Source organism: Anopheles gambiae, chromosome 3, assembly GCF_943734735.2.
Source record: "Anopheles gambiae chromosome 3, idAnoGambNW_F1_1, whole genome shotgun sequence".
In the NCBI taxonomy this organism is placed as follows: domain Eukaryota; kingdom Metazoa; phylum Arthropoda; class Insecta; order Diptera; family Culicidae; genus Anopheles; species Anopheles gambiae.
Window position 1 is genome coordinate 56,203,039 of NC_064602.1, and position 126,840 is coordinate 56,329,878.

General features: G+C 41.9%; 4 protein-coding genes across 5 annotated transcripts; 2 read left to right on the forward strand and 2 right to left on the reverse strand.

Moving 5' to 3' along the window:
• Window positions 1-2,442: 2,442 nt before the first annotated feature.
• On the forward strand, window positions 2,443-28,806 carry LOC5668384 (pro-resilin). The gene is made up of 4 exons (XM_024811313.2): window positions 2,443-2,651; window positions 28,014-28,193; window positions 28,261-28,452; window positions 28,517-28,806. The coding sequence occupies exons 1-4, from the start codon at window positions 2,640-2,642 to the stop codon at window positions 28,592-28,594; spliced, it is 462 nt and encodes a 153-aa protein (XP_024667097.2). The 5' UTR covers window positions 2,443-2,639; the 3' UTR covers window positions 28,595-28,806.
• Window positions 28,807-39,775: 10,969 nt separating this feature from the next.
• LOC133393714 (uncharacterized) lies at window positions 39,776-45,470 on the forward strand. The gene is made up of 2 exons (XM_061659777.1): window positions 39,776-45,241; window positions 45,308-45,470. The coding sequence occupies exon 1, from the start codon at window positions 42,960-42,962 to the stop codon at window positions 44,841-44,843; it is 1,884 nt and encodes a 627-aa protein (XP_061515761.1). The 5' UTR covers window positions 39,776-42,959; the 3' UTR covers window positions 44,844-45,241; window positions 45,308-45,470.
• Window positions 45,471-66,248: 20,778 nt separating this feature from the next.
• LOC133393441 (uncharacterized protein K02A2.6-like) lies at window positions 66,249-69,389 on the reverse strand. The gene has a single exon (XM_061658521.1). It carries the CDS (start codon window positions 68,221-68,223, stop codon window positions 66,256-66,258), a length of 1,968 nt encoding a protein of 655 aa, XP_061514505.1. The 5' UTR covers window positions 68,224-69,389; the 3' UTR covers window positions 66,249-66,255.
• Window positions 69,390-87,297: 17,908 nt separating this feature from the next.
• Window positions 87,298-104,971, reverse strand: LOC5668385 (uncharacterized). 2 transcript variants are annotated; one of them, XM_061656562.1, is made up of 4 exons: window positions 104,608-104,971; window positions 90,849-90,968; window positions 88,444-90,783; window positions 87,298-88,363 (listed from the first exon to the last, which is right to left on the reverse strand). In XM_061656562.1, the coding sequence occupies exons 1-4, from the start codon at window positions 104,620-104,622 to the stop codon at window positions 88,142-88,144; spliced, it is 2,697 nt and encodes an 898-aa protein (XP_061512546.1). In that variant the 5' UTR covers window positions 104,623-104,971; the 3' UTR covers window positions 87,298-88,141. The 2 variants fall into 2 exon arrangements, with proteins under 2 accessions (XP_061512546.1, XP_061512547.1); XM_061656563.1 differs by lacking the exon at window positions 104,608-104,971 and having other exon boundaries at window positions 88,444-90,793; window positions 90,849-90,931.
• Window positions 104,972-126,840: the final 21,869 nt, after the last annotated feature.

Genomic DNA, 126,840 nt, shown 5'->3' on the forward strand with positions numbered 1-126,840 from the left:
AAATAAAAATGCAAGTTTAAACAAATGCTGAATGTTTAAGGCTGTACACTTTGGTACAGCATGGTGAGAAATTAAAATAAAGAAAATAAGTTGCGATTATTGATTTATTTTGCGATTTAAATCCGACGAACCACTTGATGTCCGTGGCATTAACAGACGCGGTCCGCGAATGAATTTATTTTTGAAAAAGAAAAGCTTATTTCTAAACATGTCGTGCATTTTTCCTACAATCAAGATTAAATTTTCAGCAGGCATGTCTACAATAAGTTATAAACATATTTTGATCAAAAACATTGAACAAAGTCTACAAAATGTAAGCTCTCAATGGATGTGGGTCGAGGCAAATTTATTTTCAAAGCCAAGTGATCCGCGATCCTAAAAAGGGTTGAGAACACCAATTTAAATAAATATAGTGCATGATATCGTATATGAATTATGCAAAACAATTTTTATTTAAATTGCAATGTTTACAAGTTTATTCAATTAATTATTTCATTCATCATCGGCGTGTTATGGATAAAGTGGTCTATAATTTAGTTTCATGAATTTTAACATTTTTCAATTTGTATTGTATGTGAACTATTATTATTAATTTATATATTGAAAACTAATTCGTATTTTATAAGGAAATTTAAAAACGTCACGTACATTCTATAAATCATTAATAATAATACCAGATATTCGTTTTGGTGACATAAGGCGCTTCCTCTCAATATGTTATTATGTTTATACTTATCATAAATCAAGGTTTCCGTAATTACCGTAACAGATTATATGCTGTACTGAAATCAATGTGAATAGTTTAAATCAACTCTATAGATAGCATCATGGACGACAACTTTTAAAAGCAATGCCAATGTTTCTTTAACTTTTCTCTACATTAGTTTCTTACATTCCCTGATAATACTGATCTTACATCCCTGGTAGTGCTCCCTCTCACAAGATGTGTCCGAAATAGTTTTTTTAGAAAGTAAAATTCAAGAGATATCATAGGTAATTTGTATCGCTCAGCGAAATCGGACAATCGTGTTATACTGTTGTTATAAAAGAGTTGCATTAACTATAAACTAACTAAATATATATATATATATATATATATATATATATATATATATATATATATATATATATATATATATATATATATATATATATATATATATATATATATATATATATATATATACTAGCTGGCCCGACAAACTGAGTTATTCCCAAAAAAACTACAATATTCCATTATTGCTTTTTTACTTGGGATAGTTATATCGTGCCCATATCCTCTTAGGATCCGATCATCGAGTTTAAGCCGCCAGGCACCATACACCAAGTGTCAAAGTGCAACACAACAACAATCCTGCTCTTTGTATGGGAGTTAGAAAATCATTATTAAATTAAGTTTAGTGTAACATCTGAATGATTTTTAAGTCTTAAAACCTATTCTCATACCACCATAAGGTGCGTGCAAAGTTTCGTTGAAAATGATCCAGCCGTTTCTAATTCTTCTCGCAATATAATATAATAAAAGAATATAATATAAATTTATATATACAGATATAAATATATACAGATTAAATATTTTGAACATACATTTAAATTGAGCTGATTCATTTACGACCACGTTAACGATCACGAAGCATCTTCTGCATATATTTGAAAGTTTTAACAACGTTTTCATTGAGATCGTCTCACACCACTACTTGGTTATGCATAGACTCAATGTAAAGCATTGTATAGTTTGCATTTACTTTCATGATCACAGTAAATCCATCGATGGTGTCTCTCTCTTTCTCTCTCTCTCTTTCTCTCTCTCTCTCTTTCTCTCTCTCTCTCTCTCTATCTCTCTCTCTCTCCCTACCTCGTGGCTATCAAAGAAGTCCATCTGGTAGTGCACCTGATACATCTCGAAGCTCCAAAACATTCTCCGATCTTTGAGTCATACTAACCTGTATAAACTACGAATGAACGGGGCTGCTCAAAAACGATCATCAACAAAAAAATTCTCACAGAATCTGTCTCATCATCTTCACAATCCGTCCATCACTTGGATGTAGGGTATATATAGCTGTGTGTGATTTTTTTTTATTACATAGAAACACACATTTATTTTAGATCGAGTACCTTTCACGTGTTCGTATTTGCAATGCAACTGCAGAGCACACATTGAAACTACAATACAAGAAGAGGTGGTAGCGTAATTACTGCCACCATATAAACAGTTGAGCATCTTCAGTGGGTGGGTGGTGCAGTTCATATATATTACTATAAAAGTATGAGTGCAACTACCACATTGAGACAGGAACGAAAATGAGAGGGGTGTTTTTATAAGTTTTGGTGTTTTTGTAGAGACAGAAACAAACCTTCAAAATCATAACATTCACAACTACACAGTAGGAAAAAATCTATCCGCACTATTAGTGTTTCAAAATATAAGTGGGGTAGAACTACCTCTCATCGGATGAATAATTCACATAAAGGCTGATCACAATGTACAATCGAGCAATAGTCCATCACAGGATACGACTGTTTTAACATCCAAAAAGCTCACCAGTATAAAGTGCAACATTGTTTAAAAATTTGCTTTGAGTATTTATTGGTTTAGTGTACGAATTTTGTGTACCAAATACTTTTAAAAAATCGCGATGAAAATTCTGGTAAGTAATGATATAATTCCAAAACTAACACTAAAGTGTTGGATTAAGGAATCAACGTGTTTTAAAGTAGTGCTTTTATTGTATAAATTGCAGTATTGTATAGAAAATTTGTTAGCATGTATTTTTTTTTAGTAGAGAGTGTTTTTGTTGCATATGACATAGGATGCCGTTCAAATTAATATCTATATCATCAGCCGTAGTTTTTATAAGAATTGCTCTTTTTTTTCTTAAAGAAACTCGTTACTTTTTCACCGAAATGATTTCAAAAACTTATAATACTTTCTTAGTATGCTATGCATTAGCTACAGTAAACAGTAAATAGTATAAAAACTATAGTGTGATAATGTTTAAAAAAATTTAATTTCTTCAGTTTGCAATGTTTTTTTTATATTATATAATATAAGGAACAAATTGGTTAGCACAAAACATACCAACTAAATTTCATTTGAGTTGAATAGCTATACAATTTGGTTGTTATGCAAACTTCTTCTTCTTTGTTGTTACAACCATTGTCGGCCTAGGCCATTAACCTTCGTTTCTATGACCAAAAATACACCCTCATCTTTATGACCACCTACCCGGGTAAGTAATACATTTTATAAGGGAATTTGTATTTTTATTGGTCAAAAAATGTCTTATTCAATTTATTCTATGCAGCTATAATAACAATATTTCTTTTTATTTTATAAATTTATGAAGTATAGTTTTTAGTAACATTAATTGAATGCATAGCAATTAGTTCAACTGACACTAATACACCGCCATTTCTTCCCGACTGTCGGTGCAATCATTTCAATCTATGTGACTTTAGAAGAATATTAAGAGCTAGAAAACTTTTGGAATAGATTCTATAAATATAACTACATGCATTGCTATACATATCATTACAAAGTTAGCGACTAATCGAAACCAAAATCCTTTATTGTATGTGTTACCTACCCGGGTAGGTGGTTATAGAAGTAAGAGGTAAAAGTTGATTTTATTTTTTAAAGCACTTTTCCAAAAATTTAAAAATTCTGAATTTTTTACCACTTTTGTAAAACATGTTTCTCTAGGCATTCTATTTTTTTTGGATCGATTCGATAATCCTATAAAAAGTTATCATAAAAAGAATAAGTAAAACATACCCGGGTAGGTGGTTATAGAAATGAAGGTTAATGGGCTTGTCTATCATGGAGAATTGTGTGTTGAATATGTGTGTGGAAATGTGTGTGTGTGTGTGTTTTATTTTATTTTACCAGGAAGGGGAATCTTCTTCCAGTCCCGTTTTCTTACGGGTGTTTATTGAGATTCTTACCCAGTAAACCCCCTGCGTGGAACCCTACCCAATGGATTCACCTGTCGGTATGCTTGTTAAGAAAGGGCTAAGCCATAGCATTACATATTGTTGTTGCAACATGGAACTCATTCCCTAGACCGCCCTAGACGTATTTTAAAGGTACAAAACACATTAAATCGCAGAGAGAACAAAAGCTATAGGTACAGATTATTTTCAGTTTGTACACAAAAATGGAAGACGTGATTATATTTGTTAAACCACTTCGATTCTTGTTTTAAGTATTTTTGTTAAAAATTGCGACAAAGAAAAATAATGAAAATGATAATGATGTCTCACCTCATGGCCATGCATAGGAGCGAAAAGGACGAAGCTGTCGATCAGATAATAATTTAATTTATTCGCGAACTTAAATACAACAAGAGGATGACTGTCACAGTACTAGTGAGAATAGTCAAATGTTCATTGAATGCGCGTGCCTCACTGTTAAGTATTCTCATATCTTATTTGTTTCTTATAATGTACAAGTGGAACAAATGGAACACAACTATTTACACAGCAAATTTTCTCATCCTGCTTCAGTAAAGTTTTTTACTGAAACGGTTCAGTAATAGAATATTTTACTGATTTTCAGCATAAATGTCATTTTTTACTGATTTTCAGTAAAACAATTTACTGAATGCATTTCAGTACTGTTTAGTAACATATTACTGAAAATCAGTAAAATAAGTGTCAAATTAGTCGTTTCACTGGATATCAGTAAAACAAATTACTGAAAATGCAGCAATCCATTCTGTCAAATCGACCTGTCAGTCAGATCATCAAAACAAAACAATGTGGTAGCCACTTGCTCGTGATGTAAACTCAATTTATAAGAAATATTTCGTCATTTTTTACTCGCTACCAATTACTGAAAAATCAGTAATATAAGAATGGCTTTACTGGGATTTCAGTAAACGAGCTGTCATTTTGGTGAGCATCGGACATTACTGAATGATTCAGTAAACATTCTTTTTACTGAAAGGATTACTTAAACTTCAGTTAAAAAAATTTCAGTAAAATTTTACTGAAGTTCAGTAAAAAAAGTTTTCTGTGTAGCTTGAAGGAAGATCGACAATTGATTTTATTGTTCAATTATCAATGTGTACTCTGATCACCCGGTTACAATAATTCCCATATCTATGTATACTGTGATCACATGGTAACAATATCTCCCTTTTTAATTTCATTACCGTATTAATACACGATGCGCAATCTCAGATTGCGCATATATTCGTTTTATCAAAACATAAGTCATTTCGCGTAGCCAACCCTGAGCTATAAACGTCATTTCCATACATTTTCAGATTGCGCCAAGATTGCGCATAAATTTTCAAGATTATATGTCCGAGATATATATATATTTTTTGACAGATAAATATATCAAACCGACCCGTTTGACAGATAAATATATGCGCAATCTGAGATTGCGCATCGTCTATTGCTACGGTTATACGAAATATGGGGCGAACCTTCCTGGTCGTTTAATATTTCTTTGGTTGTCCTGTAACGATCTCTTCTTGTTGTCTTTATTCTTCATTGTGTTGTTCAACTGGACGATCAATGGAATTTAACCGCGAGGCCACATGAGGTGAAATATACAGCGAAATAAACTATTTGACAGGCGAAATATCTGATCGCGCGGCTACATGAGGTGAAATATACAGCGAAATGAACTATTTGACAGGCGAAATATCCCAAGCGGAAATTTTCGGACGATAACTCATACACTCTCATAATTTAACAAGCAATATATGACAGTATGTGTGGTTCTTTCATTCGTAACATTTCGCTCTCCAAGCCAAGCGTTGAAGCAGGTTATGTGTATTTCTTTTTGACTATTATGTAGTTGCATTTAAATCAGTTGTATTCTTTCGTATCTTATCATTCATATAAACACCAACAATGTAAATGTAAATGTAAAAACTATTTAACTTCAAAATGTCTAACGCTAGACGTGCAATGAAGATAGCAAATATGCCATTGCACGCGGTTGTAATTATGTGCCGAAAAAAGTCTGAATCTCGTACACTATTTCGTTTGTCAAATCGTGCACGAAATTTCAATCGAAAACACAGCCGAAAAGTGACATTTTCACTCGCTTGGGATCTGACGGATAAAGCATCACAGCAACCAGCTGATGTGCAATGTTAACAAGTAACGTGCAAAAAATCGTAACTAAATCCATTGAATAACTTCAATATCCAGTACTTCGTCAATTTTTAGTCAACAGTTCACAATTTCTTCCAATTAGTGAATGTTCTGCTTAAGAAGATATTATTTTTAAGTGAATTTCGAAAGCGGATGTTGTGTCTCCCCCAACCCTTTTGCTGTACCTGTCAGATATTTCACCTGTCAAATAGTTCATTTCGCTGTATATTTCACCTCATGTGGCCTCGCGGTAATGGTTGTTCTTGTTCTGCTGATGGAAGTGTTGGAACAGGTGCGATTATTATTTCTTGTTCAGTTTCCAAATTTGTTGGTTCCAATTAAAGTAGTGGATAGGCACAACTATTGTCTCATTTTCATTGGTGGTCTCCAAATTTGCTGTTTCCTGTTAAAGTGGTGGATCAGGTAAAACTATTGTTTTTTGTTCATTTGTGGTTGCCAAATTTGTTATTTCCAGTTTAAGTCCAAACATATCAACCAAAATATTTGAAAAGCTGTTTTTTTTAATTTTTCGTCTGGTTTATCACACGTTTTTGATTTTAGTTGGTTGATATGGTTTCGAATGAGTTTTCAACTTGTATATTTACTTACTTGCATACTTGTATATAACTATGTATATCGGTTAATAAAACAGTTTAATTTACCTTTCCAATCCGCTCAATGACAACACCAGCTGCCCAAGTCCATTTGTTTTTTGAATACACTTTCGCGTAGACATTTTTTCTCTTCCAAAATCTTCATCTTACTTGCTTAAATGAGACTTGATGTTCCTTTTCGGGTTCCAACAAAGTTAATACCGTTTTCATTTTCCTTCCTAACATAAGTTCAGCTTGCGTTTTTCCGTTTAATGTTCTGCATAATGTCGAACGGAAAACCTGAAGGAAAACTTGTAGAGAGCGCGCTATTTTCTCTCCTTTGTTTATTTTCATGAATCCTCTTTTTAAATTATCGACAAATCTCTCTGCCTGGCCATTCGACTGTGGATGATATGTAGCTGATTTTAAATGATTGATTCCATTTTCTTTAAAAAAGTAGGGAATTGCGTGGATATGAATTGACTACCATTATCAGAAACAATTGTTGATGGATTCCCATACCGCGCCAATAACTCTGCGAGAAATGCTATACTTTCATCAGTAAAAGGATATCTAATGATATCAGATAGATGATTTATTGTAGAAGAATTTCAAACTTGCATATTAAAACAGTTACATTGTTTCATTTACAGGACACCTCTACATCCAAGTTTCGGATTATCTTTAATGTCATAAGTAATGTTTCAATAAATTCATCTAATGATGCTGTAATGTTCTCTTCGGATTGTATTAAAGCTATAACGAACTCTTCTTCTGGTTTGGTTTAATTTTTCATGAGTTGCGAGAGAACGTCCGCATATTCAAAATTAGTTGTAGATATGTATTCAATTTCGAAATTATAGCATAATAATGCTAAAGCCTATCTTTGCAGACGATTAGCTAGGTGCAGTGAAATACCTTTTTTTATCCGAAAATTCGCAGCAAAGGTTGATGATCTGTTTGAATTTTCTTCCTAAAATCATTCGATGAAATTTTGTCACCACAAGTACTGCAGCTAAATCTTCTTTCTCGATCTATAACCGATTTCAGCTTTGGAAAGTGCGGGTGATGCGTGTGCAATTACTTTAATTGTCCCATGCTGAAAACGGTGCATGGCCACTGCGACATCTTCTTCTATTTGGCGTAACGTCCTACACGGACATGCCGGTCTGTATAGGCTTTGGAGACTTAATTCATTACCACGTAGCCGGATAGTCAATCCTTGCTACGGGGGGAAGGTCCATTCTGGGCTTGAACTCATGACTGGCATGTTATTGAGTCGTTCGAGTTGACGACTGTACCACGGGACCGCCAGGCCACTGCGACTATGCGATATTTTGATGCGTCAGCTGCTATGATGATTTCGTTTCTAGATCGTAATATGTTAAAAGCAAATCAGACTGCAATATTTCCATAATTTTGCTGAAGGAATATTCACAGTGTTTTGCCCAATTTAATATAACATCCTCCTTTAATAATTCATCCAAGGGCCGTCTCCATTGATGCATGTTTTTTACAAACTTCGCGTAAAAGTTAACAGCAGCTAGAAATTACCGTAGGCTTTTAACGTCGGTAGGTGCAGATATGTTTGTTATTGCTTCAATTTTGGAAGGATCTGGATAAATTCCGCTAGCATATACGTTGTGTCCTAAATATTGTATTTTTAGTATGACGAATAAGTAAATATTTTATTTGTTTTTGAAGTAAACTGCATTTTCCTTCTTAGGGTGAAAACCGTAATCTTCTACTATGATGTCGTGACTATGATGTTGTCAAAAAAAGATTCCATACCTTCAAGATTTGATATAATACCACTCATGAGCTACTGGAATGTTCCAGGAGCGGACTTTATACCTGTTGCTAATCTGTTGAATCGGTACCTCTATGTGTGTTTATGGATAGCAATTTTTTGTAGGGATCATCAACATCGACTTACAGATATGCATCAATGATGCTAAACACCTTCGATCCATTGACTTTTGCAAAAATCTTTTCCGGAACAGGTAACGGGTAGTGGTTTGATTCAAGAGTAGCGTTTAAACCTGTGAAATAGTCCGCATTTATATGCACTTTTCCATTCGGCTTTTTAATGATAACTACAGGCGCAGCCCACGAAGAAAAATCGATAAGGGTTATAATGTTTAGTTTTTCCAAATGATCGAGTCCTCGTCAACTTTTGAAAATGCAGTAAATGACACCGGTCGCTTTTTTCTGAAAATTGGACGAGCATCCTGTTTCAGGAACAACTTGACTTTTATTTTCTTATTTTTTTTATTTTCAGATCAAGATGTTCATTGAAAACGTTTGGAAACTCCTCTTTGTATTAGTGATGGAAAAAATGAATCTCTGAAGGGATTCGAATTTTTGAATCGCAATCCCAATGTGGTATAGCGTTTTTTGTTATTGCAGCGAGATGGAGGGGGGTGTTTAGGGGGACTAGTCAAAGCTGGAATGAGAGTATTCTGTTTTATTCTTAATTATTTAACATTTCAGTACTTACATCATAATTAGTACAGGTAGTCCCTGAGGTACGTGGACCTTTATTCAATATCAAATCAAATAATTTAGTCAGTGACTTACTTACATTACAAGAACATTTGCTATATTTTGACTGGATACTGCGTGATTCGACTTTTGAAATTCGCGTTACGCGGTTTCTTCTCGACCCCCCTTACAGCCTGATCTAATTTCAATTAAATTGTTTATTGGTTTTGTAGATAATTCGGGTATGTGAAAATATTTAAGTCGGAATCCCATCGGCTATCAAATAAAAGAGGGTTGACAGTAAAAGATTGTGTGTTGCTCTCCTTAAAAATGTCCAAAAATAGAGAATCATACAATGTATTTACGGAAGAACACTGGCTTAGTATGGTAAACTGCAAGACCCATGTTCAATGAATTTTTAACCCTTTAACAGTCCCACGATTTTAAGAAAATACACAAACCCATTATGAAATATTGCCAAAAAGCTGATAAAAGAAAATAATGTTGCCCCATTCTATAAACCATTGATTTACACAAAAGATGATGTACAAAATGTGTCATTTAGTGATCGGAAAAATGAAGTTTTTGTCGGAATCGATTCCGACTAGCTCCGCAGTTTTCCGCAGTTCCGGATTTGGGTCCAATCATACTACGTATTAACAAACGCAAAAAATCAAAATTTACTAGTAAAAGATCCATTCTCATAGAGATTCCCGGACTGATTTCGCTTCTAAAACTTCTTTTTCAATTCAATAACTTATTCACATTCCGGAGGTAATTTTAATTCTGGAGTCAATTATGATTCCGTTATCGGGGCAAATTGCGATGTCCAGGTCAATGCCGGAACCGATTTTGATCGTGGCATCGATTCCGTAGCCTTTCGTCTCAATGACAACTTTAAACTGTCAAAATCAAAATCGTCGTATCTGCGAATCGTCGTAACTCGAGGGGGTCGTAACTCGAGGGACGCCTGTATATTTTTTGTTTTTTTGAATTTCTTTTAACAATGTTCTTGTGTCAAACAACGTTTTCAGTTTTTTACCGTTTCTTCGAATGAAAAATCTCGTGGGTGCTTCGGTAGAATGAATGTTGATATTTATTGTGGACAATGGCTATGAGTTTTCTTAGTAACAGTCTCACTTTGACAGTATCTTTGAGTTTTTCACCGTCACGCAAGAAACAAGAATTTCCATAAGAAACTGCTTGAATGTTTCATCTTGAGGTGAAGCAATTTTCGATGTGGTTCTAGATCAAACTTTTGAAATCCGAAGGAGTTCTAGATCAATGCCTTGAAAATCGTTTTACTTCTAGGTCAAAGTCTTAAAATTCCTCTTATTTTTTATGTATGACAAGGTTCTAATTCACACAAATCCTCGTCACCAAATATTATAATGTACAAATGGAACAAATGGAACACAACTATTAAGCTTGAAGGTTGATCTACAATTGATTTTATTGTTCACTTGTCGATGTGTAATCTGAACAATAAATATAATTATTCCCATGTCTGTGTATCCTGTGATCACATAGTAACATTTTTATTATTATTTTTTCTTCAATGAGAGTATCTACATCAGTTTTCGGCTGTGTATCTATTTTCGGCAGGGTAACTAAAATGGTGAAATTATGCAAAACCGCGTTAATAAATACCTCAAAACTAAATTCTATTAATTACTACAGGTCGGTCCGCCCAGTGTACTTTGACAAATTTTCATTTGACAGCTACGGAGTCCAAAGCAAGGATGTTATAAGAGACCAGGTGGTAGAATAGCTCTTCTTACAACTAGCCATTGGAGAACCAGCGTTTCACTTTTCCCAAGTTATAAAACGCAATTGTTGAAAATGCGTTCACTCTCCATTGAAATTAAATTAAGTAATAATTAAGAAATGATTTTTTTCAACTGAATCAAATCAAAGTAAAGTATGTCAAAAACATACAACATGATTATACATGGATTTGGAAGATGTATGAGATTAGACATAGCGAATCTTATTGGATCAAGGATGTTACAGGGTTTACCTAGCCAATCGGGCGTCGTCAAAGCGTTTTCGGTCGCCGTAAATACTTTTTCGGGCGACGTAAACCCTCAATTGGGCACTGTCATTTTTATTCGGGCCTTGTGAAGTACAGTCTGTTCCCGGGTTACACGGTTCCCGACTTACGCGGATTCGGAGATACGCGGTTTTGTAAATTTGACAAAGTGAAAGGCCATGGGAGTGACAAAATGTTGACAAATTTTTCAAAATGTGAGCTTTTGTCACTTTTTTGAGCTTTTGTCAAAATTTTGTAACCTGGAGCAGCCAGGAAAAAAAGTTGACAAAAGTTGACAAAATTTGACGTTCGTGAAAAAGCGTAAACAAACAGCTATTTGGCGCAGTTGTGACCCATTGTTATGATAATAATGCTTAAATGCATGATTCTAATTGATTTATGTACCTATTTAGTGTTAAATAACGACGAAAAGCAAACCATCAACCGAGAGAAATGAACGCGACGAACTTTGAACAAAAAGAATAACGACCAAGCTTCGATGTTAATTCTTTTATTCCTGAGACGCAACTGTACAAGTTCACAATTTTCGATCGCTTATATACTACCGTACGCCAGTACTGTCAAACCCAAACAACAAAACGTTGCTTATTCTTAACACTCCTCCTCAACGTTTTGACATGTAAAATTCAAGTATTTAGACATATTTACATGTTTGATCGCACCTAAAGGTTTGGTCAGAATGTCCGCTTTCATTTCTGCACTTGGGCAGTACCTGATCTGAACTACATTATTGTCTATTAAACCTTTGACAAAGAAAATTTTAGTCTCAATCTACCCGATTCCGCGTCTTGTGCATCTACCCGATTCCGCGAAACTAATACATGCTTGATTGTCTTCATATATCACCGTAGGTTCGTTAACTGACTCACCCATATCATTTAATAAACGCTTAAGCCATATTATCTCCTGACATACTTCAGTTAATATCTGGCCTAGCGCAATTAGCAATAAACATCAGACTTCCAACAACGCTTCTATATTTTTTACTTTCCGTCAGCGTTTTACTTGGGTTTTCATCACGTAAAAATCCTACGTCCATTGGAGTTTTAGTTATATTTGCATTTTCTAAACCCAATTTTGAAATGAGACCTTCTATATGTGTTTTAGCACTCAAACTAAAAAAAAACCTTTATCATTTCTAATCACCTGAATTCATAAAAAATGTTTTATGTCGCCTAGCATTTTAATCGCAAAATGTTTCTTTAATTCTCTGAAAACCTTAGAGATACTGTTTTCATCTTTACATGCGACTAATATATCATCAACATAAACGATTAAGAATACATCGGAACGCACAAACAGACAAGGGTCAGCTTGACTTGCCTTGAAATCCAACTTTTCAACTACATTACTAAGAGTAAGATTCCAGCACCTTGCTGATTGTTTTAAGCCATAAATGCTCCTCCTCAAAAAACAAACTTTATCTTCTTTTCCGCGTTCTTCATAACCAGGAGGTTGGCGCATATAAATTTCCTCTTCCAAATTTCCATGAAGGTAGGCTGTCTCAACATCAAAATGTTTTACAACTAAATTATCTGTACCAGCTATCGCTAGTAATGTGCGAACAGTGGGGCCCTTTCCGTTTGAAGCTCGTAGGCTGAAATTTCAGCCTGTCAGCTGTGTGCATTGTATAGCAGTTTTCGAGCAGCTATCTAAGTGAGTATACAGTATACAGGTGGGCTTATCCCAAGGTGTATGAATTTAGAAGGCTGATTTTTATCGCTTCTGCTTCTGAATGAAGATTGTAAGAGTGTTTCGAGTATTTGTCAAGCCTCCAGAAAGCTCGTTGGAGCAAAAGTTTTCACTCGTCCTGTCAAAAAGTGATATTCAAATTTGGTTATAAAAAAACATGCTATGAGACCACCTGGACTACATTCACTTTGATTCCAGATTCCATCACCTGATTTCTTTAATACACCTTGGGATAAATGTAAACAAACCCGTGTTTTCGAGCAGGTACTCGAATCTAATTCTAGCTTTTAGGCTAAAATTTTCTAGACTGAAAATTGCAGGCTAGTTTTTTGTGTGGTTTTGTATGGATTGTTTACATGATTTCAGCCTCCAACTGTCAAACTCCATACAAAAAACTAACTAGAATCGTGAAGGCCCTCAGTATTATATTTGGTATTCGGCGCAAATGTTTCATCGTAATCCGTACCGTATATTTGATTAAAACCCTGCGCAACTATTCTTGCTTTGAATCGCACTACCTGTTCTTTTTCATCTTTCTTCATTTTAAACACCCAACGACTCCCAATCGCTTTCTTACCCGCCGGTAAATCCACCAAACACCATGTGTTGTTCTTTTCATGCGATCTTAGCTCACAGTCCATAGCCGCTTTCCACGAATTAGAGTTGGTCGAATTCATCGCCTCCGCCCACGTTGTCGGCTCTTCTTCGATGTGTGCAACACCAACGATGAACTCGTCCAAATAACTCGGCAGCTTTCCACGAGTTTCGCGTACAGGCAAATTACTCACCGCATTGTCCTCGTCGGTCAATTGTTCATCGAAGTCAGCGTATGGATCCAGAAACTCAGTTTCTCCGGAATCCAGCGATTGTTCATCCTCTCCATCCGATGATATTGTTGCATTTTCGACACAATGAGGAGCTGTATCGAAAACAACAATGCTATTGTCTTCGCGCTGGCTACTCGTGTGGTCCTCACATCGGTTGCTTGGATGCTCGTTTTCCAGGAACCTGGCATCACGACTCACTGTTATTTTGGCCGTCTTTACGTCAACAAAACGGTATGCCTTTTGTTCTTCAGAATAGCCGATAAGTGTGAGTTTCTTCGCCTTGCTCGCAAACTTTACACGCTTATTTTTGGAAATATGTACCCAAGCACTACAACCATATGCCCGGAGATGATCCACTTTTGGTTTTCTTTTGAACCACATTTCGTATGGATTATTATTCACCGCGTTGGATGGCAAACGATTTTGCAAGTAAGCCGCACAAATTACTGCTTCCCCCCAATATGTTTTGTTCAAACCAGCACCCAAAAGCATCACGGTTGTCATTTCCTGCAAATACCGGTTTCTTCTTTCTGCAACTCCGTTTTGTTGCGGCGTGTATGCGGTTGATGTTTTCAGCAAAATACCTTCTTTTCTATAGAAGTTTTTCAATTTTTCACTTGTATACTCACTTCACTTTTGGTATTTTTCCGAGCTGATTTTTCACTAATCTCACAAAATTTATTATCTTGTCACACGCATCCGATTTCGAACGCAAGAGATACCCATATGTGTATCGACTGTAATCGTCGATTAGTGTTAGGAAATAACGATTTCCACTCGGGGTTTCGACCGGCATGGGGCCACGCACATCACTGTGCACTATTTCTAGTATTTCGTTAGTGCGTCGCTCAGCGCATTTCGGGATCTTTGTTCTAGACAATTTTCCCTCCAAACACACTTTACAAGTGAAATCACACGCGCATGTTTTTACACCAGCACCAGTACACATATTTTTCTTGAACAAATTTTGTATCGCACTATTTTCACGGTGGCCGAATCGCTTATGCCACTGATGCACACAACAATCACCATTATTCTCGCATACAACGTCAAGGATAATGTATTTAGAAGGTTGATTTTTATCGCTTTTGCTGGGCGACATTGTGGGGGACATCTGTCATTCTCTGCATACAAATTTCATTACCCCGCACCAGCCCTCCCCGATTTTTATACCGGAGCCCCCGGAAGAGAAATGTCAAGTCGAGAAATGTCATTTTGCTCTGAACAACTTCACCTTGTCATTTATAACACCTTGATACAACGTATGCTGATTCTGTACGGTGCGTGTATAGGTTATTGCGCAAGGAACTTTGAATCATACAAACGTTGTTTTTGTGAATTTCACAGGACTCCTTTGTGAAGATTACTTGATAACCTGCCTCACAAAAACAAGCAATAATACGTCTTTCACAAAAACTTTTCCTTTAGGGCCACTTACAGCACACTGTCCTAGACCTGTTGCTTTTATCGTTTTTCTATCCGCCAATGTAACATGTACGGCATCATGCTTGGAAAAACTATCTAACGTTTGAAACATCTTGACGTCGTTGCACATGTGCCAGCTGGCACCACTGTCAATTATCCAACTATTTCCACTCATCGCAGTCATAAGGTTTGCAAATACCTTTTGCTGTCCTTTATTCTTTTTGAACTTTGGACAATCTCGTCGAAAGTGTCCAGGTTTGCGACAATGATAACATATTACTTTGTCTTTTGGTGATTGAACGCTAAACGTAGTTTCATCCGTTCCAACACTGGCACCACTCTCAGACCTTCTACGATATTCCTCACGCAATTTGTTCATTGCGAATACCGAAGTCAACTCGGCTTCAGGGCGATTTTCCAGGGACACTATCAGGCTATCATACGATTGTGGTAAACTCGACAATATTAGCGCCATAAACACACGATCCTTGAGTCCCTCATCTACTGCTTGTAGACGTGTATACAGGTTTACCATTTCATTGAGATGAGCCGGTAAATTTCCATTCTCTGGAAGTTTAAGGGAACACAATTTCCTTAGCACGCATAGCACTGATGGTAGCCCGCTACTCTTATGATCAGAGCAGCCCGCACGACAACATCGAGCAGTTTTGAAGCTCGGATTTTCGATCGCTTTCCGCCAAAAGCGATCGAAAAAGCGAGCAGAAATGTCAGGGAAAACGCTTGGGTTCCGATCGAAGAAATATATCAATCCAAAAATTTCAGCGCTGTAAATTTCGAAATATTTCATTTATAAATTTGCAACAATTTTGAATGCGAAATATTTCACAGCCATGCGCTGTGAAATATGTTTGCAGTTTGAGTTTGAGAAGTTTTCGATCGCTTTGCACAGCTGGAGAGTGAGTCCCACATTTCTTTCGCGGTTTGCTTATTCATAATATGAACCAGTTGGTTATCGTCCACCGTTGCACTAATCACTCCACGCGTCTTTGCATCACCAGTTTTCCAGTCATTAGTTGGAATTTCCGGCTTAGCATCCATCACATACTTGGATAAATCTTGCCGCAATAATTCCATCTCTACACGGAATTTCCAAATTTCAAAATTATCCTCTCCCAAGCGAGGGAGTACCACTTGCAAAGACGTCATGATTACACCGGAGTTTTTACTACAACTTGCCTGTCTCCTATTCAACTTGGCGCTAGAGAGGGCCATCCGCGACTCGAGGGTGGAGACTACGGGAACCATCTTCTATAAGTCAACCCAGATCCTGGCATACGCTGATGATATAGACATCATTGGTCTGCGGCTCTCCTATGTAGCAGAAGCCTACCAAGGGATTGAGCAGGCGGCAGAGAACCTCGGATTGCAGATAAACGAGGCAAAGACCAAACTGATGGTGGCAACATCAGCGGACCTACCAATAAATAATCCAAATCTACGTAGGCGTGATGTACAGATAGGTGAACGCACTTTTGAAGTCGTCCCAGAATTCACCTATCTTGGGTCAAAGGTCAGCAACGACAACAGTATGGAAGTTGAGTTGCGCGCAAGGATGCTGGCTGCCAACCGGTCATTCTACAGCCTGAAAAAGCAGTTCACCTCAAAGAACCTGTCGCGACGGACGAAGCTGGGACTATATAGTACCTATATAGTACCACTACTCACATACGCCTCTGAGACATGGACACTGTCCAAATCTGACGAAGCCCTCTTAGCCGCGTTCGAGAGGAAGATGCTCAGAAGGATACTTGGCCCCGTATGTGTGGAAGGACAATGGAGGAGCCGCTATAATGACGAGCTATACGAGATGTACGGCGACCTCACTGTCGTACAGCGTATTAAGCTCGCCAGGCTCCGGTGGGCTGGCCATGTTGTACGCATGGAAACGGACGACCCAGCCCGTAAAGTCTTTTTAGGCCGTCCACAAGGACAGAGGAGGCGTGGTAGGCCCAAATTGAGGTGGCAAGATGGCGTGGAGGCGTCCGCCATTAAGGCCGGGATAACGGACTGGCAGACGAAGGCGCGAGACCGTGAGCGGTTTCGGACACTCCTGAGGCAGGCCAAGACCGCAAAGCGGTTGTAGCGCCGGATAAGTAAAGTTGGAATTTCCGGCTTAGCATCCATCACATACTTGGATAAATCTTGCCGCAATAATTCCATCTCTACACGGAATTTCCAAATTTCAAAATTATCCTCTCCCAAACGAGGGAGTACCACTTGCAAAGACGTCATGATTACACCGGAGTTTTTACTACAACAGAAGAATTACTGGCACAAACACTGGGCCCATAACCTGTTAAATAACGACGAAAAGCAAACCATCAACCGAGAGAAATGAACGCGACGAACTTTGAACAAAAAGAATAACGACGAAAAGCAAACCATCAACCGAGAGAAATGAACGCGACGAACTTTGAACAAAAAGAATAACGACCAAGCTTCGATGTTAATTCTTTTATTCCTGAGACGCAACTGTACAAGTTCACAATTTTCGATCGCTTATATACTACTGTACGCCAGTACTGTCAAACCCAAACAACAAAACGTTGCTTATTCTTAACATTTAGTACTTCTTAAACAAAATATCGATGATATTCAGATGTTGGAGCTTTTTGTCGCTCTTGTGTATGTTTTTGGTGCGGCCACGAGAAAAGCTCTTTTTTGCAGTTGACAAGCAATTTTGACAAAGTTGAAAAAAATTCAACATTTTTTCAGCTCCGTTGCCACGCGCTAACAGATTAAATGTCAAATCAGTACAATTTGCTTCAAGTTCGGTATAAATTGCAATTTTGCTAACAAATTGAAACCACTTAAAAGCCAGAAATGGGGCCCTGCACGATTCTAGTCAGTTTTTTGTATGGAGTTTGACAGTTGGAGGCTGAAATCATGTAAACACGCCATACAAAACCACACAAAAAACTAGCCTGCAATTTTCAGTCCAGATTATTCTAGCCTCAAAGCTAGAATTAGATTCGAGTACCTGCTCGAAAAATATCAAAACAACGTGGTGTCTACATATATCCCAAGGTGCATTAAAGAGATCTGCTGATGGAATCCAAAATCAAAGTGTATGTAGTTCAGGTAGCATGTTTTTTTATAACCAAATTTGAATCTCAGATTTTAACAGGACGGGTGAAAACTTTTGTTCAAACAAGTTATTTGGTGGCTTCACGAATACTTAAAACACTCTTAATATCTTCATTCAGAAGCAGAAGCAATCCAAATCCGGCTTCTAAATTCATACACCTTGGGATAAGCCCAGCTGAAATTTCAGCCTACGAATTTAAAACGGAAAGGGCCCCATTGTTTATTTGGGCTCGAAAACGCTTTAAGAGCACAGCCTGCCGAACATACGAACAAATGCTGGCAAACTTAAACCAAATGATCTTATGGTGTTACTTGGTGATTTTAATTCACCATCACTCTCCTGGCAACCGTCGGCATCGTGCGTTAATCAGTTCATTCCTACTGGTGTATCTCGTGAAAATGTTTCTCTGCTTGATGGAATGTCGGTAAACGGTTTGCTGCAATTATCCGGCATAAAAAATATACGCGGAAGACAATTAGATCTTCTATTTGCCAATGCTGCCTTCTTGGAGTGCTGCTCCCCCGTCATAGCTTCATCTGTTCCACTCGTCGCGCTAGACAATCATCATCCTGCTCTTGAGACAAGCGTGCTCCTTACGCACTATCGCTCTGCATCCTCCCTACGAATACCTACGGCTCGTATGTTCAATTTTAGGAAATTGGACTACCAAAAGCTTCATCGTATATTAGCCGATACCGATTGGTCCTTTATTGATGCTGACTGTGACATAAATGAAGCTGTAGCAGCGTTTACTAATGTAATCACTTCCGCCTTCCCTTCCTGCTGTCCTTTCCTTAAACTCGCTCCTAATCCTAAGTGGTCGAACAGAGCTTTACGTCTATTAAACTCGGACAAAAACCGCGCTCAACGCGCCTACCGTTTAAATAATACTTTACACAATCTTTGTGTACATAAATATGCGGCTAAGGCTTATCGTCTTCTTAATCGCCATCTGTATCGTCGCTACGTTCGGCGTCTTCAAATGCGCTTCACTATTGATCCTGGGTCATTCTTTCGTTTTGCGAACTCTCGGCGAGGCTCTGCTAGCCTTCCATCCACCCTGTTTCTTGATCTGTCCTCTGCTACGTCCAATCCTGATATATGTAACCTGTTTGCCAAACATTTCTCTAGTGTATTTTTCGATCCTAGTACTTTTAAGGTTCCTTTGGACGTAGGCTTGTCTTACACGCCCTCTGATGTGATATCATGTAATTCAGTCGTTGTAAGTGAAAGCCTAGTAAAATCCGCTTTATCCAAACTTCAAACTTCGTTTTCACCAGGCCCCGATGGTATCCCTGCCTGTGTTTTGAAAAAATGTGGCAATACCCTCACTCCTATTCTCACTCGTCTTTTTTCTCGCTCGCTTAGTGTAGGGATTTTTCCTAGTCAATGGAAACTAGCTTGGCTTGTTCCCATTTATAAGAAAGGTGACCGCACACTAGCATCAAACTACAAAGGCATTTCTATTATTTGTGCGTGTTCTAAAATCCTCGAGTCAATTGTCCATTTATCTGTAATGCCTTGTGTAAAAAATTATATTTCTACGGAACAACACGGCTTTATGCCCAATCGCTCAGTGTCCACCAACCTAATGTGTTTTTTGTCTTCTCTATATCACTATCTGTCTAGTGGTAAGCAAGTAGACACTATCTATACCGATTTCATAGTGGCATTTGACAGTATACCTCTATCATTACTTGTTGCTAAGCTTCGAAAACTAGGTTTCGGTGGCTCTATATTGCCGTGGTTCAACTCCTATCTTGAGAATCGTTCATATGCAGTTAAAATCTGTGGCTCTTTCTCTGAATGTTTTCTTAGTTCTTCGGGTGTCCCTCAAGGTAGTGTCCTTATTCCCTTACTGGTCATTCTCTTCCTCAATGACTGTACTTCGATCCTTCCTCCTAACGGCTTCTTGCTATATGCGGATGACGTTAAAATTTTTCTTCCTGTATCTTCTACAACTGATTGTCTAGTCCTTCAATCCTGGCTCTGTAAATTCTCTACATGGTGTGCTTCTAACGGTTTAGTCCTGTGTCCTGAAAAATGTTCTGTCTTGTCTTTCTTCCGATCTTCTACAAGTATAACTCATGCTTATAGTGTCTGTGATGCCCCTATTCCCCGTGCGTCCTTGTCTAAGGATCTTGGCGTCTTCTTTGACCCGAGTCTTTCTTGCAAGGAGCACACGGACTATGTCATCAACAAGGCCAACAAAAGTCTTGGTTATATTTGTCGCATGTCCACTGAAATTCGTGATCCTTTTTGTCTTAAGTCCCTTTATTGTTGTTGGGTCCGTTCCGTACTGGAATATGCCTGTGTCATCTGGTCTCCTGTCCAACTATCTCTGCTCCAAAGGATTGAGAGGATCCAGAGACGTTTTACAAGGATCGTATTTCGTAGGTCGCTGGGTCATCACTCTATTCCGCTTCCTTCGTATGACGATAGATGCACTCTATTAGGCCTTGCCAAGTTGGAGCACTGCCTCTCGGTCGCTCAGGCTTCTTTCGTCGCTGGCATATTGCTCAATACGATTGATACTCCTTCACTTCTGTCACGCTTACATTTGTACGCACCTTGTCGCACCTTACGTTATCGTTTTCGTCTCCAGTTACCTATATGTCGTACACGTTTTGCTCGCAATGAGCCTTTTGTAAGAGCTATGTTGTCTTTTAATAGTACTTCTGATCTGTTCGATTTCAACATATCCTATCCTGTCTACCGATCCCGTCTTCGCTCCTTTTCCGTACCATAAACTCCTTCCAACTCCTTCGTGAACAATTGTATACTATAGTCAGTAAGCACTATTGCTGTAACCCAACGTGGCCGAGCAATTATTAAAATAAAAATAAAAAATAAAATAAAATAAAATACAATGTGCGCATTTTCACGAATATCTCTGTAAAATTCATTTAAAACCGGTAAATAAAAAATAGCAAAACGATGAACTTTTACACATCTCTTCCCAAGCTCCCGACCAAGCTGGTTTTCGCTGGTCTTTTCGGGGATAATTCGTTAACGAATTATCCCCGAAAAGACCAGCGAAATACAGATCATTTTCGGAGATAGTGAACACACGTGAAGAATGAATCCATGCAAAAAAGAGCTAAAAATAGAAGCGAACATTCGGATTCATTCCCTTCCCTCATATTCCAATTCATGCTCATGCTTCATCCTTGATGCTACCAACCACATCGCTAATTCTACTTCGAATCACTTTGCCAGTTGCGCCACCATATTATTTTTCATGATCGTGCTATTTGCTTGTTTGGTTGTATGAAGGGGTACTGATACTAAATGAATTAAAAGAAATAAATAAAACAATAAAAATAATAGATTGACTATTAAACACGCATTTCTAGCAATGAGTAAAGGGGTCTGAAGTTATTGGAGCTGCATGTTTTAAAAAGAAATCAAAACTTTAAATCATCAATGAAAACAATAAAAATGGAATTGAACTCATGTCGACCATGGTGCAAACATTACACCATTACCATTTGACCACTACTAGTTCATGAACATGAATCATTATCTATCAGTTTTAAACCCTTCAAATACAGTATTACGTCGATTATCCGGGTAGCTCGGGACCGGACGGTTGCCGGTTAATCGATTTGCACGGATAATGTTCCAAGATATGTCAAATTCATATAAAAATTATTAAATTCACTAGTTTTATGTTTAAATTACTTTGTATCTATCGATTTATCGTTAGTATAATATTATTTTAATCAATAATTATAGGATTGACAAGCACATAGCACGGTCATGAATAATACACCCAAAGTCTATATAATACAGAGGTCGAGTCGTCCAGAACATTTGATCAAAAAACGTGGGAAAGTTTTGACAGCTGGATGAAAAAGCTTCAATAGTTTCATCGTAGCATACATTGAGGCTTTAGTTGTTGTGCATGCAGTGGTCTGAAAGCATTTTCGGCGATTTTTACATCGTTTGTTTGTAATATTGTACTTTAAAAAGTTGACGAATATCAAGAAAAGATAGAATTATAGTGAAATTATCAATTACAACAAGATCAGTGCCCGAAATTACGACGAAATCTTGTGCAGCTCAAGAGGGTCAAAGCTAAGAGGCCAGATTTCTGATTGTGGTCATTTTTAAGTGTTGAATTACTGAAAAAACTACTCCATGCCACGTTCATGAGAAAGAAATGTATAGTTAAACTAAGTTTTGAGCACAAAATGCACAATTAGGCCTGAAAAGTGTAAGGTTGTTTGAAATCGTTTGTGAACGCTTTTTCATCTAACTGTCAAAAATAAGCTTTCAAAATGGTGGACCAAAATCGAGCTATGCATCGACCTCTGTATTATATGGACTTTGAATACACCTGTTTCCAGCTACGTTCGAATCGCAAACCGCCTACTTCGAATCGCATGCCACTACGATCGAATGCGTGCATCCACGGTTGAATCGCGTGCCAATACGGTTGAATCTCGTTCCACTACGGTCGAATCATATGCCACTACGATCGAATCGTGTGCCGCTACCATTGGATTTCTGAAAGGTAGGGCACAGCAGACTGTTTGTTTGCGTTTCAAAGCTGTTTCTTTCTTCGCTGATGGCAATTCGTTTGTAAAATTCTAATAAAAGGGAATTATTCTCTGATCATAGGTAAACCCCATGAATATTGGTTGAAACCATGGATTTTACCATCAACAACGAACACCGAATATTAGTTGAAAACAAGGATTTTACCATCAACAAAGGACCACGATATTCGTTTATAACAAGGATTTTACGTGTAATCAGTAAATAATTACGTTTTATTAGAATTTTACAAACGAATTGCCATCAGCGAAGAAAGAAACAGCTTTCAAACGTAAACAAACAGTCTACATTTCGGAAATCCAATCCCGCTGCGCAAAGCGACGGAAGAAATCATGCCGTTCGGAGAATTTTATCATGCCATCTTTTGCCCTCCAATGGCAAATTTGTCAAGCAGCTCGTCGAGCTACCCGTACCTGGCTCCGCCTCGTACCCGCTGGTTCGTAAAGAGTTTGTCTTGACTTTGTTGCTACAGGATCTACTGCTACGGCGCGACAAATCAACGGAATGCACTCAAGCAAAGCGCATGAACCTACCGAGCCGAACCCATTCCAAGGCATTGTCGGTCGCTCGGCATCATGATACCGACTCCAAGCCAACAAGCCGCCAGATTCTGGACGGACAGGTGCAGCATCATACGCGCACCGTAATAAACATAACCAGAATCCTCTTATGTATGAGTTCAATTCAAGTTTTGATTCCGCTGGCTGAATTAGAAATAAATGTGCTACATATCACATGCACGTTTACTTAGATCGTGTGTCTTTTTAACTCGGCATGTCTTTCTAACACCTTAACAGCAGAACTGATCGCAAAGATGGTGGTGGCAATCCAATGGTTGTGTTGTCTCTCAGGTAGCAAGATCACACACACACACACACACACACACACACACACACACACACACACACACACACACACACACACACACACACACACACACACACACAAACACACACACACACACACACACACACACACACACACACACACACACACACACACACACACACACACACACACACACAGAGATTTAGAACACATGAAATCTTTCGCAGCCCTCGCAATGTTTGTCGGGCATTGACATTTTATTTTGCAAATACAGTAGAACGTCGATTATCCGGGGACGGATTAACCGGCGGGCGGTTTAACCGCGCGCATAAATCTGACAGCTCTTCATACGTACGGCGAACATTTGCAGCGATAATCAATTGGGTAACCAGTTTCTTGTGCAGCTCGGTAGTGTCTAGGGGTATTTTCGAAATTCATTTTTGTTTATGAACAGTTGTTAAACCTACAGTTATTGATTAAAATAATATTCTACTAACGATTAATCGATTGATTCTAGGTGAATTAATAATAAAACTAGTGAATTTCATATGTTTTATATGCGTTTGACATTTCTTGGAACATTATCCGTGCAAATCGATTAACCGGCAACCGCCCGGTCCCGAGCTGCCCGGTTAATCGACGCTCTACTGTATCCACAAAATTAGAACTAGTGATCTTTTCGATGAATACCACCGAAAAAAATATAATTTATGAGCAAAAATCAAAGATTATTTCATACACTATAAGATCTCGAGCAGATGATACCACACGCAACCCTCGCAATGTTTAACGGGCCACCAGATCCTCCCCCCTCCCCCCTCTCCGCATGATCGATCACGGCTACCTTATCGGAAAAAAGGCTGGTTCAGCTATCTTGTAGCACATCCTCATCCAAAGTGCCGGGCGGGGAGGGGGATCGCGACATGATAGAGTGAACGGTTACTTTCCCCGCGCTGTATGCATGTGTGTGCCGAGACCCGAAAACTCGAGACAGAGTTCGGCACATATAAAAACTAATATTTTATTGCCATTATACATTGCTACATGATGCTTAGAAGGTCGTTGAAGCGTCAAACATGTTCTAATTAAAAAAAATAGTAAAGGAACTCTGTTCTTTGAAATACTTTGGAAGTTTTTTATTTTAACAAGTTTCTCTTTTATGCGACCGTTCTCGTCAATGGTTGATTTGCGACTAACTTGTAATGAAACGATCAATCTAAATCTATTAAAGACTACTTCGATTACACGCGGCTACTTCGTTTACAAATAGATTAGTGTTAGACGTTCTCCTACGCTTGTTTGAAATAGGCTTCTTCACCCTCAATTGGCAGGGGCATCGAATGGTCTCATCAGCAGCGGCACGAAATAAAATAAACCATCAATACACCGATAACACTTTGAGTCCCAATCCAGCTTCTCCCACAGCGTCGCAAGGCCACAAACAAATTAATAAATGCTAACACCCACCGATAACAATACACAACCGCAATGCACATATGAGTATCAACGCATACACCGCAACAGCCAATCAGCTGGCGGAGAAAGGCACGGGCAGAAGCGCAAGTAAGGCAAGGCAGGGTGAGGGAGGGAGAAGAAGCGAACGAAAAAATGGGCGCCAATAATTTTAAATTTTTTTACCGTTTTTTTTGCTCCGCCGCCATAAAAAGTTCGTCCATTTCGCCAACAGATGGCGCTAAATCTGCGCAGGCCTGCGCAGGAATCGCTGAAGTCCCGCGCGGGAGACCAGCCAAAATCTGCGCTGGCCAGCGCAGAATTTGGTACATTTCCTGCGCAGGAAACTGCTCGAATTTGCGCAGCGGGAATGGTAGCGGCACACGATTCGATCGTAGTGGCAGACGATTCGACCGTAGTGAAACGCGATTCAACCATCATTGCACGCATTCCATCGTAGTGGCATGCGAAGCAGGCGGCAGTGCTGCAAAATGTCATGAGTATCACGAGATTTTCACCAACAAAAAACAATGAACATATCCGTGGTAGCTTGATGCTCATTGTTGATAGTCAATAAAAGTGCGCCATGGCATGCTGAACACGACATGTGAATTTTTGAGTCCAACGCGATACTCTGACTGACAAGCTTAGCTTAATGCCGGCGCAAGCATTATCATGATTTTTTCTGGTTGTGAGCAGTGCTGTCAAATGCCACCGTTTCAATCATCAACACTCATGACTGAAACGAAGCTCAAATCAGATCACGTACACAACTGAGATGATCAGTGACTATACTCAAACAGTTGGAGAATCAATCACATGCTTGGTGACTTTTAGTTTAGCACCCAACTTTTGGTCACTCACTTGGTCACGACATTGTTGTCGGGGATAATCACGACATTCTTGGAATATACTTGGCGCGTGGGCTCTAGCAACAAAATGAGCATGCTTTCTCCCTTTATCTGTTTTAATTATGTGTCGGGTCAAACAGAGCGAGAAAACATGCTCATTTTGTTTCTTGTAACCACTCGCACGCAATGCATATCTCCCGTGACCATCGCGATGATCACCGACTGGAAATGTCGCGACCAAGTGATTGAACACGAGTTGGTTGCACACAATGTCACCAAGCATGCGATGGTCGCACCAACTGTTTGAGGCTCGCCTCTGATCTTCGCAGTAGAGCTCGTGACGCTGAGATGATTTTGTTTGAACCAGAATTTGTCATGACTATGTCAGTGACATTTTTCAAAATTAATCACAGCAAAAAAAGTCGTGATATAGTGACTAACCAAGCGATGGTCGCAAACATGTCATGAGCATGTATTAGTCACACCAATCGTTCTGAGTATCACCTCTGATTATCACAATTGAGTACGTGACGCTGATTTGGATTTTGTTTCAGTCAGTTTTTTTATGAAATTGGGGCCCTTTCCGTTTGAAACTCGTAGGCTGAAATTTCAGCCTGTCAGCTGTTTGCATTGTATAGCAATTTTCGAGCAGCTATCTGAGGGAGTATAATATACAGGTGAATTTATTCCAAGGTGTATGAATTTAGAAGACTGATTTTTATCGCTTCTGCTTCTGAATGCAGATTTTAAGAGTGTTTTGAGTATTCGTCAAGCCTCCAGAAAGCTCGTTGGAGCAAAAGTTTTCACTCGTTCTGTCAAAAAGTGATATTCAAATTTGGTTATAAAAAAATGCTATGAGACCACCTGGACTACATACACTTTGATTCCAGATTCGATCACCTGATTTCTTTAATGCACCTTGGGATAAATGTAAACAAAACCATGTTTTCGAGCAGGTACTCGAATCTAATTCTAGCTTTTAGGCTAAAATTTTCTAGACTGAAAATCGCAGGCTAGTTTTTTGTGTGGTTTTGTATGGATTGTTTACATGATTTCAGCCTACAACTGTCAAACTCCATACAAAAAACTAACTAGAATCGTGAAGGCCTCCATTGATAGTGACATTTTACCGCACTGGCAGGCGGTTTGCGATTCGATGCAAATGGCACGAGATTCGAACGTAGATGGAAACAGGTGTAATATGGCGGCGCAACTGGCAAAGTGATTCGAAGTAGAATAAGCGATGTGGTTGGTAGCATCAAGGACGACGCATGAGCATGAATTGGAATATGAGGGAGGGGAGTGAATCCGAATGTTCATTTCTATTTTTAGCTCTTTTTTGCATGGGTTCATCCTTCACGTGTGTTCACTATTTCCGAAAATGATCTGTATTTCGTTGGTCTTTTAGGGGATAATTCGTTAACGAATTATCCCCGAAAAGACCAGCGAAAACCAGCGTGGTCGAGAACTTGGGATATAATTGTAACAAATGCTTTAATGTCATTCTGTAAGAAAACAGGTTCTTTTCCAATAAAACTTGATGTTTCTAAATATTTTGTTACATAGTACTTTGCCTAGTTGGGTTATACTGCACTCACATTCCACATTATACGCAGTATTTAAAATGCTTCATTAAGAACAGGGGTCTCCAAACTACGGCAATAGAAAGCTATAGGAGTTTTGTATATTATGGTAGTATATTCTTATAAAGACGAAATTGAAACGTTCGCTTTAGATACAGGCAACGGAAAAATGGCCCTCAACACCATTATATGTGGAGCACTGCGCCCCGCGAACTGAAAAGTTTGAAGACCTCTGAATTAGAAAATGAAACTCAAATTTGTCAATTGACCGTGAAATTATAATGAGTTCATTGTGCATATCTAAAAAAAACTTGAGTCGCTGTAGGAACCATTTGTAGTTATTTATAATGAAATCCTAAATCCTGTATCTTTGTGGTACTTAAATATACACATCAATATTAATTTTTATAATTTGTATTGTACATCCTTTCTCTAGTGTGTTGTTGTTTGCATTATTTTAATGTTGGTTGATTCATTAGCACAAAACAATCAATATTTGCCCCCGGATAAAGGTTATGCTTATGACAAACCAAACCAGCAGTTTCCCTCTTCGCCTCAACCACAGCCTTCTCCTGGACGTCCAGCACCCTCTTATGGTCCACCTTCTCAGGATAACGTTAGTACCTAGAGTTTGAAACGTACAAATGAATGAATTATTAATGTTTTTTTTCTAATGTTTGAAGCATCATCATGAACCTGGAATGCCTTTCGATTTCCAATACAAAGTGAATGACATTGAAACTCAAAATGATTATTCTCATAAAGCAGTGAGTGATGGAGATGTGACTCGTGGCGAGTATCGAGTTCAACTTCCGGATGGACGCACACAAGTTGTGCGCTATACTGCTGACTGGAAGAATGGTTACAATGCAGAAGTTTGTATTTAAATAAAATTTAAGAGTCTTGGATATTTTAAATTTAGATTGATTGTTATTTTAGGTATCATACGAAGGCGAAGCAAAATATCCAGAAGGACGTGGCCAAGGTGGTGCTAATGCAGGAGGATATAAGTACTAAAAATTGAAACTCTGTTCGTTCGTCGCTCATCTGATAGATGGACCTAATTGTCCACACTCGCATTCGATAAGACTACGATTTCTTTGACAAACATGTACCATCAAAATAAGCTCCAGCAATAACTGCGATGAAGTCATAATTAAAATAAGATAATTAATATATGGGTCAAATAAAGTTTGCATTAAGCACTGCAACTAGTTACCATCGATAAACATCGGTTTTATGTTAATTATTGGTTGAATGTTTGTTATGTACAGAGACCTCTAGATTAACCGTCATGTGTACGACCGCCTACCCGGGTAAGTTTCGCATCTTTATTCCAAAATATCTTTGTATTAGGAAGTCGTATCGACTTAAAATTTGAAAAATGCCTCAGAAAAGATGTTTTCTACCCATGAGCAAAAACTAAAAAAATACCAAAAATGTTTAAATATTGTTTTTAATAATTGCACTCAAAACTTGCGGTTTGGCCGGTTGGGGTGTTGGAGTTACAGCACAGTTTTGATTGAAAAAAATAGTGATAGGATTTTTAAATTCTAATTTTACTACGATATGTTATAAAACATTATTATAAACCTATAAGACAATTTTCATTCAAATGTAACAAGTAATTCAAAAGATATACGCTTTAACCACGAAATTCTTCCATACAAAATGTATGGCCTACATGGGTAGGCGGTTGTACGGATATGTAGCGTTTTTTGGCCGTAAACAAGACGGTTACTAAGATCCCAAGTGAATGAAAATGTCACTTTTTGGCTGTGTTTTCGATTGATATTTCGTGCACGATTTGACAAACGAAATAGTGTACGCTTTCTCGATCGGTTTCGGTGGAAAGCGAGCTAGAAACCGAGCTCAAAAACTGCTCGATTTTGTTGTGCGAGGGAACCCGGCAAACAATGCGAGGGTTGGTGAGGTACCTCTCGCTCTAATTTCTCTAGTCTAGTCTAGTTGCCTCGCTTCCTCCTATAGCGATTCTGTCGAACTGACCCGCACGACAAAATCGAGCAGTTTTGCAGCTCGGATTTTCAATCGCTTTCCGCCAAAAGCGATCGAAAAAACGAGCAGAAATGTCAGGGAAAACGCTTGGATTCCTATCGAAGAAATATTTCAATCCAAAAATTTCAGCGCTGAAACATTTGAAATATTTCATTTATAAATTTGCAACAAGTTTGAATGCAAAATATTTCACAGCCACGGGCTGTGAAATATATTTGCAGTTTGAGATAGAGAAGTTTTCGATCGCTTTGCGCAGCGGGGAGCTTTCACGTCCCTCACCACATCTCTCCTTCCTACCCCGCACGACAAAATCGAGCAGTTTTGTAGCTCGGATTTTCGATCGCTTTCCGCCAAAAACGATCGAAAAAGCGAGCAGAAATGTCAGGGAAAACGCTTGGATTCCGATCGAAGAAATATATCAATCCAAAAATTTCAGCGCTGAAACATTCGAAATATTTCATTTATAAATTTGCAACAATTTTGAATGCGAAATATTTCACAGCCATGCGCTGTGAAATATGTTTGCAGTGTGAGTTTGAAAAGTTTTCGATCGCTTTGCGCAGCGGGACCCCTCGCCTAAGATCGTCTGACGTCTTGCCTGACACCTTTCGTTGTGTTGGTGCTCTGCGGCTGCAGTCACTGTAGAAGTTAGGTTGTATGTGTAAAAAAACGTAAACAGTGTTGTTGGCTGATCAATTTTGGTAAGTTTTTTTAATAATTAAGTTGTTAATTTTACGTAAGTAAGTGCCATTTTAGCTAAAGTAAGTGGTAAAAGTCCTGCCCAATGTGTGCTGGCTCCGTCGGAAGCGTTACGTGCATGTACCGGCGTAGGAAAGTGGTGTGGTGAACAACACAGCACAAGACAGCGGGTAAGTGTTATCCAGCGATTATCATGATAAAGAAACATTATTTTAATAGAATATGGCCTCTTTTAACTTGCAGATACAATGCAGAAATGATATGGGCCTGCGGCAGGTGTTTGCGACTGTGCGCTGTGTATGATTGTGTATGATACGGTAAGTTGTAAGTGGGCCACGAAAGAAGAAGAAGATTGTTTGGTGAAGCTAGGGATTAGGATGCTAATCATGGTGTTTATTCCTTTTTTGCTGCCAATTTTCCTCTATTTTGGAACGTGGGCTTTCGAGGAACCATTTAAGAACATCCTGTTAAGAAGCTGTACGGTGACGAGTCGGGCTCTACCAGCACAACACGCTAGAGGCCCAGCTGGCACCGGGTGCCCCGATTGCGCCAGACGGTGTCGAGCGCGCTCGTTCAAAACGTTCGGGGCAGGAATTCAACCCTTCGGATCATTATCCTCTGCCTCACAATAGCTGCAGCAGCAACAGGACTGAACCGACCGCAGTACTGATTGCGGTAAAATTTCCTGGCAGGAGAAAAAATCCCACAAGTAAGTTCCTTCTAGATGCACTATCGCTACATCTAGATATGTTGTTTTATCTTCTCTCTAAAACAAATGTTTTATATTCCCTCAGGTGTATCGATTTCATCATGCCACCAACATGCCACTGAATAACCCCGGAAAGGCGACAAACACTCATCTCCAGTGGCAAATTGTTAACGTGAATCCACTTCCGCACATCTACACGACATTACATTAATAGTGTTATTGTGTTAATTGAAAAAAAACATGATGTTAACGAGTTAAGTTCAATCTTAAGTGCGCTTTAAGGCATAAATTGATATGCCTATTTTTAAGTAAAGTGTTTTGAAATGCGCGTGTGTGTGAAGGGGCGGAATAAGCGCTAATTTTGCCCCGTGGTCTTGAGGGGCCCCAAAAATGGAACCCACCCCCCGCTCGCAGGTTAAATTGCTACTCAATCCTTCTCTGGTCTAGAACATTTTCTCTGCTAGACGCTTTAACCAAGCCAACATTTGTGTGACTGCTTAGGGCCTCCATTAGTATGTGCGGCTTTTACACATCATTTAAGGTAAATAAATCTAGATTATATTCTCATAAATCACTACGCATTTTTAAAGGGAGAATAAACATGATGACATATATTTAGTTTGTTAGAAGGTTCCTATGCACGTTCACTAGTTGATTTTGTCTGGATGTTTGCGGACTGCATTTCGATTGCGCAAGTCGTTTTGCCTCATCTTGTGTTTTACAATCCCAACAGCAAGGATGCTGCCATCATTACATTGAATTAAGCTGGTACCAGATCCACCAACTTGTAGCGCACCATACTCGCGATGGGTAGGCCATGTCATACCCCTGGTACTGAACGATCCAGCCCTTAGTCGTTCGCAAGGACAGACAAAAGGAAGCTGTTCATGGTGTGTCAAATAATGTGTAGCAGATGGTAGAAGATGGGTACACTGGTGGACATAAAAATAGGAACTTTTTTCTGTGACCGAAAAACATAGTTCTTGTCGGAAATATTTGGTAGCCCTGAAAAGGACTGTTTAAGTGGTTGTTGGGAGGTGGTGTTGCGGTGTTCCACAGAGCGGAAACATATTCTAACGGTCAATGTGTTGACCGTTATTCGCTATCACTTCCTCACAGCGTAGGGCCATATCGCCGATGAGGTTACGGCATTCGCTTCTGCCTATGCGTTTCCACATAGCCTTGCAGCGTCTCCATAGCAAATCGGCAGAACGTGCATGCTTGTTCTTAAGCTGACGCTTGAGAGTTGACCACAGATTCTCAATCGGGTTGAGGTCTGGACTCAACGCAGGCCACGGTAGAACTTGCACATCCTCGTTTGCCAAAAAACATTTAACTAATCGCGATGTATGCTTTGAGTCGTTATCGTGCTGAAAGATGTAATGCTCTTCGTCTCCGAATTTTTGTCGGGCGTGTGGCAACATCTTACGACGTAGTATGTTTCTATACCCTTCCGAGTTCAGTGTCCCTTTGATACGGAACAAAGGACCCGGGCCGTGCCAGGAGAAGCAACCCCACACCATTACGTGGCTGCCTCCGTGCTTTTTTTTTTTTTTTTTTTTTTTTTGTTAACGAAGAGTGAGCATATTCCATCCCCCTCTCCGACTCACCCAACTCGGCCGGTACGCTTGTGGTGCGTATTACTTCATGCGGAGTCGTGTGTGCGGTTGCACCCTGGGTCACGACGCATCTTCTGCGGCGATCTGGTCCGATGATTCTGCTTATTACGCTGCTTTCCGTGGTGCAACGCGGTCCCTTTGGTCCTATCGCCCACACTTCGGGTGGGCAATGGGGGGTCTGCATCGTTGGTCACCACTCCAAGCACGTAAGGCAGTTCTCCTGAAACGAAATTTTGATAGAGAAAACAAGAAAAGGGAGAACGAGGTAGAAGAAAGCTGAAAATAGAGGAGAGAAGAGAAAAGGAAAGCTGGAAAGAAACGAAAAGAAAAAGATAAACGATTAGTAACTTCCCAGCTTACGGTGGCCCTTGTGGCGCGGGTTGTTGCCGTGCCGCAGGGCCTGAGGGACCACCATTTGCGTCCCTCGCCCGCCGTCTGGCCCGCCTGCGTCGCCTTGCCGTTGGTGGACGCTCAACATCCCATCTCGCTTGGAGAGTGGAGAAGATTGTCCTGGCGGCGGCGCGGACGGCCTCCCACGTATCGCTGCGGGCGCACATTTCCGAGACGATGTTATCCATTGTTACTCGGGAATGGCACATGATGGGTACAAATGGAATGGGGACATGATGGGTACCATAGATCATGAACCCGGTCTTTTGGTGGGCAAGTTCCAAACCGACTCCTTGCAGCCACCGCTCGATCCTCTCCAGGTTAGCCGTTGCTAATGCGCTGACCTGTTCCGTGGTCCTTCCCAGAAATGTGAAGGCCACGTCGTCAGCAAACCCGATGATGTCCGCTCGTAGTCCTTCGAGCGGCAAGCGGAGTAGGTCGTCGTACATGACGTTCCAAAGTGTTGGTCCTAAAACCGAACCCTGAGGAACGCCAGCAGATACAGTCCTCGACACTACTCCTTCATCCGTATCATAGTGGAGCGTTCGGCCAATGAAATAGTTCCGCAGCAACGCCTGCAAATAAGGCGGAGTGTTTTTACGCTGCAGAGCTTGGCCAATCGCTGTCCAGCTGCCTCCGTGCTTTAGGGTTTTTATAGTATTTTTTGGATGATACGCCTGTTTAGGAAGGCGCCAGACGTATTTAGTGCCGTCCGAACCATCCAGATTGATTCTGGACTCATCCGAAAAAATTATTTTGCTCGACCAAAAGATGGATGCAGCTAAATGCTCTTCGGCAAACCGATTGCGCGCTTCTACGTGGTGCGGCATTAGCTTACGAACCTTTCGTGGTTTCCGGGCACAGAACCCACCGGCGTGTAAACGGCGCGACACCGTTTTCGCCGAAACTTGCAATCTAAGTTCCTGCTTAATACGATTGTAAGTTTTGAAAGGGTCCGCCCTGATTATCTCAACCATCTGCGCGTCAACGTCAGCCGTTGTTTTTCGCGGATGACCTGTGGATTTACCCGTAGCCTCGCTACGAATGGCGTTGTCCACAAACGTCCGCGAACGGCCGAACGCCTTGCAGGTGGTTTTGATAGGCACGTTCTCACGATACAAACCCTGAATATGTTTCCGCTCCTCTGGAGTGCAGTGCTTTCCACGACCCATGATGAACTTGAGTAATTTTCAAATCGCAAACTTTCACCTTTACCACTGAATGAAGAATGAAGCGCAACACGGTTTGGATCTCTTTTTATACTACCGAAAAACGCTGCCGTTACTCAAAACTCAGATAAGTAGCGCACCACAAATGCGAGTATAAAAGGCAAACAAACAGCGATTGCAAATTCAGTACGCCTCGAACGTTAGGCGAAAGAACTCCGCAAGAGCCAAAGCCTCTCTAAACCATACTTACAACAACATACGCCTCGATCTGTTGGCGATAAGAGGCCAACGAACTCCGCAGAAGCCAAAGCCTCTCTAAACCATACTAACAACAACAACAACTGTTGGCGATTACACACCTATTGCACGCAAAAAAACACACAACAATTTTTTTTCCTATCTTTTTGTCCACCGGTGTACCTGCGGATGAGAGATTCCGTTTCTAACGTTTTATTATCAGTTGGTTACACGTTCAAACTGATGTGCACGGATGACGGCCCGATCCTGAGGGCTCACCGTTGAAAAAGGTGCTGTCAGCGTGTGATGTCCTCATTGAGGATCTTGACACGGAACCGAGAGTGGTCAGAGTGGTCAGGATACATACAGTGGCGGATTAAGGGTATCGGCGGTAGGACGAGTTGAGGCCCCCTGTAAATGGTAAATGGTGGTCCGGGAGGAGGGGGGGGGGGAGAGTGTTAGCGGCATTAAACTGGCTGTTGAGAGTTTGAACGCCGTCGGGGGGCTACGATCATCAGTCACAGGCTCTAAAATTGATTCGCCAGCCTCGGGGCCCCAACGTCCATCCTTCCGGGGGCCCTTGTCGCTGATACTCTGTCCATACGGCATACTATAGAAAGGCGATCTACGGCCCTTAATCGGCGGAGCCCCAGGCGACCGCCTAGTCCGCCTACCATTAGATCCGCCACTGGATACATAAAGGATGATAATATCATGCCCGTCATAGGTTTAAGCCTCATATAGATTGTCCCCTCGTAGTAAGGACTTACCAGCCAGGTGTGTGGTACTAAAAAAAGACGCTAAAGCTTGCATTGACTGGCATGACCAGGTAGATGGATACGGCAAATAGAAGAAGAAGAAACAGGAAAATGGAAAGCAGCAGTCTGTAGAAGCTTCGGTTGAGACCTGCTGTTAAAGAAGAGGGAAATGTCGTTGCATGTGGATGGAATGATGAGATTGTGGGTGGTTCGGGTGATGAATGGTTGGGAGCGGAGATGAATGAATTGGCGAAGCCAGTTTACCTCTTTCCATGCATTGTATGAGGAATCAATGAAAATAGTCAAATCGTATTGAATTATGGGTCAATTTTCGGGAATATCAGGAAAGAAAAAAATTGCGACATTTTTTAACACATTAATACATTATCTCATACGGCCGATAAAACCAGCTTACATCGGGACGAGATCAGTATTCAGTATTAGTAACTATCCCTTCACCTACGCTCGTTTGAAATTGGCTTCATAACCATTGATCGACATGGTGATCAAATGGCCACATCAGAAACGGCACGGAACGGCAACCACCAGCATAGCACAAATATTGCTTCAAAACCAGAATTGATCGGCTCTCGCATCGTCAAGGTCACAGGTAAAACAAAATACACTACATATATATGAACCAATCGCCAATTCTACAACTACAACCCTACCAAAAATAAGGAAATAAGAGGAAGGGGCCTGAAGGAAGAAAGGACAGGGGAAGGCACCGGGAGACAGAGTGTGTGTGGTCAAAATTTTTGGCCATTCAAATTTTGTCCACCAACACCGTTGCATTTCGGAGCTTATTTCTTGCCAGAAAGAGATAGCCATACACTTGACATACAGCTGTCTCGCTCATATGACACTTCCAAGGCTCGCAAACTCTTTATTGCGAGGGCTCTGGAGCAGTGAACTTGTATGGCGTGCGAGCCCTCGCGCGCCCTCGCAAATCGCTGTCACTTGCACTGCGGGTAGACTGAAAATCGCAGGCTAGTTTTTTGTGTGGTTTTGTATGGATTGTTTACATGATTTCAGCCTCCAACTGTCAAACTCCATACAAAAAACTGACTAGAATCGTGAAGGCCCCCAATGACTGGCCACGCAATTCCAGGTAATATAATAAAAGAGTGTTGTTGCTTCCCGCAACTGGAATAGTGCTCGTTCGAATGTTTTAATTTAAACAATGTGCGGTTTCTTATAACGTCGTGACTTGTATATTGCTCGTGATGTTACAAAAAAATCCGTACTGGTTCGAAAGAGACTTATGTTCTCCGCGGCCATCCCTTTTATAGATTTCTACTTTCTCCCGAAGACACTCTCTCTCTCTCTCTCTCTCTCTCTCTCTCTCTCTCTCGTCTTAATCCTGAAGAAAGGTCGTTTCCCTTCATTCCCTGTCTTTTTACCTACGGGGCTCCCTCTCGCGGACGGTATTATAACCTATACGGTATCTTGTTTGTTTACATTTTGTCGGACCGTTGTACTGTCACAACACTCCCCCCCGTGTTTTGACGTGTTAATACACGCTACCCGTCAAACATTGCGAGGGTTGCGAATGATATCATCTGCTCGAAATCTTATGGTATTTTAAATAATCTTTGATTTTTATTCATGGATAATTTTTTTTTTGCGGTAGTATTTGTCGAAAAGATCACTATTAAAATTTTTGTGGATTTTTTACAATAAAATGACAAAATTCAGGTGTTTAGTATGCTACAATTTGGACTGTTATACCTGCTCTTGGGGTGCTATAATTATAACTGCTAAAACTAGGAGTGAAAAAACTACCAAGGCTCGCAAGCTCTTTAATGTGAGGGCTCTGGGGCGGTGAACTTGTATGGCGTGCGAGCCCTCGCGTGCCCTCGCAAATCGCTGTCAATTGCATGGCGGGTAGTTTGGTCCGACCTCTATTTTTGCAATCTTAACTGCTGGTCTTTCTAATACAGGGTTTGACGAGCTGTCAATTCTGTTATAAAATCTGACAGATAGGCGAGATAATCGCGGTTCATGTATGGAACAATCCGAGGTCTGGTGACGATTGAATGTGCTAAGAAGAAATATTTTCTACCAATTTGCGAATTAAACTATTTATTTCACATAGTTTATGCAAATAAAAATGCAAAACTTGTTTCTCTACACGTTTTTTTCAAACAAATTTACAAGAAAAAGTAAAAACATTCGGTTCGCGCTACCGCGAAAATCTCAGCAATACCGAAGTTGGGTATCTCGGCGAAACAGCAGGCGCGATCGGAGGCGCGGAAGATTTGACAGCCCAACTGTTCTACAACTGTTATAAACAAGGCACGAATTTCGCGGTACCGCGACGATCTCGGTTCGTCTATTTCCAGCCTAACCTCACCATCAGGAGCTTGGTCTGCCCTAACTATTCGTCCTTTTGGCCAACTGCCCCGTGGTAAATTTTCATCGATAACCAGCACTAAATCGTCTACCTTTAAAGGATTGCATCTTGTAAACCATTTAATGCGCTTTTTTAACGTCGGCAGGTATGATTTGATCCATTTGTGCCAAAACAGATCCGCGTATTGTTGTGACGTTTCCCACGTGTTTTTAAGCGCGATCGCTGCATCATTAAATGCAGTGCAGGGTTTAACGCCCGCTGAGCTGCCTATTAGAAAATGGTTAGGAGTGTTCGATCTTACGATTTCGGATAATCTTTTCTTTCGTGTTTCGGTGTAACTTTTCTAGCGTTCGATATTTACCGGCGGTTGTGACTTGTTCAGTTGCAAAATTAGAAGAGAGTTTATTTGTAGAACTACACTTATCCCAAGCGGCATCGCTGAGAGAGAATTAAGCTTTTCCCGTTGTTTCCCCTTCTGACATACCCACGAACGGTGTGTTTGTTTGTACGCGATGCGTTATTCTCTGTTGTTGTTGTTGCTTTTAACACTGTTACCACAAGAGCTTGAAGCAAGAAGCGTTTCACACCATCACCGTCTCACCCAGACTTTGGTGTTGTGATGCGTTTATTTGTACCCCCGCCCCTATGTTCTTCTTACCCGTACCGCGCACCCCATACATTCTGACTTAGAATTCAAATCAAAGCGAGATGCTCTAACTGAATTTGGAAAAGATGAGTGATGGATATTTCATAACGATTCAGATCACATATATTAAAACAAAATTAACAGAAACTTGAAATAACATTTTATGAAAAAAATAAAGGTTTCCGCCATCGGTATAATGATATAAAAACTTATATATAATATATTATATATATTATAATATAATATACCATATGAATAAATGTATATTTAAGTATATATATATATATATATATATATATATATATATATATATATATATATATATATATATATATATATATATATATAAACCGTATCTTGAAAAAGCAACAGAGTAAATTGTCTGTTTTACTTAATAACATTCATATTGGGATCACACACAAAAATATCAAATAATTACACACGTGCATGAACATGCTTACTAGTTAGGTTATCGTTGTACATAAATGTAATAAAATACATTTTAATCATTATTAAGTTTATAATTATCTTTCTGATTATTTAAAAAAACACTGATGTTTGTTTTAATTTAAACCGCTTTGAAAATAGCAATATACAGTCTGTTCCCGAGTTACGCGGTTTCTGCGTTCCCGACGAATCCGCGTAACTCGAATATCCGCGTAAGTCGAATTTCATGTTTTTTGACTAAAATACTATTTATTACTCGCAGTTTTTGATTTTAATTCATACTTTTATACACTTTATCATTTATTTGATATGATTCGTGCAGAAAATTCTAATATTTCTGGCTTTTAAGCGGTTTCAATTTGTTAGCAAAAATGCAATTTATACCGAACTTGAAGCAAATTGTATTGATTTGACATTTAATCTGTCAAACTTCGAAAACCGCGTATCTCCGAATTCACGTAAGTCGAGAACCGTGTAACTCGGGAACAGACTGTATATGATACAATTAGAACTCGCTAATTGCATTTATATCATATGTCTACAAAAAAAAAGATATATTTTGTTTATTAGAAAGACATTTTGTAACACGACTAATGTCTGCGTATTTTGTCATGTTTGTTATTTTATATAATGTTGATTAACTGACTTTTTCTCATATTTATGTGAACAACTCGGATGTTTTGTATTCAATTGAAAAAGCAGACTTGCAATTGGCGAGGTTTGAATGTATTTGACTTCGTCACATGACAGCTCGCATATCCCGCCATGCAATTGACAGCGATTTGCGAGGGCGTGCGAGGGCTCGCACGCCATACAAGTTCACAGCACCAGAGCCCTCGCATGAAAGAGCTTGCGAGCCTAGGCAGTTTTTTCGCCCCTAGTTTTAGCAGTTATAATTATAGCACCTCTAGAGTAGGTATAACAGTGCAATTTGTAGCATACTAAACACCTGGATTTTTACAAAATTATTTGAAAAAATCCACAAAAATGGAAATAGTGATCTTTTCGCCAAATAACACCACAAAAAAAATAATTTATGAATAAAAAATTAAAATTATTTAAAATATCATAAGATCTCGAGCAGATGATACTACTCGCGACCCTCGCAATGTTTGACGGGTATAGACGTGTTCAAAATAAGTGACGGTTAAAACCAGTGTGCAAAAGCCCAAAAAAAAAAGTGTTGTTCACCTCAGGTTTGGAGCTGTTTTACAGAAAAATCACATAAGGGAAAAGCAACAAAAACCACAAGAGGTGGTCACAAGGTAGGAGACATGGGGGTCCAGGACCCGGGAGGGGGCATTCCCCTCGGGAATTATTACGAGCTTTTGGAGGGGCAAATTGAGCCCAAAAGAAAAATGGGAAAAAATATTAAAAGGCTAGCTATTGGGAACGAGAGTTCGGAAGAAGAGATCTTTTTAGTAATGGAGGCAATTAATTCAAACAGAGATTTGAATAAAGTGAACCCATTTTTGGTATAAAAAAAATAGAAAATGCAATTGGCACTAAAGCCCTTAAAGTATCTCGGCTGAGAGAGGGCAAGTTACTAATTAAAGTAGCCAACAAGAAACAGGCAAACAAACTAAAAGAACTAAAAAAACTAACGGACGGTCGAGGCGAGGTGAATGTGCTAACAAAAGAACATCCAACCCTCAATACAAGCAAAGGAGTAATCCGATGCCCCGACATAGAATTTATGACCGAGGATGAAATAATGGAGGGACTGAGCGAGCAACGTGTCGTAGAGGTCAATATCCTCAAAAGAAAAATAGATAACGAATTGAAAAACACACGAACGGCAATCATCACATTCAACTCAGGCAAAATACCTCGCATGGTGGACTTTGGACTGTACCCTGTAAAGGTTGAACTGTACATCCCTCGGCCAATGAGGTGCATAACTTGTATGAGACTAGGACACACAAAAAAATGGTGCAAGAACGAGAAAACATGCGCTAATTGCAGCTTACCGGTTCATGAAACTTCTTGCAAGGAAACAAAATGCGTGTCATGCGGGGAGGCCCACAACACGCTGGACAAAAACTGTCCTGTTTTCTTGGACGAAGTTGAAATAAATAAAATAAAGACAGAGAACAGAATTACGTACGGAGAAGCCAAACGCATACGGAGACGTCAATGCCCTACCATCCCAAAAAATTACACAACCGAACACTCATACGCACAAAAGACCAAAACAAAGACAAATGCTCCATCACCAAAACCATCCACTAGCAGAAACAGCGATACCAAAACTTCAGAAAACAATCAAAACACAAACACAGAAATAAATAACCTACCTACAGAAAAAACACATCACTAACACCCTCACTACTCCACAGAACAATATAAATACAAATACCACTAAAGTCACAGAAATCATTTACGATCTGGATGCCCTATCCGATACCTCTATCGGATCAAAGGACTCCATTTACATTGAAGAGATTAACAATACTTCTACGACCAACAAATGCACAAAAACAACCGACACCAAAATAACAGACACAGACATGCATGTACCAAATTCAGATAACGAAAAATTCGAAATTTTCAACTAGAAAGTTTCATATACCAAAAAAAAAAAAATAATAATTCAAATCCTCTACATCTAACAATATAATGAAAGGCTTTCAATATATTACAAGCCAATATACAAGGATGTAAGAATAATAAAGACGAGATAAGAGAATTACTCCTCAAAGAAAAAATAGATGTAGCATGCCTACAAGAAACGTGGTTGAACACCAACACATTCAACTCAATAAAGATACCTCAATTTCACGCCATTGCTCAAAACAGAGAGGACGGGTATGGAGGAAGCCTAGTGCTTATTCGCAACACACTCAACTACGAACAAATTGACATCATCGATCCTAACCCATACATACAAGTTGCGGCAATAAAAATCAAACGTTCGGGTTTAGTCATCGCTTCGATATACGTGAAACCGAATACACCTGCTCAGCAGTTCAATTCGCTATGTAATAGAATTTTTTCTAGACTAAAAAAAAGCAACCGAACAATTATAGTAGGCGACTTTAACGCACACAGCACAGAATGGGGTAATCATTACTCAAATGGCAAAGGAAAGTCACTTCTAGACACAATCATAAAATCTAACATGAAAATTATACATAATAAGGAATACACCTTCATTAATCCGGACCCCGATAAACGAAATTTGGCCATTGATCTCACAATAACATCGAGACATCTTTCAACGGTTACACAGAGAAAGGTTACCGACATGCATGTAGGTAACAGTGGTCATCGGGTAATAATATCCTCGCTAGATGAGACTCCATCTCCCCCAAACCAAAGAGTAATTTATAATAACAAAAAAATAGATAGTCTAGTAAGAGTTTTACCATTTAAACAAAACACCAGCATCGACACTATAACTACTGACATCAACAAAATTATCAAGAACAACATGTCCAAATCCACGTTCATCCCCAAATCATGGTGGACAGACGACGTTCGGGAGGCATGGATCAATAAAAATGAAGCTAGGAAACTTTACAATAACAATCAAACTATAGATAACCACATAGAATATAAGAGAAAGCTGGCAAAATTTCGGTTCCTAATGAAAAGAGGTAAAGCAAGCAGCATCGAAAAAAAAAATAAAAGAGGTGGACTCTCAAACATCATCTGAACAATCATAAACATCAACTGAAAAACTCTGGAGGCTAATGGGGACCATTCAGGGAAAGCCACCAAAATCAAACATAATTGCCAAAGACACCGAAAAAGCCAAAGAATTTTTAAAAATAAACTTCAATAGCAACGATAATAAAATAAGATCCCCTTCTCCAAGATTCATAAGTGATGTAAATATCTTAGACGAGCAGAAATGGGATAGAATCATAAGATCTAAACGAAACTCTTCCCCTGGTGTAGACAAAATAAGTTACAACATACTAAAGCTACTGAACAGAGATAACATACATGCAATAATAAAAGACATTAACACAATGTACAAAACGGGAAAAATAGATAAAAAGCTAAGAAGAATCAAAATTGTTGCTATCAATAAGCCAGGAAAAGATGCTAACAATGTGGCAAATTATAGACCAATTGCCTTGTTGCCAACTATAACAAAGGTCACAAATACAGCTATACTAGAAAATATTCAGCTCATAACGGAAAAATACCAACTTCTACCTTCAACCTCATTTGGCTTCCGGAAAAATCGAGCAACAACATCAGCAGTCGATTTTCTGACTAATAATTAAAAAAAAAAAATAACCGGAATAACAAATACACTGCCGTCATTTTTATTGATGTACAAAATGCGTATAACAGTGTAGATGTAAATATTTTAGCTGAAACTATGACAAGAAATATGATATCTCCCGAAGATATCAGATGGGTAAAAAACTTCTTGATCAACCGATGGGTTGAAATAGATTCAGATGGCCAAACAATTAGAAGAAGGATATCCAACGGTCTCCCACAAGGTGATGTGTTATCTCCTTTATTATTTAACCTATACACCAGCGACTGCCATGCTTTAAATGCAAATAAAATCAAGCTAATACAGTATGCAGACGATTTTGCATTGATAGAAAACGGAATTTCCCTACAACAACTAAAAACCAAAGTACAACGGTCCCTGAACCAATTAGCTAACATGCTTGCAACACTAAAACTGAATATCAACATAGAAAAAACCAAAGTAATGACGTTCACGAAAGATAATAATTATATTAAAATGAAAATGAACGGAGTCCCGATCGAGAGGGTCAAATCACACCGCTTTCTGGGAATAGAAATAGATGACAAATTGAAATTGCACTCCCACATAAAAAATCAAATAATAAAAGCGAAGAAGAAAATAAATTTCATTCAAATAGTCTGCAACAATAAAAACAATATATACCCTGGTAAAACCATACAACTTCACCAATCTCTACTGAGAGGCACTTTAGAGTACGGGATATCTCTCAGCAAAAATGCCAACAAGAACGTATTAAATTCCCTTAATCCCATACTAAACCAAACCTTACGTAAAGTAACAGGCTGCTGTAAAACCACTCCCATCAACACACTCCTCGCAATTTCAGCAGAAATACCGTTCAATATAAGAAGCTCATTACTAGTAGAAAAACAACTCGCAAAAGCAATAGCCCATTCACTTTTTAATCCCCAATACCTCAACATCCATAGAAACACACCCCCTCGTAAATTATCAGCTCAAGAACAAACATATATAGCCAACAAAAGTATATACGATAACATAGCCCGACATGAGTTCAATCACTCCAAAAATAGTCACTTCCTCACCAATATCAACACCTCCATCCCTGATATAGACAAAAGCAAAAACAACTACAACATAACTGTTCTAAGACAAAAAAGCTTAGAAATCATAAATAATCAACCAGGAGTAAAAATATACACTGATGGAAGCATAATAGATGATAAATGTGGCATCGGAGTTTACATAATGATGACCAACAAAGAAATCAAATTATCAGAAGGACTCTACCATCCGACTTCCATTTGCACAACTGAACTATATGCCATAGACCTTGCTTTAGAAACCGCCAGCAAAGAAAACATAAAAAATTGTACCTTATATACAGACAGTCTAGCAGCATGCTACATACTGCTGGCAGCGCAGCAAGAAATTGACGAACTAATCAGCAAAATCTTGCACAATTGTGAAAGAACACAATGCCATATTCAATGGATCCCCAGCCATGTGGGTATCCCGGGGAATGAAATTGCAGATAGGCTAGCAAGAATGGGTACCACAATTCAAACAATACAAAACAAACTAAGATTATCAGATGCCATAACCCTCTTCACTAACAGAGCTAGGACGGAAGCCAACACTTGGTATTCCCAAACATGCCTTACTAAAGGAAAGAAATTCGCAAAATATCAGAAATCGATTCCCAAAAAAATGTGGCACCATAACCTGAAACTCCCCCCAAAAGAAATCAAAATAATCAATAGGCTAATCGCTGGTCATGATTATGGAAATTACTGGCTTCATAAGATGAAATTAGTCGACCATGGAACATGTTCGATTTGCAACAAAGATGATACAGGATCACATAGAGTGTTTGACTGCCAGAAATATGAGATAGAGAGAAACAGACAAGAAAAACTCAATGAAGAAAACTTCATAAAGGCATGGAAAACCAAAAACATTAAAATTTTGAAAATAGTCACAGAATTCATCAAAGACAATAAGATAACGTTCTAAAATAACGTTTTTTTTCAAACAATCAAATATGAACTACCTTAGAATCCTACCCGAACTCATAAACGCAACAACTCATAAACAGAGCAACAGTCAGAAAAAACAACACAAGGTTCTCAAAAAGGAACACAGAGACAAAAATAACGAATCGATATAACAAATCAAACGACAAAAAGGAAAAAAAAGAAAGGAAGGACATATAGCCTCAGTAGCTGGTCCTAAACTAAAGAGGTTCGCAGTTAAACGCAACCACGGACTAGTAGCGGAGGGCCCAGGAAGCTGGACTCCGTATACCGAACCGGGGTATAACCTCAAAAAGAGAAGAAGAAGAAGAAGGACAACCGCCCGTAAAGATTGTGTGCAGAAGAATCGTAAAATTTTATGTGAAAACTCGGGAAAAGGTAAGTGTTCTGTGCATATTTCAGTAAATAAACTATCTTTTAATGTTTGAACACATTATTCCACAGGAAAAACATCATTTCATCCCGAAATTTGGCAACATTCGTCCGAGTATGATCGAGCAGCTGTGTGTGTGTATGCCGACGAAATACGACACTTTTACTTTACTTTTTCACTTTACTTTTTCATGAAATCACAATGAGTTGTAAAAATAATGCAGATTTAATGATATTGATCTTTGTTACAGTTTCTACAACAATCACTAAAGCCGGCTGTGATCGTGATCGGCACATTCTCAACTGGACCAACACACCGGTCGTTGTATATCTTCAAGCAAACCAACGTTGCCATACACCACAAAATAGCATGGAAAGGAAAGTATTATAAAATAATGTCATATTTGAAAGCATTCTAATCTTTCATTGTTATTTTTCCACTGCAAACAGGACATTGGATCACCGCATTGACCAGTGGTTTTTATGTGCAAGTGTTGTTAAGAAGTGTGTTGTACGGTGTATTATGTGTTTTACTTTATTTGTATCGCTTTGCAAGTGGTACAATTAGTGCGTTTAATCGTTGTGCTACTGCTAACGAAAAAACGACCCGAGCATTAGAAGCGGCAACAATACATGTGCCTGACGCAGAGACAACAACGCCGTCGGCATCCGTTGATACCATCCAAAGTGATGGTTGAAATCGTATATAAACGTGTAAAACCATATATTGGGGCATGTAAGTATTGAATAATAGTTAAATAAAATACATTTTATCGTTGTACTGGACAATGTGCATCGAAATTTTAAAAAAGTGTGTGTGTTTTTGTTTACATCCGAATACAGAACCCACAGCGTTATACTGTGGTTCGAGCACTCGCTAAGTAACGCTTGAGCTTTGAGCTTTCATTGAGCTTACATATAATGTTACACGCTACCTGCTCACTAAGGACTGCTATCGAGCAGTGTTATGAGCAGGTAGCGAGCAGTAACGCCTCCATACAAAAATCGCGAAACGTAACGCTCCAATGCTATTTGGGATACTTATAAACTACTCACCCGAGCCGAAAGCTCAAAGCTCAACGAAACGATCTTCATGTTTCGTTACCCGCCATGCAATTGACAGCTATTTGCGAGGGCGCGCGAGGGCTCGCACGCCATACAAGTTCACAGCACCAGAGCCCTCGCAATAAAGAGCTTGCGAGCCTAGGCAGTTTTTTCGCCCCTAGCTTTGGCAGTTATAATTATAGAACCTCTAGATCAGGTATAACAGTGCGATTTGTAGCATACTAAACACCTGGATTTTTTCAATTTTTTTTTTAAAAAATCCACAAAAATTCAAATAGTGATCTTTTCGCCAAATAACACCACAAAAAAATAATTTATGAATAAAAAATTAATATTATTTAAAATATCATAAGATCTCGAGCAGATGATACTACTCGCAACCCTCGCAATGTTTGACGGGTAAACACGATTAGATGACAGGGCTTCCGTGCCTGTGTCTCAACATCCTCCCCCCCTTGACGCAAGTCAATAATCGAAACAAAAGAAGGACGAAAGGAAATAAATTGCATGTGCTCTCGTCTTTCTGCAGTGAAAATACAAAATACCTTTCTTTATGTGTGCAGCAATACTACTCATGCCAGCTTACTGTCGCAGGCGTGCGCATGGCTGAAGCGCTCAAGTGGCCATCGGGTTAGAGGAATTGGTTAGGGGAACCGATCCTCGGGATGAAACGTTTAGCGCGTAAGTTGTTGTCGTACCATTCGAATAACCGTGTTGCATTTTTGTAGGCGTCGAATGAAACAAATACCTCCGCTGGAAGCGCTGCATCATCAGTTGCAAATTGCAGAATATGCTCGTGCGCAGCTGAGTAAAGGTGGTCTCGCGGACTACATCGTAAGAAGTGCCGCCGACTGCAATGATCGCTGACGAAGCTTCAGGCTGGCTTTCAGGAGGCAGAACTGGATGCAGATGGCAGATCGTTTTGCTTTCAACAAGGCCTCAACACGAGCCAAACGAGGCTCAAAATCTTCGCGTAAAGCAGCATTTTGGGCGATCTGCTCTTCGTTTGATACTGCTGCATCTTCTAATTTCGATTGAATTATTTCCAGCTTAGTGGAAAGTAGTTTGAGCTTTGCAATACGAATGTCTATTTCTATTGCATCTCGTTCTGGGATAAAGACACTCAGAAACCTTTCGTGACTGGCCAATGCCGCGAGTAATACTGTCCTTTGGGACGATAACACATCAACTTGGACGGGCCCCAATTGACATTTTCGAGCACGAATAATCGGGAATTCGAGCAAATTCCCTTAAACTGGAGCCTTAAACTTCCCTTAAACTGCACCAGTTTAAGGGAATTTAGAAAAAGGCCTTTAAAATCAACTGTGATGCGGCTTTTTCGTTGCTTTCTTCCAAATTCCATCGGAAATGATGTTTCCTATCGTTATGGTTGGTCATGTAGCCATTTTATACTTAAATTATATAGATTTTTTATAAAATAACGTCACACAAAATTCGCTTTTGTTTTCCATAAAATATCAAAGCTACGACTGTAAAATGAGCTCAACGGCATAGTCCATCGATAGAAGAAAGTCTAATTTACGAACTCACCAAATCTTGGCGCTTTCAACTCACTTGATGACACACAAATTCACAATTTCAGGCGTATCGAGTACTAATCGAGCAGATATGGGAAAACAATTTCGAGCAAATGTCACTTGGGGCATAATGTAGTTTTTACAGGTAAAAAAGTGCTAAATTTCGCGGACACAATGAGCTTGGTCGATTGCGTAGCGACTAAAGCAATTGAAGTTACGTGCACGAAACAGCGATTATCGCGGGAATCCGTAAAATGAAGAAACCAGATCCGTCGTTATCCTGGTCACGGCACCAATGTTCGATCTTACGATTTCGGATAATCTTTTCTTTCGTGTTTCGGTGTAACTTTTCTAGCGTTCGATATTTACCGGCGGTTGTGGCTTGTTCAGTTGCAAAATTAGAAGAGAGTTTATTTGTAGAACTACACTTATACTTAAAAACTAATCAACCGAGCCGAAAGCTCAAAGCTCAACGAAACGATCTTCGTGTTTCGTTAAACACGATTAGATGACAGGACTTCCGTGCCTGTGTCTCAACAAGGAGTAATAGGCGCATCCTCCTCCCTATCAACCGGTACCTCTGTCAACGGACGGGAATTGATTGCGTTATCGACTTCGATCAACCAGTTGCGAAAGATTTCATCGGAGGGGTTTCGAGCAAAACGAATTCCGTACAGCGTTTTCTTTACGGACTGAATTAGCCTCTCCCAGGCTCCTCTGAAATGTGGCGCACCTGGGGGATTAAAAGACCAGTTAATAGAAGGTATGTTGATCTTGTCTATAAGCTCATCCTGATTAATCTTTTGTTGAGATTCCCGCAATTAACGTTCCGCTCCTTCAAAGTTTGTGCCTTTAACCGAGAGAATAATATTGGGAATGCCGCGCCGGGCAATAAAGTTTCGAAAGGCTAATAGGCACGAGCTCGTAGTTAAGGAATGTGCTACTTCGATGTGAACCGCACGTACAGTATCGGACATTAAGATAGGACCCTTTTTTTCAATGCACCGTGCACTTGTTTTGCCACGTTACTTGTGTTTGTGTATGTGTGTGTGTGTGTGTGTGTGTGTGTGTGTGTGTGTGTGTGTGTGTGTGTGTGTGTGTGTGTGTGTGTGTGTGTGTGTGTGTGTGTGTGTGTGTGTGTGTGTGTGTGTGTGTGTGTGAGTGTGTGTGTGTGTGTGTATATGTGTGTGTGTGTGTGTATGTGTGTGTGTGTGTGTGTAGTATTAGAAAGAGAGTGTGCTTTTTAATGTGTATTAGCAAGTGCGCGGGTTTGTGTCTGAAAAACATAGCTTGCCATGCTGTCATATTGCGTTGAAATTATTCTTATTATGTGTGTTATCATGTGAAACATCGTGCGTTTACACTTGGATAAAAACTAAAGTTTGCATCGACAGCAGCGCTTGTTCCTCGGACGAAAACGCAGGTGTGCTGTTTCATGAATGTGAATGCGACACCGGTGCGAAATGGACACGCGCACAATAGCAATGAACTCGGCATTCCCTCACAGGTGTTTCTCCAGTGCACGCCATTGAAAGGCCTGCGTGCATCTCTGCGTTGAACGTTGTGTGCGAATGGTAAACTTTGTGCGTGCATTGAGCTGGCGCGCAGTTATTCTTTTCCATGGGCGTTTTGTTTCATGAGCGCGGCAGTATTCTTTTCTCGATTTTGAAGGGAAGACGCTTACTCGCGTACTCGTTGATAGTTTTATCCATGCGATGTTTTCGCTGCTCGACAACGATGTAATTCATCGCGTATAGAAGTAGAACGCAGGCAGAGGACGGGATCAGCCGTGTCCAAGTTTTTAACCAGCGCGTTCTTGACGGTCCAAGCAAGCAATGTTAGTAACAATGGGTCGAGGTAAACGTTGTACCGATTATCAGCGCCATATGTAAAAGCGAATGGCTGCTGCTGGCATTAAGCGCAAAAGGATCGAGTTCGTAATGGAACGATCGCGCACTTTTGTGGCAAACGCGCTTCGGACAACCGAAACGTGCTTAGACAACTGAAACGCGCTTGGACAACCGAAACGCGCAAGTCAACCGGACGTCCTCAGAAGACCACGGCGAAAGAAGACCGTAACATTGTTAATATATCGAAAACACACTGATCGCGAGGGCGGTGGTCCTGCTTATCACACCAAAAACCTAACCCAAAACACAAAAAAACTACTTACAAATCTATTCGAAACGACCTACTTGTGAAACAAACACACACATCAATACACATTCAAACATCCACACACACACACACACACACACACACACACACACACACACACACACACACACACACACACACACACACACACACACACACACACACACACACACACACACACACACACACACACACACACACACACACACACACACACACACACACACACACACACACACACACACACACACACACACACACACACACACACACACACACACACACACACACACACACACACACACACACACACACACACACACACACACACACACACACACACACACACACACACACACACACACACACACACACACACACACACACACACACACACACACACACACACACACACACACACACACACACACACACACACACACACACACACACACACACACACACACACACACACACACACACACACACACACACACACACACACACACACACACACACACACACACACACACACACACACACACACACACACACACACACACACACACACACACACACACACACACACACACACACACACACACACACACACACACACACACACACACACACACACACACACACACACACACACACACACACACACACACACACACACACACACACACACACACACACACACACACACACACACACACACACACACACACACACACACACACACACACACACACACACACACACACACACACACACACACACACACACACACACACACACACACACACACACACACACACACACACACACACACACACACACACACACACACACACACACACACACACACACACACACACACACACACACACACACACACACACACACACACACACACACACACACACACACACACACACACACACACACACACACACACACACACACACACACACACACACACACACACACACACACACACACACACACACACACACACACACACACACACACACACACACACACACACACACACACATACACACATACATACATACACACACACACACACACACACAAACACAAACACATACAAACCACACAGAAACTTGGCCCAACGGGTGTACGGTGCGTTAAAAAACCAATGCCCTATCTTTCTGTCCGATACTGTACCATAAGACAGGGAAATTATACTCCCCATCGTATTTCCGTCTTTCAACCGTTGGTGACGATAAATGGACCTAAATAGTCTACCCCAGTCTAGGTTAACGGTCTCGCAAACTGGGACAGGCGAGTACTTGGTAGATTCCCCATCATTGGTTCCTTAGGTTTAGCATTTCTAATACGACATTATTCACACCTTGTGTTCGGTTTTAGATCATATTGAATTTGTTGATCGGGGAACGGTGAACGTTAGCGGTAAACCGTTAGCGTTAGAACCGGTTTGTTCATACCGGTTCTATAGTTATTAGAATAAACACACAACGTAGGAGAACTTCCAGAAGAGAATATCGGAAATAAAATTGAGCAGATATTACTACCGCGATTAACACTCACACTATAGAAACGATCCGAACACCTTGCCTTTACCTTGTTGCAAACTGATCTCAAAGCGGGTATGTCGTATACCTGTCTTACTTCGTTCATAATCGTTCGCTGATTCATATGCCCATAGCGCCAGTGGTAGCCTCGAATGATCAACTCAGTAACACTACTGTCGTTGGGGAGAATGATTGGCCGTTTAGTATTATCTCCTACGTAGAGGTATTCATCGAATCGCCCCATGATCCGTATTATTCCATCGCGTTCTAAATACGGGCTACGTTTGGCCAGTGGATTCTTCTTTGCTAATATTGCAGTTCCATCACCAGATTTTTGAAGTGTTCGATACTCTTCGGGGTATGTCTGCCGCTGTGCTTCAATGATGATAGTCTGTTCAGCTAACAATTTCTCATAGTTTGTCAACCAGCCTGTCGTTCGGCTGTGCACGGGTGAACTGGCGTTATTCATGAATCGCCACATATATGCTACCATGCTTACTAGCCTCCTCCAGCATGTAAACCGACCTAGATTAAAGAGAGCTTCTTGTGTGCAATGTATGTTAACGGATTTGCGTTTCTCTGCTTCAGTGCCCGTTCTCGTAGGTTGCTCTTGAATCCAGGATGATTCGGGATTAGATAGAAATGGTGGTCCCGCAACCAAGCGACTGGTTATAAACTGGCAGTCGATGTTCGACCACTTAGTTCCTTCGTCTGCAACATTATCTTTCGTTGATACCCACCGCCATTGACGTACAGTCGTTTTGTCTAGAATTTCTGCCACTCGATGGGCTACGAAGGTGTGATACTCGCGGTGATCTGCGTTCAACCAGTGTATTACATCTTCAGAGTCGGTCCAGAATGTTGTGCTGTTAATGGGCTCCCGGTGTGCAGATATTATGTTGTGTGCGAGCCTGGTGCCTAACACTGCTGCCTGAAGTTCGAGTCGAAGAATTGATACGTATTCCAAGGGCGTCACTCTACTCTTTGCCCCTACTAGAGATACTTCGATTACTTCGTTTTGCTCGTATCGGAAGTATGCTACTGCGGTGTAGCCATCACGACCGGCATCTACAAATATTTGTAGTTGAAGGGCATTTACCTTTAATATAGAGCATTGCCTATAGCATCGCGGAATATATAGTTTTTCAAGCTTCGGCAATCCATTGATCCATTTTCTCCATTTAGATAACAGATTTGAAGGTATCGTCTCATCCCATTCTACTTTTGCTCGCCAAATCTCATGCAGAATTACTTTTAGGTAAAACAAATAACCAGCAATTAGTCCGAGTGGATCGTACAGTGATCAACACACTAAGGATCTGCCTTTTGGTTGGTACTATTTCTTCTTTTAGAAAGGCTTTAAGTGCTTCGGGAACCTTGAATTGGAAAGTGTCTGTAGAGAGATTCCACCACATTCCTAAGATTTTATGTGACACTGCAGTGGCTTCAAGGCTGAGATCTTTACTTTCACAGGTGCTGCTTCCTACGATGTCCAAAACCTCCTTAGAATTTGACATACAGTTGTGAAGTGCAAATCCACCCTTCATGTGGATATATTTTACTTGTTTAGTGAGTTGCACAGCTTCACTATCCGTTTCCACACTAGTCAAGAAATCGTCTACGTAATGATCTTCTTTGATGCATATTACCGCGAGTGGGAATTTATCACTGAATCTTTCTGCGTTCGTATTTTTCACATACTGAGCACAACTAGGAGAACATGACGCACCAAATGTCATCCGTCGCATAATGTACTCTTGAGGTTCTTGATCTGGACTCCAGCACCATAGAAATCGTTGGCTTTGCTGATCTGTACTATTCATGCAGACTTGATGGTACATTTCGCTTATATCTGGAGCTATGGCAATTTTATATTCTCGAAACCTAAATAAAATGTTAGGCTATGGGGAGGGAAGGTCAGGTCCAGTAAAAAGCGCCGAATTCAAAGAAACACCTTTAAACTTTGCTGCGGCATCCCATACGATCCTTAACTTATTGGGCTTGTTAGGATTGAACACCGGAAATATTGGCAAATACCATTTTGTAGGGTGATAGGTTTCCTTTTCGCTTTGAGATAGTCGCTTAATGTAACCCTTTTCTACATATTCTCTTAGTTTTGTGTTCATGTTGTCCCATAGATATTTTTCTCAATTCATTCGTCGTTCGAGACAGTTTAGTCTCTTTGCGAGCGCCTACACGCGTAGTCCAAAACAGCCGAAGTCATACAAAATCATGAAAAAGTCTGCGCCCTTTTGTTCCGGCATCCTCGTGAAGTTTACCGAGTCGAACCGAATAGTTGTGTTCGATAAACATGTGTGCATATTAGGTAGCAGCATTTGTACTGCTTACCTGCCGTATGCCGCTGTGATACCGAGCGAGACGCATAGACAACGCGTCTGGAGGACATGTGTAGCCGTGAGGATTTTTTTCTGTTTCTCTTTTGCCTTGTCCTTGCCTTTAGATACTGATGAGTGAAGCATGCGTACCTTTCGGGTACGTTCGTGGTATAAGCTCTGTCTCTCTCATGTTAATGGTGAAGATAGAATCGTTTGCCATCGGCTCTGCATTCGAGCGTGGGCAGGCCCGTGGACGCCGTCTGTTCGCACGCTTTAGGGCCATCGAATAGTTGTTCGGCAGTTTTATTGCATTGCCTCGCCACAACAGACCGGACGTGTATCGGTTCGCTTCCAACGTTGTTTTACTATTAAGTATTTCCAACGCTCGCTCATCGCACTTCGAGCGAAACTTTCCTTCTTTAGAATTGACCACGTCGGATAACGCAAAACATCCTCTCATTGCAGCATCTATTCTTTTATCGATGTCTTGGCATTCACACGACACGACTCGGTGCACCGATACACTTGAAGTGATTCTATTATCGTCGTGAACATCGCACTTTCCCGAGACAACCCAACCTAGGCGAGTCTTGGTGGCTACTTTATGTTTATGTTTATTTGTCTATCGATGGACAATAATGCCCTATCGAACCATTTTAGCAATGTTTTACAATGAGTTCTTTACAATGGATTACAATAACATAGAACATAAAAATGTGCACTATGGAACCAAATTTAACACAGAAACACGATCATTAAACTCAGTTGGCAAAATCCTCGGCTCAAAAGCGTCGCTGACTGCCTAGAAAGCACGGCACATAAGCAGGAACGGGTCAGAGGAGCCAAATTGCGTTCTACGGTCGTCGAGGGCCAACATTGCCCGAGTCCGGAGCGGCCTGGCCGGAACGTACAGGTTGATGGCAGCCAGTAGTGACGGAGAGTCAATACGGCCGTCGAGAAGTCCCGTGATGAACGACAACCTGGCTTTTCGTATTCGCTCACTTAGGGTGGGTAGCCCGAGTAGTAAACACCTAGTCCGGTAATCGAGCCTTTGGTTCCATGAGCGAAGTGCAAATCGTGAAATTTTGCGCTGGATTGATTCCAATCGAGCTAACGGACGCGCTGCAGTTGGCCACCATACGATATTTGCATATTCCATCAACGACCGGATAAGTGAGCAATAGAGCGCCTTGGTGCAAGGTATATCATTAAGCTCGCGAGTCATATTGATAACTAGTCCTAGCATTCTGTTGCTGGTGGCTACTACGTGATCCAGCTGATCCTTAAATGATAGTTTTGTATCGAGCAAAACACCTAGATCCTTAACACATAGTTTTCACACCAAGGACTGTCCATCAAGCGCATATTCATACAATGATGGGCAGCGAGAACGACTGAAAGTGATGACTTCACATTTATGTGTGCATAGGGATAAAGCATTACGGTTGCACCAACACTGGAACTCATGCAAGGAAGTTTGCAGTCGGGAGTGGTCTTCTGGTTCACGAATAACACGAAAAATTTTCGCGTCATCTGCGTACAGTAGATGATTATCAGCCGGAAGGATCAATGTCGCGTCGTTGATGAAAAGAAGGAACAGAAAAGGACCCAGGTTGCTGCCCTGCGGGACTCCAGAAGATGCATGCACTGGACTTAACATGTACGGGCCTAACTTCACAGAATATTTACGATCTGTAAGGTATGATCTAAGCCACATTATCATAGGATTTGGGAGACTAAGTAAGTCGAGTTTCGCTAGCAAGATAGAGTGCGATACACTGTCGAATGCTGCCTTGATATCCGTATAAATAGCATCTAGTTGTAAACCGTTATCGATAGATTTATGGCATTTGCTAACAAATTCTAGTAGATTAGTCGTTGTAGATCGCCTGGATACAAAACCATGTTGATTCACACTAATATAGTTGCCGGCCGAGGCCAACAATGGCTCGTAGATTAGCATTTCGAACACCTTTGCACACACGCTGAGTGAGGTTATGCCACGATAGTTTACAGCATCATTCTTACAGCCCTTCTTCTAGATGGGTGTCATCCAGGAAGATTTCCAAGTGTTCCACATCTCAGGGACTCCTTAAAAATCTTCATCAGCGAGGGAGCAAGCGCAGAAGCACACCACTTTAGGATAACGGCCGGTATACCATCTGGGCCAGGGGTATATGAGGATTTGACACGTTTGATGGCAGAGATGATCGTATCGACAGTGATGACTGGTAGCATAGGGAGCAGTGCACCAACAGGTGTGTTAGAGAGAGCATCGGCCTGCTGGCTCCTCCATAGACCGTTCAATTGTCTTAAGCGGTCTTGTGAGGAAATAATGGTCCATCCCTATAATTAGTTTTGGTGCTGATGGATTGAATGATGACAGCGGGAGGGATTTCAAATTTCAAATTCGCTGCCGACTTGTTGCAGTTAATCGATTGTTCGGGTTGATCTAATTTCTTTACTGTGCGAACCAACTGCATACGGTATGAACGTTTATTGTTGCCGATAGCCGACACATTAAGGCTAACCTCCCTAGACTTGTTTTCCTCACGTTGTTGTCCTCCTGTCCAACTGAGGCATAATGGCTTCTTGGCTCCTTTTAATTGTAACTCGTGGCACAATTCATCTTCCATTAGTGTTATATAGGAACCTTCATCTAATAATGCTACAGTATTTACTTTGTGCCCGTTGGCCTCTAATGTAACCGGCACATAACGAAGCATAATGTTATTTAGAGTGGTAGAATGCGAAAGGTTAGTACTTTGTCTACTCGTACTTACATGTTCTTCATTAGCCGTGCTTGGATTAGCTCAATATAGATGAAGGGACGGATGGTGTTTCCCGTTACATCCTGCTTTGCCGCATATAATGTCCTGGGGGCATGGGCCATGGTGCTTTTTCAAACAGCTGCGGCACAGGTGCTGTCTCTTGACGTAATTCAGACGGTCCATCTGATTCATACTCCAATAGGCAGCACATGAAAGCAGGTTCGAACAGTCTCCGTTGCAAAGGCATGTAGTACTTCGTTAACCATCGACTCACCCACAGCGTGTGTATTATCGTGGCGTCGCATTTGTGGTTCGTATTTCAACGGTTCCACGTACAGAACCGATTCCTTTATCCCCACTATCCATTTTCCGAACTCCTGCAGGGTTACAGCTGGTAAGGTTCGACAATGCATACCCCATAGCAACATCACTGTCGGGGGCAAACGTACCACAAGCTCCTGTAATATCGGGCCATCATAACTAGTTTTGACCCCACCCGTCCTCACTGTGGCGCAAACCTCTTCAACTGGAAGAGAGAAATCGATTAGATTTTCAAGGCGATCATGTTTAGGGATGGGTTGGCGTCGTATTTGCTCGAGGAGCGTAGTCAGCGTACTGTCATCGGACGCCCGAATGTGTTCCGTAGTGTTTCCATGATCTCCGAAAGGTGCTCTCCCCTTCTCAAACTGCTTTGCACCGCTTTCAGCGCCTTTCCCTTCAGTGCTTGGCGCAGACGTGCTACATTTTCTCCGTCAGAATAGCCGCATAGTTTTGTAGTTTCCTCGAAACATGCTTCAAAGTGGGACCAATTTTCGGGGTTTCCGTCAAACTATGGTAGATGCGCGCTTACGGCTTGTCACGCTGATTTCTGGCTGCGGCTTAGGTCGTGTGTCTGTTGATCTTCGTAAATAGTAGAACTAGGATAATACAGACTGATACGGCGTCGCCCTCCATCCGGTTCGTCGCTAAGTCGTTCTAACAGCGCTTCCATCAGTCTCTCAAGGCGCTGGTATCCCACTTCCTGTCTGGCTCTTGGTTGCGGTGTACCTACACCCTCCAAGATTTGGTTGAAGCGTCTGTTGAGTTCCCTCAGGGTGTCTTCAGTTACGGGATGGTCGGTCGGTCAATCAGCTGTTCTCGAAGAGGTACACGGACTCTCCAAATTAATACTGACCGGACGAGCATGATGGATTGGCATAAGGGGGCGAAATACCGTGCCCGGTTCTAACGACACGACACTTGATGCTACTTGTCTCAGGGGTATTTGAGCACTTGGGCCGGCTTCTCCTGCGGTAATTTGCTGACTTGGTTGGCTCGCAAGGTCAGTTGAGATGATTGACCATCATCTCTCGCTGTGTAGGGTTGGTTCTCCGTTATGTTATGCCCTAACAGATTGGCATAGTGTTGCGATGGCGGTCTCATGGTAGGCGCTTGGGTTAGATGTAAGGGGGCCTCTTGGGGCAGATCCCGGAGCGGAGCTGGTGATCCTGGTGTGCACATGTCACAGAACCAATGTAGGTCATACACTGAGTCATCCACGTTAGTACGCTGTAGATGAAATGCTAGAGTGCAACGGCTGCACACCACACTGCAAGTTAAATCCGCTCCATTGCAAACTGCACACACGGGGCAGCCATTCTGTTAACACAGCAGGTCGTTAACCTTATCGTATCACGCCGAGCGCTTTCCTCAAGCGCAAAATTTTGACGCACTTTCGCGAACTTAAAATAAAAATTGGATTTTTTTGTAAAATGTTGCTTCCCGCAACTGGAATAGTGCTCGTTCGAATGTTTTAATTTAAACAATGTGCGGTTTCTTATAACGTCGTGACTTGTATATTGCTCGTGATGTTACAAAAAAATCCGTACTGGTTCGAAAGAGACTTATGTTCTCCGCGGCCATCCCTTTTATAGATTTCTACTTTCTCCCGAAGACTCTCTCTCTCTCTCTCTCTCTCTCTCTCTCTCTCTCTCTCTCTCTCTCTCTCTCTCTCTCTCTCTCTCTCTCGTCTTAATCCCGAAGAAAGGTCGTTTCCCTTCATTCCCTGTCTCTTTACCTACGGGGCTCCCTCTCGCGGACGGTATCGTAACCTATACGGTATCTTGTTTGTTTACATTTTGTCGGACCGTTGTACTGTCACAACAAGTGTCGAAAGGAATGATTCTTAAATCGGATAGTACAATCGATTTTTCCTCGAGAGTAAAGTGGTCCTTTAATCATAGTGCAGTATTCGGTAACGGAAAGAGGTCCTAGCATCTTAACTGGTACTATCGTGTTGCTAATGAAGCTCACATGACTTTCAGTGTCGAGAAGGGAACGAACGCAGGGAAGGGTGGAAAAATGTCAAACTCACCTCTTGATTTGTGGCGAGAGCTTCGTCCGAACTAGTATTGCCCTCGACGGCGTTGGCGTTGGCCCGACGTTTAGGGCAGTTACGGTAGACGTGTCCAGTCTGGAAACAAAGAAAACATCCACCGGGTGGGCGATTCGGCCGCGGGCACGCGTTCTGAAGGTGTCCGAATCGGGAGCAGTTGAAGCAGCGGATGGGTTCCTGCGATGGGCGGGGCCGTTCCATACGGCTGTTCGTTGTGGCCCGGGCATCAGCGGAAAGGGGGCTGGGTGGTGCAAAGATGACGGCAAGATTCGAAAAGTATCAATTTCTTTCGGAAGTCGTCCATCGTAAGAGGCACGAAATGCAGACTCGTCGTAATTGACGGGCTTCCCAAGCCGTCGATGACGATCGGGATCAGTTCTGAATCGGCGATTGGGAGCACACTCGTTCATCTTTTTTTTCGTTTTTTCGCTTGAGCCACTCGATTTTGTTCTTCGCTGATTTTGGCAGCGCACGAGGGGGTTTCGTTTTCAACTTCCACCATCAACAACCTCACGAGGGAGCTCGTGGATACCCACGAAGGGAAAATCACTCAAAAATGAGCAAGATACAGATAGAAAAAGCGAAAGGTCAATATAAAATCTTCGGCTTTTGACCTTTGGGAACGCAATCCGCTAAGCGAACCAGACGTGAGTAAAAATCATTCTGCACATCCGTACATCCGAAGTAGATAGTAGTAGAGTTGGGCAAAACGCACAAAAAAACGGAACTGGATCCGGACGATTCCAACAAATTTCGGACCCAGTTCCGAAGGGTAGGTTCAATCCGACAAGCCGGAACCGCCCGGAATCGTCTGGAATCGTCGGAATCGTGCAGAGTCGTTGGAACTGTCCGGAATCGCCTGGAATCGACCGGAATCGCCCGGAATCGCTCGGAATTGACCGGAATCGCCCGGAATCTCGCGGAATCGCCCGGAATCGCCCGGAATCGCCCGGAATCGTCCGGAATCGTCCGGAATCGCCCGGCATTGTCCGGAATCGTCGTAATTAACCGGAATCGTCTGGAATCGTCGGAATAGTAGGAATTCCGGAATTCAGTGCATAACCTAATACAAATAGATACAAACAGTAACACAAGAAGCTAGCGCGCATGTAGAACGATATTGAGGAACTCAGTACGCGACATTCCTGGCTTAAATGTACGAAAGACAGCATTGACACTCAAAAAAGAGTAAGATACAGATAGAAAAAGCGAAAGGTCAATATAAAATCTTCGGCTTTTGACCTTTGGGAACGCAATCCGCTAAGCGAACCAGACGTGAGTAAAAATCATTCCGCACATCCGTACATCCGAAGTAGATAGTAGTAGAGTCGGAATCGCTCGGAATTGACCAGAATCGCCCGGAATCTCGCGGAATCGCCCGGAATCGCCCGGAATCGCCCGGAATCGTCCGGAATCGCCCGGAATTGTCCGGAATCGTCGTAATTAACCGGAATCGTCTGGAATCGTCGGAATAGTCGGAATTCCGGAATTCAGTGCATAACCTAATACAAATAGATACAAACAGTAAAACAAGAAGCTAGCGCGCATGTAGAACGATGTTGAGGAACTCAGTGCGCGACATTCCTGGCTTAAATGTACGACAGATAGCATTGACACATGCGAGGCGGCCGGAACGTGAACTTGAATCGTCTGGAATCGTAGGAACAGTCGGAATCGACCGTTATCGGCTCTACTATTCACTACTATCGATTGACTACGATTCCGCACGATTCCGGACGATTCCGACGATTCCGGACGATTCCAGACGATTCCAGATGATTCCGGTGGAACTAGAGATTCCTTCCTCTCTGGAATCGGAATCGGAATCATACTTGCCGAAACCGGAGCGGAACCGTGGGTGCGATCCGCAGAACCCACCTCTAGATAGTAATTGACACGCATCACCCTATATGGGGTAAATTTTGGCGCGAAAAGGAGTAGTATAAATAAGGGCTAGGAATAGGAATTCGTTCATTAAGGAAACTGTGTTTCAAGAGGAAACGCTGCCCGGAAAAATACAGAAGTGAAAAAAGTATTACTAAATCGGTGTCATTTTTTGAAGTTGGAAGGAAAGAAACCTTTTTCCACCACACTGTCGTCAACCCACACCCAGAAGAGTTTGCTTGATTTGAAGTCGAGTTTTTACTCAGCCAGATAAGCGAATTTTGGCCTTTGTTTGGTAAATTATTTACAGAAAACTCCAGTCAAGGTAGGTTCAATACCCGACCCGAACTCGCAGCACCCACGGGTCGGAGTCGCTTATGCTTTCTCGCACCTACTGATCTTTCGGGTCGAACTCGCTGCACTCCCGGGTCAAACTGAATCTACCGTGGCCCGACCCGACCCGAACTCGTTGCACCAACGGGTAGGAGTCGCTTATGCTTTCTCGCACCTTCCGGAGTCGTTGCACCCACTGTACCTACTTGTACCTTTCGGGTCGACCCGAACGACTCCGGGTCGGTTACGGATGGCTCCGACCCGTTAGGTTGGGGTCGACTTGCCCATCACTAGTCGGAGCCGTCGGAAGCATGGGAATGGTTGAAGGAGACCGGAGGCTTTGGTTGACGATTATTGGCTCTTACCAACTCTAGACGGCTCCGAAATGCTGCGAATGGCGTGGAACGACCAAATAACCAAATCGGCCTTAACCCACTGTAAAGCCACTTCAAACCCACAAGGATTAGTGGTGGTTGATTTAGTCGTTAACCCACCAAATTTTAGAACAATCGGAGCCGTCAGTTCCGATCATATGTATTGACCTTGCACGCGCTTGGCCCATTGTTCTGTATTTACTGTTGTGAGTTCACTAATTTATTAGAAAAATACTTCGGGTTTACAAAATTCGTTTTATACGCGATAACAATGGCAATCGGAGAGAGAGAGAGTCAAAAAAAGCGCGGACGCAAGCGGCGTGGTCTGCTTGGATGACAGCAGTTGACGTCTGTCACTTATCCTGCGTTCACATACATAACATTTCCTCCCTGCTTTAATAAAAATGCTTCTAGGGAGAAAATTTCTTGGGAGGCTGCCGGAGTCTGGTCGAACGACGCAAAGTTGTTGACACGTTTCCTGGTGGTTGTGGGCTGGAAGGTGGTGTTGAGAAGGTCTCATCCTCCAAATCGTCATCAGCTGTTACGACCTGCTCTGGTTCTGCTGGGGCTGACGGTGCTGCGTGGCCATATAAACGAAGCCTTCTAGTAGCGGTACTTGAAGATACAGCTAGTGGTGTCGATGTGGTAGTCGTTGCAATCGGTGGTGAGATTGCAGCTGAAGAACTTTCTTCTTCATCGTTGGTCTTCATTTCAAACCGTCGAATTTGATCAATGTGCCGCTTCAAATGTTGACCGTTGTACAACACATCGTAATGTAGGTCTCCCAATCGGGCTAAGATGGTAGCCGGAATTCACTTGTCCATGCGCGTGTTGCCTGATAGTACGTAGACGGACTGTCCAGGTGGCAAAGTTCGAAACGTAGGCCGTAACTGGGCTTTTTGTCTTTCGGAGACACTGGAGTGAACAGCTTGTGGTCTCACGAGGTCGAGTCGAGTACGAATGTTTCGTCCAAGAAACAGTTTGGCTGGAGAGTCTTTCGTCTCGGCGTGTGGAGTTTTACGGAAATGCTGTAGGAATGTGTTTAAGTTGCGTGTGAGATTAGCACTTGTTGTTCCCATAGCTTTGAGACCATTTTTCACCGTTTGGACATAACGTTCGGCTTGTCCATTGGTTGCTGGGTGGTAAGGTGCGGTGAGTTTGTGATATTTGACTCCACTCTTTTGCAGGAACTCTTTAAACTCCTTTGCGGTGAACTGAGTACCGTTATCGGATACTACGGTGATCGGTACTCCATACGTTGCAAAGAGTTCGTCTAGAACTTTTATTGTTGCTGCTAAAGTTATAGTGTTTGTGGGCTTGACTTCGACCCATTTACTAAAAGCGTCGACAACAATTAACAGCATAGTGTTGCATACGGGACCAGCGAAGTCAATATGGATGCGCTCCCAGGCAGCACTCGGATACTCCCAGTGATGGCTGTCGAACCTGGGAGGTGTTGGTCCATAACGAGCACACGCGTGACACTCCTTAGCTGTTTTCTCTATATCGGCGTCGATGCCGGGCCAGTAGACATACGATCGGGCTAAGGCTTTCATCCTAACTATGCCGAAGTGTGCCACATGCAAATCGTTAAGAATGGCTTGACGTAGTGTGCTTGGTATGACTACTCGGTGCTCAAAGAGTAAACAGTTGGCTGCGATTGTGTACTTCGATTCGGGTGCTTTGTATCCATATTGTCCGAGGTTTTGACCTTCCTCAAGGCGTTGAAGGATTTTTCCTAGGTGAGGATCTTTGCGTGTTTCTCGAGCAATGTGCTCTGCTCTTACTGGCAGTTGTTCGATTTGGACATGCGCAAATTGTTCAAAATCGTCGCCTGAGCTTCTTCCCTCGTCTTTGAATTGGTTGACATTAGAATTGTTCGGGATTCTCGAACAGTAGTCAGCGTTCGTGTTGAGATTCGTAGGCTTGAATACAACATCGAAGTTGAAGTGTGCCAAGTAGTCAGCATAATTCGCCATTCTGCTAATACACAACGTTGCAAGGGATTTCTCGGGGTGTAGAATTTGTGTTAGAGTTTTATGGTCCGTCACTAAAGTAAATTTACGTGCATACAAATAGTGAACGACCAAATAGCGACCACGTGTTAATAAGCCGCCGACGACAGTCGAGCCTGTTAAACGTCAGAACTTATCGAGGAGCCAATATCGATTCCGATCACTACTTGGTTGGCTTAGTGATACGTTGTAGAATCGCCCGCCCCCGCGCCAATGGGGGCGGAGAAAACACGCAGCCTCGGCTCAACACGGACTCTCTAAGGGACATTACTGTCCAACAGGAATTCAAAGCCGCTTTAGACGAGTCTCTACTACCAGAAAACAGATATGAAACTACGAGCGAGAGGTGGAACGCTCTAAAAACAAAAATAATAAACTGTGCAAGAGATATTCTCCCACCACGTCGTGGCAACACCAAATCTGGCTGGTTCGACGATGAATGCAGACAAGTGACCGAACGTAAGAATACTGCATACCGAGCAATGCAGCAACGGCATAGAACGCGGGCATGCGCAGAGGAATATTCACGGTTTAGACGCGAAGAGAAACGAGTTCACCGCTCCAAGAAGCATGCATTGGAAGAGCAAAACATGCGGGAACTCGAGCAAACCAGAGAGGCGTACGGACCAACACGAAAGTTTTACCAAGCGATAGCAGGTCACCGAAACAACGTTGTACCTAAGGTAACCTGCTGTCGCAACAAGGATGGAGATCTGGTTAGTAACCAGCCAGAGGTCCTCTCGCGGTGGACTCACTACTTTGATGAATTACTCAACGACCAGTTAAACGAACAGCTAGAAGCGCCACTAGCAGATAGTGTCATGCTACTGCCACCTAGCATAGAAGAAACACGAAAGGCTATCCGTCGGCTGAAAAATAACAAGGCACCCGGAACCGACGGAATTGCAGCTGAACTGGTCAAGAATGGAGGTGCACGACTAGAAAACGAAACGAAACGGGAGACAGGTTGGACTGCAACAACTACAGGGGTATTACGGTGTTGAATACTGCCTATAAAATACTCTCCCTGATCCTTCAGGATCGCCTTGTCCCGCACGTCGAAGAGATAGTAGAAAACTATCAAAGAGGATTCCGAAACGGAAAACCAACCACTGATCAGATCTTCACCATGCGGCAGATCTTGGAGAAGATGGCTGAATACAGAAACGACACATACCATCTCTTCATAGACTTCAAAGCCGCATACGATAGCATAGCCAGGGTAAAACTGTACGACGCTATGAGCTCATTTGGAATCCCGGCCAAACTGATAAGGCTAGTTAGAATGACTATGACCAACGTCACATGCCAGGTGAGGGTGGATGGAAAACTCTCAGGACCTTTTGCTACCACCAAGGGTCTGCGCCAGGGGGACGGGCTTGCCTGTCTCCTATTCAACTTGGCGCTAGAGAGGGCCATCCGTGACTCGAGGGTGGAGACTACGGGAACCATCTTCTATAAGTCAACCCAGATCCTGGCATACGCTGATGATATAGACATCATTGGTCTGCGGCTCTCCTATGTAGCAGAAGCCTACCAAGGGATTGAGCAGGCGGCAGAGAACCTCGGATTGCAGATAAACGAGGCAAAGACCAAACTGATGGTGGCAACATCAGCGGACCTACCAATAAATAATCCAAATCTACGTAGGCGTGATGTACAGATAGGTGAACGCACTTTTGAAGTCGTCCCAGAATTCACCTATCTTGGGTCAAAGGTCAGCAACGACAACAGTATGGAAGTTGAGTTGCGCGCAAGGATGCTGGCTGCCAACCGGTCATTCTACAGCCTGAAAAAGCAGTTCACCTCAAAGAACCTGTCGCGACGGACGAAGCTGGGACTATATAGTACCTATATAGTACCAGTACTCACATACGCCTCTGAGACATGGACACTGTCCAAATCTGACGAAGCCCTCTTAGCCGCGTTCGAGAGGAAGATGCTCAGAAGGATACTTGGCCCCGTATGTGTGGAAGGACAATGGAGGAGCCGCTATAATGACGAGCTATACGAGATGTACGGCGACCTCACTGTCGTACAGCGTATTAAGCTCGCCAGGCTCCGGTGGGCTGGCCATGTTGTACGCATGGAAACGGACGACCCAGCCCGTAAAGTCTTTTTAGGCCGTCCACAAGGACAGAGGAGGCGTGGTAGGCCCAAATTGAGGTGGCAAGATGGCGTGGAGGCGTCCGCCATTAAGGCCGGGATAACGGACTGGCAGACGAAGGCGCGAGACCGTGAGCGGTTTCGGACACTCCTGAGGCAGGCCAAGACCGCAAAGCGGTTGTAGCGCCGGATAAGTAAGTAAGTACAAATAGTGAAAGAACTTTTTCACTGCCCACACGATTGCTAACGCCTCTTTGTCTATCTGCGGATACTTTTGCTCTGTTTTGGACATCGTGCAGCTAGCATAAGCTATGGGGCGTTCCGTTCCGTCAGACAATCGGTGTGATAGTACGGCTCCCAAACCGGTTTTGCTGGCATCCGTGGCTAAGATGACGGGAAGTGTTGGATCGTATTGTACCAAGACTTGCGGAGAGATTAGCGCTTCCTTAATATCTTGGTAGGCTTCATTCGCGTCGTCATTCCATTCGAATGTCAGCGCTGTGAGCTAATCACGTAAGCTACGATCTCGTGTTGAAAGGTTCGGAATGAACGAACTGTAATAGGTAGCTTTGCCTAAAAATAGCTGCAGCTCTTCCGGGGTGTTTGGACGTGGAGCATCACGGATTGCGGCAATGTGTTTGTCGGATTTGTGCAACCCATGGCGATCGATCTTGTGACCAAGACACTCTAACGAAGGAACAGCAAATACACATTTCGCTCGGTTAAGCCGGAGTCCGTTATCTTTCAGTTTCTGCAGTGTAGCTTTGAGGGTTTCGAGCAGGTTGTCGAAATTGGCTGCGGCTACGATTATGTCGTCGTAAAAATTGACCACGTTGTTTAGGTCTTGCAGAACGCTTTCCATACGCCTTTGCCATATTGCTGGGATATTGGCGGCTCCATACACTGCTCTGGTCGGTCGGATGAGACCATGTGTAACAGTGTTTAGCGTAAGGACGTGCTTGAAATCATCGTCTATAGGAAGGTGCGTGTATGCATCGGTTAAATCGAGATGACAAAAGAAGGCATCTCCCTTGAGTTTGTTAAAAATGTCCTCGACCTTCGGGATGGGGTGTTCATCGACTATCATACGAGGATTAACAGTCGGTTTGTAATTACCCGTAATTCTGATGTTCCCGTTCATTTTAACAACGATGTGTGTGGGTGAAGCCCATTCGGAGTAGTCAACTCGTTCGTAAAAACCTGCTGCAATCTTTTTGTTGATTTCTGCTGCGTAACGCTCTCGCAGAGAAAGTGGCACCTCTCTAGCCTTAGAAAAAATAGGTGTGGCGCCAGGCTTTAGATGTACTTTTGCCGGAGGACCAATTAGCTTTCCAGGGGTATCGCTAAAAACTTCTCGAAAATTTTCCAAAAGATCATTGAGTTTCGATTTTTGAATGGCTGATGGTTCTGTGTCCGTGACTGATTGGACAGAAACATTAGGAGCAAACATGGAATTTATATCGATCTGATCTGAAAACTGTGCGATCCATTCTCTACCGAATAACGGCTCGGATGTTCTCGAAACAACATAAACGTTTAGTTTTCTATTTGCAGACCCCATGGCTACGTTGACTGGCAAACGTCCTAAACAGGTGATGCTGTGACCTGAATAGCTAGAAAAATGTCGTTCGGATGGAAGTAAATGGAATTGTTTTTTAATTGTTTTCAACTTTGCTTCCGAAATAATACCGCATGGGGCTCCTGTGTCAAGCTCCATGTGTAAAGGATGTCCATCGATCGTAACTTCTACCATTTTCTTCCCGGATGGCGAAGTTGTTTGTAGGGCATTTAACGTTTGTACGTAATCGATGGAGGCTTCTGGGCGGGTGTCTACGGGATTAATAGAATCTTCATCGTGGTTAGTTTTCCGAGATCTACACATTTTAGAAATGTGTCCCTTTTTGTTGCACGTGTTGCAACGAGCATCACGAAAACGACATTGATTTCGAAGGTGGTTTCCACCACAACCATTGCACATACCTGGATTAGTTGTACCTTGTTTTGGTTTACCTTGGGACGATTCTCGCCGCGTTGACTTGCTGGGCTTCGACGTAGCACGAGATGCAGGTGTCTTCTTTGTCTTCGGCTGCTCGTAACCCAACTTATTCGTTGATACGACGAACGGCATCCCTGCGTTAACCTCCTGCGCGGTGTTGTGTGTTGCTTCTAGCGTGCTGGCGATCTCACATGTATCTTTAAAGGTTACTGGATTCTTTGCGATAATCTCGTCGCAAATACCACGTTCCATTAGTCCGTGTAGCAATTGTTCGATGAGCATGCGGTCCAAGAATTCTCCGTAATCACAATGAGCAGCTCCCTGCTTCAGGCGTAGTGTGAATTGTGCGATGCTTTCCCCTTGCTGCTGCATAATTTGCCGGAACTTGATGCTTTCGACAAACTTATTGCGCTGTTTGTCGAAATGCGTTTCGAGCGTTTTCCGGAGATCTTTGTACAGAATCTCTTGCGGTGGCATTGGTGCAATCAGGAACTATAGCGCGTTGTTTAACTCGGCTCCCATGTGGACTCTCGCGTAATCGGCGTACTTTTCGGTAGGGATACCGTTCAGCTGCAGGGCCCATTCCATTCGGTCGAAATAGTCGCAGACGGTCCCTTGCGTGCGATAAGCTGGTGCGATAAGCTGGATGAGAAAATGACGGTGCCCGTGACGTCGAGGGTGTTGCATCTTGGCGTGCTTCCCCTGCCGCTGATCCGATGGCTGTTTTTAGGGTGTCCGCGATCATGTGGGATAGCGCAGCCATAGACGATGGATCTAGTGTCGTCATATTAAAGTAAGTTTTTCTCACAGTGAATCTCTCACAAGGGTAATGTACGTTACAGACTGTGGACCGTAAATCCGGAACTTCTGACACCAAATGTTCTGTATTTACTGTTGTGAGTTCACTGATTTATTAGAAAAATACTTCGGGTTTACAAAATTCGTTTTATACGCGATAACAATGGCAATCGGAGAGAGAGAGAGTCAAAAAAAGCGCGGACGCAAGCGGCGTGGTCTGCTTGGATGACAGCAGTTGACGTCTGTCACTTATCCTGCGTTCACATACATAACACCCGTCTTTTCCAAACATGTTGACGAGGCAAAGATGGATCAAGGGCGGGCTAGGGTCAATATGCTTAACAGGATTTTAACACATCGATTACTTAAACTCATTCACTTACATCACAGCATAACTTCTTCAATATTATAAATCTATAAACTGTGCACCGACCAGCGAAATGGATGAGTCCATTTGCAAGTAGACAAACACACACAAATATGTTCTACAACAAACGAACTTAAATCCACACGTATAATCGCTTTCTTTGCATAATTCAACACATATTCGGGTCATGTTTAGACAAAATTTACTTTAACAACATTTAAGTGGCTGCTTCTGAGGCCGTATGGTTTAACCCACCAAACTGACAGTACTGTGGCTTTGTTTGATGCAACTGGATTTTTAGTAGAGGAAATTGGTGGCGTTTTTGGTAATTTGGTTATTTGGGCGGTTGCAAACGGTGTCAAACGGCATCGGCTGCCGACTAGCGGATACGGACAGGACCAGTTCGATATAGCGCAAATCACTAAAGAACGGGAGAGGACTCGTAAAACTATACGAACAATTAAGGTAGGACAGGGCATACAACTTTCAGATGACATCCACAAGGACAGAGGAGGCGTGGTAGGCCCAAATTGAGGTGGCAAGATGGCGTGGAGGCGTCCGCCATTAAGGCCGGGATAACGGACTGGCAGACGAAGGCGCGAGACCGTGAGCGGTTTCGGACACTCCTGAGGCAGGCCAAGACCGCAAAGCGGTTGTAGCGCCGGATAAGTAAGTAAGTACAAATAGTGAAAGAACTTTTTCACTGCCCACACGATTGCTAACGCCTCTTTGTCTATCTGCGGATACTTTTGCTCTGTTTTGGACATCGTGCAGCTAGCATAAGCTATGGGGCGTTCCGTTCCGTCAGACAATCGGTGTGATAGTACGGCTCCCAAACCGGTTTTGCTGGCATCCGTGGCTAAGATGACGGGAAGTGTTGGATCGTATTGTACCAAGACTTGCGGAGAGATTAGCGCTTCCTTAATATCTTGGTAGGCTTCATTCGCGTCGTCATTCCATTCGAATGTCAGCGCTGTGAGCTAATCACGTAAGCTACGATCTCGTGTTGAAAGGTTCGGAATGAACGAACTGTAATAGGTAGCTTTGCCTAAAAATAGCTGCAGCTCTTCCGGGGTGTTTGGACGTGGAGCATCACGGATTGCGGCAATGTGTTTGTCGGATTTGTGCAACCCATGGCGATCGATCTTGTGACCAAGACACTCTAACGAAGGAACAGCAAATACACATTTCGCTCGGTTAAGCCGGAGTCCGTTATCTTTCAGTTTCTGCAGTGTAGCTTTGAGGGTTTCGAGCAGGTTGTCGAAATTGGCTGCGGCTACGATTATGTCGTCGTAAAAATTGACCACGTTGTTTAGGTCTTGCAGAACGCTTTCCATACGCCTTTGCCATATTGCTGGGATATTGGCGGCTCCATACACTGCTCTGGTCGGTCGGATGAGACCATGTGTAACAGTGTTTAGCGTAAGGACGTGCTTGAAATCATCGTCTATAGGAAGGTGCGTGTATGCATCGGTTAAATCGAGATGACAAAAGAAGGCATCTCCCTTGAGTTTGTTAAAAATGTCCTCGACCTTCGGGATGGGGTGTTCATCGACTATCATACGAGGATTAACAGTCGGTTTGTAATTACCCGTAATTCTGATGTTCCCGTTCATTTTAACAACGATGTGTGTGGGTGAAGCCCATTCGGAGTAGTCAACTCGTTCGTAAAAACCTGCTGCAATCTTTTTGTTGATTTCTGCTGCGTAACGCTCTCGCAGAGAAAGTGGCACCTCTCTAGCCTTAGAAAAAATAGGTGTGGCGCCAGGCTTTAGATGTACTTTTGCCGGAGGACCAATTAGCTTTCCAGGGGTATCGCTAAAAACTTCTCGAAAATTTTCCAAAAGATCATTGAGTTTCGATTTTTGAATGGCTGATGGTTCTGTGTCCGTGACTGATTGGACAGAAACATTAGGAGCAAACATGGAATTTATATCGATCTGATCTGAAAACTGTGCGATCCATTCTCTACCGAATAACGGCTCGGATGTTCTCGAAACAACATAAACGTTTAGTTTTCTATTTGCAGACCCCATGGCTACGTTGACTGGCAAACGTCCTAAACAGGTGATGCTGTGACCTGAATAGCTAGAAAAATGTCGTTCGGATGGAAGTAAATGGAATTGTTTTTTAATTGTTTTCAACTTTGCTTCCGAAATAATACCGCATGGGGCTCCTGTGTCAAGCTCCATGTGTAAAGGATGTCCATCGATCGTAACTTCTACCATTTTCTTCCCGGATGGCGAAGTTGTTTGTAGGGCATTTAACGTTTGTACGTAATCGATGGAGGCTTCTGGGCGGGTGTCTACGGGATTAATAGAATCTTCATCGTGGTTAGTTTTCCGAGATCTACACATTTTAGAAATGTGTCCCTTTTTGTTGCACGTGTTGCAACGAGCATCACGAAAACGACATTGATTTCGAAGGTGGTTTCCACCACAACCATTGCACATACCTGGATTAGTTGTACCTTGTTTTGGTTTACCTTGGGACGATTCTCGCCGCGTTGACTTGCTGGGCTTCGACGTAGCACGAGATGCAGGTGTCTTCTTTGTCTTCGGCTGCTCGTAACCCAACTTATTCGTTGATACGACGAACGGCATCCCTGCGTTAACCTCCTGCGCGGTGTTGTGTGTTGCTTCTAGCGTGCTGGCGATCTCACATGTATCTTTAAAGGTTACTGGATTCTTTGCGATAATCTCGTCGCAAATACCACGTTCCATTAGTCCGTGTAGCAATTGTTCGATGAGCATGCGGTCCAAGAATTCTCCGTAATCACAATGAGCAGCTCCCTGCTTCAGGCGTAGTGTGAATTGTGCGATGCTTTCCCCTTGCTGCTGCATAATTTGCCGGAACTTGATGCTTTCGACAAACTTATTGCGCTGTTTGTCGAAATGCGTTTCGAGCGTTTTCCGGAGATCTTTGTACAGAATCTCTTGCGGTGGCATTGGTGCAATCAGGAACTATAGCGCGTTGTTTAACTCGGCTCCCATGTGGACTCTCGCGTAATCGGCGTACTTTTCGGTAGGGATACCGTTCAGCTGCAGGGCCCATTCCATTCGGTCGAAATAGTCGCAGACGGTCCCTTGCGTGCGATAAGCTGGTGCGATAAGCTGGATGAGAAAATGACGGTGCCCGTGACGTCGAGGGTGTTGCATCTTGGCGTGCTTCCCCTGCCGCTGATCCGATGGCTGTTTTTAGGGTGTCCGCGATCATGTGGGATAGCGCAGCCATAGACGATGGATCTAGTGTCGTCATATTAAAGTAAGTTTTTCTCACAGTGAATCTCTCACAAGGGTAATGTACGTTACAGACTGTGGACCGTAAATCCGGAACTTCTGACACCAAATGTTCTGTATTTACTGTTGTGAGTTCACTGATTTATTAGAAAAATACTTCGGGTTTACAAAATTCGTTTTATACGCGATAACAATGGCAATCGGAGAGAGAGAGAGTCAAAAAAAGCGCGGACGCAAGCGGCGTGGTCTGCTTGGATGACAGCAGTTGACGTCTGTCACTTATCCTGCGTTCACATACATAACACCCGTCTTTTCCAAACATGTTGACGAGGCAAAGATGGATCAAGGGCGGGCTAGGGTCAATATGCTTAACAGGATTTTAACACATCGATTACTTAAACTCATTCACTTACATCACAGCATAACTTCTTCAATATTATAAATCTATAAACTGTGCACCGACCAGCGAAATGGATGAGTCCATTTGCAAGTAGACAAACACACACAAATATGTTCTACAACAAACGAACTTAAATCCACACGTATAATCGCTTTCTTTGCATAATTCAACACATATTCGGGTCATGTTTAGACAAAATTTACTTTAACAACATTTAAGTGGCTGCTTCTGAGGCCGTATGGTTTAACCCACCAAACTGACAGTACTGTGGCTTTGTTTGATGCAACTGGATTTTTAGTAGAGGAAATTGGTGGCGTTTTTGGTAATTTGGTTATTTGGGCGGTTGCAAACGGTGTCAAACGGCATCGGCTGCCGACTAGCGGATACGGACAGGACCAGTTCGATATAGCGCAAATCACTAAAGAACGGGAGAGGACTCGTAAAACTATACGAACAATTAAGGTAGGACAGGGCATACAACTTTCAGATGACATAGTGTATAGATGAAGAGAACTTCTACAATTAGACTGAATAGTCCCGCCATGCAATTGACAGCGATTTGCGAGGGCGCGCGAGGGCTCGCACGCCATACAAGTTCACCGCCCCAGAGCCCTCACATTAAAGAGCTTGCGAGCCTTGGTAGTTTTTTCACTCCTAGTTTTAGCAGTTATAATTATAGCACCCCAAGAGCAGGTATAACAGTCCAAATTGTAGCATACTAAACACCTGAATTTTGTCATTTTATTGTAAAAAATCCACAAAAATTTTAATAGTGATCTTTTCGACAAATACTACCGCAAAAAAAAAATTATCCATGAATAAAAATCAAAGATTATTTAAAATACCATAAGATTTCGAGCAGATGATATCATTCGCAACCCTCGCAATGTTTGACGGGGTATGACATATTAGAATAGATCGTTCACCCTTAGCAAGGACAGACAATCCGGAGTTTCTGAAAGTACTAGTCTAAGATCATTCAGTTGTTTACGCAAGCCTCGAACATTTTGGTAATACATTGGTAGGTATGTTGTTGTTGTATTCATCTGACGGACCGGCTTCCGCAGAATCATCAGTCCGTTTAGTGTTAACTCGTCGCGGTCTTTGTTTAGGAGCGGCTAAACATTCAGGAGAAGATCTGATAGGTGTAGTGGTGACAAGCAATCGCTCGTTGAGATCCTGCTGTGGTTCAGTTGTAAACAAACCTGCATCTGTAGTTGTTGTGACAACAGCGTTTGTTATGGTTCTGGAGAACACCACAAAGGTAGAGAGGAAACTGTTGTAGAGTTCCACTGCTCGACAGGAGAAAACTCCATCGCGATTGAACCGCGATGGCGGGAGGTGGTGAGAGGATAAAAGGGCCGGAGGACGGACTCCCGGCCTCTTTTCGCGTCAGTTACTCGGAGAATAAAAACTAATTTTGTGATTTTTCGCCACTAAGAAATATCTACGAAACTTTCTTTTGAGTATCTTTTTCGCAACATTTCACAAAATGAGTGCACTGTACGGACATTTTTCACTCAGTGATTCGTTTAAACGCACCAGCGTATATAAATCTTTACATTAGTGTTACGCCAAATCCGCACTTTAGACACTATTAAAATCTAGTCGTTATTAAGTTAAGTGAACACTGTGCGGTTTAAATAAGTGTCATGACACGAACTCGCGATTGTCGAAATTTTATACGTTACACGCGCGGTACAATCTTGTGTAAGTCTCACCGTTGAGAGCAGCACGAACTCGCGAGTGACCTTTTTTTTGGCAAACTGTGGAAACCCGTCGTTGCGGAAAATGGACGCAGGAGCAAATCAGGACGCAAGCTGTGAGGTGATTGAGTCACAGCAGCAGCATACGGAGGAAACGCCCCGGAACTCCCCAGAAAGGCGCGAAAGTGCCGGGGAAAATACTGTCTGGAAGGACGAATCAGCCTCGCAGCCCGTGGTATTACCCCGCGACCTGGAAGTAAGGAGAAAGCGGCTAGAGATCCGCAAGAAAAAATTCGAACTCGAGAAAACTCGACAGGAGCTAGAGCTCGAATTGTTGGAACTGGAGTTGGAGGAGGAGATATCCGATCGCAACAGCCGAGTAAGTGATTACGTGGAGAAGACGGAGGTCTGGCTGCATGACACGAAACGCGTCGGGAAGACCGCGACGGTTCAACGTGATGGCGGTGAGCGCCTAGGTCATTCACCTTCGACCCCAGCAGGAAGCAAATCAGCAACAGCGGGTGCGATGCGGGTAGCTGCCGCACCTTCACGAGAGGAATGCGCGATAGCGAGCGCAAGCCGGGGTCAGCAACCCTCGACCCCAACGACGAACAGCACCCCTCCGGACTACGACCGGACCTTGGCGATAGACCAAGCCGCCGCCATGGAACGCGAAAACGCGCAATGGAGGCGTGCGGTGGAAGTCAGCATCACGGAACACCGGGCCAAACAACTCAGCCAGGCTAACAAGTCAGGGGCAATGGCCGCAGCGGCGGCGCCCTACACTAGTTCGACGATGACACCGACAAGAACGCCGACCCCAAAATCGCAAGGTGCATCCGTGGGACAACCATTGACATCCAGTCAAAAGGCGGCGCGTGAAAACACTCCCAAAGAGCTGCCGGTATTTTCAGGGACGGTGGAACAGTGGCTCTTGTTCATCACCGCCTTTGAGCGATCCACGGCCGCGTGCGGGTTTACGGATGATGAAAATCTGATTCGACTCCAACAGGCGCTACGTGGACCTGCATTAGAGTCCGTGGATCACGTGTTTCTACTCCCGGATGGTCTAAAGGAAGTCTTAGACATTTTGCGGACAGAGTATGGTCGTCCCGACCTGATAGTGGACAACCTCGTTGATAAGGTGAGAAGGTTACCACCAGTCAGAGCCGAAAGGCTCGATACCTTGGCGAACTTTGGCAAGGCAGTACGCAAGTTGTGCGCCACAATAAAGGCGTCCGGTTTAGAGGATTATAATTGCAACGTTGCATTGCTAAAGGAGTTAGTTGCAAAATTACCAGCCGAGAGACGCCTGGAATGGGCACGCTATAAGGTGAAGTTAGCGAGGAAGACCATAGAAGAATTCGGCAAGTGGTTTACCGAAATTGCGGTGGCCGCGAGTACCGAGGTTAACCCGTTCGAAAAACATACGCAACACACCGAAACGACGCGATCACAACCGGCGCGCCGACCACACACTAACCACCATCACCTAAACGTTCACCGTACCACTACATGCGCGCTTTGCCACGATTCATGTCGCACACTCGTAGATTGTGCAAGGTTTCAGGAGCTAACGATCCAGGAACGTCGAGCTTACATTAACGAGCATCGTCGGTGCCATATATGTCTTGGAACACACCGAGGCCCGTGTTTCGTCCGATCTCCTTGCGGCATGGACGGATGCCAGGCAAAACACCACCAACTGCTTCACATAGAATGTGACACTACACAACGCAGCGGCTGCACACAACACGCACTGAACACTCACGTAAGCACTAAACCGAACTCACTCTTTCGTTACATACCTATCACGATATACGGCGGGAAGAAGGATGTCAACACTTACGCCTTCTTGGACGAAGGCTCTTCGGCGACGTTTATTGATCGAAGGTTGATCGATGAACTTGGTGTTGAGGGCATTCCACATCCATTGTGCCTGAAATGGACTGGTGACACTACAGGCGAGGAGGCCAATTCGTTAATGGTGTCGCTGCGGATATCAGGCGTCTACAGGGGAGCTCCAACATACGATCTTCAAAAGGTGCACACGGTGAACGAGTTATCACTTCCAGCACAAACGCTACCGCTCGAGGAACTGGCCAAGAAATATTCACACTTAAGGGGCCATCCGATAGCTTCTTATGCTGGAGTGAAGCCACGAATCCTGATCGGTATGGACAATATCCACCTGGGAAAACCGTCACGATGCGCGGAAGGGAGCTTCGACGAACCAATCGCTGCAAAGACGAGACTTGGATGGACTGTGTTTGGTCCATGTGCTACACCGACAACCGTAAGTAGAACCACGTACAATAACTTCCACTTATGTATCTGTAATGAGAATGGGGGGGAAAGCATTAACACAGCGTTGAAGGAATATTTTTCGTTGGATTCTATGGGAATCAATACTCCTCGTAAACTGCTTTCCAAGGAAGAGGAGAGAGCAATTACTATGCTCAGTTCCGATACACGGTTACTACACGGTCGATACGAAACAGGATTGTTGTGGAAGTACGACAACGTACGCCTCCCCTGTAATCGAGAAATGGCTCTCCGTCGTCATGCGTGCCTGAAAAGAAGGATGAGCAAGGATCCAGTGTTAGAGACTGCCATAAATGCCAAAATGCGAGAGTATATCGAGAAGGGATACATTCGGCTGATGCCGGAACGAGAACTAGCAGAGAGAAGGGAAAGGGACTGGTATTTGCCAATTTTCCCCGTCTACAATCCGAACAAGCCCGGTAACCTTAGGATGGTGTTCGACGCTGCGGCGCAGGTACACGGAGCAAGCTTGAACACATTTTTGCTAACTGGACCAGATCAGCTAACTAGTTTGGTACAAGTACTGTACAGATTTCGCGAGTTTCGCACTGCCGTGACGGGCGACATCCGTGAGATGTTTTTCCAGGTGCGCATGAAGCCTGTCGATCAACGAAGCCAGCTGATCTTTTGGGACGATGGTAATAAATCGGACGGAGGTCCTAGCGTTTACGCCGTGTCAGTTATGACTTTTGGGGAAGCTTGCTCACCATCCAGCGCTCAATTCGTTAAAAACCTCAACGCGGAGAGGTTTGCCCAGCGATTCCCACGCGCAGTAGAGTGCATCAAACACGAGCACTATGTGGATGATATGTTGGCGAGCGTAGAAACAGTTGAAAAGGCTGTCACACTGGCAGAAAACGTACGCTTTATACACGCGCAGGGCGGATTCGAAATCCGAAATTGGCTATCCAACTCTAAGGAAGTTGTACAAAAGATGTGTTGGGGAACTAATGACGAATTATCCATCGACATGAGTCGCGACAAAGGAACCGAAAAGGTTTTGGGTATGTGGTGGAATACCTCGGACGATATGTTTACGTTCCGAATAACTCCACGCATAGATAAGAAGCTGCTAACATTAGAAAGACTACCATCAAAGCGTGAAGTTTTGAGCACGCTGATGATGATCTACGACCCTTTTGGGCTCATTGGCCACTTTCTGATGTTCCTTAAGATTCTACTACAGGACTTATGGAGATCCGGTACGACTTGGGATAGCCCTGTCGATGGCGAATCCGGGAAAAAATGGAAGAAGTGGGTCGGACTACTACCCGAACTAGAGAAAATCGTCATCAGACGGTGTTACAGAGGTATTACATCAGTCAATACAACAAACGTGCAGTTGCATGTTTTCAGTGACGCGAGTCAATATGGAATGGCTGTAGTGGTGTACTTACGGTACGAGGAAAACGGCGTCGTAGAATGTGCGATTGTAGGTTCCAAGACAAGGGTTGCTCCACTGAAGCTACTATCTATACCACGGTTAGAACTCCAAGCGGCAGTGATAGGAGCCCGGTTCGCAGATCACATAATGAAAGCGCATCGCCTGAAAATAACAAAAAGGATTTTTTGGACGAATTCGCGCAACGTTGTGAGCTGGATCCGCTCCGACCATAGACGATATAGTGCCTTCGTCGCATTTCGAGTGAGCGAATTAGTGGAAACAACGAACGTGGATGAATGGCGCTGGCTCTCCACCAAGGTTAACGTTGCCGACGACGGAACCAAATGGCAAGGGAATCCTGACTTGTGTTCATCCAGCAGGTGGTTCCGCGGTCCTGAATTCCTCTGGGAGTCGGAAGATAAGTAGCCGGTTAATCCTGTCGACCCAGGTGAAACCTTGGAAGAATTTCGCCACAGTTTAATGCATCAAGTTGCAGATACCACCGTAGTTGACTTCACGCGATTCTCGCGGTGGAAAAGATTGTTGAGGACGGTGGGTTACGTTCATCGTTTCATCGGGAACATGCGAAGGCATGTTCAACAGTTAGCGAAGATCAATGGACGCTCGGAAAAGCGCTGGGGAGCGCTGTTCACCTGTCTCACGACTCGTGCGATACATATCGAACTGGCCCATTCGCTAACTACTGCTTCTTGTATCCTAGCAATCCGTCGATTCATCGCTAGAAGAGGTTCACCGCGAGAAATTGTTAGTGACAGGGGCACTACCTTCATTGGTGCCGCACGAGAGCTCAACGATGCCCTGAAGGAAGTAGATAGGGTTGCACTGCAGTCGAGATTCAGCTCACCCGAGCTGAAGTGGAGCTTCAATCCGCCGGCCGCACCGCACTTTGGTGGATGTTGGGAGCGCCTGGTGCAATCAGTGAAAAAGATTTTATGTTATTTTAATTTACCACGTTTACCAACAGATGAAATACTACTAATCACGATGACGGAGATTGAGATGATGGTAAACTCCCGGCCGCTGACCTACATACCGCTCGATGATGACTTGGACTTTCCCATAACCCCGAACCACCTACTGCTAAGCAGCTCGGACGGAAGAAAAACTACGGCGTTCTTCGATGACTCCCCGGCATCGATTAAATCGTCTTGGAGCGACACACAAAGGAATGCGGTCCTTTTCTGGAAGAGGTGGATCGCGGATTATCTTCCTACACTTACCCGCAGATCGAAATGGTTTCATCCGGCACCGCGCATCAAGGTAGATGATGTCGTAGTGATTGTGGACGGAAATTTGCCGAGGAACAGTTGGCCGATGGGGAGAGTTTTAAGCGTAATTTGTGCAAGGGATGGGCAAGTCAGAAGAGCGACAGTGCAGACGGTAAACGGAATTTTAGAACGTCCGGCGACAAAAATTGCGGTTCTAGATGTAGGCGAAAAGGTTAAGTCGAGTGACGAGTCTAAAGAACAACAAGGGAGACCGCATGGGATTAATGACAGCAGTGGGGAACAGAGCGAGCAGAAACAAACGTCATGGGAGTGTAGCACCCAGGGGCGCTAAACTGATGGGGAGAATGTTGTGACAACAGCGTTTGTTATGGTTCTGGAGAACACCACAAAGGTAGAGAGGAAACTGTTGTAGAGTTCCACTGCTCGACAGGAGAAAACTCCATCGCGATTGAACCGCGATGGCGGGAGGTGGTGACAGGATAAAAGGGCCGGAGGACGGACTCCCGGCCTCTTTTTGCGTCAGTTACTCGGAGAATAAAAACTAATTTTGTGATTTTTCGCCACTAAGAAATATCTACAAAACTTTCTTTTGAGTATCCTTTTCGCAACAGTAGTGGTCATAGCAGGAGAGGAAATCGGACCAGGCTGCGAGTGCATATCTGTAGTGGTGTTTGATATCAGAGCGCTTATTCCGGACCGTGAGAGTGGATTGTGATAGCTGTCTGCAGCGAGAGTGGCAGGGTGATCGTGTGTGCGTTGATGTATCGAGTTAGTATCGATGACGGCGCGTGTATTGGGATTGTTATTGTTGTTGTTCCGGTAGTCATGAAACTCTCGGTATGTTAGAGAGGAGGGCCATGTCTCAGGTGATAGAGCCTTACTGCGTAAAGTGGCCGGTATGCCCACTTTGAATGAGATGAATGAGAGTGTACTTGTGTTAGCGCCGAATTTCGTCAGGCGGTGAACAAACACATCCCGCTTGTCAAGCGCTAAACGTACCTGCACCATATGAGAAATTTGCTCAGTGGTAACTGATGGGGCGAAACGTGTAAAGAATAGCCACATACGCGTATCAGTGTGTGGAATGATATCCAGTGTATCTGAAGGAAGCGGTGATCCCGATCCTCTTAGTAGTGGTGTTTGCAGGTTGTTAAGTGGTTAAGTTTTGTTGATGTAGGATGTCGGTTTGATTGCACTTACACTAAGTGAGGCCGCCAAAGATGGGAACTGTGTTTGTGTTGGTGTAATGGTATCGGGAATATTGTTAATTACTGACTTAAACAATTCGGGGTATGATGTTGCTGGATTGCGATGAATGGGTTGTTGAGCGGGTAAATCGGTTGAGGTGTATGATGAAAGCAAACAGGAACGCATCTCATCCTTCAGCACTTCGAGGAGATCGCATTTAATAACGGCAGTGATTTGGTTTGGCAGCTCACTATGGAGGCTCGCTTTAAGGTCGACAATGCTGGTCGATAAGTCGACAGTGGTGTGGGTGTAAGGGGTAGACGACCTAAGCACAGCCGAACGCGGATCTCTATGAAACTTTACACAAGCCTTACATGCCCAAAAAAGTTGTGCACAGGACTCTATAATAGCGGACAGTTCCTCAGAGAGTCCACTGCATGTGAAATGAAACTCGGCATTGCACCAACCCTGGCATTTCACAATTCGATCAGCAGGTACGATGTCGTTGGCACAAGCGGCGCATATACCGGCCATTGTAAAATGGTACAGCAATAGTTGAAATGGGGTATTGATTGTAGAGCAGGAAAAATGATTGTAGGTGATTGCAGATGAGCAATTTCCGACGGTTAATGAAAACCAGGTCTTGAGGCAGTCAGCACAAGCAAGCAAGTTGCGTTATGGATAAGTTTTCACTGAATAATTTTATAAAATATCGGAGCGCAAAGAATCATCGACCAGTCACTATGACGTTTACAGTTGGATCGTAGCTGGTTAAGTAATAGCTTGAATGAGTGAGTTGTTACAAACATGTTTTGTTTGAATAATACTGTTATGTATGGTCCAACCTGCTGTTTGGAATTATTGCGCTAACTGGCCAACCGCGTTTTGACGTCTGTCAATTTTGGGCGCGCCTTCGGGTTAAGCTTCGCTTTGAACTTTTTGAGTTTACGCCTCGTGTGACGTCCGTAATACGGCCGACGTCTACCATAGCGAAAACAGTCTACTAAGATGCAGTAGCAAAATCTCGTGTAACGGTAGCACCATGATGTCATGATCAGTGTTGCGAACGGTGATAGTCGTCGATATAAAATTTTACAAAATGATACTTTTTGAAGCATCGCATTCTAGATCCACGCATTCATTCGACAATCACGGAAAAAAATATCATTTGACACGATGATATTTTTTCTGCTACAATCATTTGACTTTTTGATTTTGCCGTACCTCAAGTGAACGAGATCTTCATCGAAAATGGGTCCTTTTTTCGTGTTTTCGCGTGAATTTCTATACTCCTGTAAGAGAATACCATTTTCCTGGTTCACTGAGTGAAAATATAAAGTGGTCTAATGGTTTGGTATCGGTAAATGCACGATTAAGCAGTTCTGGATTCTCACTGAAAAATGTCAAATGACATTCATTCTACATTTTTTGCAATCATGTCATCGCAAAAGCATTGATTGTTAATGCACGATTGATTGTCGCTTTTGGAAAGTTGTCTCATGGTAACCATGAATATCATGATCAAAAAATGATTTTGACACCCGCTTACTGCGAATATCATAAAAAATGTCGACAATTAACAACATTGGTCATACTAGGATTCAGTGAGGAAAGGTGAGCTAGAAAAATGAATCAAATTGATAGGAGACGATATGAGGAAACATATTAATGCAACTAAGCTAAAACCAAACTAATGAAAATGATTTAGTAGACTCTCAATGAGATATCAGATGCCATTTTTTCAACGGAACTTGACCACGTAGTCCGGAAATGCAATATTTCTACCAGAGAATAATTGGAACAAGTCTTGTAGGAAGAGTGGATCAAAAATACGCCTTTTTAAAGGTTCAAATGAGTTCTTGCGTTGTGCAAGTAGTCACCAATGGTGATAAATGCAATAAGAAACAAGATCAGGACATTTTTTGATTCAATAACCCTGGTTTTTATACGCATCTAACGCCAAAAGCCTGATAGACGAATACTTTTTGTGCCAATCAAATGACTATTTTTAGTTTTTTAAGTAATTTAGTTGCTATTGCACTATTGTAACGCTTATTTTTTAGCAGTACGTGTGTATAGGCGAAAGGCCATGAGAGTGACAAAATGCTGACAAATTTTTCAAAATGTGAGCTTTTGTCACTTTTTTGAGCTTTTGTCAAAATTTTGTAACCTGGAGCAGCCAGGAAATAAAGTTGACAAAAGTTGACAAAAAGTGACAAAATTTAACATTCGTGAAAAAGCGTAAACAAACAGCTATTTGGCGCAGTTGTGACCCATTGCTGTGATAATAATGCTAAAATGCATGATTCTAATTGATTTGTGTACCTATTTCGTGCTTCTTAAACAAAATATCGATGATATTCAGATGTTGGAGCTTTTTGTCGCACTTGTGTATGTTTTTGGTGCTGCCACGAGAAAAGCTCTTTTTTGCAGTTGACAAGCAATTATGACAAAGTTGAAAAATTTTTCAACATTTTGTCACCTCCGTGGCCACGCGCTATATTGATAGTCCCTTTATCAAACCCCATGATTACTTTTACCACCCCATGTCTTACTTACTTACTTATCCGGCGCTACAACCGCTTTGCGGTCTTGGCCTGCCTCAGGAGTGTCCGAAACCGCTCACGGTCTCGCGCCTTCGTCTGCCAGTCCGTTATCCCGGCCTTAATGGCGGACGCCTCCACGCCATCTTGCCACCTCAATTTGGGCCTACCACGCCTCCTCTGTCCTTGTGGACGGCCTAAAAAGACTTTACGGGCTGGGTCGTCCGTTTCCATGCGTACAACATGGCCAGCCCACCGGAGCCTGGCGAGCTTAATACGCTGTACGACAGTGAGGTCGCCGTACATCTCGTATAGCTCGTCATTATAGCGGCTCCTCCATTGTCCTTCCACACATACGGGGCCAAGTATCCTTCTGAGCATCTTCCTCTCGAACGCGGCTAAGAGGGCTTCGTCAGATTTGGACAGTGTCCATGTCTCAGAGGCGTATGTGAGTACTGGTACTATATAGGTACTATATAGTCCCAGCTTCGTCCGTCGCGACAGGTTCTTTGAGGTGAACTGCTTTTTCAGGCTGTAGAATGACCGGTTGGCAGCCAGCATCCTTGCGCGCAACTCAACTTCCATACTGTTGTCGTTGCTGACCTTTGACCCAAGATAGGTGAATTCTGGGACGACTTCAAAAGTGCGTTCACCTATCTGTACATCACGCCTACGTAGATTTGGATTATTTATTGGTAGGTCCGCTGATGTTGCCACCATCAGTTTGGTCTTTGCCTCGTTTATCTGCAATCCGAGGTTCTCTGCCGCCTGCTCAATCCCTTGGTAGGCTTCTGCTACATAGGAGAGCCGCAGACCAATGATGTCTATATCATCAGCGTATGCCAGGATCTGGGTTGACTTATAGAAGATGGTTCCCGTAGTCTCCACCCTCGAGTCACGGATGGCCCTCTCTAGCGCCAAGTTGAATAGGAGACAGGCAAGCCCGTCCCCCTGGCGCAGACCCTTGGTGGTAGCAAAAGGTCCTGAGAGTTTTCCATCCACCCTCACCTGGCATGTGACGTTGGTCATAGTCATTCTAACTAGCCTTATCAGTTTGGCCGGGATTCCAAATGAGCTCATAGCGTCGTACAGTTTTACCCTGGCTATGCTATCGTATGCGGCTTTGAAGTCTATGAAGAGATGGTATGTGTCGTTTTTGTATTCAGCCATCTTCTCCAAGATCTGCCGCATGGTGAAGATCTGATCAGTGGTTGATTTTCCGTTTCGGAATCCTCTTTGATAGTTTCCTACTATCTCTTCGACGTGCGGGACAAGGCGATCCTGAAGGATCAGGGAGAATATTTTATAGGCGGTATTCAACACCGTAATGCCCCTGTAGTTGTTGCAGTCCAACCTATCTCCCTTCTTGTATATGGGGTAGATGATGCCGAGATTCCAATCACAAGGCATCGATTCGCTATCCCACACCTCAGTAACAATTTGATGAATCTCGTTTTCTAGTCGTGCACCTCCATTCTTGACCAGTTCGGCTGCAATTCCGTCGGTTCCGGGTGCCTTGTTATTTTTCAGCCGACGGATAGCCTTTCGTGTTTCATCTATGCTAGGTGGCAGTAGCATGACATTATCTGCTAGTGGCGCTTCTAGCTGTTCGCTAAACTGGTCATTGAGTAATTCATCAAAGTACTGAGCCCACCGCGAGAGGACCTCTGGCTGGTTACTGACCAGATCTCCATCCTTGTTGCGACAGCAGGTTACCTTAGGTACAACGTTGTTTCGGTGACCTGCTATCGCTTGGTAAAACTTTCGTGTCGGTCCGTACGCCTCTCTGGTTTGCTCGAGTTCCCGCATGTTTTGCTCTTCCAAAGCATGCTTCTTGGAGCGGTGAACTCGTTTCTCTTCGCGTCTAAGCCGTGAATATTCCTCTGCGCATGCCCGCGTTCTATGCCGTTGCTGCATTGCTCGGTATGCAGTATTCTTACGTTCGGTCACTTGTCTGCATTCATCGTCGAACCAGCCAGATTTGGTGTTGCCACGACGTGGTGGGAGTATATTTCTTGCACAGTTTATTATTTTTGTTTTTAGAGCGTTCCACCTCTCGCTCGTAGTTTCGTATCTGTCTTCTGGTAGTAGAGACTCTTCTAAAGCGGTTTTGAATTCCTGTTGGACAGCAATGTCCCTTAGAGAGTCCGTGTTGAGCCGAGCCTGCGTGTTTTCTCCGCCCCCATTGGCGCGGGGGCGGGCGATTCTACAACGTATCACTAAGCCAACCAAGTAGTGATCGGAATCGATATTGGCTCCTCGATATGTTCTGACATTTAACAGACTCGACTGTCGTCGGCGGCTTATTAACACGTGGTCGATCTGGTTGAAGGATTCTCCACCCGGGTGCGCCCACGTAATCTTGTGGATTTTTTTGCGCGCAAATTTGGTACTTCCTACAACCAGATTGTTCGCTGCGGCGAACTGGACCAATCTACTACCATTATCATTACTGTGCTCATGCAGACTGTGACAGCCAGTGTATTGGCGGTACATTGGCTCCCTACCGACTTTTGCGTTGAAGTCCCCCAGGATGATTATGAGGTCATGCCTGGGGCAAGCATCTACAATTCTAGCGAGGCGGCCGTAAAAAAGGTCCTTCTCCTCTTCCTCTTTGTCTTCGGTAGGGGCGTGAACGTTTATGAGGCTTATATTAAAGAATTTGCCTCGCATGCGCAGGGTGCATAGCCTATCATTTATAGCCTTGAAATCCATGATTGCGGGTTTCAACCGGGGACCTACGGCGAAACCCGTTCCGAGCACGCGGTGGCGGTCGTGGCAGCTGAAATATATGTCGTAGCAATGCTTACCACGCCTGTTGTGCACACCGTTCCCTAGCCACCGAATCTCTTGTAAAGCTACGAGGTCCATGCTCAGTGTGGCTAGGGCATCATCAAGTTTTTTCAAGGCTCCGGCTTCGCTTAGAGTGCGTACGTTCCATGAGCCCATTTTCAGAGTAGTCCTGGGGCATTGCGTAGGGTCGGTATCGTTGGTTCCGTTTCGATGATTCCTGGTGCTTTCCGTAGTCGTTGGTTCATGGGACTGGGTGACTGGCCCCGCGCCCACGTGACCGTTTTGTTTAGCGTCGGGTTGCCCCCCCGACGTTCAGGCAGCCAGTTTCCCGGGATACCCACCCCCCTCCTGGTTCGCCATGTGCCACCATCCGCCCAAGGGGTTGGGTCAAGCCCGTGTACCCAAGCTTGGATATGTGGTGACACATGTTACCACTCTGCACGACGAGGACGTGTCGGAATAGGAGTTGGATGGGAGAGCCTGTATTATCCCTCAATGGGGCTTCGGATCCCATCCCATTACAGAGCCACCCCATGTCTATTGCGGCCATAATTCGCCTTTTTCTGAAAAATATTCAGCTAGACAAATACTTTTTGGACATACAGTGGTGCAGTGAACTCAATTATTCCTTGATTTGAGTTTAAACAATGTCACAAAGTAAATTTTTGTGTAAATATTCACGAGTTTTATCATACAGCCACAATTGGTACAGCTATGGCGAATTGCTAGGAACACTATAGCCATAATTTGTACCTTGAGATGCAATTTATTATTGAATTTTTCCATTATTTTGTTAAACTCTAAGTGAAATAAAAAAATATTCTCATGTTCTACACATTGGAGGGTACAAGAAAATATATAGACTTTTGACATTTTTCTCAGTATTTATTTTTACAGGGGTTAAATCGGTATCTTGATGACATATTATAGCCATAATTAGTACACTTACCCTAGATATCGACCATCAAAAGAACACGGAAATGCTGACGGAATGTCACGATTACAAATCCGAGATATTCAGTTTGAGGATACAGAAGAACCCGATGAAATTCAAAACATTCTTAAAATCTAACGGAATAACCCATAAAACAGGAGCTCCTTACCATCCCGCAACAAACCCTCATGATTCAGAAACGGAGATGGTTAGATCTGATAATATTAATGAAGATTTAGCTCGTGGAGAAAAATCTCAAACTCAAGTATGTGTTTTCGACATTTTTGATGATAAAAATTAAGAAAGCATTATTTTTTTTCAATTGTTAAAATATCTAATTTTTTCGACAAAATCAATAGACATACAAAAATGCACATAATAACAAAGAAATCTGTTCTATTTGCTAAGCTTTGTGAGCGGAAACCAATGGTTAACGGTTCTAAAATGACGTAAAGTCCCTCAACTATGGCGTTCCCCCAAAAGCCCTAATCCACCACCTGATATTTTTAATCCACCTTGGTTTGAACTGCGAACTAAACACATGTGTCTTCCTTCCACGAGTTATAACACGGATTTAAGATTAAAATCTATTAGAGCGGAAAATTGAACAATATTATGCATAAATACTCATAAACATTAATTGATTTATTTCTCATGCATAATAAATGTTCCCAAAACATGAATTGGCCAGTTCGTTCTTACAATTTAGTAACACTCCTTTATTATCATATACCAGGGCCTAACACAAACATGTCTCAACAAACAAAAAGGAACACAAAATCATTAAGTTTTTATTTGTATTGATGCTAAACATTACTTCTGTCATGTCTCACGTTGTAAAAGGTATTGTAAGATTCGATTCCTGTTTGGTTTGAAATAAATGTTTCTGTATTGTGTATGAAAACATTCAATAGAAATGATATCAACACAATATGTACACACTGATCTTTAACATAGTGTTATCTAATATAAACAATTGTGTTATCTAACATAACAACAACAGTCTGGTAATTTATGATTATGCATCCGTTTCGTAATTAATCTGAATTCAGCTAACTGTTTATTATTGCACATCTCCCATTCATCACATCATATCTTATGAACTAATCTATCGTAAAGAACTAAAGGCTAATTTTCAAAGTTAAATATTTTCTTTGAGAAACTGTGATAAAATTTCTAAATTGGAACCTCGAAAAATAAAATAAATTATGAAATCAGCGCATGTCAATTTTCTTATATATTTCTGGAATTTGAAAGATTGGAATTCGTCTATTGGTATTGGTTCGTATATTGCTCGTAACGTTTTATTGTCTGTTGTATATTGTAATTGTAACTGTAAATATTTAAAATATTCAATATTCAAAGTTCAACAAAATATTCAAAAGCATGAACAAAACCATTTTTCATGCATCTCCTGCGTCTAAAATCAATTATTGGTAGTCATTAATCTCTCTTCTTATCTTAACATCTACTTACTGCTATGGGAGGATGAATGCACACTTTCATAAGAGACATCTGCGTGGAAACCCTTGGCATCGGCAGTATATCGTACATTTTGAACTCGGCCATCTGGCAGTAAGGTGTGATACTCACCACGCGTTACACCGTTGTCATGATTCTGTATGTGACCGAAATCATTTCCTGTATGAAAATCGCGTACTCTGTATCCGAAAGCATATCCTTCGGAATTCTGAAAGATGTACGCAAGATGCATATTGAGTGCGTTACATTTGTGATTTAATACTGGGACAACTACACAGGTTTACTTACTATTACATCATAATGCTCTTTTCTGGAATCGTGATAAGTATGATGCTGTTCCAGGTAATGGCGCGACGTTGATTTATCGTTAGGAGAGTCAGGTGGGCTATGGCCTTTAATGTGGCGATATGTGTTTGTCTCGTGACCAGCTTCTGCTTCATTGAATTTCTGATGTTCTGCTATTCTAAATTGTATTGGTTTCTGCGATTCAACAAAATTTGATGCATAATTAGCAGTTGCAACAACAGGCCCTTTAAATTCAGAATCGGAAACATCTGTAGTTTCTTCCTGAATCGGCGTATATTCTTTCTTCAAATCAAATTGTAAATGAGGATCTATTTGCAATGCGTGATGATAATTATCGTCGTAAATAATGTTTGATTCATGATTGACTTGTATCGATCGATAACTCGGTCGAAATGGTTTTGGTGTCATAGTGGATGTTTCCGGAAATGTTACTGGAGCTGTGCTATCTTGAGGTCGATGCTGTTGGTCATTTTGTGTCATTGAAAGAGGCGTATGCAATAGTTGATTTAGTCCCTTTAATTGCGCGTTTGGCTGTTGTCCAATTAAAGCGGATAAGGCTGCAATATTCCCTTGAGAAGAATTGAATTCATTCAGTTGTACCGAGGAAGGTTGTTCTGTCTCAAATATTTGATTATTTTTGTTACTATCAAAGTAATGTTGTGTGTGAGATTCTTCTTTATAATCAGGCACTAAAACTTTCATGTTTTGAAATGAGTGAACTGGTTCTTCTATGGGTTTACGATGTCCATATTCGACTTTGGTTGGTCCATAAACTATGTCATAGGTGCGATTAATAACACTTTCTTTCCTAGGGTTTGAGATATCCTGACCGTAAGAGATCAAAATGCTAGGTTGCATTGTTATCTTTGTACGCTGTTGTTTCATTTGCTTTGATACTGGTATATCTTTAATAACGTACTGAATCTTCGGTCGTTCTTTTATGATCACTTCTTGTGGAATAATTGATACAGATGTTCTATAACTGTCAAGGTCAGATAGAGCAGCTGGTTCTGTGTTTGATGAAGTAACAGGGGAAAATAAATCCTGTTGACGATGATAACCTGGTGAAAGTTCATTCATCTTGCTTTGTTCGATGGACGGCTTGAAAGTGTTTACATACTGTGAACTTACGGCCAGCGGCGAGAGTGGAACTTTTTGGTATAAACGTTTCGGTCGTTGCAAATCAGAGAAGGACCACCAGGTTTTTGGGATGCCTTGCAGGGAGGAGTGTTTTGTATTTTTTAAACTGTTAGTGTCCGAAATCGTTCCCGATCCTGTTTCCAATGGGTTACTTGAAATAATATCGGTTTGACCATTTGATGTTTCTTCTACCACAGGCTGCTCAATGTATGATAGGTTAATATTTGGTTTTGGCGTTGAAATCAATGAATTTTTAGTTTTCGGTTTTTTATCACCAAAGAAGTATTTTGATGTAGATTGCAAAGCTGCTGTTTTCAAAATCGTATCACCGCCTTTTCCATTAATGCGCTCATTTGCTTTAATTGCTATGTCTATGGCTTTTTGTATACCAATAGGAAGATCCTCATAATTGGCACTTTGCTTTTGTTTTTTCCCTGTGATTTTAATGCGTCGAGACTCTTCAGAGCTCATATCGCTAGCATCATCTTTATCCATGGGTTCTATGCTCTCCCGTTTTTCCTTTTTAGTTGCTTCATTTTTCTGTACATTTGCCTTTGGACGTTCGAATGCTTCATCAAACACCTTTCCACGTCTGTAAATATCCGATGACGTAAAGGGGTGTCGCAAATTTTCTGTTACATTTGCTTTGGCGTTTGCATAGCCGTTAGGAGTCTTGGCATCTTCCAATTCGAATTTAAAGTAATCGCGTGGATCGGGACTAGCTGACCGTCGGTGTCTAATACTTGTCGTTGAATTAGCGTTATTTTTCAATTTAGAAACTACTGCATCGCTTAACTCAAATCGTAATATTTCTCTTGGAATTGGTTCCATTCGTTTCTCCTGTTTTTCTCTTTTTGTCCGCGATTTTGAGCGATGTGAAGCGTGTAAAGGTGAGTCATAGTCAAAAGAGTAAGCTACAGCATCTGACAATTCAAACTTGATCATTTCTCGTGGAACAATATCTATCATTTTCGAGTTTTGCACAGCTAATGGCAGATTACCCAATCGTTTTGTACGTACTGATGCTAGTTTACCCATGTTTTCGATACGAACACGGTCATGTTGTTTCTCTTCTGAGTTTTGGTATCGCTCATGAGCAGCGGTGTAAGCAGCGATCATTGATGCTTGTTGAAGTGGATCTTGCATTTGGCGATATTTTTTCCTCAAGTATGCCTTCATGCCCTAAAAAAATCTGAATTATTAAAAATATCATCAACCCATTTCTTAAACGTAACAACGAATCTTACGTTCCAGCTTTCTGTTGTTGCCAAAAAGGATGCATTTGGACGGCCTAGCTCATATACATCTTCGAACACCGCGGCAGGTGATCTACCAGCCCACACTGCCAAAGGTATTAATAAAATCAGCTGAAATAAAAATTCACATAAACAGATCATTAAAATAATCTTAGATCATATGCTTTTATCAAGGGTTTCCCACGTTATATTGGTTTATTCCCATGTTTTTTTGTTCCCATGTGTTCTAACGATTTTTTGTCCATTTTCCAGAAGTTTTTGGTTAAATTGTATTGATATCCGATCGGACAAGACCAATGAATTATGGGAACGAACCAAAAATCTACGATATACGATGATTGGATTGTGAAACAAGCCCAAAGAAATATTATTATAATTATAATTATTATTAGTAATATTTATGATTATTATTATCTTTTTTATTTTATACTTTTTAAATCAATACACTATTTAAAACATAATTAATTAAATAAAGTCATCTAGCTTTCTAGAGTTTCTATAACCATAGCAGTTTTACCAATCTATCGTTTTAATTTATTTAAGATAAGACGTTCTTTTTATCTTTATCTAACGGTTTAAATGGTACAGCCGGTCTCGTGATACAGTCGTCAACTCGTACGACTGAACAACATGCCCGTCATGGGTTCCCCGGCATAAGTGAGACTGACTATCCTGCTATGGGGGTGAATAACTCACTAATAATGAATAACTCACTGAAAGCCAAGCCCATCAGTGATACAGGCAGGCCTGACAATGACAAGAAACACCAGCCAGCAAAAAATAGTACAGTCATATTTTACCAAATCTCACCCGTGATATAAAGAGTATACCCGGGATATAAAGAGTATACCCAGGGTAAGGCAGGAAGGAGGGAAAAAAATCCTAGCAATATAGCTGGACCGTAATAATAAACTAAGTAATAATAATAAATGCATGATTTCAAAATTGCTCCCGAGGACATCATATAGTTCAGCACCACGGAGGTGATAAAATGACTGTTTATAAAACACTAAATAGATACAATAATTAAATATAAACGTGCATTTTAGCAATATTATTATACCAATCGATCGCAACTGCACCTGTTTACCTGTTAACCTGTTAATACCTGTTTGTTAACTTTTTTTTCACGAACGTCAAATTTTGTCACTTTTTGTCAACTTTTGTCAACTTTATTTCCTGGCTGCTCCAGGTTACGTAATTTTTACAAAAGCTCAAAAACGTGACAACACTTCATGTTTTGTAAAAATTGTCAGCATTTTTTCACCTCCATGGCGCCGCGTCTTTAGACGTAACTTGCGAGAAGATTATGCCCTCGTGTTCTGCAATCGTTTGCTTCATGTTTTGTAAAAATTGTCAGCATTTTTTCACCTCCGAGGCCCCGCTTCTTTAGACGTAACTTGCGAGAAGATTATGCCCTCATGTTCTGCAATCGTTTGAGTGGCGCAATAACATGCAATGCAATTAAAATGGACTCCATCAAACATCAATTATGTCATCTCATTTTTCTGTTTGTTATTTCCTCAGTAGCAGAGGAAGAGGGTACAATGAACGATTTTTGTTGTTAAACGTAGACGTAAATGCATAAAATGGATAAACAAAGCGAAAGTTAAGAAAGTCGGCAACGATGAAGGCTGCTTCTTTAATGAACTCTGTGATTCGCATTATTGCGTTGACCTTGACCCTGAATAAAACAAAATATCCAATATCCAAATATGCACTCTTGACGATTTGACCTCAAATGCTCAATTAGTCAAACAATACTAAAAAGCCCGAAAATATCGATGTCAAATAGATCATATTCAGATAGACTCATCTAACATGTATATGAACTTTATTGTAAAAAATGAAAACATGTGTTCCAGAAATTGCTAATTTTTTTCAAATTTTGTACATTACATGTTTTTAAAGTCATCTTATTTTAGAAATTATTGAGCTTATTGAACCTATTCTATTGACATATTATGGACCGCTAACATATTTAAGTTTATTGAATCAAATATGCATCAGTTGCTCACTTAGCCATATACATTGTAATTTTAAAATCTTCCGGTTTCTTGGTCATATTACAGTCAGCTCTCTCTTATTAGAGAGCTGATCGGACTGTCATTAGAGGGGGCTTCAAATTAAAGAGGTTGAAAGTGAAAGAGAAGTTCATACAAACCAGAAAGAGAAAGAACATTAAGTTTGCAACCTTCACTGTTGCGGTAGGGAGCTGCGATCACGATTGCAAATTTGAGCATACACCATTCAATAACCATAGCGACAATTTACACAAATAAGAGGGCACGGATTTAGAGGTTTTCCATATAAGAGGAGGAAAAATGTACTTAAAATCAAACGACTGTCAATAATGTTCATATTAGAGAGGGTTTTCAAATAGGAGAAGTATTAGATTAGAAAGAGTTCACTGTAATTCAAAGCCATTCAATGCAAAACATTTTAATAAAAATCTTGTTTTACTTACTTTCCTGAAACTGTATGATATTATGTTCATAAAAGCTATATACCCGCCATTCAATTGACAGCGATTTGCGAGGGCGCGCGAGGGCTCGCACGCCATACAAGGTCACCGCCCCAGAGCCCTCGCAATAAAGAGCTTGCGAGCCTTGGTAGTTTTTTCACACCTAGTTTTAGCAGTTATAATTATAGCACCCCGAGGGCAGGTATAACAGTGCGATTTGTAGCATACTAAACACCTGAATTTTGACATTTTAATTTTCAAAAATCCACAAAAATTTAAATAGTGATCTTTTCGCCAAATACTACCGCACAAAAAATAATCCTTGAATAAAAATCAACGATTTTTTAAAATACCATAAGATTTCGAGCACATGAAATCTTTCGCAACCCTCGCAATGTTTGACGGGTTGTGAGGGTTGCGTGTGGTATCATCTGCTCGAGATCTTATAGTACAGCTGTGTCAAACTCATTTCATCAGAGGGCCGCAAGTACAAATGTTCAGTGATTCGCGGGCCGCAAAGTTGGGAATGGAAAATATACCCCAATATTTATGTAAAATACTTTTTTACATTTTTATTGTTAAACAAATTTAATTTTTGTGTACTCCTCGCTTCTTATCTGGAATCGTTTATTATGTACAAATTCGCGTTGTTATTTTTATATGTGCTATTTTTTACATGAGAAAATTTTTTTAATGTACTTTCAACGTTATTACTAAAAAAGGACATTTTACATTACTCGCGTTCTCTTACGGCAGTTCTGCTAGAAAATATCTGTTAAACACATTTTTTCACTGAAGTAGGAGAAGTCTAGCAGCCTGTAGTGAATCTTTTTCAAGCAATCCGAGCTATCCATCACTGGATGAATAACAAAAATATTTGCTTGCGATGTTTTGACAGATCAAGAGAAAAATTGTAATAACACGTGTTGAAACATTATTTTTTGCTAATTTCCAAGTTCCAAGTGTTCTGGTGATATATTCATTTCTTATAACAAGAACCCGTATTTTACGAATAACTTTTTTTTAAATTACGATAATTTTATCTGACGAAGAGTCGTGGTGTGTGTTCCCATACAGATCGGCAAATCTGTTTTTGACACTTGAAGGGAGATGATTCGCGAATTGAGGAATTGAGGACTGTGTGAGCTAATCTATTAATAAGCTTTGTATTGCATGGCTTCGGCATTTAGATTATTTTTATCCTTAATCTAAATCCTTTAGGCTTAAACGTAATCATATCATTTTGGTTTTGATTTTTGGGGAGGTTGGAAATTACATTAATTCGTCTTGCAGAATGTTGGGTACAAATAATTCCAACTTGGCTACAATCATTTTTATTAACATTTATGGTGGCATGATTATGACAAAAAACAGAAGTGGCTCCAATCGAATATCAATGATGTAACATTCTAAGGTCGGAAAAATCGAAGCCGAATGAATCCTTTACTCGGCAGTCGGGGGCATGGAGATTGTCAAATTCGGTGGGACAACAGATGACTCCAACGGTTCCGAATGGCTTTAAACGGCTCTATAGGCTTCGGACCGTAGCCGATTGAGCCGGTCTCGTAGTACAGTCGTCAACTCGTACGACTTAACAACATGCCCGCCATGGGTTCAATCCCCAAATAAACCGCGCCGCCATACGTAGGACTGACTATCCTGCTATGGGGGGAATCAATTAGTCACTGGAAGCCAAGCCCACAAGTGGGTACAGGCAGGCCTTGACCGACATCGGTTGTTGAGCCAAAGAAAAGAAGAAGATAGGCTTCGGACGGCACCGAACGGAACTGTTGGTTTGATTTTGGCCGGATTCGGAGTAAGAATAGCTAAAATCGGAAATGGTTTTGAGCCGTGGATGCGATTCCGACAATCCATCACTAGTTGTTGCGAAGTTTCCTAGTGTGTGTATCAAGTTATTTTCATTTCTTTTTCGTTTGTAGACAGTTGACGCAAATCTATTTTTCCATACAGAATGCGCAATCGAATGTGCACAAAACTATGCTAATATTCAGAATTTAATCGAAACATAATACGACTGAGCTTGCATTCGATTCAATGATTCTTAAGGGTCTCGATTGATATAAGTTAAAAATAAGTTTATGAGATGTTATGGGTACATTCATGTTAGTTTCCATATACCAACAAAAGGATTGTTCTTCTCTGGAAAATTTAATACACTTTGACAAATAGTAATAACAGATTTAGGGTTTGCAGTGCTTTTAGCAATTCTCAAAATACTCTTGCGGGCCGCATCCAGAATCGACGCGGGCCGCATGCGGCCCGCGGGCCGCCAGTTTGACATACTTGTTATAGTATATAAGCGAAAGGCCATGAGAGTGACAAAATACAATTTTTTTTCAAAATGTGAGCTTTTGTCACTTTTTTGAGCTTTTGTCAAAATTTTGTGACCTGGAGCAGCCAGGAAAAAAAGTTGACAAAAGTTGACAAAAAGTGACAAAATTTGACGTTCGTGAAAAAGCGTAAACAAACAGCTTTTTGGCGCAGTTGTGATGATAATAATGCTAAAATGCATGATTCTTATTGATTTATGTACCTATTTAGTACTTCTTAAACAAAATATCGATGATATTCAGATGTTGGAGCTTTTTGTCGTTCTTGTGTATGTTTCTGGTGCGGCCACGAGAAAAGCTCTTTTTTGCAGTTGACAAGCAATTTTGACAAAGTTGAAAAAATTTTCAACATTTTTTCAGTTCCGTGGCCACGCGCTATATGAAATAATCTTTGATTTTTGTTCATAATTTATATTTTTTTCTTGGTATTCATCGAAAAGATCACTAGTTCTAATTTTGTGGATATTTGCAAAATAAAATGTCAAAATTCAGGTGTTTAGTATCCCGCCATGCAATTGACAGCGAAGCCATGCACTCAATCGAAAAAGTGATATATAAAAAAATTAAAGTGATAAAATATGTGTTGAATCTTAAGCTCTAGAATTTGCATTGTTAATATTTTCGGAAGTTTTATTACTCGCCTGATTCTTCTTCTTCTTCTTTGGCTCAACAACCGATGTCGGTCAAGGCCTGCCTGTACTAACTTGTGGGCTTGGCTTTCAGTGACTAATTGATTCCCCCCCATAGCAGGATAGTCAGTCCTACGTATGGCGGCGCGGTCTATTTGGGGATTGAACCCATGGCGGGCATGTTGTTAAGTCGTACGAGTTGACGACTGTACTACGAGACCGGCTAAACTCGCCTGATTATTAAGCAAAAAACTGGGGAAAGATAAAAAATGAAAGCAATAAAAAATATTGTTTTTGGTGGTTTATGAATCCTGACACCAAAGCTGGAAAGACGGACACTCTGTCGTAGGGAAAGATGGACACCGATTTTATTTATTTATTTTACTTCGTATATCAATTGCTGATGAACAAATTTCATCAAACATCTAAAACAAGGGTATTCCGAAGACATGAATCATCCAGAAACAACAGAAAGTATTAAAATGAGTGAGAAATGAAACACAGATCAAAATAATAGTAATGCGTTATGCTGCACGCTCTTTACTGATTAGGTACTTCACCAAACTAAATATCATGCCTCGTCTTCGACAACTTTAATCAACAAAAAGAAGAGGCATTGGTATGGCATCGTTCAGGAATAGATGAGAGTTTCTATAGTATTACAAAGATCAAAGGTTTAATATTAATAATACTAATAAAAAGTTAATTTGAATAGACTTGGTGAAAAATGGCCTTGACCTATTTGACCAAGTCCATCAAACGTGCTAGGGTCTTGGACTTTAGACATTTCCTAAAGGAAAGGTCTAGACTGTTACAGAACAACATGGGAGCAACGTCCGCTGTTAGTGCTCAATATTTCAAAAATGCCATAAATTCTGCATTCAATGATATGTTAGAAACGGTGCTTACAATTCCTAAATTCATGGCTGAATGAATCGTCGTTGAAGTTGGTTTATGTACGTGCCGGGACGTGGAAATCAATGGGATATATTAAAATACTATAAACTTCAATTCCAGAAGTTTTCTACAGGTGTTCATGGTGTTCATCTTTCCCATATCTTATCCGATATTTCCCATACCTTATCCATTATGTGTCCATCTTATCCGAACATTTCAAAACAGAACGACAAAAAACATGTTTTTATTTCATGAAGAAAACATAAACATTGTGCCGCAATATCGATAGAGCGTTCGGACCGTTGATGTTTCACTGCTTGGATAAGTTAATTTTAACCTGTGCAACCGGCCTTGTTGGGTGGCTAGCCATAGTTGCCTTCATAGAAGAACTTGTGTATCACATGATCAGTGTTTGATCTCTTTCGAATAACATATTCTTAGTGTGAGAAACTGTTACAAAACTTTTCCGTTTCTGGTGCAAAACTTTTGGCGTCACTCGTGAACTATTATTTATCTTCTTATTAGTGTGCGTGTGGTGTGATGGCCCTTCAGTGCCCTTCGTGTAACGTTGATGTCGGGGATGATGAATATGCGTGTGCTGGTTTCTGCAAGAAAGTGTACCACTACAAGTGTGTTGGTCTGGCCAACAGCTTTATCAAAGAGCTCAAGCGACCAAATTCTCAACTCTTATGGATATGCAAACCATGTAGAGACTTTTTTGATGGCTGTTTCTCCACGTTGATTAATGAATTGGATTCTCGCCTTAAGCTTCTAAAAACGGAGTTGGTCAGCTCTATGAAAAGTGAATTCATGGATAAGGTCGATAAACACTATAAAAATACACACTCTACACACACCACTACACCTAACGTTCATACTAACATGGATATTGCACCACCACTACTCAACCGTAATGATATGTTATCGTGTGGCACTCCGGCAAATGCAGCTAAGCGTAGACTCGCCGATCGCTCTCCACCAGGCCCCCCACCCTTACTAACGGGAACGGGAGGCATCTCTCCTTCACTCGCCATAAAAACCGTCCCAGCTAGAGAGCCAAGATTTTGGTTCTTTCTCACACGTATCGCTCCCGAAGTTACAAAAACACAAATAGACGAACTTATCCAGAAGTACAGTATCGGACAGAAAGATAGGGCATTGGTTTTTTAACGCACCGTGCACCCGTTGGGCCAAGTTTATGTGTGGTTTGTATGTGCTTGTGTTTGTGTGTGTGTGTGTGTGTGTGTGTGTGTATGTGTGTGTATGTGTGTTTGTGTGTGTGTGTGTGTGTGTGTGTGTGTGTGTGTATGTGTGTGTGCATGTGTGTGTGTGTGTGTGGATGTATGTTTGAATTTGTATTGATGTGTGTGTTTGTTTCACAAGTAGGTCGTTTCGGATAGATTTGTAAGTAGTTTTTTGTGTTTTGGGTTAGGTTTTTGGTATGATAAGCAGGACCACCGCCCTCGCGATCAGTGTGTTTTCGATATATTAACAATTTACGGTCTTCTTTCGCCGTGGTCTTCTGAGGACGTCCGGTTGACTTGCGCGTTTCGGTTGTCCAAGCGCGTTTCAGTTGTCTAAGCACGTTTCGGTTGTCCGAAGCGCGTTTGCCACAAAAGTGCGCGATCGTTCCATTACGAACTCGATCCTTTTGCGCTTATTGCCAGCAGCAGCCATTCGCTTTTACATATGGCGCTGATGATCGGTGCAACGTTTACCTCGACCCATTGTTACTAACATTGCTTGCTTGGACCGTCAAGAACGCGCTGGTTAAAAACTTGGACACGGCTGATCCCGTGCTCTGCCTGCGTTCTACTTCTATACGCGATGAATTACATCGTTTTGGAGCAGCGAAAACATCGCATGGATAAAAACTATCAACGAGTACGCGAGTAAGCGTCTTCCCTTCAAAATCGAGAAAAGAATACTGCCGCGCTCATGAAACAAAACGCCCATTGAAAAGAATAACTGCGCGCCAGCTCAATGCACGCACAAAGTTTACCATTCGCACACAACGTGCAACGCAGAGATGCACGAAGGCCTTTCAATGGCGTGCACTGGAGAAACACCTGTGAGGGAATGCCGAGTTCATTGCTATTGTGCGCGTGTCCATTTCGCACCGGTGTCGCATTCACATTCATGAAACAGCACACCTGCGTTTTCGTCCGAGGAACAAGCGCTGCTGTCGATGCAAACTTTAGTTTTTATCCAAGTGTAAACGCACAATGTTTCACATGATAACACACGTAATAAGAATAATTTCAACGCAATATGACATCATGGCAAGCTATGTTTTTCAGACACAAACCCGCGCACTTGCTAATACACATTAAAAAGCACACTCTCTTTCTACTACTACACACACACACACATGCACACACACACACACATACACACACACACTCACACACACACACACACACACATACACACATACACACACACAAACACAAGTAACGAGGCAAAACAAGTGCACGGTGCATTGAAAAAAAAGGGTCCTATCTTAATGTCCGATACTGTACCTGGGAACTGCCGATTCAGTTATCTATCCCCTTCTTCGTTTCGGGCGAGATGAAGGGTCACTAACTTTCATTTCGTTTAAAATCGGATTGCCCATGAGTCTCCGCGAGAAGGCTCTTTCCCCTTCAACGTGGCCGATTGGTCTAGTGTTCCGTGAATTTATTGATCGTCGTCAGAGTCCGCAGTATTTTTGGCGTCCCACGGAGAAGTCTCAACAACCATATCAGCGATCAACAGAAATGCACGATCAAACCCAACAACAAACAGTAGCACAAACAGACACAGTGGCCTCATCGCATACAGCACCGATCAACTCGATATGCGACCGGGTAACGATCCAATAACACATTTGTCTTTACCACTGACCCGCCAAGATAGCACTAAATGTCCTCTTGATGTTTATTATCAAAACGTTAGAGGCTTGAAAACTAAAGTAGATGAACTACGGTTGGCCGTGTCTAAAAAACAATACGACGTGATTGCCTTTACTGAAACATGGCTTGATGATACTGTCCCATCGGAAATGATATTTGCGAACGAATACTGTGTTTACCGTACTGATAGAAGTGTATTGAACAGTTCCCGAAGCCGCGGTGGAAGAGTGTTGGTAGCTGTTTCGTCCGATCTGAACTCGTGTGAATGTTCGGTACCGATCGGTTCACTCGAGATGACATGGATTGAAATTCATCTAGCTAAGGGGGTGCTCTACATTGGCACACTATATTTACCACCTTATCTGAGTAGATCGGAAGATACATTGAGAGACTTATTTACCTCTATTGAAACAATTTGTGAAAAGTTAAAGCAGGACGATAAATTTATTTTGTTGGGAGATTTCAATCAGAAGCCTAGAAATAATAACAATGGTAGCTTTTATGATATCATAGATCAGTTCAGACTGCACCAAATTAATCGGATTGTCAACTCAACAGATAATATTCTTGATCTTGTGCTAGTAGACGACAACACAGTAGAAATGGCTCAAGTTGACAAACCGATTGTGAGTTTAGTGGGAGTCGATGCGTATCATCCTCCTTTAGTGATACACATGCAAACGCAGTTAGTGCTAGAATTGTCGCAAGAGCAAAATAACTCGGAAGAGCTTGATTTTAGTCGCGCCGATCTAAACCTTATTAATGAAATGATTTGCAGTGCAAACTGGGATAGGCTATACCACGCAGATATATGTATTGATGATGCTGTTGATTTATTCACCGAAAATTTGAATGTTATATTCAATAGATGCGTCCCTAAACGTACACAACAACGTCACCCTCCATGGTCTACTAAAACTCTTCAATATGTAAAAAGGAAGAAAAAAGCAGCATTTCGAACATACTACCGCCATAAAACCTGTGTCAATCATGATAGAGCAATAAGATTAAGTCGTATTTATCGCTCTTTCAACCGATCCCTGTACAAAAATCATATATACCGTGTGCAAAGATATATGCGAAGAAAACCAAAGAGATTTTGGGCGTATGCCAAGAGTAGGAAAGCTAAAAATCTACTACCAAAGAACATCAAATATAAAGGTGAAATAGCCAGTTGTGAACACGACATAGCAAAAACATTTGCATCTCGCTTTCACGACGTTTATGATACTCAAACATTCAATGCAACTCAAATCAATGAAGCTTTAAAAAATTCTCCCCACAATGTTGTCGATGTTCATACCATCAATGTTGACGAAGAATCTATGTCAGCTGCATTATGTAAACTAAAACTGTCATTTTGTCCAGGCCCTGATGGTATTCCATCTGTGGTACTAAAACGTTGTAATAATCTCGTCTAGCATCTAGTACATCTATGTCGTCTGTCCTTTGACCAACACACTGTTCCTAGCTTGTGGAAAACATCTTCGTTAATCCCTATATTCAAGAAAGGTGATAAAAATGAGGCAAGTAATTACAGAGGAGTCACCTCTCTTTCAGCATGTGCAAAACTGATTGAAATAATTGTCCACAATGCATTGATAGGACCTTTAAAAAACTATATTGCAATTGCGCCAAATCGCTCGACATCCACAAATCTAATTGAATTTGTCTCGGAATGTACGAGTAATATCAGCAAAGGGATTCAAATAGACTGCATTTATACTGATCTAAAAGCTGCCTTCGACAGTGTATCCATTGATATACTGATAGCAAAACTCGACAGGCTAGGCTTTCAAGCACACTTATTGTCATGGCTTCGATCATATCTGATCAATAGGACTTACTACGTAAAGTTTGGGAAAGCTAGTTCAGATATCTTTACAAGCACATCTGGGGTTCCTCAGGGTAGCAACCTTGGCCCTTTATTGTTTTTAATATATGTAAATGATGTCTCTTTTGTTTTACCTGACGGCAGTTACTTAATGTATGCAGATGATGTAAAAATATTTCGTCCAGTTAACACGCACTCCGACCATAACGAACTACAACGCGTGATTAAAATGTTTTCCGGCTGGTGTAATCGTAATTTTCTTGTCCTTTGTATCGATAAGTGTGCTATTATCTCGTTTACTCGTGCCCGGCAACCTATTTATTATAATTATGACATAGATGGACAAACGATTAACCGTGTAGATACAATTCGCGATCTTGGTATCTTACTAGATCATAAATTAACTTTTACAAAACACATAGAAGACGTTGTTAGCAGAGCCAATAGGACCCTAGGTTTAGTACTGAAAATGACGAAAGAGTTCAATGATCCTTTGTGTATCAAAACACTGTTTAACAGTCTAGTCTGGTCGATTCTAGAATATGGATCAATTGTGTGGTGTCCTCATACCGACCGCTGGATCAAACGCATTGAAAGTGTACAAAGGAAAATGACTCGTTTCGCGATTAAAAAGCTTAGATGGCCAAATGGTGACACGCTACCCTATAGGACAAGATGCTTATTGTTAGGTGAAGAATCATTAGAGAAAAGGCGTGAAAAGGCTAAAACAATCTTTATGGCCAAACTGATAAAAGGAGAAATTGACGCACCTCGCTTATTAAGCAAAGTGAACATACACGTTCCTCGCTCTAGTCCTCGTTCATCGTCCCTTTTGTATGTAGATAGGCATAACACTAATTATGCGGCAAATGAACCGATATCAGCAATGGCACGCAGTTTTAATTCATTCTATGCAGGAGTTGATTTTCACACATCTATGTCCACTATTAGTGAAGGTCTGCGCTACATTAATCTATAATAACTTATGATATCTTGTGGGGCCATCATTGGCGGACAAGAATTATAAAATAAATAAATAAATAAATAAAAATCGATAGAAACTTGAAAGATTCAACACATTTTTCGATAAAACATGAGTTTAAGATAATGTATGCACATTTACATGGTCGTTATATTGATATATTCCCAGGTTTTTAAGATTGTCCTTAAGGTGTCCGTCTTTACCTACCTTCCCCTAAGAATATGGAACAATCTGTTGTATAACAATTTTCGAGATAGATATTTAACATACATAAGAATTCATTCAAAATTCCATTCATTCGAAATTACCTAATATTTTCCTATTGAATATAAATTAATATATATTGTTTTTCCAGCATCTGAACCACTCACTTCTATTATTTTTTCAGATTTTTATTTCATCATAATTTTAATTGAAAAGTGTTGAGTTGAATTATTGAATTAAAAATAGAATACATTTGATTTTTTTTATCATTTAAATATTTTATTTATTTGTCATATCGTTAGATTCGAAGATATCGTTTTTGAATAGTCTTTAAAAATTTATTGGGATGCAATATATTTTAATTAAATTAAGTAATTTACTGGAAGTATGTTATTACCGAAAGTTATCAAGCAAATAATTGTTGAAATGTCAAATTAAAATAGGTGGAAATTGATAAAACTGATATTTTAATGTTTTTCCAATATCAAATAACACGACCCAGATCAAACTTTATGATATGTTTTCAACAACAAAGCTTATCGGACATTTATGCATACATCTATCAAGCGAATAAAAAAAACAGAATCTTGTTCCACTACGAAACATATAACACAGGCCAACACTCAGACATCCTACAAAATGAGTAAAATTGTTACCAATGATTGGGTTTAATATCATATGCATTTCGATCTCAGAAGTGCTATTACATCATCCATTAAAGCAAATGTGTAGGCAATTTTTGTTTCTATATCTATGCACATTATTGTTCATAACCTATCTTGTTTGCTTTACATTGCTTACTTGTTGCTGGTTTCTGTGTTAAGTGCATGTGAACCATAATGAACAACCAAAAGAAACCTGATTTTTTATACCTCTTTATAAGTTTTTTGACTTTCCATTTTACACTTGTTCACATTTTTTCATTATATCTATTGCCTTATAATTATGTTTGCTTTAAATATCATGTAATGAATTATCGATCGTATGAATAAACTGAGGTTATAACGGGATTATGTTACCATTTAACCTCTTTGCTCCTTGGCATTTAAATTAAATTTTATATGTGGTATAATATCACACTAAACAAAAGTAACTATGGTTTTTGATGATGATCTAAAACAGGGACCTCCAAACTTTTCAGCTCGCGGGCCGCATTGCTTCAAAAATAACTTTATTGAGGGCAATTTGACGCTACCTTTAAATGATGAGTGAACGTTTAAATCTCGTTTTTACAACAAAATACTAACGATACTAATACAGTTTCGTATTACTAAAGCTTTATTTTTGTCTAAGAAAAATAATAAATACATTTTTATTTGAATAAGTCATAATAACGTAATATTTATACTAACTCTGGCAAAGTCATCGTGGGCCGCATTATAAGCTCTTGAGGACCGCATGCGGCCCGCGGGCCGTAGTTTGGAGACCCCTGATCTAAAACATAATCGTTGCTTGTTGGACAAATTTACACTATATATGATATAGATTCACTTACACAGTACTCCCTCATGTCTTATATTGATTCTAGGTACAAATGGTCGATGGTAGATGTTTTCAAGTGTTTTGCAATCTGTTTACTGCTATTTTCACCCTTGAAACAAAACCTGTTTTAGTATAAAGCACTGTTTAGTATGAGTTATGTCACTTTTACAACTAAACGAAATTTCACGTTTTCATAATTTTTTTACGTTTTTATCATTTCTATAGAATTATTCCATGTTTCTGAAAAAGTTATACGCCAGGGTGAATTCGATAACAATAAATAACATATTCAACGAGTACACAAAAAACCAACGATAATATCAGTGTCACTCAACGAACCGTACGCGTTTACCGCCAAGACGGAACTGGCGATCAATGAAAGAAATGTTTACTATAAATTGTTACTCTCCCCATTTTCATGTCAGTGTGAGAGAAGCAGCCTATCCACATGATTCGCGAGTACTCAACATGCATGTGTTGCGGAATTGTGTTACCATGAAGCCACACACATTCATACAATTTTACTCAGCATGTCATCATCTTTGGAGCCTCAACTATATTTCATCCTCAATTGCAATTCCGCCGTACAACCTTACATAACATTCTCTCATGTTTATGCAGCGCTGAGTTTTTATTTTAAACATATTGAACTTTCTCTCAATATATCTTCACTCTCTCTTCAGTTTGTATAGGTGAGTTTGAATATAGAAACAGAGGATACAGCTAGTTTCCAGTACTCGATAGGTATCGGCAGCATATATTTTATGTTTTTTATCATCAACAGTATTGCTTCACAAACATGTAGTTATTTCAACAACAATCATTGGACAAACAAACAAACAAGTTTTACCTAAATTACAAAAAAACTTATAATAATTTTAGCAAGTAATGTCGCATTGCACTGGTGCACTATCAGAGCCGACACAACAAAACAAAAAAAATCAAAATTAACAACGATAGTTTTTTGGTGACGTGCAAAGTTTGCAAATGATTTCTCTCTCTCTCTCTCTCTCTCTCTCTCTCTCTCTCTCTCTCTTTCTCTCTCTCTCTCTCTCTCTCTTGCTCCTTCTCTCTCTCTCTCTCTCTCTCTCTTTCTCTCTCTCTCTTTCTCTCTTCCTCTCTCTCTATATATATTTCTTTCTCTCTCTCACACTCACTCTCTTTGCCCGTTATTATAATAAAAATAATGCATATTTCAATTAATAAAAATAACGACGAGCCAAACAAAGTAAAGACTATTGTCAAAAATTGATAAGTACGGAAACTGACGAACTTTTCTGCTTATTTTCTATATTTAACGATGGGTTCAATCGCATTTCTTCATTTAAATGGCATTTTGCGAAACTTTTGTACAGCTCCACAGACCAAAGCTATGTGCAACATTTTAGAATAAGTTTCTATTTAAAAATAAATTTCTATCTGGACTGTGTCTGTTTACATCACCGGGCACAAGAAGTTAACGAATTACAGATTCGAGACCACTGATCTACTCATGTGTAGTTTTCAAGCAATATTTAAGAGAAAGGGAAATTTCCGCATCGGTTTGACGTATTAATGTACTTGGATAAATATTTGCAAACAAATTAAGTTGTGGTTGCAATAAATGTTTTTTAACGTACCTTCTGAATATTTTTTTTTGTTATTTTGATTGAACTCATTTTTCAACCATAATTTTGAAAAACATTTAGCGTACAAACACGAATGAAGAGAAATGTAATTTACAATGAAGAAATTTATATTGAGTCTAATGTCTAATATATTTAAAATATTACTGTTTATGTATCATTTATTACACTACTTATTTCTACTACAACAACATCTAACAACTTAAAACTAACATTGTTCATAGATGAAAAGGTTTCTGGCAAAGACGAAGAAAATATTTGTATTTATGACACCGTTATGGACTTATAAAATAACTTTAGTCATGTTGATCATAAATTACATATTTATTCCAATTAATAACAATATTTTTTTGTTGCATCTCGTGCTGTTCTCAATCCAAATAGTTTTATTTGAACATTATTGACAATTCTTCGTACAGTTTTGTTATTTCATTTAAACTGGTATATCTACATTTAGTTAATTTATTAATATCTGCATATACAACCAAAAACCTTGCTAATTCATTAATGCAGATGTCTATGTAATATCTTTACATATATGTCTATGTCACCAACAAAATTTTCTTTTTTATCTAAATTTTGTAAAGCTATTCGGCGAAAACTTTTAACAAATGAACATGAACATAAACATCAATCATCCTACCTATTCCTCCTTACCTTAGTGAAGCGAGGACCTTAGTTAAATACATAAAATTATCCTTAGTGTAATCAAAAGTCGATTTTGCATTTTGATGTCCACGAGACTACAAAGTTCCGGAAGCCTAAAGTAATATCCGCATTCATCAACATCCGCCCGATCAAAATGCGGTTCCAAGGGAGTTAAGAAACTCCACTTTTTTACATTGCACAGCATTGCGGAAGAAGCTTTTCCACAACGTTCCGCACTCTTGCTAACCTTAACGCATCTAGTACTAGTAATATGTACGTCTGAAAAATTAATGAAGCAAAAGAAAGTAGTTGAACCGGATGATAGGCGAAGATGCATTGAACCAATTGATCAGAGGTTGGCAACCTGCAGTTCCTTAACTCATTCAGTGATTTGCCTGAGAGAGACTCGGGAAGTGCTTTTGTTCTCCATTACAATTCAATTATTGCGTGGAGAAGGGGGGAAGGTCGATCTAAAAATCGTGGAACTGTCAAATGTGAATTGTACAAGTGTACGGTAGTTTGTATAGAGATATATGATTTTTTAAATAAATAAATATTTTCGTACGGTTATAAAACATAAATAAGTAAATAAATCAAAATCAAAATGATTATTGGTATACATACACTTGTGCTGAATAGTATAGTGATAAATAATAACAAATGTATTTGCTCAATTGACTTGCCGTAGTTTTCTACTTTATCCCAAAAACTTCTGATAAAAAAACACCTTTTTTATTCGCTGAAAGCTTATTACAAGTCGCACGTAAACGATTCACATCCGGTGCCGATTTCATAATAGGTTTTGCAAGGCAGGACTAACTCATCATTGTTATTACACAGTGCTGCCTTAATTTTTAATTTTTAAATTTTAGATTCTAATTTTCTAAAAAAAAAAAATTTTCTCAAATTTTTGATAATTTGTGTTAATTTTTGTTAGGTTAGGAACATAGGTAATAAGTATTATTTAAGCATTTGTGTAACGAAAAGGTAGACAAATAAATATGAATATGAATATGAATATGAATATTAGCTGTGTTTCGACGGAATGATTTCTGCTTGAAAATTCATGTCAAAATCACCGTCTCCCATGGCAACAGCAAATCGAGTAGAGTTCGGTGTATTTTTCGTGCTATTTTTGGCATTTTTTAGGCTGTATCTTTTTACAGGTGCAAAGAAAACTATGTAAAAAAATGCCTAAAAAACGTGTACTTTTATTTTATTTTTTTATCGGTGGAAGAGGAAAAATTCACTATCAAACAATCGTTCCATGGAAAGGCACCTAACAACCATGGTTACCCATATAGTGCTTATTTTTCAAATTCATTTGTATGCATTATTACTAATATTTTACATGTTTCAAAACTGATTTTTTCAAACCCCCAACAATTTACACACGATTAAACTACCTCACTTTGCTCTTTGAAGCGATTACCGAACCCTGGCCCTTGCAAAAACAGGCTTTCATACGAGTCGTGCTTATGAGAGTTAAACTTTCTTCCATACTTAGTGACTGATTTTAGATAAAAACAAGCATTATCGTTGATTACCACGTTTACAAACTTCAGAAAAATTGTAGTTGTTTAACCGTGACATTTTTAGTAAAAAAATTATTGAAATTGTTGAAAATATCAATTATTGAAATGGAGGTAAATGTTTGCAATGCTTTCCTGCCCTTTTATGAGATACGCAGGGGCGGATTAAGAACTAAGCAAACTAAGCGGCCTTTAGGTCGGTCTGGTGGTACAGTCGTCAACTCGTTCGACTTAACAACATGCCCGTCATGGGTTCAAGCCCCGAATAGACCAGACCGTGCCCCCATACGTAAGACTGACTATCCTGATAGGTGCAATCAGTAAGTCGCTGAATGCCGCCAAGCCCAGTAGTGGCAAATGCAGGCCTTGACAGATAACGGTTGTTGTGCCAAAGATGAAGAAACTAAGCGGCCGCGTAGGGCCCCAAGGTCCCCAGGGGCCCCGAACAAAGCAACCCACCCCCCGCTCATAAGTAAATTTACTTCTCTGTTCTTCTCTAGTTTAAAATTCCTCTTCCAATGCTCACTTAATACTTTCGAATGCCTACATTTGTCTGTCCTCTTAGGGCCTCCATTCGTATTAATCCGCCACTGGAGATACGCTTGAAGTTTTCAAGCTATTCTGAAAAGCTTTTGAATACTACGAGATACTTAATTACTTACTTATCCGGCGCTACAACCGCTTTGTGGTCTAGGCCTGCCTCAGGAGTGTCCGAAACCGCTCACGGTCTCGCGCCTTCGTCTGCCAGTCCGTTATCCCGGCCTTAATGGCGGACGCCTCCACGCCATCTTGCCACCTCAATTTGGGCCTACCACGCCTCCTCTGTCCTTGTGGACGGCCTAAAAGGACTTTACGGGCTGGGTCGTCCGTTTCCATGCGTACAACATGGCCAGCCCACCGGAGCCTGGCGAGCTTGATACGCTGTACGACAGTGAGGTCGCCGTACATCTCGTATAGCTCGTCATTATATCGGCTCCTCCATTGTCCTTCCACACATACGGGGCCAAGTATCCTTCTGAGCATCTTCCTCTCGAACGCTAAGAGGGCTTCGTCAGATTTGGACAGTGTCCATGTCTCAGAGGCGTATGTGAGTACTGGTACTATATAGGTACTATTTAGTCCCAGCTTCGTCCGTCGCGACAGGTTCTTTGAGGTGAACTGCTTTTTCAGGCTGTAGAATACGAGATAGTGAAGTAAAAATAGGCTCTAAAACAAGATCCAGCTCCGATACTGAACAACCAGCTACGGAGACGGCTTTAATATTTAGGGTCAAAACTAACTAAATCTTTCTTTACGAGAATGTGAAAACTAACACCCGATGTGCTGTCACCAAAATTACAGTTTCCTTCTAGCTTAAAGTCACGCATTTTGTATATGCAGCATCATTCCGATAGACACGTTATACTTTTTTAAATTATTTAACAAGTTGTAAATACCGTACACTCAGTCCATTTGAGAGTCGATTTGACTGTCAAATAAGAGAGGTTTTCAAATTAGAGAGAAAGAAAGTGAAAGAAAAGTTCAACTAGAAAGATAAAGAGCCATATCGGAAACTCGTTCGTCGATAAACGTTCGTCGCTCATGAGTAGACAGGGTTGTACCACTAGGTTAGGCAGTACAAAACCTAGACAATTTTCTATTTTTTTATCTAAAGTGAATGAAATGAAATGAGTGACATCGAGCGTCGTAGCGAATGTTCTCGGAAACGAACGAGTTCACCGAAATGGCCAAGAGTGTGCATTAAATCTGACAGCCATCGCAGTCATAGGTTCATTATCGCTATATGCACTAGTGATGGGCGGGTCGACCCGAACCTATCGGGTCGGAGCCATCCGTAAGCGACCCGGAGTCGTTCGGGTCGACCCGAAAGGTACAAGTACGTTCAGTGGGTGCAACGACTCCGGTAGGTGCGAGAAAGCATAAGCGACTCCGACCCGTTGGTGCAACGAGTTCGGGTCGGGTCGGGTCACAGTAGGTTCAGTTTGACCCGAGGGTGCAGCGAGTTCGGGTCGACCCGAAAGTTCAGTAGGTGCGAGAAAGCATAAGCTACTCCGACCCGTTGGTGCAGCGAGTTCGGGTCGGGTCGAGTCAAGATAGGTTCAATCCGACCCGACCCGACCCGCACCAACGGGTCGGAGTCGCTTATGCTTTATGCTTTCTTTCGCTTACCTACTGAACTGTCGGGTCGACCCGAACTCGCCGCACCCTCGGGTCAAACTGAACCTACTGTGACCCGACCCGACCCGAACTCGTTGCACCAACGGGTCGGAGTCGCTTATGCTTTCTCGCACCTACTGGAATTTCGGGTCGACCCGAACTCGCTGCACCCTCGGGTCAAACTGAACCTACCGTGACCCGACCCGACCCGAACTTGCTGCACCAACGGGTCGGAGTCGCTTATGCTTTCTCGCACATACTGATCTATCCGGTCGACCCGAACTTGCTGCACCTTGGGTCAAACTGAACCTACCGTGACCCGACCCGACCCGAACTCGCTGCACCAACGGGTCGGAGTAGCTTATGCTTTCTCGCACCTACTGATCTATCGGGTCGACCCGAACTCGCTGCACCCTCGGGTCAAACTGAACCTACCGTGACCCGACCCGACCCGAACTCGCTGCACCAACGGGTCGGAGTCGCTTATGCTTTCTCACACCTACTGAAATTTCGGGTCGACCCGAACTCGCTGCACCCTCGGGTCAAACTGAAACTACCGTGACCCGACCCGACTCGAACTCGCTGCACCAACGGGGCGGAGTCGCTTATGCTTTCTCGCACCTACTGATCTTTCGGGTCGACCCGAACTCATTGCACCAGCGGGTCGGATTTGATTCCGACTCCGACCTAGCGCACCCGCTGCAATCGATTCCGACTGGCTTGCACCCGACTCCGGGTTGGGTCGTGAAATGAATCGTATGACCCTACACTAGTTCATACCGTGAAGGAATTGGTTCTCCCGAGACAATCGGTCAACACTTCCCAGCTTGCTGCTAAATATCAGCACCTACGGGGATTTCAGCTGCCGTCATATGCGGATGCAGCACCACGCATCCTCATAGGGATAGACAATTGCATCCTTGGGCGTTTGTCAAAATGCGTTGAAGGGAAATGGGGGCAGCTCAACCGTCTCAAAAACTCGCCTAGGATGGGTAGCGTATGGGCCCTGTCCGATAGCTGTTGGTCGCACCAGGAGTGACAAGCTTTCCACACACGGGTACGCGAGAGTTCCGTCGATCTCGTGGCCGTTGAGTTAAATGCACGATCTTCGCCGCGAACCATTGACGCCAAAAGTGCAGAGCGTAGAAAGGACGAAATTAGGGAACCAATTCGAATGACAGTAGTACCGTGTATAGATATGCGTTTCATAGAAAACACGGTGTTTGGTACTTCGCTGCGTTATGCATATCTGAGAAAAGGCAGGATTTTTGTCTTAGACGGATTACCAAGATGTAATAGAAAACGCAAAGGAGACGGTAAACAGGATAAACACGAGAGCGCCGCTGACTATGCGGACTTGATGAATATGGTTCGGTTGATAGAATATAATTACACGCATCGAAATCTTACTCGAATAGGTAGAATAGATTCGGAAAGGCCGAAGCGAATTACGAAACCACCAGCTGAAAAGAATTAGCGAGATAATTTACTGAACCGCGTAAGAACTTACCTTTAAAAGCGTCGACCGGGTAGAACCGCGTATATGAACATTTTCATTGTAGCGCGGTGTTGAGCAATGATTTTGTGCTGTACAAACGTTTGACCTTTTGTCACTTGAATTTGTTGCTTGGGAATTGTACTGATGGGACGAATGAAGGAAAGAAGGAATAAAGAAGGAGTCTAGTGCGTGCGTTCAAAGTGTACAGATGTTCCTCTCTCTACCAGTTGAGAAAGTTTCCACCCCGCTGCGCAAAGCGATCGAAAACTTCTCAACCTCTCGCTCAATGTAGCTAGAGAGCAAGAACTAACAATGATAAAGCGTGGGAATGTATGGGGAACAGGGGAAGGAGGGGAGAAAGAGAACGTCGGTGTGAAGTATTTTTCGGCCATAATCAATGTTGAAGCAACATGATCGCGTACCGGAGCTTTTTTGTCAGAAAGAGATAAACACATACAGCGCACTCTCTCGAACGACCGTCGCGCGGCAACGCCATCATTCCGCACATCTGCATGCCCGTCGTGGGTTCTAACCGCGTATGAACCGTTCGCCGTAGCAAGAGGTGACTATCCGGCTACGTGGTACTCAAGTCCTGAAAAGACCGCCATGACCGCGTAGGCCATTACGCCAATAATAAGAATAATAATAAGAAGAAGAAGAACTTATTATAGCAGTCCACACTCGGGGAGTGTTTTTGTTTTGACTTTGGTGCTGCCGGATCTACTGCTGTGGCGCGACAAATGCACGGAATGCAATCGACTAAAACATGAACCTACCGATCCGAACCCATTCCAAGGCATTGCCGGTCAATCGGCGTCATGATAACTACTCCAAACCAACAAGCCATCAGATTCTGGACGGACAGGTGCAGCACCATACGCGAACCGTAATAAACAAATCCAGAATCATCTTTTGTATGAATTCAATTCAAAATGTTGTTTCCACTTGCGTCCGCTAGCTGAATTGGAAATAAATGTGCAACATATCACACGCACGTTTGCTTTGATCATGTGTCTTTTTGATACCCCCAACAGCAGAGCCGATCGCAAAGATGCCAATGCCAATGCACAGTGGGCAACGGCCATACAAACGCCGGGATGAAAATCAATTCCTCGTGCTATTGCAGTTTTTCTTCATTTAATACAATTGTTCTTACTATACAGGGTAGTCCTACACTAAAATCGTCAAGACAGCGAATAAAACTTAATAATTATCGCTCACAACATTGCATTCTTGCGTATCAGTTAACAGCATCAACAGTAAGTGTTATGAATTATTTTTTTTTTTATAAAAATTGTTTATTTAGAACAACTTAAAATCTAGTATGACATTTGGAACTTGGGAAACACGTAAGGAGGACGTAAACCTACAAAGAACATTTAAGGATCTCTTCATCAATCACAGCATTGTTGTTTCCAACAATGTGGATGATGTAATTTGCAAACAAACGTAGGATGGGAATCCTCTTACGTATACTAATGTGACTTAAAATAGGCAAGAGGAGGGATAGGAAGTTTAGGTTGTGGTTGGGAACGATGGCTTCTATTGCCTGCATTAGTATGCTCCAAGCCCCAGCTACCCTTGAACACAGGGCAAATCTGTGCTCCAGAGTCTCTTCCCGAGAGCAGAATGAGCAGGTTGAGGAAGCACGATTCATCCTATCGAGCAGCAGTCCGTGAGGCACCTTGTTGTGCACCAGCAAGTACAGCATCGACCGTTGATGTGATGATAGTTTGAAGCTGCTGACGTTTATCCAGATCCATCGCCAATCAGTGGAAGGTGACTCCAAAGCCACTTTGGGGTCCGAAAGTCTGTCGATCATCATTTGCCGCAAACTTTTGGTCGTGATGGTCGGTACCGAAAGGTATGCGATCTGCTGGATTACCGTCCGAAGGCAAGGATATGTTGTAGCAATGGATCCTAGGTTTGGGGGATTTCCAGCATAAGCAATGTGCTGAGCCCCGACTTTTAGGTATCGCTGCTCAGCAACGTACCGATTCACCAGCAACGCCGTTGCAGTTATCGCGGGAATGTGGAGATTGAGACCACCTCGTCTGCGTGGGAGGGCCAATTGCGTCAATGGGATTCGAAATCCCCCAGACCCGTCCCATAAGAAAGACCGCACCGTCCTAGATATTAAATCTATGTCCATTGACCGTGCACTACACACCGATGCAATGAACCAAAGTTTGGGCAGAAGGAAGGTGTTTAAGAGCACCACCTTCTGAGCCAAATTCAGGTTACGGACACGGTGCAGCCTGATCAAATGCCGGAACTGTTGAACAGCGTTTTCCCAGTTATGCCCCATGGCCTCCCGTATGTTGTTGGTGAACAATATGCCGAGCAGGCGCAGTCTCTCTACTTCCCGCAGCCACGGTACATGTATTGGGGAGGCTGTTGGTGTGATGTGTCCTATGTCTAGTCCCGTAGTTTTTTCCACGTTCAGTTTCGCCCCAGCGGTTCTGCTGAACGCTTCGATAGCTGCTTTCACTTCCTCGAGTTTGGAAAGGGAGGTTGTCACCACCGAGATGTCGTCAGCATATGCGTTGATCAGGTCATCCTGATCGCAACAAATGCTTTCTAATCTGGTGATGAGCGGATTAAGGTAAAGGACAAAAAGGTGCATGGATAAAGGATCGCCCTGTCTGACAGAACGTCGGATGGGTAAGGATGGGGAAAGGTTTCCATTCACAAGGATACGGGAGGAGGATCGTTCACCAACTGTTCGCAAAAGTCGCACTAGTCCTGGATTGAAGCCCAGAGAAGACATAGTCTGCCACAAAAAACTTCTATTAACCCTGTCAAAAGCCTGTGAAAGGTCAAAGGAAACGAGCTTACCACACTTTCGTTGATTCCTGAGATCAACCACCCGCTCCTTAACAAAGAGCACAGCTTGAAAAATGTTGCAAGGTTTGTTGCTACATTTTTGCGCTGTCGATACTATCCCCCACTTCCTGATTATAGAATCAAGGCGTAGTTTGATAATTCTCGACAGAAGCTTGTAGTCCGTGTTAAGCAGGGATATGGGCCGAAAACAGGAAACGGCGCCCGTACTTCCTCTTTTCCCCACGAGAACTATGACACCGTCAACAAAGTCCCGTGGAAACCCACCTTCAAGAGCCTCATTCAAAATGAGATGTAATTCCCTATGGATTATTCCGTATGCACGAAAATAAAATTCCTTAGGGATACCATCAGGACCGGGAGACTTTCGCGACGCAGATTTTTTAATTGCATCCATTATGTCATCAGGTGTGATCTCACCCATGCAATTATTATTGGTATCACAATCCTCTGGAATGATTCGACTGCTGATAAACGTGTCGTCCGTAGCTAAATCTTCGTCAGAGTATAGTTGTGTGTAGTATGTGTGAATGTGTTGTCTGATGTCTCCTTCTTGATCAATCACTCTGCCATCTTCAGACAAAAGTTTGTCAATTACGGTACGAGTTCGCCTGCGTTCCTCAAGTTGAAACGTAGACACACTCTCGCCAGCAACGCGTGTCTAGTTAATTTCTGTGTATTCTTCAGAGAAGCGTCTTTGAAGAGACAAGATTTTACCCTTGACTCTGTTAATGTTGCTAAGCTCCACAGGGTTTGTTATGTAATTATTGTAAGAGTTTTTTAAAACTCTATGCAGCATGTCCATACGCAAGCGAAACGAGGAGTATTTTTGATTCGTCTTCCAGCGGAAAAACGATTTAATTTTTGGTTTGGCGAATTGAATCCACCAATCCATCCAGCAGCTGAAGTTCCTTCTTTGTCTTGTCCATACATTCCACTTGCATCTGAACTCCTGCATATTTTCCTGTTTTAGAATATGAGGCCTTAGCTGCCAGTATCCATTGCTTCGTGATCTTGAGCAAATGTTTACTGGAAGGCTAACTCGAACCGTCAGAGCTTTATGATCAGAAAAGGCTAGTACGTGTAAGTCAGTCATGCGTAAGTGTGTCTTGAGTGTAGATGATACGTAGCATCGATCGATGCGAGAACCCGAGCCGCGTGCGATGTGGGAAAACTCCACTAAGTTACCTTTGAGAGCCTCCCAACTATCACACATCCCCATACCGTTTACAGCGTTCCTCAGAGCAAGGCTGATATTTCTCTCACCCGTTGCGTCCTTTTGATTCAACACACAGTTAAAATCCCCTGCAAGAACGACATGCTGACATGCATTTCGCAGGTAGTACGCTAGGGTACGATTGAAAAACTCCTCCCGCTCTGACCAACGCTGACTTCCAGAAGGAGCATAAACGTTACAGAGTGTAGTAGTATTCTCAAGACGTAGGCAGATTATACGAGAGTCTAAACTGCGTTCGACGTGAGAATATTTGAGGTGTTCCCGTAAAGCTATCGCCGTTCCACGTTTATCAACATTCACATTCGAGAGCACTTTGTACCCAGGAAGCGAAATGTTGCCATCATACACTTCTTGTAAGAAAATAACATCTGCGTCAATTGATCGAACAAATGAACGCATCGTATTTATTTTTGTCGTGTTTGAGATGGTGTTTAGATTAATAGAAACAAACAAAAAACTTTCGTATCGATTCATCTCTAATATTTTTCTATCCATCAGTGTGTGTATTAGTAAGTGTAATTGTCTTTGCATTTTTCGGTGGTCGGCCAGGTTTACGCCTGACTATTCCCTCGATCGATGCATTAGACGTGTCACTGTCTGTGTCGTCTACGTTTCTGCGCTTACCTTTAGTATCAGGGTCAGGATTGGTGGTGGGAGGTGTGGGAGAGGGATCTCGAGGAATTTTGAACACAGGTACAACAAGCGCCGTAGTGCACTCGTATTCCTTCCCCTGTGCTGATGATGTCGATGCTGTCGGTGCGCTGCTTGCTTCCGTCGGAGCCACCGTCAGAGCCCTCGGTGCTATGGTCGGTTCCGTTGGTGCTACGGTAGGAGCCTTCGGTGCTACAGTCGGAGCCTTCGGTGACACGGTCGGAGCCTTCGGTGCTACCGTCGGGGCCTTCGGTGTCGCTGTCGAGGCCTTCGGTGCTATGGCTTTGCTAGCATGCGGAGCAGCCGCATCTTTTAGTGTTTTTGCCGGAGCCTTCGATGGTGTATTGTTTCTGGATGCTGATGCTGGTGCTGTTGCTTTTGTCACTCCGTATGATGCGCCTTGCTTAGCGAGGCAGCGCTTGCTTTGCATGCATCCCATACCAGTATGTTCGGGCATTAGGTAATACCGGCAGTATGGATTTTGCCCATTGTAAGTGACAGTGGTGCGCTCGTCTGCGATGGTCATTGTTGGTCCGATTTGGATTGCCGGTGATCTAAGGATGATCTTTACCGCGATAATCCCGGTTTTTTCCCCGGCACTTTACTATCCGGACCGTACTCCGTCTCGGTGATCGAAACTACCTTGCCGAAACAACACATCGCTGCTTCTATTTCAGCTCCCGTGACATACGGTGGAAGCTCGTGCAGCCGCACTTCCGTTGCACCGTCTTCCAGTAGAATTGGCAGCGGATAGGATGTTCCGTCGATCGTTAGGGAATGCTTCCCCTGGTGTTGTGCAACGATCAGCTCCGCTTGTTGCATCGTTTCCGTCTCAACGTAAACGATTGCCGTCGAGGTGCACAATTGAATTCTTGTGACGACCTCTCCGGCTTTGAGTGTATCGACAATAAAGTCAATCACCTCTGAGCGGGAAGGGCGTCTCGGAATCCCCTCGTACACTAATTTAAAAGTGTTTGCCCTTATGGGCCGTGGTTTCATTGTCTCCATGACAATTCGTTCGCTCGTTTAGTGTCGATAAGTACTCTTGCTGTTAGAAAAAACACGTCTGATCAATTCAGCAGTCAAGAGCCAACTGAATTAAAACGAAGGTGCAACAAGTTTCTGACTGAACATGAATTTTTAAAGTATTACGCACTAAAAAAGTTGTGTTTTTTATGGTTTGTTTGGAAAAGAGCTGATTCCTATCTTACGACCTTTTTTAAACTGTTTTTCCTCTCTTCAGCTTTGTTTTTTGCCTGTTTGTTTCAAATGCCCGTTTATGACAGGTAGTTGGATACTGGTGGTTAATGGCTCATACAACAACACGTCAAAATTGCTCGCGCTATTTTCAAGAAAAAGTTTAATAATTTTCGGGGTCGCAGATGGTCGCCGCTAATTTCAACGTCAAAACGTAGGAAAAATGTTGATCTTTCCTATGATATACGACACACGAGTGAAATCGAGTCGAATCATAAAAAAATTCACTCTCCAAAATGAAAATATCCAAAAATTCGGAAGTGATGTTTGGTTTTCAATCATTAATGAACTTTAACAACAAGTTTTTGCAAAATATTCAGACATTACATCAAAGTATGACAAAAAACCTTTCCAATGACACATTAATTATCAAAATCTAACCATCATATACTAAAATATGATGGTTTATGTTCGGTCGAAAAATAGCTCAAATTTGGGACAAAAAACACAAAGTTTACACTTTGATGGCCTATATCTCAGTAAGTTTAAGATAAAAACGTGAAATATTTTGGTTTCAACTAAGTTTAAGTATCTATTTTAAGAAAATGATTATGGTGTTAACCTGCGATGAAGTTGGTTTTTCGATTTTTATACAGGCGTTTGCCCAATGTGCAATGGTAGTGTTGTCTCTCAGGCAGCGAGATCGAAAATGCGTGGTATTTTGTAGACGCAGCGGAAAATGTACACATCAGAATCAAATAGTTTTGGGGTTTCCAAACGCACGCACACACACAAACACACAAACACGCGCGCGCAAACTCACACACAAATACGCACGTACGCGCGCCCGCGAGCATGAAAGCGCGCACGCCAGCACGCACCCACCCGCTGCGCAAAGCGATCGAAAACTTTTCAAACTCACACTCCCACAGGACAAAATCGAGCAGTTTTGTAGCTCGGATTTTCGATCGCTTTCCGCCAAAAGCGATCAAAAAAGCGAGCAGAAATGTCAGGGAAAACGCTTGGATTCCGATCGAAGAAATATATCAATCCAAAAATTTCAGCGCTGAAAATTTCGCAATATTTCATTTATAAATTTGCAACAATTTTGAATGCGAAATATTTCACAGCCATGCGCTGTGAAATATCGAAAATCCGATCGATCGAAGCGATCGAAAATCCGACCTACGAAACTGCTCGATTTTGTCGTGCGGGATAACACCCCGCTGCGCAAAGCAATCGAAAACTTCTCAAACTCACACTACAAACATATTTCACAGCAAGGCTCCGGAATCCAAGCGTTTTCCCTGACATTTCTGCTCGCTTTTTCGATCGCTTTTGGCGGAAAGCGATCGAAAATCCGAGCTACAATACTCCTCGATTTTGTCGTGCGGGTGTGTCGTACAAATTTGGAAATTAAAAAACACCCGCACGACAAAATCGAGCAGTTTTGTTGCTCGGATTTTCGATCGCTTCCCGCTGCGCAAAGCGATCGAAAACTTCTCAAACTCACACTGCAAACATATTTCACAGCGCATGGCTGTGAAATATTTCGCATTCAAAATTGTTGCAAATTTATAAATGAAATATTTCAAAATTTTCGGCGCTGAAATTTTTGGATTGATATATTTCTTTGATCGGAATCCAAGCGTTTTCCCTGACATTTCTGCTCGCTTTTTCGATCGCTTTTGGCGGAAAGCGATCGAAAATCCGAGCTACAAAACTGCTCGATTTTGTCGTGCGGGTTTCCACCAAAAGCGATCGAAAAAGCGAGCAGAAATGTCAGGGAAAACGCTTGGATTCCGATTGAAGAAGTATTTCAATCCAAAAATTTCAGTGCTGAATATTTCGAAAAATTACATTAGTAAATTTGCAACAATTTTGAATGCGAAATATTTCACAGACATGGGCTGTGAAATATGTTTGCAGTTTGAGTTTGAGAAGTTTTCGATCGCTTTGCGCAGCGGGCAGTAGGATAATTATTATTGCATAGAGTTGATGCATACTTCATGTTCAACTCATCCATTTCGTACAATCGATTTATGGCCTGTTCTAAATTTTTCCACCCGCTTCGCAGTAAGCGCTTTAAAAACTGCAGATAATTTTCTAAAATATTCGTGGAAATAGACCACAAAGATTCCATGTGCTCTACTTCTTCAACAACATGAAGTAGGTTGTGATCATTGCAGCTAATATAACGTTCACCATATAGAGTTTCAAAATCATTCACAAATTCGTCTAGCAGTTGCCCAGCAACCTTCCACTTTGTCTTGTAAACGTTTGACGAAAGCGCTGTTATAGCACAAAATAGTAGCACATATTGGTTAAACAACTCATTTGGCAAATGTGGCTTCAATACAACAAGACCCGCGTAGTTTAAAAAATATCCGAACTCTACTCCTTTCCAAAACATCGCATATTTTATGGAACGTAGTTCACGATGCATTTCCGAAGGAAAAGTAATATTTAATAAAGCAGTAGAAATCGTTTGGCAGTGCTCATGGGAACATGATCGCTTGCCTAGCATTCCATCACGCCATCCTATAATTCATTGCTTCATTATTTCTATATGAAACAAGTGCAAAAGATCTGAAATGGTTAAATGCTGCACTATGACAAAATCATTCAATTAACATATGGGTATTGTTGTTATCTGATGTCCTGGATATTCTTATTTGCGGAATTTTTATTTGTTCGCTTCGTTGCATTTGAATCATTTGCATAAACGATGGTGTGTCCAGCCTCGCTATGATTGGCTTCAACATTTTAAACAGGCGTTATAGCCAGTATGCCCTGACACCTGAAAAAATACTGACAGTTGTTCATTATCAGATGTTTCTGTTTATAAAGCCCTATAAACACTAAATAATTTTTAACATGTTTTCAATACATTTAATAAAGACTCTGGCAGGAGTATCTGCAACAATAGCGCGCAATTTTACAAGAACTTTCTTTCCGTGAATGATGATACCATTAGCCATTAGAAGGTTTAGCTCATCAACGGCTGGACGAATGAACTCTTTTACATTGTTTGGTTTCTGGAATCCACAAAAAATGCGGCTGCCATAACTGGAGCTTGTGGGAGTTCTTCGATCCTGAACAAGATAGGCCAGAAATGAATATTGCTGCTGTTATGTAGAGGCAATCCATCAATCGACAATGTTAAAGTAAGACAATTAGGAGAAACCTTTACTGATCTTCAAATAAAAGGAGATAAGCTGTATTTCGATCAATTAAAAAATGGTGTGTTTATACTTAATTTTGAGTCTGGAATCGTCGGAATCGCCGGAATCACCCGGAATCGCCCGGAATTGACCGGAATCGCACGGAATAGTCCGGAATCGTCGTAATTGACCGGAATCATCTGGAATCGTCGGAATAGTAGGAATTCCATTTCATTTCATGTCATTTATTCAGTGCATAACATAATACAAATAGATACAAACAGTAACACAAGAAGCTAGCGTGTATGTCGAATGATATTGAGGAGCTCAGTGCGCGACATTCCTGGCTTAAATGTTCGACAGACAGCATTGACATATGCGCGGCTGCCGGAACGTGAACTTGAATCGTCTGGAATCGTCGGAACAGTCGGAATCGACCGGAATCGGCTGGAATCGCCAGGAATCGACTGGAATCGTTCGGAAACGTCGGAATCATCCGAAATCGACCGGAATCGAACGGAATCGTCTGGAATCGTGCAGAATCGTAGTCAATCGATAGTAGTGAATGTGAGAAGCCAGTGTCTTACTTTTCCCTGATTTAGATACAGTGTTTCGTTAATTAATTCGCTTTCATTCCGTCATTTTATTTTTTAGAAAAAAAATTGTTATATCTAAACGAAATAAACTAAATGTAATCAACCCACCCGTCAATTTGACGGGTTCCGTAGAAATAGTTATATCACATATGTATCTGAAAATCTATGAAACTTAAGAAAATAATACTTATGCTACAAACTTATAATATGTTATGATGAATTTACGGAAAGAAAAAAAATCTAAACTTTACTAAAGGTATTGTTCGTATTTCACTGCAAAGTTCAAATTCCGTCAAATTGACGGGTTCCGTAAACCTAGTGTTAATTAGCAACTAATAAAATTCTTACATCTGTACTATTTTGATTTCTAAAGCTACGCATGGCTCTAATTATGAACACAGTTATCAAGTCGTATGACTTTAATAACATGTCCTTTATAGGTTCGATTCCTAAGCTCTTTTGTTCCGGTTTCCAGGTAAGCTCTTTTTATGCCAGTATACTAAGAGGTTTCATGAACGCTCCAAACATTTTGGGGAAGCCGTACCTGCCGGAGGTACATGCAAAGCAATGACGGAGAAAGTGAAATATGTAATAAATGTGGCACATTCAGTAATATTGATTGACTACGATTTCGCACAATTCCGGACGATTCCGGTCGATTCCGGTTGTTGGAATTTGAATAATTATTTTCGAACTTAAATTTGAATTGCATAAAACAAAGCGTTAGCAAACTAAGATTAGATTATAAACTACTCGACGTTAGAAACTGCTCGATCTACACGAATTATGAACTGCATGAAATATTATATACAAAAAAGGACAAACGAATATACAGTTGCAAACCGACCAGCGATAAAGGTGTACACTTTCCCATTCAAATTTCCTCCAAATATCACAGCCAGCCCCTTTTCGTGAATATAGTTCACATTTTTGGTCCTTCGAACCGGATTGTGATATACGGAGAAGAAATAAGTTTCATTCTGCATCAAGAGTGGAATTCGGTATTCGTCGTCAAGTGTGCAAGTCATTCCGTGACAATTCCCGCCATCGCATATCGCCCCGCATCAAGGGCAACGGTCGGTTACACGCCATCATTTTGAATTTCGCGCCATCGCTTTGTTCGTTATTTTCGTGTGATATCGCAGTATTTTCTTTGTGCAATGGATAAGAAAATTAAAGCAGTGCAACTGAAAAAGAGGATCGCCCTGGAGAACATACAATCGCTGGAACGGTTCCAGGCGAAATATTCGAGTGATGATGCCAAGCAGATATATATATATATATATATATATATATATATATATATATATATATATATATATATATATATATATATATATATATATATATATATATATATATATATATATATATATATATATTTGTGTGTGTGTGTGTGTGTGTGTTTGTGTGTGTGTGTGTGTGTGTGTGTGTGTGTGTGTGTGTGTGTGTGTGTGTGTGTGTGTGTGTGAGTTTGCGCGCGCGTGTTTGTGTGTGTGCGTGCGTTTGGAAACCCCAAAACTATTTGATTCTGATACGTACATTTTCATCCGCTGCGGCTACAACGTCCATGCATTTTCGATCTCGCTACCTGAGAGACAACACAACCATTGGCATTGGCATCTTTGCGATCGGCTCTGCTGTTGGGGGTATTAAAAAGACACACGATCTAAGCAAACGTGCGTGTGATTTGTTGCACATTTATTTCCAATTCAGCTAGCGGACGCAAGTGGAAACAACATTTTGAATTGAATCCATACAAAAGAGGATCCTGGATTTGTTTATTGCGGTGCGCGTATGGTGCTGCACCTGTGCGTCCAGAATCTGGTGGCTTGTTGGTTTGGAGTAGTTATCATGACGCCGAGTGACCGGCAATGCCTTGGAATGGGTTCGGATCGGTAGGTTCATGTTTTGGTCGAATGCATTCCGTGTATTTGTCTCGTCACAGCGGTAGCCCGGCAACAACAAAGTCAAGACAAACTCTGTGGACTGGTACGCTAAGTTCTTTTTAATATTATTATTATTATTATTATTATTATTATTATTATTGGCGTACCAGCCAACGCGATCATGCCGGTCTTTTCAGCACTTGAATATCACATCGCCGTATAGTCAGCTCTTGCTAAGGCGGACGGTTCATACGTGGTTAGAACCCACGACGGCCATGCAGATGTGCGGAATGATGGCGTTGCCGCGCGACCGCTCCTATCCAGCGGGTAACTTGCATTCTGCCACACTGTCTCCTGCTCGATGCATACGCTGCAGGCAGGGGGAAGGATGCACCTCCACGTTAAAAAATAACACCGTCATGAACCAGCGGCGGACCTAACGGTAGGCGGACTAGGCGGTCGCCGATGATTTCTAGTCTGTAGTATGCCGTATGTCTACAATTGGACAGAGTATTAGCGATAAGGGCCCCCGGAAAGATGGTCGTTGGGGCTCCGTGGCTGGAGAACCATTTGCACCTCCCCTTCCCCCATAGCTACTACAATTTTAGGGCCTGTGACCGATGATCGTAGGGGTCCCATGGCCACCCCCCACTACCCCCCATCCGCCGGCAATTTAAGTATACTGTTCAATCTTCCAACAGCTGTGTGCCAGTACTCCCTCCTCCCGGTCATCAGTTACCATTGACAGGGGCCTCAATTCGTCTTTCCGCCTTTCATGAACACCTTCCTTTCTTTGACCGATGGATCATAACCTTCCGGAAGAAAACACATTTCGCGAAAGTGTTGCACACACACGCACGCTCACACCCATGCGCAGATGGCTCAGGATATCTTTGTAATCTACAGCATACGAAAGCAAAAGCTTAGGGTAACAAAGTTATGCTTAATGCTTAACACGTTCAGTTCGATGGCAGGCCCCAGGGACTGCCAGTGGACTTTCCAGTATGCCGGTTTTACAATCAACTTGCGTTCTAGATGCCGGCGGAACAGAATGTTGATGAAAATCAGCGCCGGGCTGAACGTGTCAATGCGAATTAGAGTTCAGCGACTTGCACAGCAAACCCTCCAGCGTTAGCTAGCGATTCCTTAGTCATTTTTACATTGCAGCAATTGAACTTATTGCGTTTTTTTGGTTTGATTTGTGAAAATGCAACTTCATCGCCGCAATGTTTGTTAACGGCATTTTTAGGCGCCACAACAGCTCGCGAGCATTGACCACACGCGAGAAAGAGATCGCGCTATGGAGGGAAAAAGCACGGACGATGGCTGACAGCGATTGGCCGTCTGACGCACCAACACATCCAAACCTTCGGCAGCGCGCTCAGGCGAGGGGTATGAGGCGGAGCCAGGGACGGGCAGCTCGACGAGCTGCTTGAGAAATTTGCCGTTGCAGGGAAAAAGAAGGCATGATAAAATTCTCCGAACGCCATGATTTCTTCCGTCGCTTTGCGCAGCGGGTTTTCTGCGCTGGAAACTGCTCGAATTTGCGCAGCGGGGAAGGGTATGAGGCGGAGCCAGGGACGGGTAGCTCGACGAGCTGCTTGACAACCCGCTGCGCAAAGCGACGGAAGAAATCAAGGCGTTCTGAGAATTTTATCATGCCCTCTTTTTCTCTCCAACGGCAAATTTGTCGAGCAGCTCGTCGAGCTGCCCGTCCCTGGCTCCGCCTCATTCCCCTCGCCTGAGCGCGCTGCCGAAGGTTTGAATGTGTTGGTGCGTCAGACGGCCAATCGCTGTCAGCCATCGTCCGTGCTCTTTCCCTCCCTAGCGCTATCTCATTCTCGCGTGTGGTCAATGCTCGCGAGCTGTTGTGGCGAATAAAAATGCCGTTAACAAACATTGCGGCGATGAAGTTGCATTTTCACAAATCAAACCAAAAAAGCGCAATGAGTTTAATCGATGCAATGTAAAAATGATTACGGAATCGCTAGCACACGATGGAGGGTTTGCTGTGCAACGCGCAGAACCCTAATTCGCTCTAACACGTTTCTAACACTAAGCTTTTGCTTTCGTCTGTTGTGGATTACATAGATATGCTAAGCATCCTGCGCATGATTGTGAGTGTGCGTGTGTATGCAAAACTGTCGCGAAATGTAATTTCTTCCGGAATGTTATGATCCATCGGTCAAAGAAAGGAAAGTGTTCATGAAAGGCGGAAAGACGAATTGAGGCCCCTGAGGAGGGGGTACTGACACACAGCTGTTGGAAGATTGAACGGTATACTTAAATTGCCGGCGGATGGGGGGGGGGGGGGTGGCCATGGGACCCCTACGATCATCGGTCACAGGCCCTAAAATTGTTGTCGCCATGGGGGGAGGGGAGGTGCAAATGGTTCTCCAGCGAACGGGCCCCAACGACCATCTTTCCGGGGGGCCCTTATCGCTAATACTCTGTCCAATTGTAGGCATACGGCATACTACAGACTAGAGATCTTCGGTGACCGCCTAGTCCGCCTACCGTTAGATCCACCGCTGGTTCATGACGGTGTTTTTTATCGTGGAGGTGCATAATTCCCCCTGCCTGCAGCGTATGCATCAAGCAGGAGACAGTGTGGCAGTATGCAAATTGCACGCTGGATAGGAACAGGCCCGCGACACCGCCATCATTCCGCACATCTGTATGCCCGTCCTGGGTTCTAATCGCGTATGAACCGTCTGCCGTAGCAAGGGGTTAGTCGCCGGCTCCGGCTACGTGGTACTCAAGTCCTGAAAAGACCGGCATGATCGCGTTGGCTATTACGCCAATAATAATAATAAAAATAATAATAAAAAGAACTTAGCAAAGCAGTCCACACCCGGGTAAGAGTTTGTCTTGACTTTGTTGCTGCCGGGCTACCGCTGTGACGCGACAAATGCACGGAATGCACTCGATCAAAACATGAACCTACCGATCCAAACCCATTCCAAGGCATTGCCGGTCAATCGGCGTCATGATAACTACTCCAATCCAACAAGCCACCAGATTCTGGACGGACAGGTGCAGCACCATACGCGCACCGTAATAAACAAATCCAGAATCCTCTTTTGTATGGATCCAAATCAAAATGTTGTTTCCACTTGCACCCGCTAGCTGAATTAGAAACAAATGTGCAACAAATCACACGCACGTTTGCTTAAATCATGTGTTTTTTTAATACCCTCAGCGGATG

Bases quoted from the DNA above. Each gene is read 5' to 3' on its own strand.
- LOC5668384 (XM_024811313.2), top strand. The intron at 28,194-28,260 runs GTTAGTACCTAG...TAATGTTTGAAG, and splicing joins GTCCACCTTCTCAGGATAAC to CATCATCATGAACCTGGAAT. The intron at 28,453-28,516 runs GTTTGTATTTAA...TTGTTATTTTAG, and splicing joins AGAATGGTTACAATGCAGAA to GTATCATACGAAGGCGAAGC.
- LOC133393714 (XM_061659777.1), top strand. From the start codon at position 42,960: ATGACAAGAAATATGATATCTCCCGAAGATATCAGATGGGTAAAAAAC.
- LOC133393441 (XM_061658521.1), bottom strand. From the start codon at position 68,223: ATGCCACCGCAAGAGATTCTGTACAAAGATCTCCGGAAAACGCTCGAA.
- LOC5668385 (XM_061656562.1), bottom strand. The intron at 90,784-90,848 runs GTAAGATTCGTT...AGATTTTTTTAG, and splicing joins CAACAACAGAAAGCTGGAAC to GGCATGAAGGCATACTTGAG. The intron at 88,364-88,443 runs GTAAGTAAACCT...TACATCTTTCAG, and splicing joins AAGAGCATTATGATGTAATA to AATTCCGAAGGATATGCTTT.